This window comes from Ixodes scapularis, unplaced genomic scaffold (assembly GCF_016920785.2).
Source record: "Ixodes scapularis isolate PalLabHiFi unplaced genomic scaffold, ASM1692078v2 PGA_scaffold10__122_contigs__length_95168666, whole genome shotgun sequence".
In the NCBI taxonomy this organism is placed as follows: domain Eukaryota; kingdom Metazoa; phylum Arthropoda; class Arachnida; order Ixodida; family Ixodidae; genus Ixodes; species Ixodes scapularis.
Genome location: NW_024609836.1, coordinates 76,509,786 through 76,628,712, shown reverse-complemented (window position 1 = coordinate 76,628,712; position 118,927 = coordinate 76,509,786). Strand labels below are relative to the sequence as shown.

The following is a 118,927-nucleotide window of genomic DNA, read 5'->3' as shown; positions in this document are numbered from 1 at the left end:
AAATTACAATGAAAGGGCCGGGGATGCGTGGTGTACGATAACACCACGAAGACACCCTATCGAATTCTCACTGATTGATACGGTTTTCAGTGGCAGACCTTGTCTAGCCGTTATCTACCAGACGAGATTGTCGCACTCTTCATTGTGTGTACCGTAAACAGATTTGCCATCGAAACCAGTGAGAGGCAGAAACATCCGCCGCTATCCTCGTGGCAATACCAAATACGTTTAGGCGACAGATTAGTCATTGGTAATTTATCTCAGACTTTCTTTTATGGGAAAAATAAATTTCCTTTCCTAAAAAATCAAGCTTTTTTCTTTTTAGATTTGCGTTGTGGTTAGCAATAAAGATCTCAAATATATATGTCTAAACCACTGTAATATGATCACTCTTACTTTTTTTCCCCTCCTTGTTCCTTCGAGTGAATTCATTTTTCTTTCAACACGTAATTATCACGAACTACACAAAACTACCACAAACAAATTGTGATTCAACTTAATACAACCGTGCAGTTTGATTTTCACAGAATTATACAGTAACCATAACTTCCTATTTTTCGCAATTGGATTGTCACTAACACAAAGTCTGACATAAGATTTATTCTTCTGTGTGTTTGTGTGAGTGAAAAGTTTGTTCGAAAATTATAAAAGATTATACTTTTTTATTTTTTTCACATTTTCGGAAGTTTGTCATATCTAACTCCGAACGTACAGTAAAAGCTAGACAACCAAGTAAATGAAATCGCCTTCCCATTGAAAGGTGGTACTCTACAGAAACTGATATTGAATAGAGTGAATGTAGTGTCAAAATGAAAGTTAATAACACCATCTGATGAAAAAAAAAAAAAAAAAAGAAAACTAAGAACGCAAACAAGCTGGTGCAAATTGAATATAGTCACAAAGAACTCCGCGTGCTGTCCCCTTCCTTCGGCCGGTCTTGCGATCCTTTGTGATTATGACAGTCTGATAGATTTATCTCTTCAGACATCAAGCAGAACCATAGCCTATGAGAGAACTAACCCGACATGTATTTCAAAATTAAATCTTCAAATGTAGTTTAAAAAAAAAAAGACAAAATGTGAGGAAAACATAAAGAGAAGGAGGGAGAGAGAGGGAGAGAGAGAGAGAGAGAAAAATAGGGGGGGGGGGGGGGTGTCACCGAAAAATAGCGTTACTGCTGCGTATTTCCTCAATGTATTCGACTCATGCGGTGTACATGAGGTACAAGTTACATTTTTTTAAGCTTGTTAATGAAACAATATACTTTTTAGCACATTACCAAGGCATGAAATAAATATAATATTTTGTCTGCATAATTTTCCGTCCGAAGGGATGGTCACTTCTCGTCGGTAAAGCCAAACAACTGTTATTTTTAAAATTATTATTAAGGTTTCTAAAGCAGTGTGAATGCTTTATTTTATAACGTAACGAGAATCCAGCGTTTGGCTGCTAGCACAAGTGGCGGTAGCAGACGACGCCAAAAGCGAAATTGACCTCTTCTTGTAACTCTCCTGCCTTGTATCTGTCTTCATTCTTACTTGAAATTCTTTCTTGCTATAAAATTTATAAATTATCATGCGAATTATGCAACAGATAAGTTATAGCTCAAACAAAATAATGTAAATTAAACAGCTCGTTTCACTACAGTAGTTTCGCTAAGCACCGACATGTTCTTGCTAAGCCAATCTGGCAACGTTTACAAACCGTGGGCGGAAGTGATTTCGCACCTCGCTTGGTTTCGTTATTTCGTTATGATTTCGTCGTAGTTATGCACGGTTGCGTACGGCCAAACGTACTCACACCTGTCGGAAGCTGAAGTACAGTATATTCCGGAAACTCATCATGAACCCTCCCTTGTACAATCCCGTAAGTGAATACGGGACGCCGCCCGGCGAATTCTCGTGCTGCCACTACCGACTCTCCTAATTTGGGTTTGGGCGATGTCGCAGCTTGTACTGGCTTGAGCGAATGCTTTAATGAGCGTAGCGTGACGTGTAGGCTTTTTGCGGCTCTTGCGAGCTATTGCATGAACGACGAGTAACGAATCATTCCATAAACCTTTCTGTCAAGCCTACCTGAATCTTAAAATGCCGCCGAAACGTGGCTAGGCACGGCGTGTGGTGGGGAACCAAATACGATCTTATCTTTTGGATCGGTAACAGCCCGATCAAAACCCCGATTCGCCGGCGATATTTTATGAAAGCCTGGGGTTATGCGGAGCGCAAGTTCGTCTGCTTCTTTTGCAGGGGTGACGTCACCACACACTTATGTGTGGTGACGTCAGAACGCCGACCTCTGATTGGCTCTGATCGAAGGATAGCGGGTAGACCTCGAGGCAGCTCATCGAGTTCTACCCGCTATCCTTCGATAAGAGCTCGTCGTCTTTCTGACGTCATCACAACCCCTGCAAAACAAGCAGACGAACTTGCTCTTTGCATAGAGAATCCGAGTCTTGGGTAAATTCACCGTATTTTTATCCTGGCCTGCACCCTTTTTTTTTTTTCTTTTGCTAAAAAAATGATTTGTCAATTTTTCTTGTTTTGCTTTTTAGAGTATTCCTTATGTGGGGCCCGTTCCTGGTGGCGTTCTCAGCGTGGGAGCTTTGCTTCGAGTTCAAGGAACTCCTCATGCTACGGCGAGATGGTACGTAAAAACTTTTGCTATCCGTCGAGAATACTCAAATCGGCACTGGCAAAACTTTGTATGCACTGCACGATGAAGCAGTTGCTCGCAGTGGCATACATCAAGAGCATTCATTGTCGACATACTCGTTATGAAAACACGCGCTTAAAATGAAATGTTGCCTTGTTGTGGCAACATATATCTCTCTTAATAACAATAATAATTACTTCTCCAGGAATTATCTTCATTCTTGTTCAGCTCTCTTGCAACTTTGCATTAATTACATTATCATAATATCTTTCTTGTAAATTGCTATCCTAGGATATGGATATGCAAAGCAATTGATACACACCAGCAACATTTTGACATACTGATGTTGTTGTGAAAAATAATGTTAATTTTTCCTGAAAATCTTGCACATTATTATAAAGAAGACACTACTTATAATTTAAAAAAAACCTGTAAACTCTTTGGGGTCATTGTTTCCAAGGATCTAGAAAATTGACCCCACGGAACGAGGCCTCTAGATGGATTCTTAGAACGCAGTTGAGCCTCGTTTCCGCACTGTGCCCCGCAGCTTCGCCATCAACCTCCAGTGCGGTCCCAACATGCACCCGCGGGACGACATAGCGTTGCACCTGAGTCCCGTGTTCTCGCCGCCGCCCCGGGTGGTGCGCAACTCGATCCAGCAGCAGCAGTGGGGCCCCGAGGAGTCCCACGGCGACCCCTTCCCATTGGTGGCGGGCCAACCCTTCGAGATACTCGTCCTGGTCGAACACGACCACTACAAGGTCGGTGCGCGAAGTTCGCACGATAAATCTGCGCTCCGCTTCACCTCGGGGTTGGTTTACGTGTTTGCGTCTGATTGTGGTCGATTGCGTCACGGTATAGTGACCGCTCGTGACGAGAGAATGCGCCGGCCCCATTTATCGGTAGTCCTTGAACACTAGATTGCATGAACTAATTAATGCCTCAATGTACGAAATACGGCCGGTTTCAAAAGCCTAATTAAATGGCAATGTGCATTAACACGACGACGCTCTCGTTCTGGGGGGTTGCCGCCGAAAACGCGGCGAAGTAAATTTAGAGCGTGCCTCCGGTACGGAGGTCGGCACAAGTTGAAGATGGTCCTTGTAAGCCATATATGCCTTGCCGTTGCGCTGATCCACGATTAGGCTTTGCGCACTTTGTCGTTTCAGGTACGAGCATCTATGCCCGTTTTCACCTCAAGAAAAAGAGGAAGTTTTGCGTATTGTGCATATGCCATGCAAAGTAGTTCTGACAAGATTTGTTTTTTTGAGGAAGATGCGACGCTTATGGCGTTTTGAAGCGTGTACGCCTCGTTAAGATAACATATGTCTAATCCAAAATGCACCTTCGTATATCCTAATTCTCCACATAACAGGGGGAAATTAGCCATGCTCTGCGAGGAGCCACACTTTTTTTTGTATTACGATTCTTGAGGTGAATACGAGGTTAGTCTCACAAATTGCGTAAAAGCGTATTTATTAATTTTTTTTTTATGATTTATTTTACATACCCTCAAGTGTTGAAGCACTGTAGAGGGGAGTGGGAAAGAAAACATAAAAATGACGAAAGACAACAAAAAGATGCGGCGAAGTATGTGAACACTAAATGTGCGAAATAATTTGAAACAAGAAATATGACGTCTTGCACAAACAGAGTAAAGTAAAGCGAGAGCATCGTGGAGACGTCTCGCGCACAAAGCGTCAACGAAGATTGCTGGAATAGCATGTACGATCGAATATAGATGCGATATCTGTGGGAAGATGGTTCCATTCGTTTGGCACATGCGAGATGATTGAAAAGAGGACGGCGTTCATCTGGCAGCGAGTTAGTTCAGCTCGGTTACAGGAATTTGTGCCCGTGTCAGTGCTGGTTACCTCTAAAACCATTTTCTGGATGCCTGGTCACAGCGTGGCCGTTAATGAACGTTACCACTCTAGTTTTACAGCAACCAATGTACTTTTTCACACTGTACTCAGATTGCCATCAACGGTGCCCACTATGCGGAGTTTCGGCATCGGCTTCCCGTCCACCGGGTCACGCACGTCGCCATCGACGGCGAGGTCTCTGTTGGCATGCTTCACTTCGAGGGCTCCGTCCAGTCTTCGGTGAGACTTTTGGCCGATTCTTAATGCCAGATTCTTTGAGACCTTCAAGACCGACAGATATCTAAGTAGAATACAAAGCACGCAACCAGTGGTGTACATCCTTCGTACACCCGACGTCTCACAAGCTGGGTACAGTGCAGGTGGGAAGATATTTTTTTTTTAACTGCAGTTGGTCACTTCGTAACTTGCAGATGCAAAAACCTTGCACTTCGCCCTTTGAGTACCGGGCCCTGCCGGTCACGAGTTTGCTCCTTGTAACTCCCGACTAAACTTGGGCTAGTTTTTTGCTTTTGTTTGATGAGCGTTATCTATGATTGAGAGATAAAATTTTGTTTTGCAGCATCATCTGTTGACGGCACATAGAAAGTTGTGTTTAGGCAAGTTCCATTTTGGTCTTTGTGTCCTTTGTTTAGATATGGCAAACACTTCTTTGACAGACACTGAGATTAAAAAAGTATGATTGGTTTTTGACATTTGTGAAAAGGAGGAAATTTCAGTTCCGAGTGAAAGCGATGTCAAGACAATGCTGCCTGAAAGGCTGCTCAAGAAGAGTGGCCTTAGTGTGCGAGAGCGAGGTGCAACTTTTTATAGTACCATCTTTTGAAGGGTACCGCACTAGAAAAATTTACCAACTTAGAGGCGTGCAGACATTGATAATTCTGTGCGCATAAATGAGTGTATCTTCAATAAGTAAATAAGCTTTATAAAGCAGGAACCAAACTTTGCATTCAAGATGCAGAAAGAGCCAACATGGGGGGCATGTCTGTTGACAAATATTTCGGCACTCGGACAAGAGGCTTCCATGCGCATTATAGAAAGCCGTAACGAATGTACTGGCCACAGGCCAGGCCACTCTTGGCCACTGCATTACGCAAACGTGTACAGTGTCTAAATTCGAGACCCCCTCATTGCAGGCACCACCACCTGGACCTTTGTATCCACCGCTGGGCGGTGACACGGCTATGCCGATGCCAATGCCCGTCCCGGTGTCGGGCCGGGTTTCGCCGTATGGGAACTTAGGGCATGGTGCCCAGTATCCACCAGCGCAGCCGTACCCCGCACAGCCGTATCCATCCCAGCCCGGTTACCCCGCAGGGGGCTACCCCGGGGGCGGGTACCCTGGAGGCGGGTACCCTGGGGGAGCATATCCGGCCGGTCAGTATCCACCACCAGGAGCGGCGTATCCGGGACAGGCTGTCGGGACACAATTTGTGGTGAGTGGCATAAAATTGGCATTTACTCCGTTTATTTCCTCTGCCAAAGTGCGAAGGGCTGTGATTATTCCCCGTTTACTCTCGCGAATTTGAAATCAATGCTTTCTACGCGGCATGAAATTGGTGTTTACTCCGTCTGCTTTCTAAGCTTATCTGCCTCATTGAAGTGTAAAGAGCAGTGCTTACTCAAAAGGAACAAACACACAGAGTAAATGCACAAAGTGTGCATTTGTCTTGATGCAGAAAATCTGTATTCACTCCAGCTCTTTACTTTGCAAAGGGCATAAAGAACAATGTTTACTCTGTGTTACTCCTTTTGAGAGATAGAAAACTGTTTTTACTTCATATTTACTCCACCTAGCCATGAAGGATTAAATTTATTCTATGGGTCTACTTTCTTACACATAAAAGTGATGCTTACTCCTTCAGGAGGAAAATTATGCTGCTCACTTTATTTACCTCACCATGGAGTGACAATCTTGTTTTTGTGGGTTTACTGGTTATTGACATATATAAAACCTATATTTACTTTACTGAACCATAAAATGTTGTTCTTTTGCCACTTAAGTCTAATAATTTTATAACTCGAGTAGATTTCTTTTTAATCCTGGCGAGGATTCTTTCTTTGCTTGTCTGATCGCATTTTATGAGAAAAGTAATTTATTTTAAAAACAACTTTTTCCAAATTATTTGTGCAGAAGAGTAGTGCAAGTTCATATCACGAGGTACCACACCAAGTTTAAATTATCATTGTTTTGAAGCTACCGTATACACATTTTTCATTACTAAAAAACATTGTATCTTTTTGTTGTCACTGTAGTGTCTCTGTGTGTCAGTGTTGTGATCGTCTTCTCTGAGCGTTCTCCCCTATTCACTTCGTCTCGGCTTCTGGCTGGCTTCGTAGCCGCATCCGGGGGACCCGCACAAGCAGCACTCCGGGCTCGGTATGGGAACCGGCTTGGGGGCCGGATTGGCGGCTGGAGCAGCAGCCTTAGCCGGTGGCTCTCTTCTTAAGCACGGGATGGTAATTGGACCCTATCCCTTCCTCGTTCCATGCATCTTCTTTGCCCCAGCCTTGCGCAAAGTGTCTCAACTACAAGTCGAAGCCGCAAGCTAAATGTCCCAGAAGCCTGTGGGTGTTCACTCAGATCTTATCCCGAAACGCACAGATCCGTAGCCATGACATGCAAAAAGTAAAGCAAGTCATGAAGTCAGTTCTATTTATTATGTTTTAAAGGGCTGTAACATTTAAGGCAAAGAGTTGTAACCTTTGCAGTTAAATCAGTTTACTTTTTATGGTTGAAGTGTTAACTTTTACTGTAAGAGTCAACTATCTCAATTCTTATATTGTAATTTTAGTAATGGCTTCCGTTCTCTCCTGTTGCATTTTAAGAACTTGTAGAACACACAGGCAATTTTATTGACCATTAAACCCAGGGGTTTTGATTGGGAATGTTTGGAGCAACACGTTTTTTGGCTTTGACCTAGAAACAGCACTTCAAGTAGCAGATTAATTTGCAATGTTAGGTTGCACGTGCCTTGTATGGTACTTTTTGAGCAATTAGAGAATTGGAGGGTATGTCGCTTACTAAGCAGCCCAATTATGAAACATGGCGTGAAGTGGAAAACCCAAAATTTGAAAGAATCGCCCCCTCCCAACAGACGTGCCAAAACAGTGCTAGTTGTATACCTATCTTTCCTTCTCTATTTCACCCTTGTGTCCATCTGTCTGTGTGTACATGCCAGGGGGGCCATAGGTCAGGTCTGGGCTCGGCGGTGACCGGAGCAGCTCTTTCCTCGGTACTCCACCCCAAGGTTGTTTGACCGTCGACTGCCTTGGCGGTCGTTTTCATAGACTAAAACCGTCACTCACATCTCAACACTCGAGATATTTTGTCATTCGGTGCTCCCCGCTTTTGCTGCATTAATTCCTAATTGCACGGAGGGGTTAGAATTAAATCACCTCATGTGTCGAGCAGTTCAAGTCAGTCCAGCGAAGAGCCGTCCATTAGGAAGCGGGGAACAAATGGTTTCCGACGCATAACGGTGTTTTGTTTAAGGAGTCAATGTTCAAGATGAATATGTATAGGGTGCATCTTGCAGATCTTATGCTGCAAGACTAACTGTAAAATTCGGTGCCTACACATAGAAAGCTCAAACTTTCACCGAACGTGCATCGAGGAGGTCAGTTTCACCTTGTGGAATATCAGGGTGCAGTTCTCTTCCTGTAAAAAAATGAGACCAACAAACTTTCTAAAGTTAATGGAGGGTGTGTTCGCAGACAACCGAGTTAGCGACGAACGTACCTCGTGGCGCCATCTCCCGACGGACTCGAAGAGCACGTGACATACTCTGTTGTCTGCATTCTTGCTATTGACACTGAATTCTTCAATACGGTTTGCACCTAGCCTGGAGTTGAATGTTGCATATTGGCATTCCTTGGCCGTCACTACACGCAAATCCTGCGCTACGAGTTTCTCACCACGCCTCACCAGAACCTAATCTCAAATCGTGGTTTGAACGGAAGATGGCATTGTTTGTTTCGTGCCAGTTGCATGATAAAAATCTGCAACAGCTTTTAAACAATTTCTGTTTCACAGTAATGTACTCACACTACTTACCTTTGATTGATAGTGAAACTTGTGGGCAATTTTCTTGGTGCATTTGGAGCGATCCAAAAGCGCTCATGTTCGCACCTTTAGTGCAGTCAATTCGAGCATGTGCCTGCACGTGCAAAAAATGCCAACAAGGAAGCGCTCCAAAACTGCTCCAAATGCACCGAGGGAATTTCCCATTAATTAATCTGTCTTTCAACAGCAGTGCCTCTCATGCTAACATTTTATTCTTCTATTATATTATTCTGCATTGTCTGAGTGAGTGTTGTATCTCTATAGCATACGGATTGTCATGTGCTGCAAGTTATTTATGTTGGAAGCTGCAGTTGTGACTCCTGGTTTATGTAAAGACAGTGTCATTCTTCCAAACTTAGCCTTCATCATACGTTAGCTGGGAGTCTTTGCAGCCAGGCAAGTAACTGAAAGCATCGGCATACAATATTTTAATAGTATATCAATGTGATTTGGGAAGACTCTTTTGATCATCAACCACATTGTCTTCTGGTTAGGATCCGAATAATAGTAAACAATATTTAAAGAAATGCCTAAGAAGAAAAATGTTGAAAACATGTGCAAGACTGTATTGCAACTGCTGGCAAACTCTAAAGAGTTGCAGGAATCGGTGAAGCTTGCGACACCTCACGATTTCGTTGCACCTCGCTTAAAATTGCAATGGATGCAGTCCCACGGCGGGTACCCCAAGCACAAGTCGAGCCTGCCGATCCCGATCAGCGGCAACCTTGGCAAGGGATTGGCCGTCGGCGCTGGAGCTCTTGCGGGCGCTGCCTTGCTCAAAAAGGTTAATCCCGTGAGTGTGCCTAATCCTTGTGATTGGATTGTGGTGTTTCTGTGACCGTCCTCGTTGGTTTGGCGTGTTTGTACCAATTGTTGGCTCGTGCGGAATCGTAATCCTAACATATGTGGTTGGCTTGGTAAAACTTTCAGCACAATAATTTTTCCAAGTCGAAGTTACAACTTACAAGCGGAAGCAATATTCTCCCGGCACTGTGCCGTCTAGCTAAGCCTATTTTAGGTTTTGCACGTTTGAGATTGGAGTGTGGAAATCATTTCCCGAAAAACTTGGGAGTAGACCGCTCTCTCTAAGCGTTCCACACAAGTGTGACACCGTCGTAACCGTAGTCCACAGGAGGCAGTGCATTAAACAGCTCGTGCTGCCTCGTGCAGAAACTCTACAGTTCCCACGACGCATGCCTGCAGCGGCATTACAAAAAGAAAGTGGTTGGTGAGATCAGTTCGCTCAGCCCAACCTTGCTCCACTGCTACGTTTCCTTCGATGCAAAACCGTTTCATCGCTTTAGAACCATTACGCTTAGCTGAATATTGCATGTGACAAAGAAATGAAATGTTTGCTCAACTTTACATTACAAGTTAAAAAAAAAAAAAAAAAAGAGGTGTGCTGACATTTTTTTGACAATTCAAGAAAACAATAAATATAAACTGCACAAGGTTGCTCTTGAACGGCAAAAAAAAAAAAAAAGTACCGGCACATGGAAAGAAACATTACTTCCAATCCTTTTTTTTTCCCCCCGTGTTGCACGTTTACCTAAATTCATTCCGCCATGTAATGGTTCTGATTCGGTGCCAATCTCCAATTCTAGCTCAAGCCCAAGAAAATGTTCAAGCACAAACACAAGCACGGCTGGAAAGGCTGGAGTAGCAGCAGCAGTTCCAGTTCTAGCGAAGAGGAGTAAACCCCTTTCCCCCCGAAATGCCGAGTAATCCACGTCGCAGCCTCTTTTTCCAGGTTCATCGCTCATTTGCAACTCCTCGACTCTGGGTCATGTGCATTTAAAGCACGGCAACGCTATGCACAGTCTACGCAGTATGTTATCATGAAATCCGAGGAAATGGAGTGAAAATCTGAGTACAAGCTGATCACTTAAAACGAAAGCTATCTTGCATCTTTTGCTTCAGGCATGCAGAAGAATATGCTGTTGCATGCACAATGCGTTTTATCCCGGTGTTGTATATATTTTCTGGTCTGGCTCTTTCATGTATACGTTTTGCTACTGTTTTACTCGTTACTATTTAACCGCCCAACTGGTTCTTCCTGAACATGTAGAAAGAAGACACGACCTTAGAGAAGAAAATTGCGCTCTTTCCCTAGCCAAATGCAAACTTGTGCATAGATTGGAAAGGAACATAGATACAGCCTTGGCAGGACAGTGCAAGGGGGAAAATGGCACGCACGGGAAAAGCCATGGTGGAAAGAAGGTCACTCTTCTCCACTTCAGTTTTCCATCTTCACAGTCTTTCTTAGGTTGTATCTGACTACTGATGTCTGCTCTGCATCTAGTCGCCAGTACGATGCTTCCAGGAGCTTGCAATGTCTGCTAATGCCACTACACAACTGCGAGCTTTAAATGGCTCTTTAAATGGATATTTATACGGGTCTTCCTCTCGACTCTCCTAAGTCACATTTCGTTTTCATTATAGGTTGTTTTGGGAGCATCATTGTGTACTGTATTACAATAAAGAGCATGTTTTGTATTCTGCAAACCTTACGGCTGTCGACTCGTATTGATACTTCAGTAATAAAGTTACCGTCCGTTACAAGAATGTTTTACGAACCAGTCCTTTCTTGCGACAAAATTACTGTGCCGACATAGTTCGATGTCGGCAGCTGCATTGTTCTTGTTTTTAGAGTTATACAAGGATGACTCTACGGATAAGATACATGTCCAAACTTCCAACACTTTTATTTTGAATTGTGGCTGTGTCGAGTTTGTGGTGAAAACGTCGTTGGGCCTTTAGCATTTTCACCGTGGGACTTCGATAGTCACGAACTTTGAACAAATGGGGCAGTGATGAATTTTTTCGTAGCATGAAAAAGAAAACCTTTAAAAGCGGTCTAGCCACGTTCTATATCCCTCTGCAGCACAGGTATCAATGAATTCAACTGGCGTTCACACGAATCTAACTTATTATTGACGACTGGTGGCTAGTTGGCCTCCTGGTAATGTATGGGCTTCAAGAAACGAACCTGACTTGCGGAAGTGTGATACGGAAGGATATAGAGCATGCAAGGATGTTGGAACAACCGGTCTCTGGTTGGAATGGTTGGTGGGTAGACTCAAAACTAGCTGCCTTTATCTCCTTTCTCAGTATCTTGTATCTCCTTTCTCAGTATCGCTTGCAGGGGAATCGGTGGTCGAGTGGGCTAGCGCACACCAGCTAGGATCACGTGGAGCAAAAGCTTGTGTTGCAGAACCCAGGATCCTGGGTTCAATCCCCAGCCCTGCCCGCTTTGATCTGGATAAGCATCGTACCGGCGTGTAATCGGGTACCACTACTGCGTGATGCACGTTAAAGACCCCAGGCTAGCAGTTGTATTGCACTGGCTAAATTGCTCATCTACAGGTGGGAGACTCGTCGCCTGTCGATGCAGACCAAGTTCTAGGCTGTGTCAACATACACACACCCCAATTTTTTTTTTTTTTTTAGCGCTTGCACACATGCACTAGATAAAATCTGAAATACATTTGTTGAGCTAAGCACTTTAACATTTACTGTTAATTGCCTACAAAGGCGATATCGTCGTGACCACACTGCCAACACTTTGTACTCAAGAGGTTTGCTCTAGACTTCCCTGTTAATGAATCAAAGGGTTGGTTGCTGGGTCACACTGTGGCTCTGAGCACATAGAGCAAAAACTAGCAACTGCAGAACTTAGGCATCCTGGGTTAAACCCTAGCTCTGCCTGTTTTAACCTGGACAAGCATCTTACTCGCATGTGCTGGTGCATCGCAACCGTGGTGCACGTTGAAGACTTCAGGCTAGCAACACAATTACAATTTCCAACAAATCAAACCCACCAATGTTAAACCCTATATCTGTTACACACTAAAATCTAGTAAAGCTGTTGCAGGAGCTTGATTGGCTGGAGTGCAGCCGTTCAAGAACCCAATTGGCCAGAATGCAACCATTAGAGATCCTGGTTGGCTGGAGGGCCAGCCGCTGATCCAATTCCAAATCTGCAGTCGTTGAAGGACTTGATTGGCGAGAAGGCATTCGTTGACGTCCCTGATTGGCTGAGGCGTAGCCGTTGCACGAATCCGATTGGCTGCAAAATGACAGCCGAATTAGTCTGATGGGTCAGTCCCCGATGCGTACTGTGCGTACCACAAGACATGAGGGATTACGAGTTCTCCGTTTCTTGAAACAGGCACTCGGGGCACGAATAGAAGATCGTCTGTCCCTCGTCGGCGGACCTTGTCTGAAGCGTGGCGTAGGTCATTCCCTCGTGGCCACAGCGGGAGCACTTTCTGTCCACGAGAGGTCCGGCGGGCTTGGCAGACGACGCGGACGACGTCTTTTTGAGTGCCACTTTCCTGTCGTTGAACGTCACTTTCGAGGTTGTCTCCAAGCCGTCGAAGTTGCGAACGTCGATCCTTGCGTCGCAGCGCCTGCAGACGACGAAGTCTTCTAGGCCCGGCAGGGGCAACACGCTGCCGCAGTTCTTGCAGAAGTCGGTGTCCGAGACGAAACAGCTTGACGACTCCATGCTTTTTGAAGTAACTGTCTACGCTATTGAGTTTAATGGCCACAAACAACGTCCTTTGTGGGACCCGAATTTCAGAATCGCATCAAAACCGCGAACTCGCGCCCACCACAAGCATGGAATACGACAGCTATCCCGCAGAACGTTGCTGTGCGACGTCACAAAAAAAACGACGTTTTAAAAAATAATTCAAAAGTTTTTGAACAGAAGTTAAAGTATTCATTTTTATATATTATTTCGAAGATTAAAATAGCCTCAATGTATCGTTTTGTATTATTTGTTGAGACAAAAAGTGTTTTGGTGACGTCATTTATGAGCTTGAATTTATATTTTAAATTTACTCAGAACTGTAACGTTACAATTTTAAAAAACATGTTATCTTGTGGACTAATTAGAGTTTTTAAACGGGTTTTAATTTTTCCTTTTTTTTCGTCCCAACTTTGACCAATGAGGTGCCGGCGCAGCATTCGTTTGTGAACCACCATGACAGAGGACACAACTGATCATGAAAACTCAAACGAATCGCCGGTATGGAGCCATTTCCCGACTTTCTAAATATTTTTACCGCGATCTCGAAGTGTTGAAGCTCTAGGAAAACTGGTCGAGAGCATTCGATCGCAGTCTGATATTTTATAAATGCGCACGAACAGCGACCGTCCTAGTTGGGTGGTCGGCCATTTTGGATTGCCCTCAACCGCAGCGAGGCGCTGGTGATTTTGTTTACGTTTGTATGATCGTGCACGTGCAGATCCATTGATTGCCAAATCGCTGCCTGTGTCAATCGGATGAGCCTATTGATGTGATTTTGACACAAATTTAAAGTGTTTTCAAGTATTAAGTTCAGTCGCCTCGTTCGAACGAGATTTGTTTGGTTGCAAACTCGTTCATCAAAGAAAAGTTGAAGCACGTGTGTCGACCTACAAGTTAAACAATTTCTTTTTAAAACGCCTATAACGTCGCAGTTTATCTTAATTCTCGGACCAGCGGTTTGAAGCTTGTGATAATAAAAGTACAAATCTGGGTTATTTGTTCCTTATATCGCGGCGATAGCGAGTAGATTGTTGTGTCCTTCCTAGTAGCAGTGAGTTTGTTGACGCTTATAACATGGGGGAAAAAAAAAGTAAAAACAAAAAAAACGTAGTGTTTGAAATAGCAGAAAAATATAACTGAATTGATTGCTGGCCCCGAAGCACACAGTCAGGAGTACACAGTGAAGTTCAGACATCACACAGTCCTGTTGTTTCGACATTTGTGCTAATAGAGAACAACAGCCATATAATGGTCACTTATGCAAAGAAATCAGAAATCAAACCGTTTTTGCTACCACGGTTTGGCCAGACCGGATCACCAATAACAAAACAGGAAACTAAATTATGCTACAAGAACCGTTTTGTACAACTGGTAAGGTTGCTAAAAGTTTCTTGTTTTTTAAACTCTGCTACAGCGTCCGTACTGTGTACCTTTAAAGAGGCGCTGCAAGCTTGTTCAGTCGGCTGCCTAATCTTTAAAGGGGCACTGAAGTCGATTCTGAGATCGTCCTTTTGAAGTGACAACTCAATCTAGACGCTCTAAGCGTCCCAACGAATCTGAAATCACAATCGTGCGTAGCTTATATCCTCGTTAAAAGCGTGTTCGAAGTTCGCGACACGCCTTTTTTCGGGAAGAATTTTCTTCCAAGTGAAGTGGTCCACGAAGGGCGTTTGTCGGCGTGTTGCAAGCGATGGCTTCGCCCACGGAGAAAAAGAGGAGTCTTATCTGAATGTGTACCTAACAGACTTTCTTCAAAACAAGTATAATAGAATCATTCGGAATCTGTGCGTATTGTAGGGCCTTCACTGGTCTACACAATGTGGTCCACGAGAAAAAAGAGTGCATGTTTTTCTATTGGCCTGGATGAATAGGCAGTTTTGTGTTATAGGACTTAATATATAAGGGAACTAACACATTTTAAACAATATAAGATAAAAACTGACCTTCAGCGCCCCTTTAAAGCCACAGATTTGTAGGATTCCATTGTTGCACCACACGGTTGTAAAATTTGCATTCTTTCGAGGTTGGGTTGTAAGTAGGGTGCCTGGTTTTCTGCGTCCGATTTCTGGAGGATTTCACGTGGCATAAATTGATGGTTGTGTGTGTCTCTTTTACCTGATTGCTATTCAATGTTTTACAATCAGTGCAAAAGACCTTTCTATGCTCTAAGAAATCTGTTGTGTTTGTTTCCTGCAAAGCACTTAGAAAAAAAAGGCAATTGACGCAATCTATAGGTGGAGCTCAGCAAAGGATGAGGTTGAAAATATGTTTAGCATTGAGGTCTCCAAACCCTGGCCCGCAACCCAGATCCGGCTTACCGATGCCTGCAGTCTTTCCAGTGTCGCCACCAAATATGCTTGTGTAAAACAAACAGTGCCACGAGGCGCACCAAGTCTGTAAACAAAGGTATCGAAAAGAGTGGGAGAAAACTGCATCAGAACGAGGTGATTCTTGCTATATTATTTGTTGTACATCGTCATCACCAACATTACTATTGTGTCCTGTGTCATAATTAGGGTTTCTTGTTTTCAGTGAATACCGATAAACCCAGAAAATTAACTCCCGAGACAGTTTTATTGAAATCTGTGAAAACTGAAAGACCCCAAAGAGGCCACTTTCAAAAATCCCTTCATTCAACACTGCTCACATTGCACGCTGGGAACCAGTTGGCCACAGAGCGGAGTGGCATGGTTTCGCTTTCCATCAGACGGCCACTGTCTGTATTCTTGCAGCTGAGCATTTGAACTGCTAAGCCTGCATAACTTTTCTTCGCGCACATGTGAACGTGCTGCACGACAAGGGCACCAGCATGGACGTTGCAATCCATCGTTTTACATTTGCCCACCTTTGCTCGAAATTCGGCACACCGGGAACCACAAAAACAGTGCCAAGTGTTTTTTGGGTATCTCTCGGTAACGTCTACAGCATTGTACACTTGTAGAAAGTTGTAGCAATGAAAACGCAAGCAGCATGTTCTGTCGCAGCACAATGATCATGACAAAATCTGAAACTGAAACCAAAACTAAGTGGCGAACTGGTACCCTGAATTCATTTCGTGCCACTAGTGGCACTTCGATTCGGTAAAAGATCTATTGGAGCTGTCCTTGACTAAGAAAAGCCAAAACGCAGAATGAAAATTTGTTTTCAGTTTTATTTTATGTTGACCCTAAATAGAACCCCCGGTGAACTCTCCATGACGCTTTTTCGCTCCTCGGAACCACGTCCCCTATCCCATTTTCATTTCTTTACACCACAAATACGGTCTCTATGTATTCAGATCATAGCCAATGTTCACTCAAGGTCAGAAAATCCCATTCCCGTGTCTTATTTTCTGAAACGCAAGTCCCGGTAAAGGCCAATTGTTTTTCTGACCCCAGAAATTGACACCGAAAAACACAAAATCTGTGGGGAAAACTAAACCACCAAAAACCACCCCTGATTTCAAAGAAAAATAAACCCCAAAAGCCCGAAACCCTAGTCATAATCTTCGTTTGTCTTCTGTCCCCTGTGAATATGCCATAGTTCCCATGCGCTTTGATTTATGCCAGGCATGTTTTCCGTGTCACAATGATTTTGTAACGTCCTAATTAGCAACATATTGAATTTAAAGATATAGCCAATGTATTCATTTGCATTACATTTAAAGATATTTTTTTTTTGTGTATTTAAATACTCATTTAGGTTTATTTATTGAGTCTACCCTCGTTTATATTGTCTTACCTTGTTTTCTTGCCCTCGAGACTGCGACAGATTCCAAATTCGGTTCCTTTGCCAAAACTTTTGAGCACCCCTGGTTTAGACCTAAGAAAAGACAGTATGCGTTGTGACACTAAGCACGACGTTTCCTATGCTTACGCCGTGCTCAGCTGTTGCTGTGTAGACTCTTTTTTTTTAGGTTTAAATATATTTTCAGTTTCGTGCTTGGCTTCCGCAAGTGCTTCCCGGGAAAGTAGTTGCGCTGGGTTTTCTAGAGCGTAGAAAACAAATGGTGGCGCATAGAGGTCGCCCGTCAATCAGCACTGACGTTTCTTTTCAGCCACAAGTAACGGAAGGATGCCGAATGCCCGTGAGGATGCGCAACAGCAACGACTGGCGTAAGCATATGTCGTAACTTCCCGGGTAAACCGCACACCATAGTACACCCGTTCTAGTTTCTATCTGGAGTTAGGCTCGATGCTCTGCGGATACGGGAAAGAACCAAGCCCACCTGTTCGAGCGTAGAAACATTGCTTTTTTGGGAACCTTGAAGCACTTGGACAAAGATGTTGATCGCGTTCCCAAATTTTGTGGGCTGCACCGAGCTCCGTTTAAATGAAGTTTTTGAGTTGAAAAACTTTGGTGCAATAGCTTGTTCGTATCCGAGGGTTTTTGTTTCTAGCAATCGCCCTCTTCGTACTTGTTTTCCCTAGAGCTACCAAATAAGCTACGCTTGAGTGTATAGACACTTAGCCATGAATGGTTGGATGCTAACGGCTGTACTCTTTATAACAGGGGTAGCTTGCGTCACCTAGCCTAGCAACCAAAAAGAACCAAAAGTATGATTCCTTTTCTCGCCCTTCTAAGCTGATTTTCCTTTCCCTGAGCATTTTTGTAACTATCACCAGGCAGTGTAGGATATCGCCAAAATAACCTTTTAAAAAAAAGTTTTTTTTTCTTTTATTGTTTAGGGAGTTGCTAGTTTTCCTCTGGTCAAGCCTAGTCAGTGTTATCCCCAACACCGGGCCCACTGGGAAATGGGGTTGAGACTTTGGACTGGAGCCATCTGGGAGGATTCTCAATTTTACTCTGTCCCACCTGTCCCCAGCTGTGCTAGTTTAGTTTTTTTCTTCATTTAATTTTTCCCCGGATAATTTCCACCAATCTTCTAACCCTCTCTTTGTGACAGTAATTCTTTTCTGCTCGCCAGAAAAACCCAGCGCCCCTGCCAGATCCGTTACTCCTTCAGGGAGGGCGGGGCGAAGCCCTGTGCACTTCAAAACCAAATGTTCTAGCATCTCACTCTCACTATGACACATAACACATAATGTGTATCTCTTGAAATTTAGCCCTATACGTCTTTGTCCTTAACACTGCCATATTCGCCTCGAACAGCAAATAACTTCCATGTAGAATCAATGTTGCCAGCTGTTACCAGTTTTTGCCGACGTGCCTGGCAGAAAATGCAAGGAGTACTTTCTGTAGCCTTGCTCACTGAAAGTAGTTGCACTAAGAAAAGTTGTACTGCAGTGTTCGCTTAAGATCGACTGCTCAAAAGTCTCATTTTATAACCTTATCCGCCGCAAAGGTGCTCTTGAGGTAGTAGGCAACAAAATGGAAACAGTCGTCACGTCAGGCGAACGAACGGATGACTGTTGTGGCGACGGGGGATGGGAATGAGGAATAGTGCCGATACCCTGAGCTCTAGTTTCCTCCATTGATACTAAAAGCCGCCGGGGACTCTTTCATGCGACCAGGGATCGGACTGGCGAAGACTCAGTTGTCATTCTCGTTTCTGTTTCAGCGCTGGCCGAAATCCTGAGCTTGAAGGAACTGGGAGACAACCAGTTCCTCTACTATGTCCACTTCATCGACTGTGAGTTGGGTCGACTCTTTTCGAGCTGCACAATTATCTCTTCCAAAGAGGGGTATGGTAGTGATGCCGTAGCATAATTGACTGCGGATACAGTCATCATGCCGGTTCTACCGTGATCTCTCGTTAATATGGACACCTTTGTTCCTCATTAATCATAACGTAACATCCAAGATTGTGGCGCAGACAAATTAATTAACTTTTACGTCAAAGAAAAATAGAACGGTAGGAGAATGTCGCCTATTACTTTTTCTTAGAGTTGTAAGCCTTAACTTTTGACCTTCTCTTTCACTTGAGTCATTCTCATACTGCTGTCTTTTTCTTCGGCTTGACATTTTCTCAATTTTTTCCTCACCACAGTTTCAGGTGTTACATTATGATTAATTATCACCAGCTTGCCTGCACGCTCACTGTTATTTCGTTAATCTTTGTTCATCCAAAATATTTTTCATAAGGTGAGTGGAGATTTACGTCGATTGCGTGCTTGACAACAAGGCATGCGTATTTGTGCAGACAACAAGCGCCTGGACGAGTGGGTGACGGCGGAGCGGCTGGACATGAAGAAGTTGCAGCTCCCGCGGAAAGAGAACAAGACGCCGCTCAAAGATGTCAAGAACGGCTCACGCCCCTGCTCGCCGGACCCCCTGGCGCCACTGCCCGCAGGGGTACGTCCCCCACCCTCTTTCGTTGCACGAAGCAGCGTGTGTTGGCCTGGAAGTAACGGTAGCCAGGAAACCACTCAGAAACCACTTTGGGTTTTGAACGATATTCAGTTCGGGAATGTTTTTCACCTTACATGAGCTTCCTGGCGCTAGTGGGACCCTCTTTCGTCAAGCTGGATGACGTAGCTCGGGGCTTGCAGCATTGTCATAGACCCCGGGAGACGCTATTTACGTGTGGCTTGTAGATTGGACCCGAGCATTGCTTGGATTCTCGATTTGGGATCGCGATAATCAGTAGCTCAACAAGCGCTCGTGTAGTGACTCGTGTCCAATCGCTGCAATGACGACAGTAGCCGTACCCTAACAATGTCTGGAACTCGGCACTTGTCCCGTGCTTTGCTGATCCCAGACGCGCGACTACGATGAACATTGGCGGCATGCAATCGGCTTCAGGTCATGTGGCTGCTTGTGTTGGCTGCAAGTTGGACAGGGTGAACGCTGCTTGTTTTTCTTCAATTTTTTCTGTGACAACCATTGCATGGATAGAAATGCTAATGCCTGTTTCGTAGGATGTAGATGTCAGGAATTCGTTCTAAGTGGTATTTGCACCAAGCATAAAAATTGTTGCAAGGCCCTTTAAAAGGGGCACTAAACGACTTTCCGCTATAGTCTATTTATGGTCACAACTCAAATCTATAAGCTCTAAGCTTCTCAAGAGACCAAACATTACATTTGTGCGTGGCCGATTTCTCTAATAACATCGGTATCAAAGATTGGTTATGTCTGAATTATCACAGATGCCAGAAGAAGAAAACAAGCCCTTCTTCCCTCTGGTGTCTGCAATAGTTTCGAGAGAATCAATTTTTGATATCAATTTTAATAGAGAAATGGGCCACGCATGAATGTAATGTTTGGTTTTTTAAGACGTTTAGAGCCCATAGTTTGAGAAACACTGAAAGGGTAAGACACAGGTGAGACGACGGACGACACACATTCTTTTTTGGCAACGGTGCAATAAAGCCATGACGACCTTTTTCGGAATCGCGCCCCACGGTTAAAAACGAAAGAAAGAAACGTGGAAAGGGGCAAGGAGAGAAAGAAAACGATTATGAAAGGAAGTGTACGTCATCCCTTGTCTTACCCGTGTGTCATTCTTTCGGCGTTCCTCATCTCGATCCACACGCGCGTCAGTCTACATAGATTGAGCGGTGACCACAAATAGGTTATAGCAGAGAGTGGTTTAGTGCGCTTTTAAGGGTTCAGTAGTCGCCTCTGGCACATGCTCGTTGCCCTCTGCTGGGCTTTGACTGAGCGTGGGCCGAAGTGCCAAGTTCGGTGTTTGAGACAATACAAGAAGTATCCATATTTGGGTCGGTGGTGGCTTTTTAAACCAGTACGCGATAGGGTAAAATGTCGCATAAGGCTCCCGACAACGAATTGTTATAATCGCAAAACTTGCGCCCGTTCTGCAAGTTGAATCAAGGTGACAGCGCTCACAAGAAGATTGGTTAACGGCAGCTCTAGCCTTTACCTAATCATTGAAAATTGTGACGATCGTGGAAAATTATAAAAAAAACTTGCGTTTTAGTGGCGCCTACAGTTGTTGAGGGTTACCTAACGTTTCGCTTGCTTCTGTTCTACACTTCCTGCGCAGAACGAACAGCCGTTGAGGCCAACCGAAGAGAAAGTAAGTCGTAGAGGTCGTCCAAGGTCGTTTGTGCCTCCGGGACGGTGTGTTGGTGTCGGTCGTCCGTCTCTGCGTTCCGTTTTGTCTGCGCTTCTGTGTCTGATCGAGTGGGTGTCATGGCTCCCAGCAAATGTTTTAAACATGTTTCACTTGTAGGGCCAGCTATTAGCGCTTTTAGAGTGCAACTCTTAGGTGCCCGTTTCCGTGTTTCGCGCTGTCGGGTGTCGGCGTAACCGCGCAGGGAAAATTGTTGTCACGCAACCTCAACACCAGTTCGATTCCCCGCTAAATTCAGCGGGGAAATTCAGTTTCTTCTCTCGATTTAGCGGGCAAATTAAGTTTCTCCGCTTAATTTAGCGGGGAAATTCAGTTTCTCTGCTCGATTTGGCGGACAAATTCAGTAGCGGGGAATTGAATTGGTGTTGAGGTTATGTAACGTCAATTTTCCTACGAAATCTAGCGGAAAAACTGATTTTGTTCATAGGCGACGTGACACCAAGTCAGGTGACGTCATTTTCCCTGCTAAATTTAGCGGGGAAACTGAATCGTAAGAGGAGGGGATGGAGGAGGACGAGAAGGTATAGAGGGGGAGGAGGGGCATACCCTCGCCCCCTTCTCTTAAGAGCTGCGCTCTAACTTCGCATTACAGAGATTTGTAAATGTCTTTCATTTTCGTGTCTGCAAATATAGCCTCGATGACGTCAGCGTCGTGTCACGCTGAGATGTCTCCCCAAGGGTGCTCTACATGCATAGTGACATGATGTGACATCACATTACGTGACACTGACGACTTTATACATTCACAACACAAACTCCAGATGCTTCCTTCAGTGGCCTCCTTATTGCACCTGCAAAAGGAAGAGCTCAAAGAAGCCCTGTTATTGCCATGCATTTAGAACACCTTTGGGAAATGCCAAAGAGGCAGTCAATTCCTTGTTATAACATTTCATGTTTGTATTATCGTAGGCGGACCTGTGGCCCCAGAAGTCCCCAGTTGACGTCAAAGGGTCCGCCGTAAAAGAGGTGCGCCTTTTTTGTCGCTTCTTAATATGTTTTTTTTTTTTTCACGTTTTCAAGTCCCTCGTAGTTTTTTGCTGCAGTGTTAACTCGACCCGTTTGTCTTCTGTCTGTTACTTTTGCACTTTTTGCGTTTCTCGGTCGTAATCATATAACTTTTTCTGTATGCAGAAATTTCAAACGCGATCTATCCGAAACATAGTTAGCATTTTAGCTTAGGTTCTTAATGACTTTTTTTTTATACAACATACCATAGAACACCGCGCATCCGCCCATTCCACATTAAGTGCCCATATCCAAATTTCTAAGATTTGAAAAAATATACACAGTACGTTTATATGTAAAATTGATGACCGGACAAGCGCTCATTCCCCATTTTTTTGCGACTATCTCTAAATTTTGAGTGGGCGCTTGCCTGGTATTTTACGGTAGATACACAAATTAATTTATGTTATGTGCCGAATTTTGTCAATTAATATTTAAGCCGTCTCCTTTTTAATGAAAGTTGCACTGTTTCCTCAACTAAATAAATTTGACCGTGCACTTGGACATGCAGCATGTGCGAGACCGATACGTGACCCCGTCCGTTCGTCTCTTACTCTACGGCGAAATGGCGTTTGATTTGCGTAGAACGTTTTTCTGTCGTATCATTTGATTTTGAGTTTGTTTTGTTTTCCTGTTTTCCTTTTTTTCCGCTTTCTCTCGGTTTGGTTCGCTTTTGGCCAAAGCTGGTGCCGCCTGCTCCAACGGAATCTTGGGCCGAACAATCGCCAGGGGAAGCCCCGGCTACGCCTCTAGCCAACAAAGAGGCCAGAGAGGCAAAGGAGGTACGCCCGTCTAGAGCCAGCTTTCAGCAGAACATCGAAAGTTCATTTCTGCTGGTACACAAGAAGTAGTCAGAGGGAGTAGGAAGGGGTAGTGTACAAAAATTGCGGAATCATTTGCAGTTTCGGGAAACCAGCAAATTTGCGGATAACCAGAAATGTGGAAGTGTGATGTTGGAAACTTGCTGCATCTAAGCAAATAAGCTCAGCAAGAATCAGATTTTTGTTTTACGTGTATAATGGAAATGTGCAGGTAGTGTTTTCATGCTGCGTCAACATCCGTCTTCAACTCTTAAAAGTGTGTTTTGTGTCAGAAAAAAAATCTTTGTGTCTCTGTTCGATACTTTAGACCGATTTTCAAGAAAAAGGAATGGATGCCGGATGAGCAGAAAAAGCGTTCTTTTCGCGTAAGGCTTGCCAAAATAAATCTGCATTAAGTCTATATTTCAAACTCGTTTTGTTCCCATTCTGCCCAGTGAAAAGCACGGCGAAAAAGCAGAAATATGCACCTGATGTCGCCACGCCGCCGTCTTTTTTTTTTTGACAGTGTGAGGCCCATTGTGCCCAGATGTTTGTGTTTTACCTCGTCCCTCATGCATTTGGCGTTTTGTTTTTCTCGCAGAATTCAGACATCTGGAGTAACAAGGCAAGAACTCCGGAAACAAATCTGGCTGTGAAAGAGGTGAGTGCAATGCTGTGGAAGCATTGTTCTGAGTGTGGCTTGTAATTTTTAAACACAACTCTTTAGGGAAAGCTTTCTAGGCAATAGAACCTCTAAAGTTAAAGTGTAAGTCTCATTGCTACTCTCACAGAACTATCACGGTTGCTACAAGTCTCTTCCCTGAACCTCTTTTGACACGTTTCCAGAAACTGTGCTGCAAGCTGATTTTTGTGAAAATAACTCAATTTTCTTATGTGTGTCGCTGTGAAGTGATCCAAATTTATTTTCGTTCACTAAGGGACCACCATTTGCTCGGATCACCTGTCTCCTATGCTTCGCTCAAACTGATTGGAAAAATTTCAGAATACTATGAAGGTTGACATACTTCTATGGTAAATTCAGCTAAAAGGGCCACGTTTTTATGTGAGGGTTATATCTGCATCTGCTGCCCAGTCACAGAGCCTAGCCACGATGGACAAAGTTTACGTTTTTGTTTGCAGAATGGCGCTCCTCCGAAGAAGGCCATCGCGGGGAGGAAACGGAAATTCCCGGCTACCGAAAATGAGGTATGGCTTGTTCATAGCTAGTTTGTCGCATCCTTAAGGGTTTTCCGCAACTTTTCAAAAGCACACAACAAATTTCGTGTTGTAAAGTACTAGAATGTGGTGCCGCAATACCACGCATTTATTCGTTAGCTATGTTACGTTTATGGAGAAAAAAACACGAAGTCGAGCCGAAACCGCGGCTTGAAGGAATGTGACAGCAGACTCCCAGGAAATCACTAGCTCGTTTCATTCTCTTTGAAACACCCCAGTTGCAGAGCATTCTACACATTTTCGGTGTTTTGGTGCCAATAAAATGGCACATTGCGTGGCGTTCATTATTATTTATATATGAAGACACACCCAGATGTCCCACTGTACTACAACTTAAGTATTCAGAGTTCCATGTCATTATGGCATCCGACTGAGAAGTGAAAGGCCAAGGAAGCACTGTCGCCGGAGAAACGTCTGATTTAAAATCTCAAATATATATATATATATATATTGTATTTTATTTTTCTGGATTTTCGTGGCTTTCTGTAGAAATCCAATCTGTAAAAATCCAGACGCGCGTGAATACCTTGCCAGAGCCTTCTTTGAATTTTTAAATGCGGAGCATTCAAAGGGCCAGACTTGGGGGTTTTTGTGTCCCAGGCACGTAGCCTCGATGATGTCACAATGTCACGTCACTTGATGATGTGTCTTAAAGCTGTTATAGATGCTTAGTATTATAGGCCTTTCTTGACGTCGCATGACGCCGTGACGCGCGTCTCCCAACGCGACTTAGTCATGCAACGTCGTGACGTTGTGTCATGTGGGGACGTCACGCGATGCCTTGACATCATAGTGTCACATGGTGATGTCACACATTGTGACATCATATTGTCACATGGTGATGTCACACAACACTGACGTCATGGTGTCACATTGTGACGTCCCGTAACGCTGTGACATCAGTGTCGCAAGGTGACGTCACGCCATGACACACCGTGACGTGCCATCGTGATGTCGCGTGCCACGACAGTGTCACGTGACGGCGTGGGCTTTATACATTGACCAAGTCCTCACAGCGCGCCCTTTGGTGACCTCCTTACCATGCCCAGCAAAGAAGGAGCACAAAGTGGCATTTATTAACGCTGTGCATTTAGGACACCTTTGGCGAAAACGCCGGAGAGCGAACCATCTTCTTTGCTTGCAATTGCTTGCATCACATTAGTTGGCGCTGAGCGCTTCCCTCCTGCCCGGTCTCCCAGGACTCTCAGGACTCCCTGACGCCGTGGCCCCGCCCAACGGGGAGCATGGTGGCCCACCACGACGACATTGTGACGCGCATGAAGAACATTGAGATGATCGAGCTGGGACGCAACCGCATCCGGCCCTGGTACTTTTCCCCCTATCCACAGGTGAGGGGTCGGACCGAACACTCTACTAGTACTCTCCTCGAGAACCGTAGTGATGAAAGTTCTCCCCCTCGCAGATATAGAAGTTTCATATAATAATCAGCCATTAATATTTTGGGCACTTGTTTCAAGACGTTTGTACGATAAACGGGGAAAGTTAGACGATGTGGACGCTTTTGTGTGAAAGCAACGGCAATGCAAACTACCTCGTGAAATCTTGTCAGTTTCCACGCCTTGAACGTCTTAATTTTGTATTTTAGCAAATAAAGGTTAACTACGACATTCTTGTATAGCTGAATATTCCGTCCAAGGGTATGGCTGACATTAGTGGTTCTCAGCTACTGATGTTTTGGGGATTTCTTTTGTACTGTGGGGGGACCCCATACACCCTAAAAGGGAGGGGGCAGGTTATTGGATGATTACAATGGAAAAGGAGTAAACGAAGAAAACCAAATGCTTGCAAACCATTTTGAATCTCTGAAACAGAGAATAATCAACTCTGCTCACTGGGCGCATGGGGTTTGGTCTAGTATTAGCATCTCACGACTGCCAGGATCAATAAAAAAAAGTTTAATTGCTTGGCTTGACCGACGGTCGAGGGCTTTGGGGACCCTGAGAAGGCTTTCAGGGGCCCCAGAGGGTCCTCAGGCCCCTGTTTGAGATCCAGTGGCTTATGTGTACATTTGTTTTGCAGAAATAAACAAAATATGACCCAAACCATTGTTTTTTTTATAAACTGACAGTACGTGGAATCGCCCTGTGGTTCATCGTAAGATGAAACGGAGTGTAGGCCACAGAGTAGTATAGCAGATTTTTTGTTTTGTTTTTGGGTGTCTCACTCGTGTTTGTGCGTCCACCTCTATGTTTAGTCCTTGACGGAGGTGCCTCTCCCTTCCGACAGGAACTAGTCAACTCCTGCATTTACCTGTGCGAGTTCTGCCTCAAGTACACCAAGTCGAGAACTTGCCTCAAGCGGCATCTGGTGAGCACCATTCATGCTTCGTCCAGACGTAACTGGACAGAGGTTTGAAATCTACGGCACTTATGTGCCAACAGGAGCGACGAAGTGAAGTGCGTGACAACTTGCTCTACTGGACAGTCTCATATGCCTCACTCTTGCATTTTGATTGGCTCGTTGAGGCCGCAGCCTTCTTTGCTTGCTGAGCGATGTTGAAACACACACACACAGTGGCCATTTTGGAAGGACAGCTCTAGATTTTTTATTTTTAAGGTTAATTTGAAAATAACCGTAATGGAAGCTGACTTCTTGGCTTAATGAGTTGTGTTTGAATCCTTAAATGTGGGGTTCACAAATAGCATGTGACAGTGGGAATTTTGAAATTTCATAATTGTAATGTGGTTGAATTAATTTTTGCCAGTTCTGTTAAAGTGACAAACGAACAATTTTAAGTTAAGATGGAAGGAGCAGCTTCGAGTTGAAAATGTAGGTCTAAATCGGGTGGTCAGGCTGACCCGGCCTAAGAGCCACAAACAAGGCCACGAAAAGAGCCGCGGGGGGGGGGGGGGCAAATATTTGTAAATAGCAATTAACGAAACTCGAACTACCATATTTTCCGGACTATAGTCCGCACCCGATGTATAGTCCGCAGGGGTAAATTTGGGGTCAAAAATAAAAGATTTTGCTTAGATAGCCCGCACACAGTGCATAGCCCTCACCCGGTGCATAGTCCGCACCTGGTGCTTAGTCGGCACGAAAATCTTCTCATAGACGCACACGTTTACAAATGTCTGCTCTTTAGCTCACAATAAAGCCTGTAATGTGCATAAATCATTATTAACATACACTTTTGTGCACAAAATTCGTCACGTCTGGTCATAATAAACAATCTTGAAAAACATAATTCCTGTATAGTCCGCACGCGTAGATAGTCCGCACAGCCAGAAATTTCAACTTCTAAACAAGTATAGTCCGCGGACTATAGCCCGGAAAATACGGTACTTTCAGTCTATCCGAGTCAAAAGCAGTCCAACTGTACGTAAGGCAGTAGCACAAGACTACCAAACCGCAACCTGCCTTTCGATTTAAAACGCGTTCCATTTCTCTTTTCGGGGAAGTGCTTATGTGACCGGCAGGGAGGAGGGGGAGGTGGGGGGGGTGGAAGGTTGGGGAGGGAGCCGCGAGCCGCACTGTAACATGCAAAGAGCCGCAGCTTGGCCACCCGTGGTCTAAATTTATGGGGCAGCTTTTCGGGCTTTTGAGTTCAATGGAAAGAGTCACTAGCTGCCCTTTCAGTGGAGCCAGCATGGGTCAGGAGCACTTAGAAACATCTGCAGTTGCCAGCAGTTGCCAGTTGTGTGCATTGTAAACTCAAACGCATTGCTCTTGTGAACACTGCAGTCACCAATTCCGGCTTCGTGTTGAGGTTAACGGTGCGTCCTCTTTCCTGAGTTTCTTTTGTGTGCAGATAGATAAGGCACGGGGGAAAAAGGCGAAACTATGTTGCCTGCTTTACGACACCTTGGATATATTTTGGAGCTGTATTGAATTGAAGTCAGAAAAATGGCTCTGTGGCACTTTTGTTGTTTTTAACAAGGGTTCTTGCGTATTACTAAAAGTCTCACATTACCTTTTTATTTTTTTTTTAAGGCAAAGTGCACGCTCAAGCACCCTCCCGGGAATGAGATCTACCGGAAGGGGTCTTACTCATTCTTCGAGATTGACGGCCGGAAAAACAAGGTACCCGTTTTGTCCAGTTTTGACGTGCCGAAACAACCAAAAATAACAGACATTATGCCGAGTTACCTTTTTCAACATTTCTGAAGTGCAGATTTGCATGTGCCCGCTAAAGCGCAAGTAGGAAAAAGGAGAGGGATCCTAGCTAGGTCAAACATCAAGAAGTGCATTGGAGCTTCTGCTGTGTACCAAAGTGTACCTATGAAAGAAACAAACCTTTACTAGATCGATGTTGTTTTCATGCGAGAGTACTTCATTTGCCCATACTGTAATCACAAGCCTGGCACATCTTTTCTTTACCTTTTTTTTACATTTGTACTGTATGGCAGAATCTCTCGATTTGTTCTTAAAAAAATGTTTGCTGTGTCAGATTTACTCTTGTAGGGGTAACTGATGTGCTTATGTTGGGGTTGTAAGTGTACCGCAGCTTTTCCTTGGTTTTGCCCGTGTGGTAGCTTTTGCTTGTTTCCCAATGTAGACACTCCACAATGATACGCGCCATTTAGTAGCAGTTGTTTCAAGAGAAACGGGCTTTCGGGAAAAGTTTGAGAAATCCTGCCGTACGTGACGAGCCGTCTTTGAGAATGCGTGTTTGGGTCGATCCTGTGCAGATGTACGCACAGAACCTGTGCCTGCTGGCCAAGTGCTTTCTGGACCACAAGACCCTGTACTACGACACAGACCCGTTCCTGTTCTACGTCATGACGGAGGTGGACAGCCGGGGCTACCACCTCGTCGGATACTTCTCCAAGGTGGGTGACTTAGTGGACAAGGCGTGGACTCACTTTTGGGCCCGGCTGCACTGTGCGAACAAATGGCAGACGCCGCTCGCAGACAGGTTGAGGATATCTTGTCGGGCTCCCCAGAGCCATCGTGAGAGCACTGTATCATACAAAAATCATCATTAAAATACTCCGCCAGTCACAAAATTTGTCGTGATTTTCACAATGAAGGATCTAGAAAAGCAAGTTCGGCTACAGTCCACACTACATAAAATTTCAGCGTTTAAACACGTATAGTCTGCAGGCCGTAGTCTGGTAAATGGGTTAATGACGCTAGAGGACGGTACTATACTCAGATTATTCCTAAGCCAGCAGTGCGGTGGAAACTACGCTCTCGCCGGACCAATCAGCCGCCTCTCTCTCATTACCCGACCCCACACTCTGCGCGTGGGTACAGATGGAAAGCGTGATCACATGGCGAAAGACAGACATAGTTCATGAGCATGTAGCTTCCACCACACTGTCAGCTAAGAGATGAACAGGGGATGGTGGATGAGACACTGACTTATTTTTAGTCTGGTTGCACTGCGTGGAGAAACGGCACATGTCGCTCGCAAACGCACGTGCCAGAGACACCCAGAGGCACCAAAGCATAATCGAAGGTAGGAAGCTTGCTCTGAAGGTGGTACAGCTGGAAGACCACCCTGCCATTTTTATCCTGCCAGTGGCTAAACACTAGACTCTCCTTAATTCAAACTCCAGGAAGCCATTTTGTTTGAATTATCAGAAATTCATCTGAATATGGTGCAAGATAAAATTACGAACCATATATTTGAGGTTTTCTCTACACATGCCTACTAATAATCATGAGCAGGTATACCGTACCACACGTGAAATATACGAGATAAGTTTCACTTCAAAAATGTTGTTTATCGTGGACTGTTTAGACAGCATGCGGCACCTCAAAATAGAATAAAGTTTGTTCATCCAGCAAAAAGCTTGTCTGTTGTAGACTACTAGCTCCGCAGTGCACCAGTATCGGTGCACTGCGGTAGGGTTGGTAGAGTGTTCCACTGGAAATGTAGAGGTCCCTGATTTGATACCGGGACCAGGCGGATTTTTTTGGTCGCGCACCAGTCGTGTAGTTATGTTTGAAGACTTGTGTTTGTCCTTTGTTCCCCTTCTCCAGGGATTATTTTAGTCGCTGTTGTTGGTCTTGGGTTTACTAAGACGTCGGAAATCGTTGTTCGTACATTTTTCCAGGAAAAGGAGTCTACAGAAGATTACAATGTGGCCTGCATACTGACCCTGCCACCGTTTCAGCGGAAAGGTTTTGGCAAGCTGCTCATTGAATTCAGTGAGTGCTTTCCACCTTTCTTTTTACAGCGATAGTTCTTTTAGGCTCCTCCCACCACTTAAAATGATGTCTGTTGTTGTTGTAGTTATAGTAGGTGTCAAACGTCAATATTGGCGACTGTTAAAAAAAATTGTGCGACGATTGCACGACGTCATGCGTTTAGACAGCGGCAGCTGTGTTGCTTATTCGACGATGACGATCGATTGACATTGCGCTGATCATGCGTCGTACGGTGACCTGATATTGAAATGAAGTTGGTTTGATTTAGCGTTGATAGGTTGTTGACGAATAAATGACTTTAAGGTTGTGATGTGCTTTACCGCCAAATTTAGAGAGGAAGCTGAATTGGTACATAGGTCACATGACGTTAATATTTCTGCTAAATTTAGTGGGGAAACTGAATTGGTGCATGTGACACGTGACACCAATTTTTCCGCTAAGTTTAGCGGGGAACCTGAATTGGTCCATAGGACATGTCACGTCAATTTTTCAGCTATATTTAGCAGGGAAATTGAATTGGTGCTTAGGGCACCTTCACGCTCCTGCAGTCGCGAAACCGGGAGACGGGTCACAAACGGGTGCCTCTGTAAGTGCCACTGTGAAAGATCACCCGCTCCCGCGGTGCTAGCAGGATTCCATCCTTGGTCCACTGCATGAGAAACTGCTGCGTTACCACAGAGCTACGCAACAGCTTTGACAATCCGCTTTAAATGCGACATTTGTGGTCACAGGAGTGCGTACGAGCCTTGCGTAGTGCCTGCTAGGTGGCCGCAATTGCTGTGACGTCGTGATAGAAAATTTCTTGTCATTCTTAATTTAATCGTTGAAATTCAAAGCTTCAGCTAGGTGGCGCAAGCCGCTGCCCAATTGAAAGAGTTCAGTTGTATTCATCCATCCAATACCAGCTAGGAGACGGGCCTGTGCGTTCTGTCGTCATTGGTGGACCTTTAGCCTGCCTGAGCTGCCCCAAGCGGCAGACGCGCTGAAGCGACACGCCCCTTTTTAAGGGACATGTCGCGGCGTTGCCACATTTTTAAGAGTGAAAAAGGCCACGTATGATTGTCAAACCCGCGACTCTGACGTCAACGTTGCTGCGATGGCGCTGTTGTTGCCACGGCGCATGCGCAGAAGCTTTAACTCACGTGAATCGTGTTTCTACGCTCGCGCAGTGCCCACACCTGGTATAGGCAAATGCGGGCTTGTCTTGAATAGTGTGTGAGTCTATATGATGCTTAGGGTGCATAGGTTGAATTTGAACCATAAAAACACGATCTCAAAATCCGCCTTAGTGCCCCTTTTAAGTCCGCCAGATTTAGTGTGTTACAAATTTGCATTACATTTCCACGTTACACTTGTGTGTTCTGCTTGTGTGGTACACTTTATGGGGATATTTTTTTACCCCACTCTGAGAATGTGGAGCGAAAGTTTGCGTTGCAAGACCCAGGGATCCTGGGTTTAATCCCCACCCCTGCCCGTTTCGATCCGGATGAGTGTACTATACACCAACTCATGTTTACAAACAAACCGGAGCGCCCCTAGCGGACGCCACCAGTGCCGCGCATGCGCGATGGGGGTGTGGGCAAGAAGCTCGCCGTCGCCCATAAACAAAACATTGAAATGCGATGTTGTCGGCGTCGGTGTGAGTCCCCCAGCCCTTTTTCGCGTTCGCATTGTTGATTCTACGTCTTCCTGGCAAGGTCTGACTACTTCAGCGGCGTCAGCGAAATTACCGAGGCTCGTTACACCGCAAAACTTCGTGTGAATAATGTGACATGCGGCGATTCATTCCGCGTGGACGCCGCAGAATGTACGCTAAAGCCTGAGTCGCATGATGAGATTTCGCTCGCAATTTTCAGTCCGGACGTCGGTCGGGCTGCAAAAGCGTGAACCATAGCTGAGATGGTCGACGTCGATGCTGAAAATCTCAAGCAGAATCGGACCAAGTGAATTAAGGATAACAAGTCGGTGACGGTCACTGGTAACAATGATCGACATCTTTTTGTATCTACTGTTTACATCGAGCCTGTTAACCAACCTTCAAAGTTAAGCCTTTTGAGTCCTGCATTTACTTCTTATCGCAAGTACCGGGCCAACATTTGGTCTACGGGCCGGCGTCGTCTAAGAGAGCAGACGACAAGCAGAAACGTTTGAAAGAGCAGACGACAGCTCGAATGATCAGGCGGCCGTTTGAACTTGAAGACGCACTGAACGTAGTCCGCAGGTGGTCTGTACAACCTCGCGGTTTTCCGCCGTTCATGTTAGAACAAAACAAATACATTTGATGACCAGAAGTATCCGTGAATTCAATCCAAAGTGCTTCCCGCCCAAGCAATCGTGGTCGACGGCATCTGGTTTTCCCTTTTCACGGCACATATCCACCTTCTCGGACGATTCGAGCACATGAAAACTGGCCTTCAAACCTTTCTCGACTCTTTTAACACAGCCCCAGTCGCGGCGTTTCAACGAGAAGCCAGGTTTTTGTCAGGTTCCTTTCAAAACAGCGCAGGAATACACGTCTCGCTTGGGGACTTCTGCCCACAGCCCCAGACCGAAAGTGCGACCGACGCGCCACCACCGCGCCGTGACGTAACAGAGATAAGTTTGTGTATACCAGCGTGTGGTCGTGTGCCACTACTGCGTGGTGCACGTTAAACTTCCCAGGCTGGCGGTTGTGTTGCACTGGCAGAATTTCTCATCTACAGCCGAGACACCAGACACCTATTGGGGCTGACTAACTTCCGGCTGTGTAAACATATACACAACACAATGGACCTTTTTCCAGTAAGCTTCTGTGCATGCATGCACATCCTCTCCCCTTGCCTTGCTTCCCGCTGTCTCCATTTTCGGAAGGCACCAGCCTGCACGACCAAATTTTTTGTGAGTGCCTATCTTTCCACGTATTTCGCCTTTTTTTACTATTCTTTTCTGGGTATTGGTAGCGTGGGGCATACAGAGCAATGAAGACTCATACAACAGCACGATGTCAATGTGCTTTGGTGAGCGGAGTCCTGTCGGGCTGCCCTTCATTTGTAGTTCGCAGACAAACCGCCGCGCGGGTCTCACTACTCGTAAAAGGTCCATGGGAAGATTGTTTCACTGGATGACACCCCTCTCCCTCCAGGCTACGAGCTGTCCAAGTTCGAAGGCAAGACTGGCTCCCCGGAGAAGCCCCTGTCGGACCTGGGGCTCCTGTCGTACCGGTCCTACTGGTCCGAGACCATCCTGGAGATCATGATCAACATGGCACCCTCGGAGGCCGGCGAGAAGCCTCAGATCACCATCCAGTGAGTGGACGCTCACTCTCGCGTCTGTGCGTCGGCCTCTCTAGTCGCCCGTCGGGCGCCTTGTCCCGGCGCCGTTCTCGCCGACAGAAAACGTAGAAGTGTCGAAGGATTTTAATCATATTGTGCGAAAAACCGATACTGGCGAGAAAAAGATAAGGAAGTCTCAAGTCTAATAAAACTGGCAACCGTTGGAGGGAACGTCTCAAACCTGGCTAAGTTGCTTACTTCTCTCGCTCCTCCTATTCATCCTTTTTTGTTTGACCACAAACTCGGTGGTGCCATCTGTCGAGTAGTCCTGGCACACTTCTGGACTGCGTATATTTTCTAATTTCTTTTATGCACCATTCTTGCACCCCAAGAGTGAATTACATGTAAGAGCACTATAGACGATCATTAATTGAAGATAGTGCGTGGATTTAATCTCGTAAATGCTGGAAAACTTGCCGTCTAGTGAAAGGGGCGATGCAACAATTTAAACTTCAAAAGGACTTGCAGTTCCAAATTTTTACAATGCTTTATCTTACCAAATGGAATGGAGAAACTGCCTCATTCTTTTGAGATATTGAATTCTGTTGCGTACCTAATAGCAAAAGAAAGAACGGGACTATTTCGCGACTTGCAGCCACGAGGTGGTGGCCATGGGAGCTGAGGCGTGACGTGTAATGGGTATAATGTAATAAGTTTGCAAGACGTGTCAATATGCTCAATCTAATGCTATATTTGATCAATATTGTTGTTTCGATGTGAGGAGATGCGTCGAATATCTTGTATCATCGACAAAGTTGTACTATATTCAGTTTTAGTGGTGCCACCTGTTTGAGGTGAAAAAAATACTATTCCTCCCTTGAGCCTCACCCCTCTCCACGTTGCTCAGACCATTCTTCAAGGTCGCCATATGAATTGCAAGCTGACGCCGCTTGCACTGGAGGCTCTGAAAGAGAACCTAACCGGATCTTCCCTATACTAATTACGGGTCACTGCACACGTGACTCGGAAGAAGGTGTAAGAGTTGGTGGTTTGGAGGCGCCGTTAGTTCCTAAAGGACTAAAGCCCATAGGCAAAATTTGTTTTCAGTTCTTTAATCCATACATGACAACGTGACAGGGAACAACTACCACAGTTATTTGACTGAAGTCCAAACATTGTTGCACGGCTCCTTTAAGAATTGTAAGTGTTCAAGGACTACTTGTACGCTGGCGCCTCCACCTTTCAACTCGTGCGAGAAAGAGCGAATAACCCACAATGGCTGTCGCCAATTGACCTTCTTTGTGGACACCCCCTTCGTAAACAAAGCAACGACGGACCCTTTGAAGCTACGAGGGGGTTGTGCAGTTTATGTGACGACGTCTACCGACCTTCGCCTCTTCCGTAATCTATGAAACCTCAAATTAGACCCACAGAAACTCGTCGCCCAAACACCTGCACCGGTAGACTTCAGCCTCTCCTAACACATACGCCACACCGCCGAGAGACCCGCACGATGCGCTTAGCCAATGCGTGGAGGTCGCTACCACTTGAGCTAACTTCATACGTTCTTGACGACCCGACGACATCGGGGTACTCCGTCGGCAAGTCTCTTAGCATCTACGATGTTAAAGTGTGCTAGCGAGTGTGGTTGCCACGCGTCTTCCATGCCATCCCTTCATCTTCGATTGTGAACCCTCGTCATCACCGTTTACTCGCTCTTCACCCTAGTGTCCCGCATTGCCATGGACTTCCTTGGCATGGGCTACTAGCCTTTTTGCTGTGTTGGCTGTCCTCGACCAAATGAATATGCAGATAAAGGTTGCGGAGTGGCTGTTACTCTCCGGTAACCTGTTGCCTCACTCTTTTTGTGACGCAGCGAGATGAGTGAGCTGACGAGCATCAAGAAGGAGGACGTGATCTCGACACTGCAGTACCTGAACCTAATCAACTACTACAAGGGCCAGTACATCATCACCCTGACGCGAGAGGTGGTGGAGGCGTACGAGCGGGCCGCCCTCAAGAGGCCCCTGCGCATCGACCCCAAGTGCCTGCACTGGACCCCCAAAGACTGGGCCAAGCGGGGAAAGTGAGGCGGTGAGTGCCACCGCATTGCCCCGTGAACGAGCATGAAGTCGCCGAATCCTGGGAAAGTAGCGCCACTGCCTTCCCTGCTTCCCAGCGGGACACAAACATACTAACTTACAGACAACCAATACCTCGTGAGGGAATTGGCCGGTCGGTCTCAGTTACCACGGTCCTTTCAAATCTTCGAAGTTTCGAAAGGGTCGTCTTGGACCAGCCACGCCAAAATCGCTGTGGAGCGTCGCCATACTGAAAGTGTTCCTTGCCATTATAAGCATCTTTGGCACTGCGCATAAAATCAACTTAAGTACTGCTTACCTTGACGGATATCTTATGAAAATATTGTTGTTCTTACGTCTTTCAAGACAGGAAAATTATTTTTCAATGCCGCCAAGGACCGATACCGCACATGGTGGCGTTGTAAGGACGCTCGCTTGTTCCGCCGGCGTGTAGATAACAAAACCTCGGTATACAAGAAATGTCACAATAAACTGACTTGTCGCCGCAAATTCGGATTAACTCGCCAAGAATGAGAGAGTCGAGGAGATAACTGCGCGTTCCAGGGACCAAAATGGCGATCAAACAGGGTAGGGGAGTTTGGCGCCATTTTCCTTAGGTCAAGTGGCTTTAAACAGGCATAGGTAACAAAGGCGGGATGAAACAAATGTAACGGCAACTCGTGATTGGAAGTGGACCCCCAGACTGTTCTGTGGAGAGAGTAATTTTTATTGGGGGTAATAGACCCTTTTTAAAACCCCGTTGAGCAACATTGGCGGTCGCATTTCTTGGGCACAAAGTATGTGATTGGTTCCTCGCTGAGTGCCGACGCAGCAGTTGTGTCCAATACTAGCTCAAGGCACATGCCCAAACAATGATGCACTCGGATGATAGGCACAGCAGCAGGTGGGGATGCACAATCTTGGAAAAGGGTCTATCGTTCATCGTAAATTTGACGTCTATCGGGGCCTACTTTTTTTGGTAAGAAAATTAAATCAAAGTGCAAAAAGGGGGCGAGGATGGACACTTTCTTAATGAGGGATACTAAAAGCAATGGGGAACAGGACAAGAAAAAGGTCCTGTACTCTGGTGATTTTAGTATATTTTTGAGATGCACTGCATGGCCCATCTTTCCATTCTATTGCAATTTTTTGATGAACGCAACAGCACGTGCTCGGAGCAGTGTTCATACTTCTGATAATTTCTGATTCTCGCCAGTTTGACGTTTAGTGTGGTTAATTTCGATGGAGCGTGAGTAAGCGGAGGAGGCTGTCATTAGTAAGCGGAGGAGGTTGTTACCATATAATTGCGTGTAAGGGCCGCACCCCCGTATTTAGGACAAAGTGTTGGAAAAAAAAATTACAGACATTATTTGCGTATGCGCCGCACCCCCTTGTTTTTGAGGCACGCTGACTGTAATGCTACGTTTCTATGGATATATATCGCTAGGTGGCACTAGCCACCGCCCGAGCGTGTAGCGGCACGTGTCTACATCCTTGATATTTGCTCTCCACTCATTCGTATCACCATATGGAATAATGGCTGTCGAACTCGATCGTGGTCGGCCGCACTGTCGGGATACGTTTCTGTTGCAGCAAGGCATTGAGAAAAGATAAAGGATATGCCAGCTTCCGTGGCAAGCGTGAGGAACAAGGATTCAGCGGGCTTGGCTCACGCGTGCACTCAGCTAGGTTTCCGAATGCCGCTGTACGCTCTGGGGAGGTTCCCTTTTGTTCTTCGATTCGTGTCAAAGCGTCGTGATTTTTCTACCTTTTAGCGCAATCTGAGAGCTATGGGCAAGTACCACTTCAACAGTCATACGGGATTCAAGTCAAAAGTTGTCGCGCATGCTATCAAGTATGGCAATATTGCGCTGTATGTAAACTAATTAAATCCGACTGACGATTGAGTCTGGATTCCGGAGTGAAGGCATTTCCGACCAGTGCAGCCGCTCACGTACATTCATTTCGGAATGTGGATACAGATATTTTTTTTATTTTATCCGTGTATGGGCCGCTCCTCGAAAATTTTCCCTCAAATCGGGAAAAAATAGTGTGGCCCTTACACGAGTTTATACGGTATTAAAACGCTGCCTCCTCTGCTTACACTCGGTTTCACTCCAGGTCCGACCTCAGCCGACGCTTCAATTCGACGGACGGGCGTTTCTACAGATTTCGTCGGCGCTGTCCAAAAATGCGGCATCCCGCTTGCCAGAGGCTAACACGCCTTTTCTGCCATTGTTTGTACGCAGGTCGGCCTTGACCGTCGCACAAACCCAGTTCATCCGGACGGCGTTGACGCCGTCTGCTCATCATCCGAGCCCGTGAAAGCCTCTGGCGTTGTTGTCCCGTTTCCGCACACCCTGCTGTCGTGTCGCAACGGTCAATGGTGTCTTGCTGTGTCGCCGCGCGCTACCTTTTACAAAGCCACCAGATTCCCTTCCCCGGCTATGCCCGTCGACAACCGTGAATACGCCCAGGCACGCGAGCCCGTTCTACGGCAGCAGCTCGCCGCCAAATGACGGAACTGTTCGTCGCGAGGTTTCTGTCCAAGGCATGCCATATAGCGGCTTTGCTTTGGGTGGATGGATCCTTGGCGGCCTGCTATCAGCCGGGCTTGCTCACTAGTGATTTTGAGGAGCTAACAATGTTTAGGAACGGTCACTTTACGTTGAAGCTCGACGGGATCTGTCTATCTTCTCGTGCTGACTACGGCGCGAGAAACGGCATTGTCCGCTCTCTCCCGCTTGCCGCCGACCGGTACAACAAGGCATCATCACTTTTGGTACGGATAGTTATACTCAGTTTTGGCTATTTTGTACTACGTCATCGAGGCTAGAGTAGCTTCCACAGTGCTGCATCCCTGCACTGCTGCAAGAGCATGTGGCTTTGCTTTGGCATCTCGAGGAAAATGCAAAACGAAGCCATGTGCTTGCGCAGGTGGCTTTTACAACATTGGAGCACTGGAAGACGTTAGCCTTGACAATGTGGCATGAAATCTTCGATGCCGAGTGGTTAATTCAACATAGTGAATAGTTTTACTGCCTGGCCTGTGTGTCGAAAGTTCAAATTGCAGACGTGTCTCTGTGTGCCCTGCGTGACGAAGGTGTTTTCGGATTGTGATTGCCTTTTGAAGTATGATTAACGTCTACTAGCGAGGCCTGCAACACAGAGCTAACAGTGTTGGCACCTTTAGGAAAATATGACAAAAGAAAAAAAAAAAAAAAAAAGAGAAGACAAGGTGTTCCTTGTGAGACTCTTAAAGAGTCGAAATTGTGTGTTCACAGAGCTGTGTTTTTGTGGTCAACTTAGGATATGGCTCCTTTTTGTACATAGTTTACAATTTCTCCCCCCATAGTGGGTGTGTATTTACTGTAAAATTCTGTATATATGCCCTTTTTTTTTCTTTTCTTTTTGGTATATGCTGCCACGCTGGAACGTTAGGTTAATAAAATTGTGTAAATACAATCAAAGCACACTTGTGATTCATTAGTAAGAAGTACTTCCATCGTTTCATTTGGAAAGTTTGTAGTCGGCAACTTCTGAAGAGCTGTTTATGAATAAAAACAAGCTTGTGGAGGTGTATTGGCTGTGCGTTTTACTGGGGAGTCTTGGTCTTGTGCTTGAGGACCAAAGATTACACGTCTTGGATAAATTGAAAGAATACATAGCTGTAGAAAGAAGCTGTAGAAGTGTGTTTAACGTTATCGAAGGAGCACAAAGAGAGCTCCCCCTCCTTTTTCCGGGGGCCTCTACCTGTGCTCGAGCTAGAACAACTCCCCCACCCCCCACCCCCCCACCCCCAAACTGGAGGGAGACTTTAAGCCCTAAATATGTCCTAAAATGCATACATATCAAGCGCAATGTATTGCTGTTTTTTTTTTTTTTTTTTTTTTTGTGTTTTGGTTTGGGATTGAGCGCCACTGGGCCATTTGTTACTGGCAAACTTGAGGCAAAGTTATATTTTTGTTTACCTTAAGTGCTATTTCAAGCGTGATTGATTAGTTAATGAAATCAATTTCAACCACATCAACACTTTTAGTCCGTCCGGAACGGCGGAAACCGCGGAAACGGCGGAAACTGACGCTTACGTTTAGGCCGGAAGCACAGTGGCCGGAAGTGTGCGTCCGCCATCTTTAAAAACTTTGTGAGCGTCGGCGGCTATGGCGTTCGCGAAGACGGTGGTTTAATGGATCGGTTCCTTTCTGAGAAGATGCCGTGAAACTTGACTTTAAGCGAAAAAAAGGAATACAATCGGTGCATGCTCGCAAGTGACTCCGAATCAACGAACGAGTACATTTGCCTGATGGAATCGGCCTCGACGTACGCGGCACCTGTCAAGTTCGGCAAGTTCGAGACGTCAAACGCCCATCACAAACGCCGCGATGTTGAAGCTCATGTGAGAAGATCCTTTTTGTTTGTGTTTGTGCGTGCCCTCCATTGAGTGCTGCTTACGCATTTCCTGCCTTTCTTTCGTCGCCGCCCACCTTTATCTCGTTTTATTTCGAGTGACCAAGATAGCGCGCTACCAATCGCATAGGAAGGCCGAAGAAATAATTATTACGATAATTAAATTTGGGATGGACGGTACCGATCATGCTCGTTTACTTCCGAAAGCGGTGAGTTTTCGCACTCTCTTAAAAGTTTTGCCGAGCGTAAACGAACGAACCACCATTCTCTGGAAAGTGAGTTTTTATTACCCTCCTTGTTTTTGTAAACCCAACTCGCCTACATATTCAGCCGATCGTGGCTAAAACAAACAATCAGCTTTGTACACACAGTATCGTTCGTTCGTTGACTCCCCCTTTTTTAAACGACGACGACAAAAAAAAAAAAAAAAAAAAACGTAAAACCAAATACTTTGCAAAAAAAAAAAATAAAGAAAAAAGGTTGAATGTTTTATTGCGTAGCAAGCCAAATAGTAGGTTCTACTGCCTTCTGAAACGTAAGCGCATTGCTCTCTTCCCGCGTAAAGAATGAAGTAAACGGTGCTGGTGAGCTGGTGCAGCTTTTGGCGTTTTCACATGACGTCAATCCACCATTTTGTTGTTAGCTTGTTTTTTCTAACAAATTTACTAATTTGGAGGATTACATCGCAACCTGTTGAGATGTCAGCGTGGTAAGACTTGTAAGCTTCTGTGCTCCACGCATATGAGGGGTCCTGTAAATCCTTACAATACTCGCCTTCGGCACATGCCAGACAGCTCAAAAGAATGAAATTATGTTGGTGAAAACACCCTATATTGCATATTAACCTGAGATGAGTCCAGGAGATGGGGAGAGGAAGGGGTAATTTCCTCTTCTTCCCCCAAATTCTTTAGTAGAGATGTCGGAAATGCGTAGTCAGGTATGCTAACCTCTGCGCCACACCACCGCTTTGTCTTTTGGCGTGTCCTATATTTGTGCTATGAATGCACCAAAATGGAGCGTATCCAATCAGAAATATTCTGGAGTGGCACAGGATGCCACACGGAACACATCACAACACTTCCTGGCATGTGATATGTGCTCCTTGGAGACCCCATAAATAATAAAAGCGACCTGTGGTTTAAAGAAAAGAAGTACACAAGAAACAACTGTTGTAATAGAGCTTACGAATCGGGCACCAAAAGAAGATGCAGTGATGTCACATTAATGTGGACACCTCTGTCCTCATCAAAAATCGTCCTTAATAAACGAGCCGAAAATACATCTACAGTGATGTCTCGTTAATGTGGACACCTCTGTTTTCCCAAAAAAAGCGTCCATAATGCAAGTTTTTTTTTTTGTTTGTTTTTCATAATAATGAGACAAAAATGCATGTTTTTACCCAGTTCGTCCCCGAAAGTGTTGTCTATGTAAGGGGACATAGAGACATCACTGCATTTATCCAGTTCTCCCCCGGAAATTTTGTCTACCGTAGTTGACATTTAGACAATAAAACTGGTGCTGGAATTTCCTTTCAGTACCCCAAGGATAAATTTTTGCTCAGAAAATAAAGTAATTTCGTGTCCATATTGTTGAGGTTTATTTGGAGAGCAAGTCGTCTGCTGCTTGCGCAGGGGTTGCGGTGATGTCAGAACGACGCCGCATACAAACTTGCGCTCCGCATACTAATGAGACATGACTGTAGCTCGAAGCACTTCAAGTTATGGTAGAGAACTCTGCTGCGCTCAATTTTGAATGCTGCAAACTCCGTTGTTTTTGGCACGAGGAGGAGTACATGGTGGACGAAAGAGCGTCCAGGCGTTGTGACCGTGTCGCCGTCCGCCACTGTCCAGCCGGCAGACGACGAGGTGGAGGTGGCGTTCTCGGACGGCTCGGCGAGCCGCGAGGGCACAGAGGTGGACCTGCAGCCGGCGTCTGGGGGCGGAGGGCGTGCCTGGGGAGAGAGCGGGACGGAAGAGGAGGAGGAGGAGCTCAAGTACGGGGCCAAGCACGTCATCCGCCTCTTCGTGCCGGTCTCCCTCTGCATGCTGGTGGTAGTGGCCACCATCAGCTCCATCAGCTTCTACAGGCACACCAACACCTACCTGTGAGTCTGTCCGGGGGCGCGGGTTTGCGAGGCCTTTTAGAACAAGTTATGACTCGTGGGAGGACAGATTGTGGCAACGTTTTAGATTCTTGATACTTCTCGCCATGGTCGCTGACGAGGTGAGGACATCAGGGAGAAGGTAGAGTCCTCCCGTTTCTAGGAGGAGCTTCCTTCCTTTGATGACGCATTAGAATCTTGTGTGCCCCGAGTGTGCGGCAGGGGCCGTCGAGTGCAGGCCGAAAGCCGGGTGTTCGGAAGATACGCCCCAGCATCCTTGTTCTCTGAACGACTACAGAGCTCTTTGCGGGCCTGCTTTTTTTTAGGCCCGACCTGGGTCCGACCTGATGGGGTACCTACCTGATCGGACCTAACCCAGGCCCGCCTTGTGTTTGTAAACGTGTTGTGTTTGTAAGACGGCTTGTGTTTGTAAACAGTAAAAGGGTCTATAGAAGGATGCTGGCTTGCAAAGAAGTCGTCAATACCTCTGCGCGTGGCCAAAATTTAGGGGCGTGCTTGTCCGACGAGTTACGTCGCATTAAACGGAACAGGCGGTAATTCGAGGAGGTGGTGTTTGGGTGTGACTTTTTATTTCTCTTTTTGTTTATCTCGAAGCTTTCAGTGTCCAGGGGGCATTGCAGGGAGGGTGGGTATGAAACACTATCGTAAAAGGTGTAATTAGATGTACATTGTTCGGATAGCGACAACATTCCGAAGGAAAAAACGCAGGATTAGTAAGGTGTTTGGTTGTGGCGGTCTTGAGGGATGAAACGTTTTCAATGGAGGCAATGGAGGGGGTTAGGCAGTTCCACTTTGTGCTGATGTTGGGTGCGAAAGAATAGAAAAAAAAAACATATCTAGACTTCAATGACGAATGGCAGCTTTATACAAGTTATCAATATGAGATGAAAGGCATGAAGACCATAAAAGAAGTTTTGTTGCCGTTGCGTGTTATAGAAGATAGTTTTATAAAAAAAAGATGCACTTTTTTTTTTAATGTTATGAGGTTTAATGTTTTATTTAATTGATGAAACGCTATACTATTTCTAGATGCAACTCGCTCATCTTTCTGTTGCACAAATATTTTGGATATGGCCGCTTACATTGGTTAAAAAAAATAAGATGTGTACATGTTAATAATGTTATCGAAAAAAGCACTAATACCCCCCCCCCCCCCCCCCCCCCCCCCCCCCCGTTTTTTTGGGGGCCTCTACTTGTGCTCGAGATAAGATGACCCTCCCCCCCTTCCCCCCCCCCCCCCCCCCCAAAAAAAAAGAAAAAAAACATACAAAAAACTGGAGGGTGTCATAGTGGTCTACAGAGGTGGGCTTTGTCGTGACTTATCATCTCGAAATGCCAAATATCGACAGAAAGAACAAAGCTCCATTTTTACCTCCAGTTGGTCTGTTGTAGACTTCGTAGATTGTACTTAGAAAAAAGAAAAAAAAACACACATTCATATTCATACACCATATTCGTCTAATCTTTTGGAGTTTTAGAACAGCCGTTGGAAAGCTCAGTAAAAGGGTGCACAAGCCGCGTGTGGGGTTTTGGAAGATGCAGTGTCAGATGGGAAACACAGCACACAACGGAGGGTGTTTCACACGCAGCATTGGGCGGATCCTTCTTTTTTCTGAATTTTATATGACATCATCATTTATGTGGCTTTGTGCATATGGTGGGCGACAAAGCTGCTCACCCAAGCACATTGCTTAATCTAGCATCCAATTGTAACGCGCTTGTCCGATCGGTGCAGATCGTGTGCTAGATCAGGCCACATGCTCGTGCCACCAACTTCGGCAGCATTGTCACCATATGTGAAACGGGGTATAATTTCGTCGACGTGAGCTACTACTAATCATGCTGTTGCGTTCCAGCTGCCTCTGTCCACAGCTGCACGTGCATGTCTTTAGGGCAGTGGTTCTCAACCGGTGACGTTCCAGTACGCTGCTCGGAATGCATACGACTACCGTAAAATACCGCGAAAGCACGTGCTTCCTTCAAGTGCTATTAACATTCCCCAAACTTGGAAATTCTGCAAACGTTAAGCATCCGATTTGATTGGACAAGCACCCATGTCTAGGTTAACCCAGTTTTTAGTGAAACTGGGGTGGGTGATTCCCCGGTATTTGACTGTAGTGTGTTTAACATTGTAGTCTGGCCCGCACATCGAACCAACCAACTTTGAAGCTGTGAAATGGAGAATATCAACCCTACTCACTCTGTGCGTGTGGTTTGGTTTATTTACCTCTGAGGGACAGCCAGCATCAGCAAGAAATAAAAATAAAAGTTTGATTGCTCGGCTTGACTGACGGTCGGGGGGCTTTTGGGGACCCCAAATGGTCTGTGGATCTTCATGTTGAGAACCACTGCTTTAGAGTGCTTAGCACAGTAGTGGTGTGTTGCACAGAGACACTCGTTTCCAGAGCAGCGTCAAATCCCAAAGTGTTTTAGGAAGTCGGGCGCGCTGATGTCATTTATGTGGCGTTCTTCTTTGTCCAGGGTGTACACTCCGTTTACGGACCAGACGGTGGACACGGGCACCAAGGTGTGGCAATCGTTTGCCAACGCCTTCATCCTCATGGGTGTCATAGTGGTCATGACCATCCTGCTCATTCTGCTGTACAAGTTCCGCTGCTACAAGGTGAGTGCACTCCCCCTCTCTTTCGTCCTATTTTTTTCCTTTTTCGTTGGTCAGAGAGCTTGCTGAGGTGATAATATCTGGAGAAAAATGAGACAGTTGACAAGTGACTACATACATAATTTACCCTAATATTGAGGGAAATTTGGAACAGCAAACAGAAAACGGGCAAACTAAAAAGGAACTCAACGTTATGAAATCTACCGAGGCTCTCTGTAGGCTATCCCTCACCTTTTCTAATAATATCGGGAGAAATTGAGATGGTTGAAAGGTGACTATACATACGTAATTTGCCCTAATATTGGGAAAAATTTGGGACAGCAATCAGAAAAGGGATATGTAATACATTGGGAAACTTGCTGAGGCCTTCTGTTGACTATCCCTATCTTTTTGCTAATATCGGAAGGAAATTGTGGATGCTGGGAAAGTGACAATACATAATTTATGCTAACATTTAGTATAAGAAATTATGGGTGGCAAGAAAACTGAGCTGCCATAACATCTTGCGAGATGGGTTGCCCTAAATGGAGGACAGATGACTAAAAAAAAAGCAGGTTGCAACTTTTGGGTATGTACACGTGTTCCGTAAGTACATGCATTCCTTTTTCTAGAACGACCAAGTGGCCGTGGCTGTTACGGGGCTGGTCGTCGAGAATTCCAAGCGTAGTTGGGTTTGTAGGAAATCTTGTTCAGAGCACTTTTGTTGTCTGTCATTTGCAGGTGATTCACGCCTGGCTCATTGTGTCCTCGCTGCTGCTAGTGTTCCTCTTCGCATACATCTATCTCGGGTGGGTGCGTAAGGCCTCGACGCAATGCTTTGGCATTGTCTTCGGCACATTGAGTCGCATGCACTCAGCGTGATAGGAGTTGGTCACAAAAGTTGCATCTGGAAAAGCCAGTGAACCTACTTGAGGGCACGCTGGCAAAATATGTGTTTCTTTCCAGATAAAAAAAAAAAAAAAAGAAGAGTACTGCAATTTTTATGTTTCGACACACAATTTAGACAACCATAGATGCAGTGTTCCGGCAGTCTTCTACTTTCTTGTTCTCGCCTTTTCTCTCGGTGTGCGAGGAATGGATAGGCCTCACGTGATTCAGAGGAATGGGCTTACATCCCGCTAAAGCTTGAAGGATTTGGCGGTCGTAATGCTTTTGCATCTTGCGTTTCTGCCAGGTCAGGGTCTGTCCAAACAGGACGGGCTTTCTAAAATCGCGACACATGCCATACTGGAAGTGAAAGCTTTCTCCGGTTTCCAGAATGCTTTTGCACATTCTTTTTGGCGGAGGAAAAGTTTCCCTTCATTTCGTCTTTGGACTGAGGCCTAGAGCATCCTCATCACGTGGGTCCAGACAGCCACCCTCGCAGTCTACCCGCTGTTGTCAAGGCCTGCGCCGTAGCTGTCAGCCTCCCAAATGTCCCGAAAGCGAGAAAGGGGAAGGGGTGACAGCGAAAAGCAAGGAGGAAGGCCGCATCGTTTGCACGGTCAGAGTTTGAACAAAAAGCGGACGGGCACGTAGCAGCTTTTGCGTTTTTCGAGAGAAGTATACCCTTTCTTCGCCGTGCGCAGCATCTGTCGTGTCCTGTGCAGACAGCCCTTTACCCTCACCAGGGTGTGAGATATATATATGGGTGGTTTCATCTCAAATCGTGCAGGCAAAAAGGGTCGAATTTTTAATTTCGATGAAAAAAATATATGTTATGCCGCCGTTTCTAAAACCGCAGTCGACACAAACCGCAAGTTCGTCGGATTTTTTCTTCTCGACTTATGAATTTTTAAAGAGGCCGCGGCGAAAAGCAGTGTTTTTCACACCCGTCGTGGGTCGGATGTTTCGCTTGATCTCCCGCCATGGATTTTCAGTCCACATTATATTATCTTTTTTGACGCACTCTGTGGACACATTTAAAAGGCTCCAATACCATGAAATAATTTTAGGCCTTTTGCTTTTTTTCTTTAAAAATGTCAAAAACGCCTCCTCGGTCAATTGTTGACGAACTTTGACAATTAATTACTGGCGATCTACTTGGGTTACACCGATATTTTTTATGTCCACGGAGAGCCCAAAACACGCTCTTTCTATTTATTATAAAATGCCTTGGCTGTATAAAATATCCTTTGCGGTACGTTTACGTTAATATTATGCAAAAACCAAAAAGTACAATTTTTGAAATTGATTTTCTCAAAAAACCCATTTTTTATTTTTTTTATTTTTTGTTCAAATGTAGATATGATAGTTCTCTACACGAAAATCAAGCCTAGAAAGTGTATATTTTGTTTGCATGTTTTATATTTAGGCCTCAATATCGGAAAAAGACGTCTTTGTTTTGCAAGACCTAAGTCAGACATAGCGACCCATGCGTCTCTATGAATTGTGAAAAAGTTTTCTTGAATTCTCTTCTGCACTTTGTAATCAATTATAAACGGATTTTGTAATATTGAATATTTATGTATGTTTTGATAAGAGCGGGAACCATGAGATACATATCTAACCAAATCAGCAGGCCTAGTAGACTTTCAATAACCAAAAGGCACAGACGTTGTATTGTTTCGATTTATAAACCTTTCAAAGTAAACTAGCACGAATAGCTATTTGCTGTCATATTACTAAGACAAAGAAAGTCACCACATCGTCGATATATTATATACAATTCTTTACGAAACCAAACACTGGGGCTTGTTCACCGCACATCGCACAGGTCACCAGGGAATGTCCTTTCACTTCCGTAATACACAAAAGTGGTGACACAGAAACGGTCCGAAACACACAGAGAGTGTGTCCTGGAGAGGGGTAGGAAATAAAAATAAATAAATAGGAATTAAATTGCCCAACTCCGATCTTAACGAAAATTGCGTTAAAAAAAAAAAAAAAAAAAGTATTTAGGTTCGAGCGGTGGCAAGGCGATAGGTCCACGCCTGGTGGAGAGTCAGACAAAGAAGTCGACGGCACGTAAAGGTAAAACAAAACAAAAAATCAATAATTTAATAAAGACGGGAAAACTCAGCCCCACATAGCAAGAACATAAACCAACTCCCCCGGGGATTCCCTAAACGGGACGCAACCAAATGCGTGCGAACACGCTCTCTACATCACCGCCAGGCCGCTCCGCCATGATGAAATAAACCCAACAACTGAACAGTGCTAACAAACAGTTAATAAGAAAACATTGAAAAAAAACAAAAAAAAAAAAAACGTTCAGAAAAAATCGCATTCGAGAAACAAAGTTCAGCGGGGCGAAGAAACACACACGAGTCGGTCCCACGACATTGAAGTCTGGCAGGATGACGGCGTCCACATGATGCTCGAATCTGTTCCTCCCTCTATTACGCACATCCAGGACGGCTGTGCGGAACAGTGGCTGTACGAAAGAAAGTGAAGAATAGATTCCAGCAGGCGATGCGCGAGAAGGTAACCGAGACTATGCTTCAAGCTTCACATCGGGAGAGGAGCTTTCGAGGTAGTTTCTGCAGTTACTCAAACTTTCTCTTTCCCCTTCCCTTTTTCAAAAGAACACGTCAGCCGGCGCTAACGTTTCATCTCGGGAGAAGCCCACTCTTCACAAACGGTTATAGTTGACAAGGAGGCTGACTTCGACCCAACTAGTCTCCGGGCAGAATACAAACACAAGCATATTTACCAACACGCTCGTTTTAATATCAGTCTCCGGGCTTTGCTGTTTCCAAAAGAGATAACCCTTTATAAGGACAGAACGAGCGGGTTGGTGGGGATAATTAAACTTAAACACTCCCTTCTCGTTTTCTTCCTCAAGTTTAATAGATAACCCTTCGGTGCTATCGGATCTCCCCGGAGAGAGAGAGAGAGAGAGCACGGCCGTTTCAAGGTAAGGATAGGGCGCTCGAAGCTAGGGCAAACAGGCGGTATCGTTTCACGCATGCACGGATGGCTGGTTTCAAATTTCCCCACATCCCTAAAGAAACCGGCCCATCTTCGTGTGTGCGTCTGCGGGATTTCTGTCCCGCGCCGCCGGTTTTAGCGCGCACGCGGCGTTGTTTTGGCTGGCACAACAGTTGTTGACCGTCGACATTGTAAGGCCGTGGTGTCCTCATCCTTTCAGGCAACGATTCCTTTGCTTTCCCTTGTGCAATACTCTGACAGACTCCTCCTGGGTGGCTGTCACTGTTCGCCGCGTCAACGAAACAATCGTACCATTTCACTCCTCGTGACACAGGGTGCGCTGCTCGCTTTACTGTCACGGGCCGTCCCATCTAACACAACGAGAGCGAAAGGTCGTGGTCATCTGCTGGCTCCGAAAGGGCGGGACGTTCATGCAGGCCAATGAGGGCCCCGAATCAATAAGACGTCTGCCGACTCCTACACGTTAAAAATTTACGACACCTGCTGGTCTGTTATGAAGTGTTGCTTTCTCTTTTTGGAACTCCTCCGATGTAGCTTGCCGCCTATAATAAAATTTAAATAATCAATAAATATATCAGGGTGGAAATACTGTATTTCAGTTTTATGTGGGAACGTTTAAAAAAAGAAAAAACTATTTCCAAGCTTGTGAAGACGCGCAATTCGCAACTCCATTTCGAGCCGTAAAAACACGTTTGTGTACGATATTGATGCTTAAATGTAGAACATACAAACAAAATATACACTTTCTAGGCTTGATTTTCGTGTAGAGAACTATCATATCTACATTTGAACAAAAAATAAAAAAAATAAAAAATGGGCTTTTTGAGAAAATCAATTTCAAAAATGGTACTTTTTTGGTTTTTGCATAATATTAACGTAAATGTACCTCAAAGGATATCTTATACAGCCAAGGCATTTTATAATAAATAAAAAGAGCGTGTTTTGGGCTCTCCGTGGACATAAAAAATATCGGTGTAACCCAAGTAGATCGCCAGTAATTAATTGTCAAAGTTTGTCAACAATTGACCGAGGAGGCGTTTTTGACATTTTTACAGAAAAAAAGAAAAAGGCCTAAAATTATTTCATGGTATTGGAGCCTTTTAAATGTATCCACAGAGTGCTTCAAAAAAGATAATATAATGTGGACTGAAAATCCATGGCGGGAGATCAAGCGAAACATCCGACCCACGACGGGTGTGAAAAACACTGCTTTTCGTCGCGGCCTCTTTAAAAATTCATAAGTCGAGAAGAAAAAATCCGACGAACTTGCGGTTTGTGTCGACTGCGGTTTTAGAAACGGCGGCATAACATATATTTTTTTCATCGAAATTAAAAATTCGACCCTTTTTGCCTGCACGATTTGAGATGAAACCACCCATATATATATGGGTGGTTTCATCTCAAATCGTGCAGGCAAAAAAGGTTGAATTTTTAATTTCAATGAAAAAAATATATGTTATGGCGCCGTTTCTAAAACCGCAGTCGCCACAAATCGCAAGCTCGTCGGATTTTTTGTTCTCAACTTATGAATTTTTGAAGAGGCCGCGGCGATAAGCAGTGTTTTTCACACCTGTCGTGGGTCGGATGTTTCGCTTGATCTCCCGCCATGGATTTTCAGTCCACATTATATTAACTTTTTTCAAGCACTCTGTGTACACATTTAAAATGCTCCAATGCCATGAAATAATTTTAGGCGTTTTGCTTTTTTTCTGTAAAAATGTCAAAAACGCCTCCTCGGTCAATTGTTGACGAACTTTGACAATTAATTACTGGCGATCTACTTGGGGTACACCAATATTTTTTATGTCCACGGAGACCCCAAAACACGCTCTTTATATGTATTATAAAATGCTTCGGCTGTATAAAATATATTTTGCGTTACATTTACGTTAATATTATGCAAAAACCAAAAAGTGCCATTTTTGAAATTGATTTTCTCAAAAAACCCATTTTTTATTTTTTTTATTTTTTGTTAAAATGTAGATATGATAGTTGTCTACACGAAAATAAAGCCTAGAAAGTGTATATTTTGTTTGTATGTTTTATATTTAGGCCTCAATATCGGAAAAAAGACGTCTTTGTTTTGCAAGACTTAAGTCAGACATAGCGACCCATGCGTCTCTATTAATTGTGAAAAAGTTTTCTTAAATTTTCTTCTGCATTTTGTAATCAATTATAAACGGATTTTATGGTATTGAATTTTTATGTATGTTTTGATAAGAGCGGGAACCAGGAGATACATATCTAACCAAATCAGCAGGCCTAGTAGACTTTCAATAACCAAAAGGCACAGACGTTGTATTGTTTCGATTTATAAACCTTTCACAGTAAACTAGCACGACTAGCTATTAGCTGTCATATTACTAAGACAAAGAAAGTCACCACATCGTCGATATATTATATACAATTCTTTCCGAAACCAAACACTGGGGGTTTGTTCACCGCACATCGCACATGTCACCAGGGAATGTCCTTTCACTTCCGTAATACACAAATGTGGTGACACAGAAACGGTCCGAAACACACAGAGAGTGTGTCATGGAGAGGGGTAGAAAATAAAAATAAATAAATAGGAATTAAATTGCCCAACTCCGATCTTAACGAAAATTGCGTTAAAAAAAAATAAAGTATTTAGGTTCGAGCGGCGGCAAGGCGATAGGTCCACGCCTGGTGGAGAGTCAGTCAAAGAAGTTGACGACACGTAAAGGTAAAACAAAAACAAAAAAAAATCAAAAATTTAATAAAGATGAGAAAACTCAGCCGCACATGGCAAGAACAAAAACCAACTCCTCCGGGCATTCCCTAAACGGGACGCAACCAAATGCGTGCGAACACGCTCTCTACATCACCGCCAGGCAGCTACGCCATGACGAAATAAACCCAACAACTGATCAGTGCTAACAAACAGTTAGTAAGAAAACATTGAAAAAAAAAAACGTTCAGAAAAAACTGCACCCGAGAAACAAAGTTCAGCGGGGCGAAGAAACACACACGAGTCGGTCCCACGACACTGAAGTCTGGCAGGATGACGGCGTCCAAATGATGCTTGAATCTGTTCCTCCCTCTATTACGCACATCCACGACGGTTGTGCGGAACAGTGGCTGTGAGAAAGAAAGTGAAGAATAGATTCGAGCAGGCGATGCGCGAGAAGGTAACCGAGACTATGCCTCAAGCTTCATATCGGGAGAGGAGCTTTCGAGGTCGTTTCTGCAGTTACTCAAACTTTCTCTTTCCCCTTCCATTTTTCAAAAGAACACGTCAGACGGCGCTAACTTTTCATCTCGGGAGAAGCCCACTCTTCACAGACGGTTATAGTTGACAAGGAGGCTGACTTCGACCCAACTAGTCTCCGGGCAGAATACAAACACAAGTATATTTACCAACACGCTCGTTTTAATGTCAATCTCCGGGCTTTGCTGTTTCCAAAAGAGATAACCCTTTATAAGGACAGAACGAGCGGGTTGGTGGGGATAATTAAACTTAAACAGTCCCTTCTCGTTTTCTTCGTCAAGTTTAATAGATAACCCTTCGGTGCTATCGGATCTCCCCGGAGAGAGAGAGAGAGAGCACGACCGTTTCAAGGTAAGGATAGGGCGCTCGAAGCTAGGGCAAACAGGCGGTATCGTTTCACGCATGCACGGATGGCTGCTTTCAAATTTCCCCTCCCTAACGAAACCGGCCCATCTTCGTGTGTGCGTTTAAGGGATTTCTGTCCCGCGCCGCCGGTTTTAGCGCGCACGCGGCGTTGTTTTGGCTGGCAGAACAGTTGTTGACCGTCGATATTGTAAGGCCGTGGTGTCCTCATCCTTTCAGGCAACGATTCCTTTGCTTTCCCTTGTGCAATACTCTGACTGACTCCTCCTGGGTGGCTGTCACTGTTCGCCGCGTCAACGACACAATCGTACCATTTCACTCCTCGTGACACAGGGTGCGCTGCTCGCTTTACTGTCACGGGCCGTCCCATCTAACACAACGAGCGCGAAAAGTCGTGGTCATCTGCTGGCTCCGAAAGGGCGGGACGTTCATGCAGGTCAATGAGGGCCCCGAATCAATACGACGTCTACCGACTCCTACACGTAAAAAATTAACGACACCTGCTGGTCTGTTAAGAAGTGTTGCTTTCTCTTTTTGGAACTCCTCCGATGTAGCTTGCCGCCTATAATAAAATTTAAATAATCAATAAATATAACAGGGTGGAAATACTGTATTTCATTTTTATGTGGGAACGTTGAAAAAAAGAAAAAAACTATTTCCAAGCTTGTGAAGACGCGCAATTCGCAAGTCCATTTCGAGCCGTAAAAACACGTTTTTGTACGATATAGATGCTTAAATGTAGAACACACAAACAAAATATACACTTTCTCGACTTAGTTTTCGCGTAGAAAACTATCAAATCTACATTTTAACAAAAAATAAAAAAAATAAAAAATGGGTTTTTTGAGAAAATCAATTTCAAAAATGGTACTTTTTGGTTTTCACATAACATTAACGTAAACGTAACAAAAAGAATATTTGATACAGCCGAGTTATTTTATAATACATATAAAGAATGTGTTTTGTGCTCTCCGTGGACATAAAAATTATCGATGTAACCCAAGTAGATCGCCAGTAATTAATTGTCAAACTTCGTCAACAATTGACCGAGGGTGCGTTTTTGACATTTTTGCAAAACAAAAGCAAAACGCCTAAAATTATTTTATGGTATTGGAGCCTTTTAAATGTGTCCACAGAGTGCTTGAAAAAATATAATATAATGTGGACTGAAAATCCAGGGCGGGAGATCAAGCGAAACATCCGACCCACGACGGGTGTGAAAAACACTGCTTTTCGCCGCGGCCTCTTTAAAAATTTGTAAGTCGAGAACAAAAAATCCGACGAACTTGCGGTTTGTGTCGACTGCGGTTTTAGAAACGGCGCCATAACATATATTTTTTTCATCGAAATTAAAAATTGGACCCTTTTTGCCTGCACGATTTGAGATGAAACCACCCATATATATAGTTGAGGACACGTGGCACGGCGAACGCTGCGACGCGATTGACCAAATAAAGCCCTCTCTGCGCGCGCCAGAGTGGCCTTAGCCGACTGCGCCTCCGCTGTCTACACAACGCAAACGAGAGAGGAAAAAAAAAAGTTTCTTGCACCCGTGGCATTTTGGTGTGCACCCTTTCCACTCGGAGCGTCTGCTCTGACCTGGACAAGTGCTGGCTCGAATGCCGTGCCAGAGATCTCTCGGCTTGAACACATTCGTAAAACTGTTATTGATGCCGGCACGAAACTAGGGTCAGTGATGAAGCAGTGTCTAAGCAATGTGCGTAGCGCAAGTGCCGAGTTCTATGTGACGTGGTGGCGCACGCAGAAAGTGGCTTTAAAAATGAGCGTGTCTCCCATAGAGAAGCACGGAATACTGGGCTCGTGACGGACTGCCATTAGCAGCTTATCGAGGAGCCATCTGGTGGCGCCGCTTGCAACCGAGGCGAGGAGAGGTCTTTATCTGGCAGCAGTGATGCGCGCGCGGTGTCCACGCCTATATATATATCTTTCACCATGGTCCTCACCAAAAGCGTGTGGTATTTTAAAGTGTTTTTTTCGGGAGCGAAGCGTTCCCACTTGATGGGTGTCGTCGAACGTGTGTATGCAGGGAGGTGCTGCGTGCCTACAACGTCCCGATGGACTACCTGACGGTGGCTCTGGTGATGTGGAACTTCGGGGTGGTGGGCATGATCTCGATCCACTGGAAAGGGCCCCTGCTCCTGCAGCAAGCCTACCTGATCCTGGTGTCGGCCCTCATGGCACTCGTCTTCATCAAGTACCTCCCCGACTGGACCGCCTGGGTCGTCCTGGGCGTCATCTCCGTCTGGGGTCTCTGCCCTTTTCCCTCTTTCAATGTCGGGCTTCCAATACAAGGCCTTTGTTCAATACGAGGCTTTCATACGCGAGGCCTCCTTCCCGTGCGAGGCGTTTTGATGTGAGGCCCCCAACAGGGCTTCTAGTATGAAGCTTCCAGTATGAGGCCTTCCAATGTGAGGCTTCCAATATAAAATCTTCTGTATGAGGGACGCTTTTTTCCAATATGAGGCTTTCAATGAGGCCTTCAGTGTGAGGCTTACTATATGAGGCCTCCTTTCATTATGAGGCCTTTTAGTGTGAGGCTTCCAATATGGGACTTCCAATAGGCTTCTACAGGGTGAAACAAGGAGACGCCAGGCTCTTTATATAGACCGGAAAATTTGGTTTCTTAACCTATCGCGCTACGACTTTGTGCAGCGTTGCCCACAGATGGTGCATTTTTTTTTGTAAAATTTGCAAAGGGTGAATTTACCCAACGAAAAAGTAAAGAAAGAAAAAGGCTTAGCTCCTATGGAAACGCAGCGACGCCACTGGTCTGCAAACAACATGGCGCCGTTTTGCACGGGAGACAAGAGATGGCGCAACAAACGCCGCCAACGAACGAGCATGCGGCGCCGAGAGCAGGCCTTTTTAGCAGACAATCTTTTCGACTCAAAAGCGGCGCACGTTCCGCAGGCGGCGTCAGTCATAGAAACAAAGAAGACGGGTGCGGTAACCGCAAGGAACTGCAGTTTCTTGTCTGCAAAAGGGCCGGCTCTCGGCGTCGTCTGCTCGTTCGTTGGCGGCAGTTGGCGTCGCGACCGCTTGCGCCATCTCTTGTGTCCCGTGCGAAACGGCGCCGTGTTGTTTGCAGACCGGTGGCGTTGCTGCGTTTCCATAGGAGCTAAGCCTTTTTCTTTCTTTACTTTTTCCTCAGGCAAGTTCGCTCTTTACGAATTTTACAAAAAAAATGCACCATCTGTGGGCAACGCTGCACAAAGTCGTAGCGCGATGGGTTAAGAAACCGAATTTTCCGGTCGATTTAAAGAGCTTGGCGTCTCCTTGTTTCACCCTGTAGTATAAAGCTTCCAGTATGAGGCCTTCCAATATCAGGCTTCCAATATAAAGCCTTCTGTATGAGGCCTTTCAAAATGAGGCATCCAATATGAAGACTCCAAGTGTGAGGTCTCAGACACTTCCTTCCAATATCAAGCTTCTAATACAATCCAACCTCGTTATTACAAACACTGATATAGTACTAGCGAAGTATCGGATATAGTGAAGAAAATAAAATTTTGTTTGGTTAATGCCGTATGCCGTATAATGCCGTATAATCCTGCCGCTGTAGCATGAAAGAACCCCTGTGTTTGCGCAAATCGTCGCGTTTGCATCTGCGGAATCTCAAGGGTGCCCCTTTTCCTCATTGTTGAATTTGGGTGCAGACTTGATAGCGGTGCTGTGCCCGAAGGGACCACTGCGGATCCTGGTGGAAACAGCCCAGGAGCGCAACGAGCCCATCTTTCCGGCACTCATCTATTCCTGTGAGTGGTGTGTGTAGGCCATAGGCCACGCCGTCGCTTCCGCACAATTGCACTTTGTCTGCGAGACGTCCTCGACACGCGAGTGTCTTTGTCTCTCCGGACGGCGGGTGTCATGGATGTCTTTCGCGTGTCTTTCTACCGTCGTTTCTGGTTGGGTGTTTGCTGGTATGTATCGTAGATTACCGAGCAAGCACCCATCCAAGAGATAATCTCGAAAGAAATGGGGGATGGCCGGTTGTTGGGATCCGACAGCGGAAACGCTGAAGGGGCACTTGGTGGGGCGTGCCCTTGCTTGGTTCTACTGTACGGCGTAGGTGTAGCAGGGGGTGCGTGAGAACACATAATTCTGGCAGCCACTTGTGTCAAGCCTGCTTTGTGCCGATGCTCTCGCATCAAGCTTCACCGCTTAACACCAGTGTGCACGTGTAAAGCTTTACCGCTTCATACCGGCCTGCTCGAAAAGTGTCCGACGTGGAGGAGCGTCTCAGTTAGCTTGGTGTGCTTGTAAGTTTACTGGTGCCGGTGCTTGATAGGTCCTTTGCTTATATTTCCCACGTTTCAAAAGTAGGGGGTTGTTGCTTATTGCGACATCGGTACATGTTCGTTGTTTTCTTTAGAAGTTGAATTCTGTTGCATGTCTTAATGATGTTATGAAGCAGGGTGTAATGCGCAACGTAACGTTCAGATGGTTCACCAACTAGTCCATTTACAAGTTCTTCTACAGTACATGTCTTAGTGATGGCGGCTTATGACGAAGTTTTTGTAGAGGAACATCCGTGTCACACTCGGATCTCATCAAGAATTGCCTCGACCCATTTGAAAACGAACCCCTTTTCATTAAAAAATTGTCTGCGAGCATTTACCTTCTTGCAGTTGCAAGAGCAAAGCAGTTTTCGACTGCACAACAATGCATTTTCGCGGCAGATTAATTTTTCTCTCGGTCGTTTTTGTTCCGCAGCGGCCATGGTGTGGAACGTGGTGACGATGGCGGACAGGGACCCCTTCTACTCTTCGCAGAACCAGCACGCCAGTCAGAGCGACGCGTCTTCGGGTATGTCGCGGTGCCCCCGCTCAACCTTCGTTGCACGAACGGGCGGCAAATCAAACGGCCACATTTACGGGACGCACGGTCGGGCGAGACACGGCGTCAGCACCCTCTCGTAATTTAGCTGCGCGGCTCGACATTGAACGACCAACTCAGTGGGCGGCTCGTGACTTGACGACGCTTAGTGCTTACAGCGAGTGAATACACTGGCGCCATCTGTTGGGTAGTCCCCACCCGCTTTTCTGAACTAGACCCGAAGGTTTTTGCAGTATCTGCGAAATCAAATTTATGCGCCATCTACCAGAAATGCTCGCTGAAGATCTCGTGAGGATTACTTTGTGTCCACGACGAAAGACTTGTTTTTGAAAATGGGAAAATACATATGGATCGTAAGTGTTTTGTGGCCTCCAATAGATAGCTCTAGTGTGTTTTCCGTTAATGAGTACAGTCGCCGACTGGGTTTCAGTCTTCGCAGGGACCGAAAAAACGTCCGAATAATAGAGCAGTTAGAAAAATCAGCAGATCAAAAAATTTGCCTTTATTACGTCCAAGCAGGCTTAAGGGCTAGAGGTTGAACTTCTGAACTACTCAAGTGATTGGAATGAACTCTGCAACAGAGATTTAACCTCAGACGTAGGTGTACCATGCAAACTTTCAGCTCTCTAGGACAACTTTACATACCTGCCTAAGAAGATGTGTCACTCTTCGTTAACAAATTTATGATATGTAAATCAAGCCATTAAGCGCCATTTTAACTGCTTGAGTATAAAGTGGGGGATGTGGAACTTCGGGCTATCTAGTTTTTATAACTTACATGTAAATATTTCAAGAAGAGTGATTACTTCAAAATATGAGATGCATATCTGTCCTATGTCAATTTTTGAAAACATATATTTTCTCAATGAAGACTTTAATGTAAAACAAAATAAAGTAGATAGCCCGATTTCCCAGTAAATTTCAGTTCAGAAACATCTTGGTTGTGGTATCGGAATAATTTTACCTTCGAACAAAAGATTGCTCCGTATAAAATTTACAGCAAAAAGTGGAACCGAGAGAAATGCATTCAAATATTGACCTCCTTTACTTTGTTACTGCCTCACAATGTGTTGAAAATATTTCATATCAACGTAACTATTTGGCGCATGGTTATGAAATTTAGTGTAAGGGTGTAAATTAGTTTCTAAAACCGAAACCCTCAAAATTGAAAAATGTATTTTTTTAAAACAATTTTGAAACTTAGGCTTATGTTGTGTATTTATTTACTTATTTAAAATACCGCCAGGGCCACAAGGGCACTGTGGAGGGGAGTGGGTTACAGGTATCTATCAAACAGAAATGAAAAATAACCACCAGTTCCTAGCACGCAAACGATTAGCCATTATTACATCATGGTGACATTGTCAAGGCAGTTTTAAAGGCGGTGCCATTGGGTGCAGTTTCCAAACGCCGTTGGTGCTGCACGGGACCACATTCTGCTAATAACTTATCCGGTATATCGGCGGCCGAGTGCGTTGGCGCACCGTGACTCGGAACGCGTGGAGTGAAAGTTTGCGCTGCAGAACCCAGGCATTTGGGGTTCAATCCCACCCCTGTCCGTTTCGATCTGTATGAACATCGTACCGGTGTGCGGTCGTGTACCACTACTGCATGGTGCACGTTAAAGACCCCAGGATAGCAGTGCTACGTTGCATTGGCTGAATCTCTCGTCTACAGCATATACCTGCGTTGCCATACCTTAACGGCAGACCAGTTGCGCCCCGTCTAAACAGGAACATCAAATTTGTGTTTTTTTTTTTCACTTGTCTGATGTTTGCAGGCACATTTTTCGGGAAAACATTGTTTTGTAACACATGCACCATATGTAGTTAGTTAACAACAGTTGTATTTGGGAGCTAGTTGGTAAGATGACATCATATTAAAAACGGCGCACAAGCAGTGAGGAATTGAAGAGAAGCGAACACGGAACACGGTGGTCTGGGTTCTCTTTTCTCTTCCTCACTGCTTGTGCAGTGAGGAACTCCATCGCGCTCCATGTCTTTACGAAACCGGATATTCGGCGCTCTGCGAGTTCGCGGGCCAGCCGCACGGGATCATGTTCACCTTCCCACTCCCGCAGGGTCCACGGCTAGCCCTGGGGGTCGACGGCGTTCGGCGGCCGGCGACGACGAGCCGACGGTGGAAGTGGAGCAGCCGCGGATGCGCGGGAGCGGCCGGTCCCGCCGGCGCTCGCAGCGGGGCAGCATGGCCAACAGCGGGACGCTGGCTGCCCTTGGGTCGTCACAGGGGTCCGCACCCGAAGTGGACGACCTCCCCCGCCAGGAAGAGGAGGAGAGTGAGTCGTTCATCCGCTCTCTCCCTCTCCCACTCTGCCTTGCTGCATTTAGTAGGGTACTCGAAAAAGAAAATTTTTAACGCCTTAATCCTGCGTGTAAAGTTAGTTGCGCAAAATGTATTTTGCTCAGTCCTTATACAGAATGTCTTTTTTAGTAGGACTAGAATTTTTTTTTTTTAAGTGAACTTACGGTGAGGGTTTTTTTTTTTGCTCTGAGGCTAAGTCGAGGGCTGTGAGTGCCACTAGTAAAGAGGCGAAATGGGTTAATTAGCTAGCTAATGAACTAAAATGTTTTAATTAGCTTTCTGCATTATTGTTTCTTGGGACATAATGTTGTTGGAGAAATGATGTTCAACCTCATTATTGCCTAGCGGTGACGTGAAATTTTGACATTTTGTAGTGGGCCCCATAGCGCGCTATGGGGTGCAATCAAATGTCATGGCTTCAAACCACAACTAGCCGGCGAAGTGCACCCGTGACATCAGCTGTGCGTTGGAAGTTTAGAGCAGGGAGATTGACGTCACGGACGTGTCTTGCTAGCTCAATTTCAGTTTTAAAAATCTTTAAAAAAAAAGTAAAATAAAAAGTTATTTTTAGAAACATTCTTTTTCTTGATCTATGAGCCACAAACAACATTTATTTTAAGTACTACACCAAGGAAGTGCATATTTATATAGTTATGTCGATTCAAAGTTTCATTCAGGCTATGCAAGCCACAAATGACCTACGTTGTAAGTACTACGCGAAGGAAATGCATATTTATTATTTTACATTAATTCAAAGTTTCACATCAGGGCTATTTGCAAGCATTGCTTGAAAAGATTTTCTTTTTTACACAGAATTAATTTTCTCATCACAATACAAAGTTTTGCCCACGACACCTGAAAATCTAAAATTTTTGATCTGAATACTTTTGAATACTTTATGCTGAATATCTAAAGTATCTGAATACTTTATGCAAGTTTAATATAAACTTGAATGAATCAGAGAGTGCAAAAAGACTAATATTTCTGCAAAATGTAGACTGCAATATTTTGGAATTGGCAATGACTTTAATACACCTTTTCTGTTAATCAGGGGAAAATATTTAAATTCTGATAACTCTTGCCTAGAAGGATGCTAGAATTTTAAGAATGGTTTTGTTGCAGTTTCTACTGTTTGTAGAATATGCTGACATACTTTGTAGTATGATTTTTGAGGGGGGTGTTGTAAAAAAGTTGGGCAGAAATATTTGTGGTAAAGATGAGGTTTCCTTGAAGACTACAGAGAATGGGCCTACGCTTGCAAAGATCACAAGAACTTAGTGCAAAGGTGAAAATTTAATATAAATTATATTAGAGATAACAGAAAAATGTTAGAGACCAGGGTCTCTTTTTAAGCTGAGCAGCGTGATCTCAACAGCTACACTGGGGCGACAATCGCACCGATTCCCAGCAATTCTGAAAAAGATATGTTTGTGTATTTTTCACCTGTACATAGTTTGTGCAGCGTAAAATATCATTGTTTAAACATGTTTTGTCTGCAGAATATAGTCCAGAAAATATAATAATCGGTTTAGCCGGCTCCTTCTTGATTGACGCCCAACAAAGGTCTTGTAACTTCTACCTTGTTCCTTTCTTAATTAAAGGGGCCATGAAATTATTTTGCAACTTCTATCTGAAAAAATCACGTTGTCGTGACGTATGCTTGTGCACTGAATGTAAAGACTCCAAGCTCCCAGCACGGTTTTCACCACGGAACCTGTCATTCGCAAGCGATGATAAGCACCGTCACGGCACTATTGGCCACGAACGCGAATCCAGATATGCGTCGACGGATTGATCGTTGACGAGCACTTGTGGCCGAGTGACGCAGCATTCATGTCCAGTGCGTGGGCTGGGGTCGGCCAATGTGCTTTGGGTACTGCGGTTGTAGCAAGGTTTTACCTTTCAAAGGAAAGGAAAAAAAAAATAGTCTGCTCTATTTTGAAAAAATGCTCTACCGAAAAGCGGGTCTTTGATTTTCTACCCTCTTTTTTTTGGCCCAATAAACGATATGCGCTTAGTAAAATCCCAATATAAAATCATTTGTCCCAGCCCAAAATTCATTTTATGGTTCCTCTAAAGTGAACCGGGGCATAGGGTCGAGCAAATGTGCTGGCTGTGGGGAAATGACAAAGTTAGAAATGATCGAAAGAGTGAAAAAAAAAAAAAAAAAAGAAACATTGGGTTTGCGGGGTGTTTGGTTGCCGAGCTTACGCTGCATTGCAGGAGGAGTCAAGCTAGGCCTGGGAGACTTCATCTTTTACAGCGTCTTGGTGGGGAAGGCCTCGTCCTACGGCGACTGGAACACGACTATCGCCTGCTTCGTGGCCATCTTGATCGTAAGTGCGCCTCGTCGTCGTTTCCCCAAACGGAAGTACTGCAGGGTGGTTTACTTCATTGTCGAGCCCATAAAAATCAGTTCCACGTACAGATCAAAGCCCAGTTGGACGAAATTCGTGAGGGCTCTGCACCCGCGTTGAAGACGGTTTATTTTTGGATCAACAAGTCTCAACGTGACTGAATATCCCCCAAAGATGAATCACACTCTAGACGCCCAGTTGAGGCCACGAAGACAGAAATCGGTGGAAAAATTTATGGTATCATTATGGAAGACCGTCGAGATTGCCGAGACCGTAGGCATCTCAACTGAACGAGTGCACGATACCCTGTACGGAATATTGCACATAACAAAGGTGTGTGCGCAATGGTTGCCGAAACTGCTCACTGCTGCCATCACTGCATATTTTGCAGACTTTGAGAAAGCTTCTTTTTCTGGCGGAATGAAAAAAAGTTTGAACTCACTGGACCAATTGTGTAGCCCTCAATGAAAACTATGTAATAAAATGACAACAACAAAAAAAAAAAAGGCAGTGTTTTAGTTTTTTTTTTTTTTACCGTGTTTATCAAACGATTTTTATACCAGCCAGTGAATCCGTTGGGGCATGATAGTTTCATTTTTGTACCATTAGTGTATGCCCTGTGATGCCGTTAGCGCAATCAGGCCATTGCCGGTTTTCTCGGGTTTTCACGGGTTTTCACGGGTTTTCTCTTAGTATCGAAGGACTGTCATCAAAACTACTATAGTGGTGGAAAGTGCCCTGTCGGGGTACTAACCTAAGTGGTAAATTTTGATGCCCGCCAGTAACCCTCTCGAAGTAAAATGTGAAAAGCGGCGTAGTGTCATTCGCGCTCACGGTGTTGCACAGTGTTCTGTGTGTTTCTAAGAAAAAAAGAACCACATTTTTTTGCCCATGTAAATAAACTACACATTGCAGGAAGCTGTAACTCTGTGAGAAAGGAACGCTAGCGGTTGGGACGGGCTGCGAAAGTTTGAGAGCATGACATTACCTGAATCAAAAGATAAAAGAAAAAGACCCAATTTCTTCAGGAGCTGACATCCACCTAAGCCAAATATCGTCAAAACAGGAAATGACATTGTAGGCACCCTTAGGCTTTATTTCAGTGAAAAAAAACTTGTTAGCGAGAAGGAAAACAGTATTCTCTTTCTTGCTGCCCAAGTGTTTTTCACTGATATAAATGCCACGTGCACCCACAACGTCAGTTCTCGTTTTGATGACGAAAGCGTTCGTTCCGTACACCATCGGCTACACCAGATAGGCTTAGGCGGATGTTGGCTAGGGGAAATTTGATCTCTCTTTTGTCTTTTCATCAAGGTAACGTCATTGCAGCTTCCTGCAATTCATAGTTTATTTATGCGGGCCAAAAGACAGTTCTTTCTTCTCAAACAGACCCGGTACATGGGTGCAGGACTCGCAAAATTAACCCATGTTTTTTCCTGTATCTTTTTCTCTACTTTGTCTCCTCTCGCAGGGCTTGTGCCTAACACTTCTCCTGCTGGCCATCTTCAAGAAGGCGTTGCCCGCGCTGCCGATTTCCATCACGTTCGGGCTGATCTTCTACTTTGCGACGTCGTCACTCGTCCAACCCTTTGCGGACAGCCTCGCTGGCGAACAAGTTTTCATCTGAGCTAGTCGCGACGACATTGGGGTCGCACCGAAATGCCATAATTTATTCGACTGTATTGTGACACGACGCCACTGGCTTTAGCCAAGGCCGTCTTCTGTCATGTCACATGAATTTGGATGCCTCCGTTCTTTCCGAAAATCGTCCGTAATATGAGTAATCCGTAACGACGAGACCAAAATGCATGTACAGTCGTGCCTCTTTAATATGGACCCCGCTATATGAACACCACTTTCGGGGAGAAATTGGGAGAATTCGTGCTTTTTTTGTCTCGTCATTATGGACAACTCATTATATGGACGATCTTTTACGGGAACGGAGGTGCCCATAGTAACGAGACATCACTGTATTTGTGCAGTTCATTTTGGAAAATTTTGTCTGTATAGTAGGGTGTCTGTATTGTGTTTTCTGCAAATGATTGGCCATCAAAATGTTACGACACTTGACACTTTTCTTTTTTGGTTAGAAAGCTTGTGAGAAATTTGGAAATAGAACAGAGGAGCAAAGGGATGCTAATATAATTGTATATAGTACATATATGCCACTAAACTGTCTGCTTGAATTGTTCGGGTTTTGCATCATGCTTTAAGATTCAAAAACACGATTTATTTATTTTTTATTTTTTTTACAAATACTGCTTGCAAGGACTCAGTCCAATTGTGTAGTAGGTCTTATTTTTGTCGACAGGTTTTGATGCTCTTTTGGCATCTTCTGTAACATTCGGACCCGAGAAATATTTTGCAACAGAATCCGCACCCTGTGAGAATTATTGCAAGGTTAGAGATTGATTAGTTCACGCACTCATTCCAGTTGCTGAACATATGGCACCGAATTGTTGCTGTTATGTTGCATTTGTAACGAACTGCTTACAAATCGCTTTCCAATTGTGTCCTTGTCACTTGTGTCGCATGTGAGCCGTTTCCGCATTGCACATTTGTGCACTGCTGATGGAAAATAAAATGACGAGGAAACGGTATGGGAATCTGTGTGTACAAATTATTTTTACTCTTTACTATAGTCCGTCGCAACTCAAGAAGGTAGGGCGAGGGTAAAACGGGCCAGGCAGGAGGAAGCAGACGGAACGCTAAAGAGAGGACGAGGTTTCCCTCTCTTCTCCAGCATTTCGTCTGCTTCCTCTTACCCTCTCCCTACCTTCTTGAGCTGTAAAAACTAAACCCCACTCAAGAAAAAAAAAAAAAAAAAAAAGGTGAACATATTGGTATTCAAGCTATGGGATTATTCCAGCACACTGAGCTTAAATGCTTGAGAAACAATGTGTTTTTAGAAACCTCAAACTTCTGATATCCGAGTCTTGAGGTTGAACCCCAAGCAAAATAAAGAATATTCATGTAAGGCCTTACAAAACTCCCGCTCAAAAGTAGGGAGTGCCGACGCGTATTTCAAGCAAGTGCACTCATCATCCACCAGATGTCGCCACTAGTCCCATTCCCCAGTTTCCTTTTGCTCCCGTCGGCGGGAAATCACGTGACCCAGTTCCCGCGCTCCCTGATTGGCCAGCCTCGGCGTCCGCTGCTTCTGCCTACTTTTGTTTGAAAACAGCGTAGGTCAGCTGCGCGGCTGCGCGATGTCGGCTGGCGGCTGTTGTCCTGCCAAGACCTCGAACGCCGTCAACGCCGTCCCTTCAGAAAACCATGCATAATCCCAGGCAGACGGGCGACACGGAATCCAGTCGCGCTGCATTAGTGCCGCCGTGAAGATAAGGACCGACCTGCCGCCCTGCTCCGTAGCAAGCAGCAGCAGCTTCAAGAGTCCGCAACGATGCCTCGGCCCCTACCCTCCACCGCCGACGGCGGCGGCGGCGGTTGCACGGATCCCCGACGAGAACGGGTCCTGCGAGCAGCGCGATCTTCGAGTCCGCGACATCACCGCGGAAATGGGACGGACGCCGACAGCTAGGTCTACAACCGCAACGCACGCAAAGGAAGCTAACCACAGCACCGCAGCGACCACCTCCACCGCGCAGCCACGGCAGGCTGGGCCCGGAAGGAGACCGTACTGTCGCTAGGCCTAACGCCGCTGCCGCTTCCGAAGTCGTGCTCGCTCGTCCTCGGTGGGCGCCTCGGTTTCGGCTGCGTTGCACCGTCGCACGCGCTGTTCGACTGGCGTGGCCGTGCTGACCGACGGACGGTGTCCGTGCAAGCGTCGTGCAGCGGCAACAACTTGGTTCGTTCTGCGTGTGGTTTGTTTTTGTTTTTGGTGGAGGCGGCGGCGGCGGCGGGGGTGGTTGTAATGGTGGCCGACGTTGTTGTGCCTGCCCTGCCCGCACGACGGCCCCAGGACTGAAGCTCGGCCCGACCGTGGCCCCTCGCGAGGAACTTAGCATGGCGTACCGTCGAAAGACGGACACGGGAAGCGGTCAAGGCGGCGGGGGTGCCGGCGGCGGCGGAGGCGCCGTCGAGGAGAACCCCAACCAGATCGTCTGTCGAAAGGTGAGCTTGCGGAAAGCTGCCGAAAATATTTATGAACAAAGACGCGGTTGGGGTCAAGCGCGTGCATGTGTCTAGTGGACTCAACTGACGTGTTTTGAATAGGAGCAACTTGTTGGTGTTTTTTTTGTTTTGTCTGCTGCCTCGCTCGGAGCGGGAACTTGATTGAGTGAGCGCGCGCAGGATGCATTGTCGGAGGCGGCGAGCGAACAATAAAAAGAACCTGACACTAAATATCACTGCGTTTGACTCACCGGCCGTGCGTGCATTACGTTTGTGAGTTGACGGCGTACAAGCAAAAATAAAAGAAATCAGCGTAAGAAAATTAGGATCGCTGAAATGGTTCTGTCAGCGCGCCTTCTCCACTTCATTTTTGAATCTTGCTTTCCTGCCCGCGGTTTGTGGAAATTACTGTCTCGGGCTTGTATCTTTAAAAACTGCGAACTATCACATGTTCCGTTAATTTGACAGTGCTATTAATTTCTTTTTTGTTTGCTTGGACGCATAGTTACAGAAGCAGGAACGCGCGAATATCGGGTTTTGCCCATTTTCTTTTTTTCTAACGCGGTCTAATTTTGCCGCGTAGTGGAATGTACTTATGCGGGGACTACGTGTCCTGGCGTCAATCTTTTTTTTTTTTTTTTCGCACATTTTGTGTGGCGTTGTGCAGCGATTGGCGATATTTATAGTCTAAGTATTATTTATTTCGCTGCTCCACTGTATTCACATTCGATCCTTCACCATTTTCTGTTTTCTTTTTCTTCTACTAAATTTCAGTAAAAGTTGTTTATAAAAAATAAATTGTCTTCTTTTTTTTTTTGCGTTGGCTCCGCCACTCTAAACTGAGCAACCGTCATGACCTTTTGCGCCATCAACATGTTTAAACATAAAAAAATAAAATCTATCCCTAAAACATGAGCAGCGAGCTGACAACTGTGCATTCACTGCTTTGTTCACTTTTTCCCTTCCATTGTTGACCGCCTAATGCCGCAAAAACAATATCAAGTTTTATCCGGGGCACCGTTCCGAAACTGACTATCAAATCTGAAGCGGGGTCAAAAGATGAAAACAACAAAATAAAAAAGTTATTCCGAGAAACCCTGCGATTTATCGGGTGGCTCCACCCGATAACACCCGGGCGTTGCGGCGCTGCACCCTTTCCGGTGTGGCGATGTCTGATACGAGACTGCCGTGAACTTCGACCTTGTATTTGACGAATTCGTAGCTAAAACGTCTTAGGGATTGGTACGCTTTTAAAAGGTTTGTCAGAATTCAATGCTGCAATAGTAACAGCAATATTGTCACCTGCTGCGATGAAAAACTCGCGTAGACGGTCGCTTTTGGAGCAATGTTACCAAATCCATGTTTATATGAGCGTCTGAAATGAGAAAAGCAGGGAAATTTTCAGCTGCCCCAAGTCGCCTTTTTTTTTTTTTTTAAATTTCGTATGTGGAAGTGGGTTGAACGGCCTCGCCGTCGGCGTAACCGCGCGTTGCATTATGGGACGTTACCCATAATGGCGTTACGCCACGCATCCCGGAAGACATTTCCCCGCTAAATTAAGCGGAAAAAGTGACGTCACGTGACCTCAACACCAGTTCAATTTCCCCACTAAATTAAGCGAAGAAATTTCCTGCTAAATTTAGCGGGAATATTTCCCCGCTAAATTTAGTGAGAAATTTATCAACATTTTCCCGCTAAATTTAGCGAAACTTCCCCCGCTAAATGGGAAAGGAGGAGGGGCATACCCTCCCCTCCTCCTCAAGAGCTGCGCTCTAATTTGGCATTGTAAAGAATTGTGCACGTCTTTCATTTTTGAATGCAAAAACATGAACTGTCCCATGGAGCGAGCTGACGTCATCAGTTTGAAGCGCGAAAACGGCACCTAGTTCCCCCGATCCCAATAGGAGCGAAATAAAGCTGATGGATTTCGCCTTCGTTTCCATTGGCTGGCGCGCGTCGACGGGGCTCCCATTGGCCGCTGCGCTCCTCAGTTTCCACGACCGCTCACGCCATGGCGCTGCGCTCGTCAGTTTCCACGACCGCTCACCCTGTGGCGCTGCGTGTCCATCAGTGCTCCGTTGACACGGAGCGACCAAGGCCACCAGGAGGGCACGCGCGCTGACCGGCGACGAAAAGTACGCACCAGACGAAAAAGGGAGGGGACGAGCGGCTTGCGTGCTTTCGCATTCACAACTCATAAGAAGTGCTCAGTTGTACCTCGAGCTTTTTAATATATATATATATATATATATACAAGGTGTTTGTTTTTCGTTTTAAGTATATTTTTTTAAAGAAGCCGCGAAGGCTGCACGAATACGGATTGTGCAGGTGAGTTATACTGCCAGGGAGACATAATATATAGGGTGCTAATCGCCACAAAAAGTCGGCTAATAAACTAAGATATGTTAATTATTTTAATTATTTAAAATGCACAGTTCCAAACAAAAACCTGCTAAGCGCCATCGAAAAAAAAATAGAGTTTTTTTTTCAAGAAAGATTTGAAGCACGGTGGAGCGGTCAAGTTATCACTAGTGCAGCAGGAGCGAGAAAGCCTACGGACGCGATATTTCCGTTTCTTATTGTCCGTGTTTTCTCACCGCCAGCCTAGCTTGTGCTTGTTAGAACACGAGTGGCAACTTTAGTGCACTACTGCGCTTCCCACGCGCTCAAAGCCCACTTCTAAAAATGACCGATTTCGTGGTTTTCGATGGCGCACAGGAAGTTTTCTGTTGGAACCGTACGTTAATTTCCACCTGTTCAAAGGTTAGTTGACGTAATATAGTTAATTATCCGATTTATCGCGATGAGTAGCCCCCTATATTATGTCCCTCTAACCATATAGCTAAAAAAAAAAGAAGAAAAAAAAAACAGTGTGTGCGTTATGTGCATCCTGCACCCTGCTAATTTGACCATAATGTGAGGGATTTGCGCCCAGAATTTTATTTCACTTTAATCATACTGAAAATAGCCGAGGCCTTGGTATACGGCCGGGCCGTTACGATATGTTTGTGCGAGTTTTCAGGACTTTCGATAATCGCCTCAAGTAACGGAATACTCGATTTGGTTATACGTGAAGCACGGTCAGTACCCGGAAGTTTTGCGATAATTCTCACCTTCGTGGTCTGTTCTGGCGGTTAGTTAGTTTCGTTGAGTGCGCTTCTCACCGCGCACTGGTGTACTGCGGTGAAGCGACAGCCGCGGAGTAGTCATCGCGATTTTGGGTGTCTTGCTTTGCCGCAGCGCACCCGCGTCCGAAAGTGCGATGCAAACCAACGCGCTTTTGTGCGCGCGTAGGCCGTGCGCTTCCCGGAAATTGCGTATTTCGTCGCATTTTTGCTGTTTCCGGTGCGCTTTCTGAGTCACAACTACGCGCGTTGGTTAGGACGTTGCGGCTTCGGGAAAGCGGAGAACACCTGCGCCAGACGGCAAGGAAACGCGGAGCCGAAAATTGTGCCCTCCACCGATTTGCCAGGAGACAGGAGCGCCTTACTACGTTCCAGCAAGTTTTCGTGCGCCTTCAGAAAAAGTTTAAATCATCCAACTTATGCGCGCCCGGAAGGCGCAAGGAATCGGCGCGACGTCACGAATTACGCAATTTTCGGGAGCCGCACGCGCAAAAACGCGTTGGTTTGGATCGCGTTTAAAGGGGGAATGCGCCCCTCCAGAGTGAGACTTGGCACAATTTCTCAATAAAAGTTCTGCTTGTATATGCGATATCCTGCCTGCATCTTTTTTTTTTCCCCAATTCGAATGTTGCATGGGCTCTTGTAGGTTTATTTTTATGCCTTTTCTTCTTTTTATCTGAAATAAGAATTGCAGTTTTATCACAACATTTATAACTCGAAGTAAATATAAATATAGGTGCTCAAAATGATTGTGTTCTAGCTCTATTTCAGTGGAATGCCGTACTTAAAATAAGCATTCGCGTCAGTTTGAGCCGCCTTTCATCAGTCATCTTGTTACCGTGTCTGGTGCTTCTACACAACACAGCTAGTTCTGTGTTTGAGGGAATCGCCCCTGGTGTGCGCATGCGCGATCGATGCTAACAAAAGGTTACACACAAGGGAGAAGGCAAAGTAGACATTGCCTTTTAACATAATATTTGCAGTGATATGAATGAAAATGAAGTGTTTGCTTGTGCTCCAAAATATCTTTTTTGCTGCAAAATGACTCCGACCAATCATATCACTGCAAATGCTTCCTTGCTTTTTTTTTTGTCTATAATATTTGTGTTTTTTTTTTGTTTTTTTTTTCGCGCACTGCCCTATCAGGGCGCTTTGAGGTATATTAAATGAACCAATGGAACTTGAAAAGTTTTTTTGGGGAAGAATACCTTTTCTAATTCCTCTCACTCCAGAAGCATGGCTTCAGCGTTCGTTACGTCTTTCAGACTTCCTTTTTTGGCCCTTATTCTCTCGTTTCTACCGTGTAATACGCGAAGGATTGCAGGCCAGAGAACTTCGTGCGTAGTTATTTATAGTGTAGCTCGCTCGATCTAGGTATTAGGGAAGGCACGGTCCTTGGCGAGGGGAGGGGTTGATGACGTCACGGTTCCCCTTTCCCTCCGCCAAGACGGTTTGCTTAGCGTCGAATCGCGTGACAGCGCAGCTGGGAAACGGGGCGGTTGTGTATGAATTGGAACAAGACATAGATGACGGCTAAATGAAGATGGCGGATGTATCAACTGTAGCAGACGACGTCACTTAAGACTGTTGCTGCAGGAGTTCCGTGTGGCTGTACTATTGGTTCTTTTGTTTTGCAGTTGTGTTTGGTTTGGAGTGTATACCTTCGAAACTAAAAAAAGAAAAAGGTAATTCGTTCATTAAAGGACGGACAACTCGATTACAGAGCGCTCTTTGAGAGATCGTTTCGTACCGAACAAAAATGGCGCTATTACTGGATTGATCGTCTGCTTTCGTCGTCTGCTTTGATCATCTGAGAGATGAACTCTTTTGCGTGATTGAAGGATATAGGCCCGTGGTTCTATATTTGTTTCGTCGTTAATTTATCGTCTTCTTTTCCTCGTATATAACGGGTATACGTTCCTAATAGAGGTGACGATGCGCGTCGGCGGAAAGTTCATTATTCATTCATCCCGTTAAAAGCAAAACGTTTTAGTTGCGCGAAGCATCGTTTGTAACCGCTTGTCTCCGTAGCTGTGTTTTGTGTTACTGGCTCTATATTTCGTTTTTAGTTGGATCTTATTGGCGTTTTTTTATTCATTCTTGGGCCTCACCTTTGATCAAGGTGCATGACAGTAAAGCGATATCGCGGCGGAGTTCCGCTGCTTTGGCCTTGGGCAACCTTTGGGGCGGATGTTCTCTGACTTTGGCGGTAGGGCGATCTAGCTCGCGGCGTGAAGGCTGATCTTTTGTGAGGTCTAGGCGGCCGGTGATGGTTTGCGAAGAAGAAATCGATGTCCTGACCCCCCCCTCTCTCTCTCTCTCTTCCTCGTGCGCCTCCTTCCCCGTGCTACCTTTTCCTGCGCTTTGTAGCTCTACTTGCTGCCGTTTTTATTCTTTCGCTTCCTTTCGTAATGCTTCTACTGCAAGAACCAAAAAACGAAAAAAAAGTTATCGCTGGTCAAAACGAGGGAAATAAGAGGGGGGGGGGGGGGGGGGGGGAGGAAGTACTAATGGTTCTTGCTCTTTTTGTTCTGTTTTCTTGAACATTCTGTGACGTGTTTTTCCTTTTTTGCTTGAGCTGTTTTTTTTTTTTTTTTGTTGGTTTTGGTTTGATTGCGTTCCGCTGGCCGTGCTCGGTTGTTCCGATTTTTATGTTTGGTCGCCCGGTCGCTTACCGGGCGACCAAACATAAAATGGTGTTTTTGCTTCTTGTGTGCTTTTCGTGCGTTGACACGTACAGTTCCGCGGTTTGGATTGGCAAAAATCGGCGGAGCGTGTGTGTGTTTTGCAAACGGCAATGTAGGCTACAGCGAGCCAGGAATACGAACCAGGGTAGTCGGAGCGAAACACGTGATGACGTTTCGTGGTGTTATAGGATCTAGAACCCCGATGTTATAGGATTTAGAACACCAACGTACTGTCCGTTTTTAATAGAACGAGATCAGGCTCATTGTCTTTGCCCTGTCGCACAATTCATAAACAAGCGTGAACAATATCTTTTCATACGGCAGTTCTTGCTCTCATGACGAGTATATATCTGTATCTTAAAGGTATTTTCTGACGGCCAGAACCCTGAGTTCATAGCTTTTATCTCTGGCAGCGGCTTCTGAGTGACGCCACATCCGTATCCGCTCGATTTTTTTTCGCCGGCGATCGCAGCCGTGTCATCGGCCCTATCCGCTCAAAACATCGCACTGGCGCCCTGGCATTAGCACCCGCCACAGATTCGCTGCTAAATTGAGCGTATGCTCGTCTCACGAACTGTTCCCGCAGTGCTCGCTGTTCTAGCGGACGGAAATGTTTGCTGCGGTGGGCGTTCATCCGAAGTTGGTTGGTTTCGGAGCAGACGACTCTTGGCTAGCAGACGACAGCCGGTTCCTCCGGGCGTCGGATATGGCGTGGGACAGAAATGCTACCGTGGCGTCGGGTCACGTGCCTCGCTCCGACGCTCTTATGGGGTCGTGGGTCTCTAACCTCCACAGTTCTTCGGCAACCACAAGAGGAGAAGAGGGGAAGGAGGGAGTCTCTTGGTCATCGGGACTCTCCTTTGTGTGTCCCAGACCAACAGTTGCCCAGACTTGCTCAGGCTTGCTCAGAAGTCGCTATTCTCCCCCGTCACTCAAAATGTGTACTGTACAAAACCAGCTTTCCCCCCTCTCTCTTCTGTTGTGGGGAATGAAAGATTTGTTAAAAATTACTTGTACTTTACTTTGAAAGCACATTGTATTTATAGCACTTCAAGTACATCGCGCAGTACTTTTTAGGCGCACTTTACCCAACAGCTGATCTCGGTAGTCGAACAACCTTTTTAAACTCGTTTTTTTACCAACCAGCCAAATAGCTGACGCCATTCGTTTTTTGTTTTTTTTAATTTTGTGCTAAGTAATTTTATAGGTGTAACTGCGATCTTTTTTTTTTTTTTTTTTTTTTTTTTTCCAATGGGCTTTTTAACTGTCTGCTAAACGTGCACGTAGCTAGTGGCTCTTGCTTGCTGTCATTTGATTTCAAAACTTTCGCTTTCAAAAAAGGTCGCGCCAAACATCGTTGAGTTCATCAGACGACAGTCTCAGGCTTTCCTCTTGTTTGTTTTTGTGTGTAAACGCCGTGATAAGTTAGTACAACGTACGAAATTTAAAGTTTCTTTTTTCAGCTTGCTTTACGAAGCTGCCGACATTTGCATTGCAAAGTTTCTTTTGAAACAGAACAATTGGCAATCTCGACGATGCTTCGCGACACTTTTGGATTCGAACTCCCTAAACACCCAATGCAAAAAAAAAAAAAAAAAAAAAGTTTTTTTTTTTTTTTTTTTTTAGAGGTGATCGCGCGTTGCACACAACAAGCGCCTTTCTGTCGCAGCTGCCTGCCGTGAATGAAAAGCGTTCTTTGCCGCCGCTGCCGCCTTCTGCTTCAATTTTAGCAACCGTGAGCGTTCTCTTCTTCAAAACGACCGTCGTATTTTCTGAAGGGGTTCGCCTTCCACGCTCGTTTCGTTCATTTTTTTTTTTTTGTGCTTTGACGCAGTTGTTAACGTTTACGCCTTCTTTCTTTGTATGCTTTCGGATTTGTGTATGCGTATTCTTGCGCACAGAGCACGTGGGGTTTATTTTGGTTTGACTGCGTTAAAGGTACTACCTAAACTCGCGCGTCGCGGCCGCAAGGGGGCGTGGGCGTTTGAAGAAATATTTACGAAGTGAAGAAGCTGCCCTCGATTGCTCGCGTTTTTTTAAGTCCCTCTTTTTTTTTTAAGTACTTTCCTTAAGGTGGGATAGTAGCTTTGTGGCTTGGCGCGCTGCCTGACGACCGTTTCGCGTTTGCTGGTGTGATAAAGAGCAAAAAAATAAATGATAACGGGACCTGTTTTTTTTTCTTGTGTGTGTATACATGTCTGGAAAATGTCGGTTTCACAGGTGATCACCTGTGAGACCGACCTATAACTTTGATAACACTTCGGCGTCTCATGAGCACGCAACTGACGAGAATGTAAATCAGCAAAAGTTTTGCACATATCAAGCACACAAAAAGAAAAAAGAAAACCTTACAAGGTTAAAAAAGCAAAAAAATAAATGTTTTTTTTTTTTTTTTTTTTTTAAATTTAAGTGCAGTTGGTGCCTGCAGGGTTTGCCCAAATTAACCTCGCAGTTTTTTTTTTCTTTTTTTTTTTCCGGTACGAGCAGTACTTATGGTTCGCGTCGTCTGCATGCCGCCGCCGCATCGATGTTGTGACGTCATTTCCTTTTCCGGTTCAGGGCTCCGGCCACTCGTCTGCCGGAAAGAGATAACGGATTTTCGTGCCGTCTGCTACGGGTGTTAGCACGACACAGTTCGGCAGGTTCTTGTTTCGTTTCCGTTTTTTTCCTTAATATTTTTTTTCTTCTGAACACTAAACAAAGAAGTAACAATTGCTTGAATGTGTTGCGCACACTAGATACGTGAAAAAGAATATTGTTAGGGAGGCTTGGTTGTGACCGGGTTGACAAGACACACTGACTGTTACCAAGTTGCACAAGGCTGCCAGTATTTTTATTGTTTGTTTTGTTACAGAGCTAGCAAAAAGCTGAACATTCGAATAAGTCATATTTGTATAAGAAAATAGTTAATCAACTTCTTACATTTAGGAGAGTTACTAATATTTCTTTGGAAACTCCCTCGTAGATGGAGTTTCCAAAGAAAAGCTCCGTCGTAGACGCCAGAGAAGTAGAAGGAACAAAAAGTTGTTCAAATATTAATTTCACAATGTCTACTCACTGTATAGTTTGTTTCGTCTTAGGTTAGAGTACAGTTGAAGGCTTAAACACATACAACAACAAACACGCATACTAAAAGCGCAAGTCATGGGACATTCGCTGCACTTGATTGGTTTAGTCGATGAAAGAACACATGCAAAGTGACAACGAATGCCACAATGTCGCGCCTTGATGCTGCGAATCACGCGACCAGAGTGGTTGACGCTGGGCAGCAACCGCTCTGGCCGGCTGACGCACTGGCTGGTGGATCGCCAACATCGTAGAAATTTCCAGACGATGTCGTTGATGTCACTCCCGAGGAAACTTTGCAAAATAGTAGGATTGCCGATTGCAGCTACTGCGATAAAACAGAACCCCGGTCTTGTACTTCTAATCAGATTACTTGACTATCATGTCTGCCACATCCCTTCGTTCCATGGCTTAGCGCGATATTCACGCAAATTATGCTCAGGGTTATTACAGGTCGACCTTCTTCGTTCTAATTTTAAATTATTCTCTAATTAAGAAAAGAAAAGAACTGAGCAGAGAAAGATTGAGAGAAGAAAACTCGGATCCAGTATATACATTTTAATACGGCAATCACGGTAGTTTCCGTGCGGCTGTCGGTCGAAAGAGCAGCGAACTTTGACATAACTCTGGCCACTAAAGAGCAGTGTCACCTTTAAAGCACACGTGTAGGCTTTTATAATATTTTTGAGTGGTTGTTTTTGCAGTTTATGTTGCTAGTGTCTTGAGCTTGGTAGGTTCATTAAGCTTGCGGGACACATTTTTATTGGTAGATGTTTTAGCGAAAATGCTGATTCTTGCTGGCATTTTGCAGAAATTATATTTGCAGGCTAAACAGACTACCGAATGTAAACTGGAGAGGGGGAGAGAGGATTTATGCCAGGGGTGGCCAGGAAAAACCACTAAACTTCCAAGAGCCGCGGTGGGGGGGGTCAAACTTTTATCTAGAGCAATAAAAGTAACTTGAACTACTTATCTGATTCAAAAGCAGTTCAACTGTAGATAATGTAGTAGTAGCACAAGACTACCAAACCGCAACCTGTCTTTCGATTTAAAACACGTTCCAATTCTCTTTTTGGGGAAGTGCTTGTGTGACCGGGAGAGAGGCGGGGTAGGGGGTGGGTAGGGGAGGGAGCCGCGAACCGCACTTTAACACGTGGAGAGCCGCATGCGGCTCGCGAGCCACAGCTTGGCCACCCCTGATTTATGCCAATGAAGTGTCGCACTATCATAAATGAACTCATTTAGAGATGCAACCACTTATGTATTCCCAAGTGATGCTAGCAGATGTTGGCATCTGCTATTTTGCCTGCTACAGAACCTGCTACAAAAACTTAGGGGACGCTTAAGCTTCGCCTTTAAGAGTGGGATAGTGTTATCGGGCCCTGTTCGCAAAGCCTTTTCATTAAACCCGCGCTCCTTCCCACTCCGTGCAAGCGTGTGTGCGTGGTCTAGCCTGTAGCGTCTGGTGTCACGTGACGTCAGATGACCACATGTTTTCATTGGAATCTTCTGCTAAATTTGGCAGGAAAATTTTACGCTAAATTTAGTAGAAATTTCTTTTGCCAACTTTAGCGCATGAAGTCACAGCCACATGTGGCGTCACACGTGGCTGCGCATGTTGCATTATGGAATTTTTTGGTCCTGCCGTCTCCAGATTTTTAGGGACACATACTCCTAAACGCTCAAATGCCGCTTCAATCACTAAATATTTAAAGAATAACATTGCCCTTATTAATTCTGACTGTACACAAATTAATTTTCATGGTGTCAATATTTTACAACTTCTGCGGAGTGTGCACATTGCGGGAATATTTCCCTAGGCACATTATCTTGAGATTTAGACAGAGTGATATACTGTGTGTTCATTACCAAGGCGTGATATCTTTGCGCAATAAATTTTTCACAATGTTTTGCAAGTCACGAAGCTCGCAAAACATAGGTAATAAAAAAAAAATCATGTTTTTTACCGTATATGGGATGGGCTGTGTATCCTGATTCCTGACAGCTGCATGCCTCATGGATTGTGAATATATATATATATTTTTAGATTTAAGGAACAATATTTCGGTATAATAAGAGGACCCCTCGGGTCCTATTTTAGTATGCATAGCTTGGCTGAGCTAAAGTTACATTGTTATGTCAAATCCTTTTTTTGCCTACTACCCCTGTGTAGGCCATTGATTGTTGGAGAACACAGTCAAATAATTAGATTAATTAAAATTAAAATGCATTTTAGCAACAGGCCAGAAAACAAACATGATTTCATATTAAAGCTGATTCATTTCTGTAAATTACTGTAAATGTAAAGTACAATTGAAACAATCTGTGTTTGTCACCTTCTTTGTCTGTTGTCTCCGACTTTTTAAAATATGTGCAGATTTATTTGATTTAAATCAGATTAGTTTTATTTAAATTGCTGTAGCTAGAAAATAGTGACTCTTTATCACTAGATATATTTTTCAATGTGGCAGATTGACTTATCGATTTGTCTAATCATGAATAATGATACATGTACAGTAATAAAGAATTACTGTACATGTAAAGTACAGTTAAATTAACAACTTTTTATTGCTCTAATCCCCACCATACTAGAGCCACAGATTAATATTTTTTGGGGAGAAAAAAAACTTCACTTGATTTTTCCTTATAGCTCTGACTTGACTGTAATAGGACAATCTTTTCTAGTTATCATTTCTTTCTTTCGAGTTCTGATTTTATTGAAATAGGCCGTTATGTGCTGACAAACAAAATGGAAGATAGAAAGAAACCTCAATGCTCCGATTCGCTCAGAAGAGCATTTCTTTTTGCTTGTGCTCAGCCTTACAGAAACCGTTATTGCTGATGATTCTTCGATTTAAATACAAAACAAACGCACATAGAAAGATGCAAATAATAGGCAAACAATGAATAAAAAATATTTTCAGGATTATCTTTGCGGGAAAGGCTTGATTTAAATCATCATAGTGAAACTGGTCCGATTTAAATCGCAGTTTATTAATAATGTTGACATTTATTTTCCACCCTGTTTAGCTGTAGACAAACAGAAGGTTAGTAATATTGTTAACAAGTTCACCTGGATTTTTAGTTTAAGAGACCACAATTCTCTTCCAAATGCTAATTTAATATTGTAAAAAAACTGTTGGCACGATGAAAGCTTACCTTTTAAGCTGAATCAAGAAATGCATGTTTCTATTGCAGTCTTTAGAATGTAAACAAGACATTTAACTTAATACAAAAATCATTCTTTAAAAAAAAAAAAAAATCTTGCCTTCACGCACGTGGTTACTCCAGCAGGTTTTCTTGAAACAAAAAGACTGTGGTTCTTACAGCGACACTCTTGCTGTACATGATGGAAGAGTAAACACGCGAGTGAGCTGATAAATCATATCGATGCTTCAACCCAAGGCTGGCAAAAAGACAGCAACAACAAACACATTGTTTCAGCAAGAGGTGGTGTGTGCGTTCCAGCTTTTGTGACGTCGTCTGTTGCCATTTCGGGAACACTTTTGATGTATGGGTGGGATAGGATGCTAAACACACGAGTCGGAGATGGGTTCCTGGCACCATGATTTGCACTAACAGTGTTATGCAGTGTATGTGGTGCCTGTGATTGATGGGTATTTCGGCATGCTCCTCCACAGATGGAGCACATAGTGGAAAGGATGCAGGACGAACAGGCTGGGGTGCCGGTGCGAACAGTCAAGAGCTTCATGTCCAAGATACCCAGCGTCTTTACCGGTGAGCGATCCATCACCATCTTCCTCCTCAGAGGTTGGGAGGCAGCTTTAGCGTGGTGCATGGAATGGGCAGTTTGAGACCGAGTAGTTGAAACAAACAGAGTGGGAAGGGGGGGAGAGGAACTCGTATCCATGCCGAGCTCTTTAATGTTAGAAAATATTGAGCCTGTTCTGGTAATTCCTTCTCGTATCTAATGGTATTGAGTCGTATTCGGTTTAAAAGATCACGATGTCTCTCACTACTTGTTCTAATTTCTGTTTTGCTCACGTGTATGTGTATATGCTGCAACTTCTTCCACTTTCATGCTTTTACCCATCACGTAATGCATCATTAGATGCCTTTGAGATAAAATAAGCGAAATGAAGCGGAACTACTTTCTTATCCCCCGTCTTACCCAGAGAATGTTCAACCCTGGCCATAGGCGCAATTGATTTTGAAAACTAGTTATTAATTTCTGGTAACCTGGTGTCTTGTTTATTTTAAAACATGGGTATGTTGCCTCTGGAAAGAAAAAGCCAGCTGTATAGGTATCAGTTCAGGACCCAGCCAGGATCCATGCTGCCTATTCATTTAGCAGTCCTCATGGCCATAGTGCAGGAATGGATGACAAAACATTGAGTGCTTGCCTTGACATGGATCACCAACGTTTGTCATCTGCAGGAATTTATGGTGGTTTGGCAAGGTGGTAGGAAGGTTATTCTTGGTTTGTTTCATACCGGTTTGATATAGGTACTGCAGACGTTGATGACTTGTAGTCGGTTGGTGCATGTTGGTGTTGATATTGGGATGCATGTTCTTGTAGGCGCTGATCTCATTGCTTGGATGATGAAGAACTTGGATGTCGACGACCAGAGTGAGTGACTTCTAACATTACTGATTGATTTTCTTTTTGTTTTTTTATTTCAATTTTATTTGTAGACATTATCAATGGCTGATAGCTTCCAAAGTAGGAATTGCAATGAAGAAATCGGTTGTGGAAGGTACAGTGTGTTGTACAACCTCTCAATGAATGTAATGTCGTACAATGGTTGTCAAACAGTATTAGCACATCCAGTTTTTCTGGTTTATTTTGTATTGTAAACTTTGTTTTGAGACACACTGTACTTTATCATTTTTATTGAGAGGTATTTTTTTTTTTGATCTGGCATTCATATACTGTACTGATTTCTGCAAACAACCTTATGCTTCTGACCCTTCTACTTGCCAAACTTTCTAAATGTGCCTCTGTCTGGAGTATCTTGCAGGAAGCCATTTTTATGATCAGAAATCAGCGGGCCTATGGTCTGCTTGTATCATGGGTGATTTTTTAATAAAATCTATGTAGCCGTATTGTTTTTTTTTTTAGCAAAACTTGTGAAAACTGGGTTATCACGAGATGTAGTAGGGTTCTCATCTAAGGACGCTGCTGGTTGTCCAGAAATAAAAAGAGTGTCAGTGCAGTTGAAACTGAAATAAGAAGAAGGGTCTCTGTTCATTTGACGTTCGAGGTAGGAAGAAGACGTTGCATGCATTTGCATTGCAACTTGTTATTCCGACCTTTACCTGGTATTCCCAATTTTGAATGCTGGTTCACGTCTTATGGTATGGTTGGCCTCACTGGCAGCGCACATGGTTCGACGAATGTCCCGAGGACGTTCTCACATTCCATCACAATCTTGTGGATGTTCAGAAGATACCTGTGTTTATTTCTTTCTTTATTTCATATACCGTCCCAGCCTAAGGCATTAGAAATTAGTGTGGTTACACACTGTATTGATGAAGTAATAATGAAGTAACGAAGGCACAGAAAGGTGATTCTGCTGTTCTTGAAGTGCGGGGAAACAGCGACCGAAAAAAAGCATTAGTCCTGCCTGTCATAAGTCCTGCCTGGCATTAGTCCTGCCTGGCATTAGTTCTGCCTAAGCTGTGGCGTGAGGGTTGGGCACGTGTGTCTTTCCAGCAGAAGCATTGCACCTGGCACACCTCATGTCCTCGCATGGCTACTTCTTCCCCATCGATGACCACATGCTCACCGTGAAGGCCGACGGAACCTTCTACAGGTTTCAGGTGGGTAGACTTTGTCCCGTGTCCCGCAAGCTTTGTTCACACATACATCACTGCCCCAACACGACGTCATAAACGTAGTGCTAGCTTTGCACCAGATCAGTGCTTTGCTGCATGTGAGCCTGCCTCTCCTCGCTTACGCACACAGGCTACTTCAGCGACGAGTCAGTACTGACAGCAGCACCGACACAACCCCGACTTTGCATTATCTCGGCACTTAACAGCTTTACGCGGAGCGTGGCTTATCGCGTTCGCTCTTCTTACTTCGCGATTTGTTCGTCTGCTTTCTTTTCGTCGAATCCCGCAACCTCCCTTGCTGCGGAGAACCTGCTCGGGACTTGCCCCACTTTGCGTTTCTTAAGTTATCGGGGACCATGGCGGTACTGTACCTTGACCAAATTTTCAAGTTACAGCCACCTGATTAAGTTGTCGAGTTTGGCAAACGGACTGAATTGCTGAGTCGTGGTAGCTTGATCGAACTGTGGGATTACGAAAACTAGGCCGTATTGCCCAGTTGGGGTAACTTGACCATATTGCAGAGTTATGGCAACCTGATCATGTTTTCCTGTTATGGAATTCTCACCACATTGCTAAGTCATGGCACCATACTTGACAGAGCAGGAGATGAAAGTCGGGTGGTGGTGTGTACACGACTGTTTAGGTTGTCGGTTCGGTACAGGGAACCCTTGGAAGTGATCTCGTGATCTCGCTCGGGAAATGGTGCCATCTCTAGACAGAATTTGTAACTGAATTAATATTTCTATGGGTGCTGGTTTGTTTTGCAATGTATAACCGAAACGCCCAGATTATGCCATTCTGTGCCAAATGCTAGTACGTATGTATAATGAACTGACCAAGATAAAAACTTCAGATATCTGAGTGAAAGTTTGGTGTTAATGATATTGTAATATTTTATTCTTACCTTAAATGTGAATATGACGCGAAGCTGATGTGCCTTTTTCTGTGTATCTTAATGAACAAATCTCGTGCAATTAAACAAATGTTTTCTTACTTCATTTTGTTTCACTTTTGCTTGCATTTGTGTCTCCTTGTTTGCTTCTTTATGTGCATCCTCACATACATGCGGTCGAGTAGCATGCACTTAGAGTTGGTGTTAGTAAACGGTGATAAATAAGCACCAATTTATTATTCCACACCTTGTCAACAATAAATGCCAGAAAGCTATAAGTGCCGTACGTAACACACACCACTGTTTAATTTGCCCCTAGTATACAGTCTAAGCTCATTATAACAGACCTGTTTACAATAGACATTTGGGTATAACATACCGATCTATGATGTTCGGTTGGTTTTCCTCTATGCAGCATTGACTCAACTTCATATCTGCATACAACATACTCTTTCTACAACAGACCGAAATCTTGGTCAAAATCAAGGTCTGTTATAACGAGCTTAGTCTGTATACAAAAAGCCTCCTGGTTTTGCTTCTGAAAGCAAAGGAGCTTTCTGAAATGTAATTTTATTGACTGCGATGAACGGTTACTTGCTTGTACAATGGGACTTGTTTCAAACGTTTCTTTCTTGCCCTGCAGACGCCTTACTTCTGGCCGTCAAACTGCTGGGAACCTGAAAATACTGACTATGGTGAGTGATGTTTGGACAGTGTTGAGTAATGACTGTCTGAAGGTGGTTTGGCTCGTAATTCTCGTGCCTATGGCAGCGGTTAACTTGATTTTTCAAGGTGTTTTTTTTTGGTCGGTCTAAGTGGACCATTCCAGCCAAGGAAAGATGTTTTCTGGCCTCACCGCAAGGAAGGGCCTGCTTTACTTTTGCCACGCTGTCAAAAGTTTTAGACTAAAATAACAAAAACATTGTTGCGAAATCGTCGAAATTTTCTCGGAGGTGAACGCTCAAAAGGAAGTGGGCTTAACATGCAAAACATTGCAGCCTTCCTCTTTTGCAAGCGACACAGTTGCATCTCAAAACGGTTGTTGGGTTAGTATGCCCATACACTGTAAACGACGGTATACTCTCAAGCTTAGTATTTTACAAACTTTGCCAAACTCATACTTTTTGTTAAAAATATTGTTCTGAAACTAAATTTTGAAACCAGGAGTAAACGGGTCATAAACTCCATGCACGGTCAGCATATTTGCAGAGTCAGTTTCTCGCGATCGGCTTATATTTGTGAAATTTGCGAAACTTGAGTTGCAGCAAAATATGACGTTTGTAGTGGCAAATGCTCTCTGCATCACGAGTCGGTGTTTAGTTTCATCAAAGCCAGGGCTCACAATAATACTCGCCCTTTAGCACAATGGCAGGAAATAATAGAAAAAAAAAAAATGTTGTGCAACAATGTGAGGCCACAATTGCATTGTTGCGCATCTGCTAAAAAGGCAATTGTCTAAGCGCCGTCTTCGTGCTTTTTTCTACGCAGCTGTGTACCTGTGCAAGAGAACAATGCAGAACAAGACACGACTGGAGCTGGCCGACTACGAGGCGGAAAACCTGGCTCGGCTTCAGAAGATGTTCTCTCGCAAGTGGGAGTTCATTTTCATGCAGGCCGAAGCGCAAGCCAAGTGCGTACTGCCTCACTTTGTTCTCTCATGCCTTGCGTTTGCCGAGAGGCAACTTTTAACACCTATTGCCACCATCCTTTTGAAGTACAAGGCGTTTCCAGACGCTGTTAGGGCGTAAAAATATTTTTTTATAAATAAATCAATGATTTATTTTTTACAGAGATGTTTTTAGATGGTCTATCGATCATATTCGAATTTCATAAACAGGTGTTTTAGGAAAAAAGAAAAATTAAGCTTATAAAATGCAGTTTTTTTCATATGCAGAGGGAGGGCAGACAGTTTTTACTGTTTTCCTTTCTGTGCATAGAAAAATAACAAGATTTTTTCGGCTAAAATTTGTTTGCTAAAACCTGCCCTCATGAAATTTAAGTTTGATAAATGCACTACCTAAAGACACCTGCGTGAAGAGTTTGATTGCACTCAGTTTATTGGTTTATTTCTACAAATATTTTTACAGCAGTATAGTGCTTGCAAGCACCCTGTAGAATGTATTATAGGCCTTGCTACGTAGGAAATGACACGCATAAAATAGCGACATAACAAGGTGATGCAGAAGTGACGTCATCTGCTAAATTTAGCGGGCTTACATCCCACTGAGTTTAGTGGAGGATGGTTACGAGATTGTGTTCATGTGACGACCCCATGACGTATTCCATGTGCAAGACATTTGTCGGGGATCAACAAAACGGACTGCAAAATGTTTTTTTTTCTTCTGTTGTTCTCATTTACAACGTGCAGAGTTGTGCCTATGCTCGGCGTCCACGTCTTTCATGCAGGGACATCGAGGCTAGCCTAGATTCCTCGGTGCCGTCAAAGCTACTTTGTGCGAGCGTGTGACTCTGTTTGGCCTCTTCTGCAGGTTGTGAGATGACTCCACGTGCTTGCGTAGCAGTGTGGGGCTACGGTGTCGTGAAAGCTGCGCTAGCCTCGAGGACATTTCACCGAAAAAAAATGTCGCTCACCATTTTACGCACCGTTCAACTGTACCCTGCGGCTAAACGGCTCAAGTCGTGTAATTTACGTAACTTGGACGAGTCACGTTGGACGCTCGATGCAAGTTTTATTTGGGAAGATCTTTCGCTTTATTGCTACTAGCACAAAGTATAGAAGGAGCAGCCGCCGAAATTTTCTCAGAAATCGAGTGAAACGGAGGCACGGGCACTCTTTCGGTGGGAAGGGTCAAAGGCAAGACGTCGGTTTTTAATTTGAAAGTTCCAGACGAAGTAAAAATATACCTCCGAGGCTCGTTTGCTCAAAAAAGGAGCCGCAAAATTAGGAACTGTTACATTTGCGACGTTACTTCTCGGACCTGGAGTTGACCATCTAAAAAGTCTTTCTCGCCACAATTGAATCCAAAGGCAAAAGAAAACCTAAAAATTACTTTAATAAAAAAGGAAAGCCCAAGAAGAATGTACGAGCATTGCGTGAATGGAGACAATACGCTCGGGAATAGCGCAGCGAGCATCTAGGGCGTTTGTATTCTGTTCTTTGTTTTATTGAAAGTGTGTTTAAAAAAGGAAGGGGTAGAGAGTTAGTCTCTCATTTTGTTTTTGCTTCTAAACGCGTACATTGGGCTCGAGGGGGTGGGCGCTTGACATGTAGTGCTTCGCACAACCTTTGGAATCTGTAAAATTTGGTAGCGAGCGCTTGTGTGGCCGTGGGTGCTTTCTCCGTATCTTACGGTAATTACTTGCGGGTGACGCTGTTCAAACTTTGACTAATTAACTGTGTTGCAAGAAACAAATTACTGGCGCATGCCGTCTACCAACCAGTAAACCCCCGCCAGAGTGCCTTGAACCAGCCTATTGTAGCTGCGGAATATTTTCAGTGGTAATTTAGTGTATTATTATTTTGCTAAAACGAGGACACACCAAGCAGGTTCCATTTTTTTTTCCTGATTTATTAGTGCAGTTGGTTTTACTGATGTTTAATTTTGAGAGGCGACCAAACACTGTGACACGTCCCTTTTCCTGAGATGTGTCAGAAAAACGGGTGTGTCGCGGTGTTCAGTCGCATTCTCAGCGAAAAGGGCCACGTGCGAATGTAATCTTGGATTTTATGAGATGCTTGGGGTGTGCAGCTAGGGCTTGCACCACAAAGAGACAGCCTCAAAATCCACCTTAATGCCCCTTTAAAAATTTTGGGAAAAAAAAAAAGAAAAATTGAAAACATTGGATTGCAATTGGTTTGACGGTTGTGAAAGAATTGCAGATTTCCTGAGAGAGTTTGAACAGTTCCAGCGGTTCACATTAACAGGCATTGGCAATTGGCACAAACATGTCGCGCCACCCCAGATGCAAATCCTCTACCTGTAGTCCATTCAAACGGCCAGATATGTAATGCGAGAGATGCTGCGATCGTCCGGCGAGCCATTTGAAAGCAACTTTGTGGCGACCCGACCCATCTTCGGCACCATTGCCTTATATTTCTCTGCTGCCAGTTGATAACACTGAGTGCAAGAAGCGTTGCTAGCTAACACTGTTGTTCGACGTGTCTGGGACCGACGCTTGTTACTTGCTTGTTTGTCTGGTAGGAACGAGCCCTTAAAGTTTGTTTGCAGTTTTGAGAATGAAATAATGGTTTTCGTTTTGCACGTCCGGGGTGTTGAGGCACCCCTTTATGGCCGTCTTCTTGTCGCGTACGGTCACCGTCGACTTAAGAAACGCAGGGTGCGGCGAGCCTGACCATTGACCGATGAGGATGCCGAAGAACAAATTGCGAAGCGGGAGGTGTGAACGTAAAAAGCTGCGCCCTGCATTTTTTCGGCGCTCAGTGGCCCATTCAAGAATCTCACCTTGCAACTCCTGAACATTTCCTTTTTTTTTTCTTTTTTTGTCGTTTTTTTTTTTTTTATGGATGCAGAGTGGACAAAAAGAGGGACAAATTGGAACGGAAAGTGCTGGATAGCCAGGAGAGGGCATTCTGGGATGTACATAGGCCCGTGGTGAGTAGAAATCCTTCTGTCCGCTCTCAGTGCCTTCCCGTGAGCATTACGAAGGGCGTCTCCTTACTCGCACTTAACGCTTTTGCAAGAAACAATTTTGCGTTGATTGTTGCTAGTAGGCGAACTGGTTAAGTCGCATATACCGTGGCATCTCGAGAGATAGCCCACCTAAAAGCGAGAGCAATTTGGGTGAAAATGAAAAGTGGGCAACTTTCGGTGTGTAATCAAGAAGGGGCAATGGAGCACGGAAAACTGTCCTTCCCAGTTTGCAATGGTCACTTATCTCCCGCCGTGGCTGAGTAACACCAGTTCTGTTGAGGTCACCATGGGTAAGAACCCTGCAACTACTAGAGGTGGGCTATCTTTCGGTGTTTTTGAAAGAACTGTGAATTGCGCCAAAGATAGGGGTTGGTTGTTTTTCGGGTGTGGAGCATCTCTCGGGACATTAAGCTAGTAAAACTTCAAACGACGGAGAGCACGTGACTCCGGCAGTTGCTGGGTTAGCGACATTTCGGGGTGGTCTTTTCGTACGTTGGCTGCCGTTTCGTGTTCCATTGTTTTAGCAATTGTTTCGACGTTCCATTTAACAGCACCGGTAAATAGAGGTGATGGATCGTCGAGGCATGACGTATGTCGCGGTCTGTTTTTCCCCACAGCCGGGCTGTGTAAATACTACGGAAATCGACATTAAAAAGGCCTGCCGTATGAACAAACCAATCAAAAGCGCAAAGGTGAGTCACCTTTCTACTGCACGCATTCATTTCTGGCCTTTGCCGCTAGTCCTTTGGGCGTAGGAGGCAACGGCGCAAAAGGGCTGGAATGCAACGGGGAGACGCACTTTAACACACTCCTGCACTTCACATAGGCTTTAAGTTATCTTATATTTGACTGATCATAGGGGTTTTTGATGATGCCCAGCAAGTTTCTAATTGGAATCATGTTTATTTTATCTTATTATAAAGTTAATAAGTAAATTTTAATGAAATATTTAGGTGATTAGTATGTATTTCGCAATCCTTCATGTCTGCCGTGGCTAACAATTTGTTTCTGAAAAAGGCTTCTTTTTCGGCCATCTTTATGCAGAGCACAAGTCTGTCTGCCCCTTGAACAAGGGTTGCGATGATGTCAGAATGCCGAGCTCTTATTGGCTGTTTGAAAAAAGATAGTGGGTAGACCTCAAGGCATCCTTTCAATTGAAGCCAATTGGAGCTCGGCGTCATTCTTATGTCGCTGCAACTCCTGTGCAAGAAGCAGACGACTTTCGCTCTGCATAAGAATAATTTTCTAAATACTGTGCTTGTTCGCCCGGTGTAGCCAACTTTTCAAGGAACGAACTGAGTAAATTTATGAATTTATGTACCGTTACAGTTTACACCACGTTACAACAGATCTGGTTACAGCAAACATTTGGTTAAAACATACTAATTTGTTAGGTGTAATTGGTCTTCCTATCTATGCCATTGAGCCAACTTTGCTTATTACAGGTTCTGTTATAACATACATTCAGATATAATGGACTATATTAGGGAGCTTGTAAGTAGTTCGCCATTTTATTATGGCAGACTCTTCAACAGCAGTCATTATTTCTGACATTATGTGACTGGTTTGGTAATGGTGGCATGCATTTTGCTAATTGCTGTCATCGCTCTCGCTGCCTAGCGAGCCTTGTACGACCCGAAGTACACAGCAATGACAATCATCAGTACAGCTCAATAAAAAATCATGTCAATAAACCAGTTCGTTATATATCCATATATCCATTTTATATATATACGCTAATATCCATTCTCATTTCGTGAATCTCACTGGTTAGAGCAGACTGCAGTCATAATCCACCTCAAAGTCTGTAGTAAGAGGATCTGTATTTTGCATACTCCTTTTACAACAGACCAAAATCTTCATCACTACCAAGGTGTGTTATAATGATTTTTATTCTATTATGGACAATTACTTTGGGGAGCAATAGGGTGACCACTTTCCTGCAGGTGAAATGGGACACCCTGACCAGGGGGGGGGAAGGGTGGAGGGGAAGTAAGAGGAGGACGGTATACTCAGTCAGAAGCGCTTGCTGCGCCTATCGGGAGATGGCACCACGAGCCCAATTCTTGCTAACTCAATTGATTGTCTGCATTGAAAATTGAGTGACCTTGTCAAGTTTGCAAGTCTCATTTATCACAGGAAGGAAATTGTGCCTTGCAATCTTAGGAGGTAAAATTCACCACCAAATTACATCTTCGGTGAAGATCTGGGACTGCTATGGTGCAGACGCCGATTTTTGGGGCCGATTTTAGAATCAGCCTGGGGTTTTATGTTCCCTATATGTGACCCTACTAGCACAATAGCAAGGCTTTGCGATTAAAGGAGCGGTGCAACGATATTCAATTGGAATGTTTTTCTCTCTACACGAGCTTACTGGCACACCTGGGACTCAAGGATACTCACACGCAACGCCACTGGCCAAGAAACTCCTTTGTTGCGGTGTAATTTCAAGGACAAAAGCGATCATTTTCATTCAATCTCTCCTTTGCAAAATTTGATGACGTAACGTGGGGTTCGCAGTACACCCAAGTGACGATATTTGAATGCGGTTCATAGATTGGACCCGAGCATTGCGTGGACACTCGACTTGGGCTAGTGACAATTGCTAGCTCGAGAAGCATTCGGGTTGTGACCCGTGTCCAATCGCTGCAACGACGACAACAGCCGAGCCATAACAATGTCTGGAACTCAGCGCGTGTCCTGCGCTTTGCCAACCCCAGCGCGTGGCTATGATCAACGCTGCGGCATATAATCGGCTCCAGATCACGTGGCCGCTTGTTCTGGCTGCGAGTTGAGGGGGTGAACGCTGCTCGTTTTTCTTAAATTTTTTTCTGGGACTTCTATTGCGTGGGGTGAAAAACGAACGCGTGTTTCATGGGTCATTAACGTCAGGGATCCGTTTTAAGCGGTATTTGCGCAAAGTACAAAAATTGTTGCATAGCTCCTTTAAGTAATCTGTTCAGGTAGTTTCCTCAAGTGCAAGAAGTTGTAATTATGTAATTATGGTTGTTTAAATAAGTAATTCTTTTTTTACAAATACATTTTATATGAAACATTTTTTTTTATAATTGCACAATTGATATTTTTTTGTCTTATGTTTCTTGAAGATGCTAAACAGCTCAAATGACTTTTTTGTAAAGCATGTTATAAGGTTTTTTTTTTTTTTTTAGAGATACGCTGTATGAAGTATGCATGCATGAAAGTGCCAGAGGTTTTTTTGGCTCCTGTGTATATTTGTATTTATTTTAAGAATTGTGCTTACGTTGTGTACTGCTGTAAACTGCAGGGGGGTAAAGGCTTCAGTCAGGCAGAAACACCTTCTGTCCCCAACTCTCTACCGGGCTTTAAGTTCCATTCAATTCTTTGTCCCGGTAATGTGTGGGAGGTCAATAGGCTACTTCCAAAAGTCCCTGCACTAGTGGTGCAAAACTATCGATAGTACTATCAATAGTATTGATAATCACCAGAAATCTGACTATCGATAGTAAAAAAACTATTGATAGTACTATCGATAGTTGACTAGCAAAAAAACTACCGATAGCACTATCGATAATCGACTATTGAAAAACTGTATAGTACTATTAATCGACTATCGAAAAACTATCGATAGTATTATTGATAGTGGACTATCTAAAAACTATCAATAGTACTATCAATACTCGACTATCGAAAGGCTATGGATAGTACTATCGATAGTTGACTGTCGGAAAATCATAGTTAATCGACTATTGGGAAACTATTAATAGTTGACTATTGTAAACCTGTCGAAAGTACTGTCGACGGTTTACTATCAATAGTTTTGTGACACTAGCAGTTTGCGCCGCTCCGTCCTTTCTTTTTCTCGCTTTATTTCTTTTTTTGCAAACAGGACACCAACTAGCCCAAGCACTTGCCATCCCAACTTTGGTTCAACTTTCAGTGATGACGAAGACGGGAGTTTGGGCAAAGAGAGAGAAGGAAGGGAGGCGAGCGGCGGTGCACCAACTGTGTTCGCTCTAGTGGTGCAAAACTATAGATAGTATCGATAGTCTCCAGAAATCTGACTATCGATAGTAAAAAAACTATTGATAGTATTTATCAATAGTCAACTATCGAAACACTATCAATAGTACTATCGATAGTCGACTATCGAAAAACTATCGATAGTTCTGCGACACTATTGTTGGTCTCGGAAAACTATCGATAGTATCGATAGTCAATTTATCAATAGTTTTGCATCACTACCCTGCACGCAATATGCATGCTTTGAATTATGGGGCCTCTTTGGCCATGGAAAGAAGTGGCCTCGTTTCAATTTCGATTGCATCATTGATGAAGTAGTGAATCTCGGCACTGCATAAATATTAAGCCGGCGCTCGCTTGCATTGTACCCATTCATCTTCATGAGAGCCCCCGTTGAAACACGGACAATGGAACAGGACGATCGGTCCAGTATACTTCTTGCATCTGCTATTGTAGTTCCGTGTCTCCTGTGCACAGATTCTGGCATGTCAGGAGCCCAGAAAAACGTGCCCCAGCATTCTATTCATATTGGTAGGCATTGACAACAGTAATATAAATTCAAGAAAAGTCACATAGTATTTGAAAATGCAAACACTGTATTTGGTCGTGACAGGATGTCGTGAAGTGAGGTTGCAAAATAGAAACTGAAATTGTTGCCAGTGGGATTTGGAGATGTTTGGCGCAGCACTTTGCTGCTAGGATTTCTTCGATCTTGCAAGATGTCTACTATGTGCTCATGTACTCAATGTTCTGACGTGTTATTATTCTGTTTCCAGCACATGCAATGTGCAGTACCTGGGGGACGCATCAGTCCCAGTGTTTCCGAAGGGGACCTCAATGCCCCTTTAGAGGCCCTCAAACAAGAGGTGAGTGAGGGTTTATCAAATTCTTTTATTTCATTTTATTTATGTATTTTTCAGGGTCTGGAGGCACTAGAGAGAGGAGTGGTATCGATACATGTAAAATTACACACAAGGAAAAGGCAAAATACAAAATTACTATGAAACATTGTTACACACAGAGAGATTGCAAATTTGAAATCATTAGTGTCGGAAATAATTGCGACTATGGCTATGTTTTCAAATGTTTCAATACCAGGAATTTGGAGAAGTCTCAAAATAAATATGTTGGTTAGTTTGACTATTGCATTAGTGCAGGTGCAGTCGGGTAATTTGCGTAACATTGCAATTGCCAATTAGAAAGGCATTAATTTAGGTTCAGTTTTACTGGCTACTGTTAGCATATTCTCGTAATAATACATGCGCACACAGATGCTACACCGGACAGTTTATGTATCGGACTTTCTTGAATATGAAAAGAAAGTCTGCTGTGCAGGAGCAATTTACAGTTAGTCTCGACACTGCTTCGAAGTGCATCTCCGGTACTGACTTCTTCCGTTCACTTTCTCCGCTGCCCCAGATTGAAAAGCTCAAAAGCCGGCTCGATAGAAGGAACGTCAAGATTTCTAAAGTGTCGGAGTCGTGAGTATTGCTCCTGCCACCCTCTCCTATTGTGCACATGGTGCATTGTGTCGGCCGACTCGTTATTTATATTACTGTTATCATCATCATCGTTCCCAGCACCATAGGTCACATGATCCACCATGTACAGGGTTGCAGCAAAGTGGAAAGTTGGGCGAGTTGTTTCTTATTCAAATACAAAAGGGCCATAAAACGACGAGGACGAAGAAAAGCGCCTTGTGTTGCATCCACTCTTCTTTGTCCCCGTTGTTTTTTGGCACTTTTATATATTTGAACAGGGTTGTAACATTCAAATTTTATAAGGTGTGCAGACTTGAGGCTTGTTCACAGATTTGTGTTTGAGTGTGAATAGCTGCATTGGAACAAGTTGTAACTGCCTACGATGAGAACACGCTTGCACACTAACAGCCCTGGGGTCCGATTTTGGTCACTGTGAGAGCCAGATCTAATTTGCCTCGTGGAACGAGCGAAGATGGCGTTTGTAGACGGTTCGTCTGCTAATGCGAGCAAAGAATGCGGTTCGTCTGCCCTGAAGCCTTCTTCGCAGATGGAAATATAACGAGCAAAGGCCATACGTCGTCTGCTTACAGATCGAAATAAAAGTTGATAGTCTGCTGCTAACCGAGCGCCGAGCTGAAGCAAGAGTGGACGCAGGCTTAAATTGTGATTGTCTGCCATTTCACTTTGGAAGCCATTGACAACTTGTGCTTCCTTTACGAATCTGAAGCTGTTCCACTCATGAACAAGCTGGCATTGACTGGTGGTTGGTTGACTAGGGACAAGCACATCAGGGGCCGCGAGGCCTTTCTCGCTATTTGTGTGTCGGTGAGACGTTCTCACCAAACTTTTGCCCGACTGCAAACTCGCGAACGGGTAAAAGAATCTTTCATTGTTTGATTACGTGCAAGCTGCGGCGCTGTGTCCCATCGGCAGCCGAAAACTCTCTCAATCTTGCGGCCAAACTTGGACCCCTGGAACACTTCCAATGCATAGAACTAAACCGAAGATTTTGCAGCATTTGCGAGATGAAATACACTCACTGTCTACGAGAATTGGTTGCTTATGACATTGTCCGAATTATTTAGAGTCCATGGTGAAAGTGCGGTACCTAAAAAATGAGGAAATACGTGCAGATTGGAGGTGTTCCCAGACTAACCAATAGACGGTGCAGGTGTGTTACTGCGTCGTAAGCAGACGCAACCGGTCATCGTAACGCAATTGTCACAGTCAAATGCCTATGTTTGAACTAGCCTTGAGCATTAGGTGACCAACCCGTGATACAATGATTTTATGGGAAGTACCCAAGGTGGAGAGGATTTATGTAAGGATAAATTAACTTCTACCCTGAAATGAAGTGCTACAGTGCTTCGTTTCACCTTAAGTCCAGACGCTGCCGACATTACAAGCTGACGGGACCAATCAAACCGCATCAAAAGTGCACCATCATGATGTTCACCATGTTTCTGTTTGTGTCCTATCATCGCCGAACCAATCATAAACAGAAAAGGCCCAGTGACTTGCGCTTTTCACGCTGCTCGATTGGTCCCATTTGCTCATAGCGTCAACTGTGTCCGGACTTAATAACGGTGTATAGTCATGTCCCGGGTTTGAGTCCCGGACCAGCTGGACTTTTTCAGCGGTGCGCCAGTTGCCCAAAGGGCGTGATTTGTGCTCCATTTTGGGCGGAGGTCAATTTATTCTTGCAATAACCAAGGTGAAAAAAAGCTGTTTCATGTGGTCTCCTTAGAAATAGTGAGAGAGTCATGCCCGGCGCTTTGTCCTCGCAGGTACCTGAGTTACTTCGAGCAGTATCAGGAGTACGACCCCTTCATCAGCACTCCGGAGCCCTCCAACCCCTGGATCTCGGACAGCACCGACTTCTGGGAGCTGGAGAAGCAGACGTACGTCACTCTCGCCCTCCGCAAAAAACGTTACAAAATTTTTCTTTCTCCGCAAAAATAAATTATGCATCGCCGAATGCCAAAATGTAGTGCTAGTCGTCCCGATCGGAAAGGTTCAAAGCTTGCCGCCGTTCAATACAAAGGTTAGTCGATTTTCAGAACATTTTAATAAAAAAACAGGGCCCGTATTCGGCAGCCGATGCCATTTGTCTCTCAGTATTGGTAAGCTTCATCGGCTGCCGTGTCCCTTGTCGAAAATTTCCAAAAAATCGCTCATAACTTTGGAATTTGGCAACAGCAAGCTCTGAAACTGTGGCAGCTGGTTTGAACCTCTAGAGCTACGTTAGGGTGGAGGAGCGTTCAGCGATGCATAGTTCATTTTTGCAGTAAGAAACAAATGCTGTAAATATTTTTTATGGACATCCTGTACTTTTTATTTTTATATTTTGGGTGGGCCACCGGAGTAACTTGTTCAAACAATTGTCTGCTTTGTTGTCTTTGGGCATGTGCAGGTAGTGGACTTTGATTTCGAAGCGAATAGTGGTTTTGGCAAAATACTTTTAAATCGAATATTGAGTAGTTTTTCCAACCCTTTCACCACCATGCGCCATGCCTTAACAAAAATTCAGCTGAACTCGTGAAGGCTGTTCCCAACCTTCCACTTGTACACTTCTAAGCTCAGTTAATTTTAATATAACTATTTATTAACTGTGGCATGTAAACAAAAAATTGGTTGCAGCTACCTTAATCGAGGGGAATTATAAATCTGTTTGCTATGTGCAAATATTCAAGATTTAAAAATAAAAATGGTTATTCTTTCTTTAATCTTGACTCGCATCAGCATGCCCTTAGCCCATCAATGCAAATTTGCTTTCTTCAATTTTAAATTTGAGAAAAAGAAAAAGAAGAAATTAAGCATGAATGATGAACGCAGATTGTCAAGACATTGTTGCCTAACGTAAACTCTTGCATAATCTCAGCAGGTTAGGCCCATTGAGTTCACTTCTCACCAAGCACCTGTGCACTGCGCACTGCAGGAAAGCAATGCCCTCAAGCTGCTGGTATAGCTTTTCTGCTGTGCATAGGTGCTTAGGTGAGAAGCACAGTCAACAAAACTAAGCCGCCATAATACACACTTCAATAAGTACAAATATGACAATTTAATCTTGAAGTGAATATCAAATATAGTATTATTCAAAACTATTATTTGAATATTCACACAGCCATAGTTGTCAAATTTGCACATACATGGGATGAGCTCCTTTTTCTTTTATATACGAAAACGTACTGTCATCAAACGTGGTTGTCCTCCTTACACACAGATGTGGATATTTATGAAGAGAAAGGAAGACCAAAGAGAAATTCATGGTTTCTGGGAATGTTCCGGTGTGCTGCCTTTGCAGCCTTGCACGGGTGCATCGCTGGAAAGTCGTCCTGCCAGATGCTTGCATTAAGAGCCAAGAACAAGAGAGCGTTCAACTGCTTCATTTGGGATTATTCACTTATTGGGCAGCATATGTTGGCTAGTTTTGCTAGCAGTTTAGGGAGGCCACAAGCGGTTTTTCGACATAACTCGGGTTGCAAGAACTGCTGGCGATAATTAAAGAAACAAAAAAACTGAAAGAACACTTTTAATTTGTCGCCATTTTTGTTTCGATTGCAGAACCATTTTTTCTTTAGTGTGCAGGGACGAATTTTGGGATCCTGCATTTTTGGACTAATTAATCTCACAATACTGATTCTGCCCTGTGTTGGCATTGCAACTGGGCTGGGCAACTTGCCTAGCCACATATGTGCCAAGTCTGCACTAACTTTTTTTTTTTAAACTTTTTTTTCCTCTTTTTTTACTTTTTTCTAAAGTGATTCATTTTTAAGGCAAGCGCTAGCATGGTTTGAGTTGAACGCTCTCCAACTGTTGACTCTAAGTTGTCCAACCGGTGCATACTTGCACCTTGCAGTTTACACACTAATACTACAGTAAAACCTCATTATAACAAAATGGGATATAACAAACTAATGGATATAACAAAGCAATCATAATTCCGCCTGCTTGCTAATGGTGGGAAGAAATGGACATTAACTTTAACAAACTAATGGTTATAACGAAATAATTATGACCACTCCTTCAACTTTGTTATAACGAGGTTTTACTGTATATATATCAAAAAATACTTTCAAGCTTTGAATAAATTATATAGCATCCTGCTCACAGCAATTCAGGCACACGTTGAAATTTGACAGGGTTAAACCTGCCACCAACCGTTTGGGCTTGTTACATGCCAATTTTTCCCGTTCATTTTACAGCAGGCCCTTATATTCACGATGCATTGTACATTTGCACGAAATTACCAACAGGCGTCCTAGAAATTAACATTCCGGTCACCACAAGCATCATGTTAAGGTGGTATTCTACTAAGGTTCTCCAAGCACCCATATCCCTTGTTGACGGTCCTCGTCAGGGAAATAATTGATACTTGGGAGTTTAAAAAAAAAAAAAAAAATAGAAACTGTGCCAAGATCGACTGCTATTTTCTTTTTTTTATGTGTGTGTTGTTATGTCTGGGTGCATATGAAGAGGATAACGGTGCTAGCCACTAATTTGCCTCAAAATTGGTCCAAGATATTAACAGACGTGTCTGAACTGGTAACCCAAAATGCAAATCACAATATTTTTTTTTTCTGCAAAGTTATTGAGAATTTAATTTGACCCGAGATGTTGAGAGACCCTGGTGGCCACACTGAAAATGTGATGTCAGATGTTGTAATACAAAGGCATTATAGTTTGTTCCCGATGAGTTACAAGAAATTTGACGGTGTGAAACAAACGCTGGTTAAGCTCACGTCAGCAAAGCAAAAAAGCACATGCAAAATACCGTGTTTCTTTTAGACCGCTCGGTCCACTTGCAAGCTATATCGCATGAGACGTCACCCCGTCGGGGGGTGTGGGAAAATTTTAATGTTGTTTTTCGGATCGCCTTCATTTGCCATTTTGTCAGTAGTAGCTATTTTGAATTTAGAAACAGTAAATAGCGTGCCGGAAAGACTAAAGCCTAGGTATTCCAAAAATGCGTTTAGCTCTGGTAGCTCGGAATACCGCTCGTGTGAACTGGCCTTTAAGGATGGTTCAGATATGCAGCGTGGTGCTCAGATGACGCAAAGTCACCGCCGGTTCAGTGCCGGCGCCTGTGCTGACTCGGCACCGAGTTGGTGCTGCATCGTGCGTGTACACCGAAATAGGAAGTGTCACACGCAGCAGAGCCCTAATACGGTGCCGGTATAACGCCGACTTAACACTGCGGTGTAAGTGTTAACGGGCCTTCACCCTCACCTTCTTTTGTGTTTGCGTCGCAGGAAAGACATCCCAGCACGGCGTGTCCGTCGGTGGGCCTTCTCCATGAAGGAGCTTTTTCGGGACCCGGCAGGGCGGGAGCAGTTCTTCCACTTCCTCGAGAAGGAGTTCAGCGCCGAGAACCTCAAGTGGGTCCCGCTCCTGCACACAGAAACTGCCCCGGCGCCTCTCGAATCTTTTGAGCTATGCAATTAGTCTTGTTTCGTGGGGCTTGCAACGACGAGGCCCCCTTTACTCCGCTTTGTGTTACGACGGACTGCAGAGGACGGTACGGGCCGTCGGAGCCAATCCACCGCCGTGCGAGCGTTGCGTGACCTTCGGGAACATAGTGACATGACATGATCGCAGAGCTGGATTGGCCGCAACGGCCCATAGCATCATTTGTACTCCGTCGTAATTTGATTGTATTCATAGTGATATCCTCATGACGCAAGTCTTAGATCCGATAATTTTGGGGCCAGTTGATTTACATGAAAAGTGTGTACAAACTAAATATGTTCAAGAATGCACGTGTTTAAAGGGATGTGACCTTTAATGCCTAGCTCTCAAACTTTGTTGCCAGGTTCAAAATTAACTGTCGGGCCAGTTGTGTAAACACTGTGAAAACAGTTGGCGCAAAAGACGAGGACAAGCCGGAGATGCGACAAATACGAAGCGCTTGTCCTGTTCGTATCTCTGTCTTGTCCGTGTCTTTTGCACTAATTGTTTTACAGTGTTTATTACCAGATTAGGTTGTCCCAGTATTACGAAAAGCATTAGACGAGGCTATTGGACTTTCATTTTCCCAATTGGCCAACAGCTTGCGTTTTTTGAGTTTTTCGGTTCACGCAGTTCGTTCCGCTTGCTCTAAGAAGTCCGTTGCACGGCAAGTGCTAAGCTGGTTTGCAATACAACAAGGGCACAAGCACAAGCAGGCAGCATACAGCTCCTTCATATTGTTACGTGGCAGGCTAACTGGTAGCTTGAGTGGAGGCAATGCTCTGTTTAAGGAATTTGGTGGAAGGCCGACAAGCCACGGGAGATCTTAGGTTTATTGCCTCATCGTTGCTGTCTGTGTGATACAGTAGAACTTCTTTGATACGTTTTTCAGGGACTGCGTAAAAAAAAATGCATCATCCGAGACAACGTAACAACCGATAACACTGTTGATGGGGCTACAGATATGACGGGAAGCAACCCTTACACTGGGATTTTCTCCAGAATGACTTTTGGGGGCTCAGAGAACTGCCATGTTAGTTATCATACAGCTGGGCATTCTTTTTCGGCACAGTTGTTCAGAACTACGTAGCAGTCAACCTATACCATATCTACCCGATTAAAGCGCAACCACGATTGCTACCTCGAGGGGCAATTTTCATATTGCTCAGTGGGGAAAATAGAATCACAAATGTTGTGCGAGGCTAATGGAGAAGTAAAACAATACCTTTATTTTGCTAAAATTTGTTTCCAGCACGATTTCTGACAACTGCACTCATTCACGTCGAGCAGCGGCCAAGTTTTACTCAGCTCTTACTCCACTTCCGAAGTCGAAACAAGCGTCACACTGAGCCTGCCGTGTTTCCATCAGTTTCACCAAAACGTCCGACAGGAACGGAATTTGTTAAGATCCAAGAACCAAAACATGTGCTAGAGACTAGCGCGTTAAAACTTTGAAACCTTTGAGCTGGTTGAGCTATCCTAAACGGACTCTGATTGTGCCATCGCTCGCTCGCTAGCTTTTATGGATTCAAACAAATTTGGATTTGACTAGATAATTTGAAGAATCCAGCAGAGAGGTTGAAAGGCATGCGTTGCCAACAGAAGACCGAAAATCTGCCACGCGCGGCCCAGGAGCACGGGTTCGGGAGCGCTGAGCAGCAGATTTTGGACGTAACAACCGGGAAATTTAATGTAACAGACAGAAAACTAGTACATGTATCTCTATGGGAGTTAAAGGGGTACTCCACCGATTTTTTGAGCTACCTCAACTAACTATATTTTCTGACTCCCCGGCCTTTAGCCTTTCCGGTATGCTATTTAGCATCGCGAAATTCATAATAGGTATTGTGAAATCGGCAAATGAAAATGGTGCAAAAACCAATATTCAAATATTCGCGCACTTTTCAGTGCCGTGACGTTGGTGGCAGGCAGGCTTGCCAGTCAAGCAAGCAGCCAAAAAATAGAATATGCCAATCATTTGTTCCGTGCTGGAGCGCGGATACGGGAGCGAGCTTCCAAAGCACTCATTTGACACCAAGAAACTGCTTCAAATCCGTTGGGAACAACTTCTGTAGTCCAAAAAGTTAACCCCTGCCTTCCACTGACGTCACTTTGTTGTTGTTGGCAGTAGAGACTTTCAGTTTGAAAAACATGGTGAAGACCAAAACTGTAAATTCAATAACTTCGCGAAAAAACAATATTTTGACCTAATATTTGGGATACTATTTTAGCAATGTTTGTTGGTTAGTTTAGCAAAATTTCAAGCAAATCGGAAACAATGAAAAAACCGGTGGAGTACCCCTTTAAACAGGACCGGCACGGGACCGGCGCTCATGAGTATGACAGCAGGGAAAACATATCAACCGGGAACGTATCAACAAGGTTCTAGTGTACCAGACATAGCAAAACCAGTCTCAAGGTTGGCCCGTGTGGTACCTTGTAGCGTGTGACCGTTGTTCGGCACCGGTTCCTTTCAGGTTCTGGGATGCGGTTCAAGAGCTGAAGCAGGTTCATTCAAAGGATGTCCCCATCAAAGTACAAGAGATCTGGAAGTGGGTGGCACCATTCCTTCGCTTTTGCTTCTTCAGATTGTTAAGAGGTTGAATATGGAGCTGTGTGTTACGAATTACTGGCTCATTACTTGGGATGCATTTTGTAAGGCCCAAAAGGAGTGCAGCCCTCAGTTGGAGTGACTTGGAAGAGTTGCCCCATCATAAATGTACACGAGATTGTTGAACTAAAAGTTTTTGGTCTGTGAGTCGAAAGGGCCGTCTTCGTGAAAAAGTGGTTACTTTAAAAGTCACACCTCTGCAAATGTCGCACTCCTTTGTATCCTTGGTGCAGTGGAATTGCATATGTGTATTGTAATTGTGAGACATATGCTCAAGAGCCAGTTTCATTATTCTCGCTAACGGCCAGAACGAGAAATATTACCCCCGCGGCAAATTTTAAAAGTTGAGGTTCATACGTACAAAAAAGAAAGGCACAAAAGTCTCACTGTTGTATAAGTATGGTTCTGTGTTTTCAAAGTTTATTTTCCGTCCAATTCTGAGTTTATCAGAATTTGTTTTTGTTTGATTTTCAATTCTCCGAGAGTCAGATTTTAATTTTGGAGTGTTTCTCGATAATAATGAATAAATAATATCCAGTGTGTAAACCATGACAGATTTTGCACACAGGTGTTGCTTCGATAAACGTCAATAGTTTAAAATGAATAAACTCGTGGATGTAGTCGCTGGAAAGCTTATTCATCTCATCCTATTCCATCAACCTACCCAGTGGCCGTGCGAGGTGGAGTGGTGAAGGATGTAATAGAGAAGCTTCAACTGCCCCTCTTCCCCATTTTAGGCAATCATTATAGTCCATAGCTCTCACCATTGCAAAAACACAATCTCTTTTCCTCTAAAGCACTAATAGTATGGCCAAAACTGGAAACCAAAACTGTGGCTTTTGTCATGACCCGAAAGTACAATGGCCTATTGTCCTGAATGAACCTTGATGAGATAAGCAGTAAGACCCCTTTTGGCAATGGTCCGAGATTTGAAGATAAATGTGGTGGCATTTTCCCAGGACCATTGACCCTGTGCACCGATCAAACTTAATTGTAAAATACTGTTTTATTTATTTCCTTATATTTTTTTTTAAAAGGGAGACCCCCTCCCCCCTTTTAAAGAGATAAGGTTGCCATTGCCACATCGAAATTTGGAATTTAATGGATAAGTTCGAATTGACCACAATTTTACCGGCGGGCGTTTTTCTGAGTTTTTCAGAACTATATCTGAAAACGCGGAACCCTATGTGTAAGACAGACCGACAGAAACTTGGAGGGAAAAAACGTGAACTATACAATGGAAAATACAATACAATACTTTTAAATGCGTGTTTTCTGTATTGGTTTAGTGCTTTTGAGGCAGTTCTTTTTAGTTGTGCCATTTTCATTTCAGTGAGTACCTGGGCACGGATGCCAACTGTCCTATTAATATAGACTCGAAAAGCTACGAGATCACTAAGAGGAACATGGAAAACCCTGACCGGTGGACCTTTGAGGAGGCTGCTGTGAGTGGACACTTTTTTTTATGTCTCTTTCTATTTGTAAGAATAAATTCATGCTATTAATTTTTACTTTTTTGAAAAGTATTGCTTTTAACCCTCATATGTTTTGCTAGGTTTTCATTTAAGCATGGTTCAACAGTAGTGAAAGGCTTGAAGAAACTATTCAATATTTGATTTAAAAAATGTTCGGCCAAAATCGCTATTTGTTTTGAAATCACTTCAAACTCAGTATTCACTATATTCGCACGTAACTACTTTTAACGGATTTCTTATTTAATCTTTCATCATGTTGCTGAGAAGGATAGGCTCAAAACATAGGCTGCATTCGTTGGGTGGAGCTGTCAGATGACAAATTGCTGTGTCAATCTTCGTTTCCAGGCCCACCTCTACCTTCTGATGAAGAACGATAGCTACCCGCGGTACCTGCGCTCCAACATGTACAAGGAGTACCTAAACGGCACTAAGAAGAAGGTGAGCTTTTCCTGTCCCATAAGGTGCAACTTGGGTAATGGATCCTATGCATAGTGCGTCTGCAGGGTAATGAATCTGTTGGTTGATGGGTCTATTAGTTGATGGGTCTGTTGATTGACAGGGTTTTTGGCTGACATGTCCACTGTTTGATATGTTTGTTGATAGGTGGGTCTTTTGATTGGTGGGTCTGCTGGTTGACAGGTCCGCACGCAGGGTGATGGGTAATCCGGGTGTTGGGCTATAGGGCAAATGATTCTTTGCCTTGACGGGTTTCTTGCGAGACAGGACCTCTCATATGACAAATCCCCTGCATGACAGAACCATTGCAATGTGGGATAAGTCCCTGACATGGTAGGGCTCTTGTGTGAAGGTTCTGCATTACGATTTGAGTTCATTGCATGATGGGTTCATTGTGCAGCAGGTCTATTCAGAATGGTTCTGTCGTGGAATGAGTGGTCTGTCACATGACACTCATGTTAAATGGTTATCATTATGCAGCAAGACGATAATCCATGCAGGGCTTTTGCATCCAGTCGCAAAAAGTGGCAAGTCTCCTAAAGACGCTTGGGAGGTTGAAACCAGAAATTACGACCGAATGTAAGCACGTACCGCTGCGATTGTTTCAGCGTGGGAGGCACGGGTTTTAATCTCTCACATGTTCAATTAGCAGTCTTGTTGTAGCACACGAGCGTGCCAACTGGTGCACAAATTCAGCATCGGCACCACACAACCTTTTTCAGCGGCACCAGCGACGTCTTTCACCGGTGGACCGCCGCAATCAGAATCTATCTCGTTTGGAACGACAGGAGCTCTCGCAGATCTCCACAGAGACACGACCTGTTGCGGTTTTAGCGACAACGTCGGTCTTAGGGGAAACCCTACGATATAGTTTTATTTGTAGCACTCGCGCCACGTGCCGCCGCTTGCGTCGTGCAAGAGAAGCCGGTGCCGGTAGTGGAAACCTCGCAATAGATGCCGAGCTGCTTCTGACTTTTTTTTTCCTGTGCATTTCGTTGTGTCGTTTCCGTGCGTGCGTGACGTCTGCTGCTGGCATCCACGGTAGACGGTATCTTTTTTTTCTCTCCCCCTTTCCTTAGTAGTGACAGTAGCGGAGCTGCAAGGGCTGCTGTTTCGTTCCTTCGTTACCTTTTGGTTGTCGTTTCCCTCACCTGTGTGGTGCATCTGTTGATGTGTCCGTGCCCTTGGTTCCGCGTGATGGTGGTGGTGTTGCTGGCTTTTTCTTTTCCTTCTCCTTTGTGCCGTGCGCATCTTTTTCTTTGCGGTGTCGAGCAGCCTCTCCTTTCGCTCAGCCGTGGCTACGGGATCCGGAACGCACCTCTGACTGGTGTCTTTGCCTTGCCTTTACCGAGCATATTGTGCCTTCACCGTGGGCTTCCTCGACACGAGCCGCCGGCTTTTCTGCGGCGTCGTGGCCATCCCGTGCCGAAGCAGATACAAATACGAGTTTCCGCTCGGCAACAGCGCGGTTGTGTAGGGGTTCGAATTGCCACGATCCTGGTGTTGCGGACGGCCGTTTGTCATAGCTCGCCTTTTGGCTGGCTGGTAGGCGAAAAGCTACGGCAACGAGGTTGAAACGCCACGGCAGCACCGACTCTTGCGTCCGCTCATCTTCCTCTCGGCGCACAAACAGTCAATTGTCAGGATTGCTACAGCTCGTAACGTCGTCCAGCAACTCCCGTTTTGCATTTGCCGCCGTTTCGGCAAGACTCCGACGCACAGACAGTGCGGGACACTAGACGTACCAGGCAAAGGTGCGTTCCGGACGCCCTCTCACGACTGCTAGGCTGCCTTTCTCTTTGACGGGGGTTGTTTTAGGGCGAAAGCAGGACGGAAGAAGACGAGGAAGAAACACCCTCTCCCCCCTCCGTTTTCCCCTCCTCCGTCCTTCTCGCAGACCTCCGTGAAGGGGCTCCGCTCTGTGATATCGTTCACGGCCAAGAAGGACCAGGCTACGTCCTAGCTTGCCTGCCGCCGCGGCTGCCCCGTGCATGCGTGCGTGCCTCTCTTCTCTCTTTCTCTCACCCTTCTTCTCTTTTTCTGCGTCCTCTCGGCGCCTCGGTCTCCGCCAACACGCAACTCCTCGAGTGAATTCGCCCGTCACGGCATCCACCGTTGTTTGCGCCGCCGAGTCACCGACAGCGCAGAGCGTCGTCGCTGGGGGCTAAAAACTCGTAAAGGAATGCGGAGTGCGAGTCGTCCGTTCCTTATGCGGGAGTTGCGGTGACGTCAGAACGACGTCGAGCTCTGATTGGCTTTGATTGAAAGGATAGTGGGTAGACCTCGAAGCTAGATGCCTCGAGGTCTACCCATTATCTTTTTTGATCAGCCAATAAGAGCTCGGCATTCTGACACCATCACGACCCCTGTCGAGAAGCAGACAAACTTACGCTCCTCATTGGTTGGCTCTGCTCTACAAACTTACCGGGTGTCTTGGAAAAAAAAAAAAAGATATTTCTCAAATTGCAGGAAGAAACTGTGCACCACCGGGTGCTCGGTGTCCGCTCCGAGCATAGTTGTATGGAGTAAGATGCTGAGGTTTCGGGATATATACTCTGCGTCACTAGTTGCGTGCAGTACAGACGAAGGCAACGCCAGGCGAGGGAGAAAGGGAAAGCACTAGGAGGGCTGGAGAGGGAAAGAGAAACCTCCTTTCCTCTCTAATGTTTCCAGTGCTCTTTCTTTCTGTCCTCGCCCTCCATTGCCCTCCTCTCCCATCCCGCGTTCCTAGTGCATGCCCTTTCTCTTTTCGCCTGGTGTTTACCTTCGCCTGCACTGCACAGAACTAGTGACACGGAGTATACTGTTGTTTGAATCAAAAGTTATAAGCAATTTGTTTTAAAGTTGTCAATGAGAAAATGGTGGCCAACGGAGCTCGAGAAGACTTGACGACGAATAACGAGTGGAGCCGGAAAATGAACACCATTTTCTTTTTAAAATTTATGAAACTCGTTTGTAACTTTTGGCTTAATGATAAGTTCTTAAACTTTGGAATCTTGTCCCAATTGCTGATGCTACATTCTAACGTAGTGTGGGCTTTCAACAGTTCACAGTCAAATTTCGCAATGCGAAAAACATGCTTCTTTTTTTCCTGTACACCCGGTACATAGCTTCAGTTTATGAAGAAAGGCTTCGTGATTGGTTATTGTTTCATCCCAAAAGTAAGATGGTACAATGCGGCTTTTCGCTTCTTCCTTGCATCACCCCAGATGCACGCATCGTTTTTGTTTAGCTGGCGGTGACTCTGGTGGTATGTGTGAGCAGGTGTTAAAAGAAATTACTTATTAGATGAAATGATTAAGTGAAATTGAGCGTGCGCTTATCTCGGCTAGCAAATGAGCATGTCGTAGAAATGGTGTTTGTCAGGGCTAGTTTTGAAGGGATAGCAAGATTTAACAACAAATTATAAACTCAATGACAATGCTTTCCTTACTGCATCACATTATTTTTGAGTTGGGATTGTACTAGGGATTCTAGTAGGATTGATTTGGGATCGCTCTTGTAGCCTGGCACACGTTTTGGGGCGGGTCCAGTATTTTAACAAGTCCGACGGCCACATTCGGGTCAGTGATGAAAAGGACGTTACTTCATGAACGTTGTGAAAGGTGGGAACGGTGATCTTGCTTTTTCTTTGACCATGCAGTGACGGGTGTTGCATTGTTGTTTAACTTTGCTCGTTGCATGAACTGTGCCTGAAATGTTTGCAACAGAGATTATGTTGGCAAACTTGCAAGCAGAATTATTGCGCTGTCGTTTGTTTGCACGATACGAGTTGGCATGGTTGTGGTCGATCGCTAGTCTACGGGCACGGAGCGTAGTGGCTTGTTTCGCTGCTGCACTGCGACCTGTTTGTAGTGTTGGAGCAGCAGTTGACCTTTATAAGGGGGAAGAGTCACAAGTTTAGAGCTGTTGTGGTGATGTAAGCAGGGCCTTCGAGAATTTCTCGTGGCCAATAGGTGAAGCAGAAAACAGGTTACAGGAGGGCCACATAGTGCCGGTAAAGTATCAAACCAGGAAAAAAATGAAAACTTCCTGTAGCTAAGAACCACTTGAGATACATAATATGCCATCAGAAAGTTGGAAAGTTATTGCAGTGGCATAGTTTGGCGAGGTGGGAGAAGGGTTGTTTAGTTCTCCATTGTTAATGTCCATTTCATGGTTCGTTTAGTTAGAGACAGCACGGGCCACACAACATTTAGATCAAAACGAATTGTGGATGAACAACAGCAGCATCTAGTTACGCTAGTGCTTCTCATGTTGGAAAGTAATCTGTACGTCTTGCAGATCCATTCATATTTTGCCACTGATTTTGTTTCAACATGTCTAGACAATGAAAATTGTAGCCATCTGATTGTCCGTGTTATGTTCCCTACAAAGCTTAGTATACAGGATGATTCATTATATTGTGCTCTTGCTTTATTTGTAATGGGACCAGTAGCAGTGGAGGAGAACCAGGGTGACTAACGTTTCAACTGTGTCCTGGTCTGGCACGAAATTCCAGTTCTTAGTTTTGCGAAAAAAGTTTTTCAGCAGGATTGTTTTTTCGTGTCAAAATTGCGGTTCTTAGTTTTTAATTTTTGACCTACGTAATCCCCAACACCGACGCTTTGTCGACGTACAACTGCCTGGTAATTAAATGTTTGTGAACAATTACGACTCCTTGGGTCAATGAACTGACACATGCAGCCTATGAAATCAATAAAACAATGGAATGAACCACCCTGTATGCTAATTTCTGTTGCAATGCAAGTAGATGAACAGGACGAGTGGGGAAACATTACTTTGTCACAAACTCTGCGCAATGCTTCTTTTTTAGCTTGATCAAAAGACCTTGTTCTGGGACATAAGAGCTCCCCCAGAACACTCTTTGAAGCCGGAACTCTTGACGACAAAGTGACATTACGTGGTTCATGCCAAATGACAAAAGGATGCAATTCAAGAAGTATGCTGAGGTGCATACTAGATTTATCACACTTTGCCTAAGCTTGCCCAAGCTCACTTAACCGCTTTTTCTGGGGAAAAAATATTTGCATTGGATGCTCCAAAGGTTTATTATTTCTGTGCTGCTTTTGACAAGTGAGTGTTTCTTTGGGCAGGCCTTCGTAATGCTATCAGAAAGATTGTTATCTGATTTGGTGTGACTTTCTTAAAACATGCATGTGCCACACCGCATGGACATTATCATCATCATTAACCCATCCCAATGCAAACAATGATTTTGTTTGTGCGGTATTAAACACTAATCTTTCTATGAAGTGGCATGAAGTAAAAAAAAACAAAGTTCTTTCCTCATTTTTTTTATATATTTTTTAAATTAGATTACATTGGGCAAGCTCTGGGAGTTGAAATGTGGATTTAGTCTATCAATGATGCATCTACTAATGTGCTAAATTTGAAACGTGTACATTTAAGGCCTGCCAGATCTCACTGAAGCTGAAATTTTGCAAATGTAAAATTTGAGAAAGGTCTGGCAGGAAGAAGCAGAGGGATAGGTTAGACATGCAAGGAAGCTTTTAAAAGCTCAAAACTTTCAAAAGGAAGTACAGTGTACTCTGTTCACCCCTAAGCTGACAGTACTACAAGAGCTACAAGCTCGCCCGACCAATCAATTGCTTCCTTTTCGTCACCTGACCTTGCTCTCTGGGCATGTGGGCAGGAGTGGGATCATGTGACGCAATTTGTAAATGTACGACTAGCTCTAACAAGCACGTGGCTTCCGCCACATTGTCAGCTTAGGAGCAAGCGAGTATAGAAAGCAGTCCAAACCCCGTTCCTAAGTTGTAACCAAATTTGTACATCCTTAGTGTCAGTTGGCATTAGAGATGGGGGAAACTCAACGTGCAAGTTTGGTTTTATTTTGTTTTGTTTATCTCATGTCAGTATGGTGACCATCACTTAAACAGTCCACCAAATACATCTCTCGTGTCTCCCAGGGATAAGCTTTAAATGGTTGATTACTTTCTTGTCATTTTGAGTTGCGTGAAAAGATTGCTGCATGACGCGTGCAACAGTTTCTTTACTTTCAGTAAATACTTCTTAGAATTAATCTTTGACATTTATAACCTGCAAAACAAAGGTTAGTTTTTCTTTCCATTCAATGACAGTCGTGGAAAAAAAAAATGGAGAAAAATGAGCAGCCTGTGCCCCCTCAACTCGAAACCAGAACAAGTGGTCGAAAGTCACGGTGCCAGTTAGATCTGTCATAGCTACGGGCTCAGGTTGGCAAAACATAGGCCAGGTGCTGAGCTCCATACCTTATTAAGTTAAGCTATTCTCGTTAATGCAGCGATTGGACATGAGCCACCACCCAAATACTCGCAGGGGCGTTCATTATCACGAGCCCAAGTCGAGTGCTCACACAGTGCTCGTTTCCAATCCATGAGCTGGATTTGACTGCTGTCACTATGGTGTAATCCCGGTGATTACGCCGACACTGCACTCGCCATTACTAGTATGTTAAAAAGCTTTGCGAATGAGATACCGAAAGAAATAATCTGCTTTTATCCTTGAAATTGCATCGTGGCAAAGAAACTCCTGGGTCAGCCGCATTGCGTGCAAGCATACTTGTTCGCACCAGTGCTATGTAAGCTGGTGCAAAGTAATAAACACATCAACCCAATATCATTGCACGGCCCCTTTAAAAGTGCTGTTCAGTTTGCCCCTTGCCTCGGCAGCCTTAATTGCATTGCTCCTTAAGTTATGTGAAACTGGCACCGTTTTGGCTTTGGCTAGTAGGGCTGTATAGTTAAAGGGTGACACTACCCAAGATTTGAAACACCTGAAAAATATGCACAGTACATATTGATGACCTCACATGCGCCCATCCCCTATTTTTTCGTGATTATCTTCAAATTATGGGTGGGCGCTTGCTCAATATTTTCCGGTAATCTTCTCCAGTGTTGCAGTCAACAAGATTTTTAAATCCCAGGCCCTACTGTTTGCGAGGAAGGAAGCGACTACCCATATGTAAGAAGCACTCACTCGACAAAAGGCCTTAAAAAAATACAGTGGACTCCTCTTAAACGGAACTCGAAGGGACAGAAAAATTTGTTCCGTTTATCAGAAGTTTCATTAAAGCAAAGCACATAAAATGAGTGAAATATGACTTTATTTCACAAGCATGATGTCCAGCTAATGTAGCTGACTAGAAAAAGGAGGTAATGGTAGTTTGTTTTGCATTTTGTAATCGCTTTTTGACGAAGTAGGTGTGCATGCCTTGGAGGTACAAAGGTTTCTGTTGACTGCTGCACCTTCCCCAGAAATAGTCTTAAAGACTAGGCCGTGGCGCTTTTTAAAACGGCTGAGCCAACCGTCGCTCATTTTGAAGTTATCTATTCCCAACTGAGACGCAATCTCTCCAGCCTTTTCTTCGAGGATGGGGCCGCTGATCGGGAAATTAGCACTTCGCGCGCGCTTAAACCAGAGAAAAAGGACGTTCTCTATTTCCTCAAAAGGCGTCTTTCGCATCCTCCTTCGGTCGGTGGCAAAGCTTCCGCGCTTTACAGCGTCTTGAATCGTTTCTTTGTCCTTTGATATCCTTGAGAGTGTAGACTTCGGGATATCGAACTTCCTTGCGATCTCCGTCTTCGAGAGGTCACCACGATCCAGCTCTTGAAGGATCTTCATTTTCGTAGCAAGCGAGATCGCTTGGTGCGGCCGCTTTTTTACCGCTTCCATCACAACACGGCAAGCGGACGCTGGTTTGTGTACTCGATGGTAAACGTGACGCGCAACAGACGAGGCGCTAACCCTAATGGCGGTAGAAAGACTGGATTGGATTGCCTTAATATAATGGCTTGGATGGATGGATGAATGGCTGTACCGTACCCTTTGTAACGAGCGGCACCTCGCGTCACCTAGCCTAACAACTTTTTTTTTTTTTTTTTAATAATATTTGTATAAATTTTGTTCTAACACAACCCCTTTTCCTTTAAAGTGTCCTCAGTCTTGGCCGTCTTGGCTATTGCGTACTCCATGGTTGTGAGACTGCTGTAGCTATTTCCGATGTCCGCGGTCGCCATGGGTAGTTTCGGTTTCGGTCCCGTTTAACCGAAGTAAGCAAAAAGGGGGGTTCCGATTACCCGAAGAATTTATCATTAAATACATAGGAAACCAACCGAAACAACCTTTAGAGTTCCGTTTATCCGAATTTTCCGTTTAAGCGAGTTTCGTTTAATGGGAGTCCACTGTAGCTAAATCAGAGGGCTTGTGGGCCTAATGTGTGCACCAACTAATTGATTGGACGTGAGTTTGAGGTGAACGCTAACGCAATGCTCGTCACATTGCGCTAACGTCTAGAATGACCAGGCTGCTTCTTCCTTATACTCAGCCACTAAAAGGCTGCCATCAACATGTCAGGGATGCCATATGGCTAAGGTTCCGTGATTTCGAAAAAAAATCCCAAAAACAATTGCTGGCAAAATTTTCGTCAGTTCAAATTAATTCGAAAAACTCTACATTTTAAAATCAGGATGGCAAAAAAAAAAAAAAGTGTTTTACAAATAAATTTTATGAGAGCCAGGGACCGGTGGCCCTGAGGAGAGGCCCCTTTGGTCTTCCTGTCCAATCTCGGCCTACTAACAAAAAGAGTTTAACCTTTTATTTTGTCGATGTCCGTTCAGGACAATGGGTCACGGCATCCCTCGGTCATGACAAAAGCCATTGTTTAGGTTTCCCGTTTGGACCATACTATTTGTGCCTCTTGAAGGAGCAAGGTGTAGTGTTTTCATGATAATGAAATTTCTATGAACCAGTAGATTTCAATGGAGGTGGAGGGCAGCTGGAGCTTCCATGCTTCCCAGTAACCATGTCCAGGAATTTATTTATTTTAAAGTATCAATCGTTATTGAGGCAACATGTTTGTCGTGGGACAGTTAATATGGCAGATGACAAGGGTGCAAATGCCAAATACAGCTACATAAATATTGTTCAAATAGAGTTCTGATGAATTTAGGAATATATGCTTTTGTCCAGACCATATTTATTTTGTTTCTGAATTAAAAGAAACTTGGGAACACAGTATAAGTAACCTCAGAATTTAAGAAAATTGGGACTCTAACAAAAATAAACTGATAAACCCCGAATTTCTGGCAAAAAATAAACTTAAAAAAACACCCTCCAAATTTCACGAGAAATAAACTCGAAAAAAACAGAATACTACATATGGTCGAATGACAATTGTGATTGAAGTGGCCAGATTGATTGGACTGTTACGAGTAGGTACTCTAGCGCAAAATGCAAAGAAGCTCTAACTATTGTTTTTAACACAGAATGCATTACATCGGAGGCAAGGTTGAGATTCGCTATAGCCGTACTGTGCCGACAGGTAAATTTAGCAGGCTAATGTCACGCTAAATTTAGCTTGATGCCACTGTGGGTGACATGGTCACGTGGCTGCAGCCACTACGGGTTATGTCACATGACCACATAGAATGTGCTGGGCTCACGCCAGTCTCATGATGCCGCGTGGTGTCGTGTAATCCACAGTGCCACATGACTTGCGGCGTGGTTGTGGTGTCATCTGACGTAGTGGTGTAAATCACATTGTTAGATCTACTAACATTTGGTGTCAAGTCATGGTGTGATGTGATGTAAAAAGTGACATCATGCGACGTGGTCACATGACGTGGTGTCACACCACGACTTGACAGTCAATGTCACTAGTAGCGGTGATGACACCGACGCCACATGACACTGTGATCACATCATGAGTCCTCTGACGGGATGTCACTTGGCATCACGACTTGGCACTGCGACGATGCGCTATCGCATCGCACTTATATATCACCAATGTCTTCTGCATACAGGACAATTGAGCAGTAGATCAAACGAGTGCCATTAATTTTCTTGCTCTTTTTTTTTTTGTGGTAGTAGGTGCTCTTTCTCCTGCTTTGAAACTCAGGCCTACTTTTGTCAGTGCTCGTCTTTTGCTTCGTTGTATGCATGTTCCTAGTTCTGTCTTAATATGCTTATTTTTACTAACAAATTTATTCAACTAAAAGTATGCCCTAATTTTGCCGTATCTATATTTTTTATAAATATAATTTTGTTGTGATAGAATGGTCCTGGGCACATTCTCTGGAAGCATCTCATACCCTTGTAAGACGTCGTACCGGAATGAAATGTTTTTATGGCATGACCCGTCAAGCTAAACTTTCTGATACATTTGTTTGAATGTTTGTCATTTGTTTGCCTAAAAGGTGTGCATGCACAGGATCAAAAGTCTCTGCATTACTGGAACGTCTGGATGTTTCGTTATCTTTTGTCTGCCCAGTACGTTTGAGCGGCAACATTTCCAGATGTGCCGGCAAAGATTACTATGTTAGCTGAAATCACGAGCCAAAAAGTTGTACGCGGTGGGTTGGTAGAGAGGCACGAACGCAGCGTGAAAGTGACGGATGTAAGCGACGCCATTAAGGGTTCTACTTAGACAAACTTGCATGAAATAGGGTGTCTTAATGTGTTTGCTTCCGTCTTAGGGTGGTGACGTCAAGCCAGTCTGTGGCACTCCGCACCTTTTTCTACTTCCTGCGATTGTTTGTCATTGGCGTCGGGTAGCGTAAAGAATGGCACCACTCTGAGAAAAGAAACATTCAGGCACCCTAGCACGAAACATTTGCTACCTAAAAACGGATTTTCCATTTTAGGCATTTGCTCAGGCACTGAGGTCCAAAGAAGCCAGGCGCACAGGTGAACAACTAAGCAGCAAAGCTTGACTGTGGTACTTGTCTTGCAGTTAATGGCCCAGGTATTCAAAAAGAATGTAATATTCGGTCGTACCTTGGCTTCTTTGGACTTTCAATGCCCCAATTTTCCAGTCAAAAACCAAATTTTTGTCCGAAGAAATGTGCTACCTGGACATACAAAGTATCCCCCCCCTAAAAAAAAAAAAAATAAATATTCACGGGTCTTTTTTATGCAAAAATAAACTGATTCGACGATTGCTGATTCTCCGCCAAAATGTAGCGCTAGGGATCCGAATCAGACGGCAAAATTTCAGAACTAACTGTTATCTCGTTCAAAAGTTATAAGTGATTTTCTGAAAATTTCAATGAGAAAATGGGGCCTTTTTTTGCCTGTCTTTGGTAACTGGCGTCATTCAGCTCCATGTGCTCAAGGGCTCCGTCGGCTGCCATTTTTCCATCAAAAATTTCAGAAATTCACTTATAACTTTTTAATAAGATAATTGTTAGTTCTGAAATCTTTTCATCTGGTTCCGACCACTACGGCTACGCTAGGGCACTCGGGCGCAACATTTTTTTTCTTAAGAAGGCTCAAAATTCTTTGGCGATGCATAATTTATTTTTGCAATGAAAACAACTCACAAATTTTGCTTTTCGGGTCACCCTGTAGACGTCGGTATGTGGAGTAGAAGTTTGTCTGCTTCTTGTACAGGGGTTGCAAGATGTCAGAATGCCGAGCTCCTATTGTCTGATTGAAAAATATAGTGGGTAGTAGACCTCAAGGCATCGAGCATTGAGGTCTGTACCCCCTATCCTTTCAATCAAAGCCTATCAAAGCTCGGCGTCGTTCTGACGTCACTGCAACTCCTGCGGAAGAAGCAGACGACTTGCTCTCCGCATAGCTTTTCAAAGGGGGGGGAGGGGGAACGTCTAATGCCTGGTGCATTCTCTGGAAACCTAACGCGCTGCTTTCTCTTCTTGGCCCACAGCAAAGTCGACTGTTCATCCCCAAGCTGCCCAGTCTTAGCATAGGATCGTGAGAAGAAAAACGAGCCAACGCCTCCTCGTCTGCTTTCTCCGCGCCGTTCTGCTGCCCTCCCGCAAAAAGGAAAAAAAAAACACTTAAGAAACCACTGACCGACCTACCAGCCGAGGAATGCGCGAGTGACGCCCAAGTGAGTGACACTTGCCGCAACGCGGAAACCAAAGAAGCGCAGGGTTACCGAGCAGTCACTGTCGGACCGACCGACCGTCAGACGGGCGCCTCGTGCCGTCGCCTTCCCTGACCCCCGCGCGACGCCGACGAACCCGAAACAACTGCCTGGACGGTGACAGACGACGAACAAGTTGCTCTCCGCAGAGAAAACCAAGTGGGGATTCCTTTTCTATTTTATTAGTTTTCCCGGAGACAGTTTTGTAGGCTGCCATGTTTGAGTGTGAAGCTCGGTTCGTCGCTTTCGGTCTCGTCGTCTGCTCTCACCGTTTTGTACGAGGTACGACCTTTGTGTTCTTCACATCCACCCGCCCTGTACATAGACGGTACTACATGCACCTCTTAGTTTTCCGTTCATCGAAGAAAACCGCGTCGTTCCGTTTCCATGAGAGGGTTCTGTCAAGCGGCGGCGTCTCCCGCCGCCCGCCACCGCCGCACCGGCGCTAGTCACCCGGATGAATTCTTTTGTGTTTTTACATTTTGATTTGGCTCGAATGGGCTCTGAACTCTGGTAGTTTGTGCTGGAATCGCAAAAACAAACATGTCGGGTTGCAGTTTGCTTGAAATGAGCAACGTTGTTTGTTCAAGACTGCCGAGCAGTTGCAACGATGATACGACAATCTTTGGATTGCTAATGCCGCCGTCGCTTCGGAAAACAAAGATGGCTGCACCGCGGTATAGTCGAGTAACTCAAAGAGAGAAACTCTTTGGGATTTGGGGGGGCAACTGCCATTCAGCATTCATTCAGCGTTTCTTCTTCCATTCTTTTTCACTATTTTTATTTGTTGTGAAAGGTTCACTGCCCTCAGAGATAGAAGTCATGAAATGAGACTGGCATCATATTCCTATTCTGCAGAAGAAAGCGTTATTTTGCCGAATTACATGACCTGTAGTCTTAAGTTTTCTCACCACGCCCTGTAACTGCTAATATAAAGACGTCTGGTCATTTCATCATGCCGGATTGACGACACAATTTTGGCCTCCCTGTCCACTCTCTTACCTGAAGCAGGGTTGCTGACTTCCCGGGGTTTTAGTTGCAACTGTGATGCTTGCTCTACTGTAGGTCCCGTAACATAATTATTTTTTCTTTACCTCATAAAGAGAATGGTATAGTTTAAAAAAAACCTTGCAACTAACTTGAGCCTACTGTTTTTCCTGCAGTAATTTGTATTGCATCTGCCGACTACGATACTTGATAACCAAAACGAAGTTGCTAAACCTACCACTATGTCTCTTGTCTGAAATTGGTCGCAAAACCTGTCTCATGTCCGAAATTGTTCACAAAACCTACTTGTCTTGCATCTGAAATAGGTCGTGAAACCTATCTGTCTTATTTCTGAAATTGGCTACACAACCTACTTGTCTTATCTATGGAATCAGTTGCAAAACTTGGGTGTCTTATGTCTGAAACCGGTCGCAAAACCGTGTCTCGCATCTGAAATTGGCTTCACCGCATCATCTGCGTTTGGTTACACAGTTAAGCCATAAGGGCCTGCGGTACCACCCAGGAAAATCTCACAAGTAGGAGCTGGAGTCTTGCTCGTTGGGTTACTCTATTCCCCGTTTCTAGTAAAAGTGTTTATCTTTTTTTCACCCTGAGTTTGTATGAGCAGTGCCATTTGCTCTCTATTGCGCTTGTCTTTAGTTTTCTCACTAGTCTCACATTTCCACGTTCAGTTATACATAAACAGCAAATAGAAATGCGTCCTCATTCTCATGACAGACTTGGCTCGTTGTGGGATGGGTCAAAAAAGAAAAAGAACTCTAGAAAAAAAAAAAGAGAGAAAAAAAAAAATGCAGGATTAGGTACACATTCTCACTTTTTAGGACATATGCAAATAGGCTGAAAACACCTACATACTCACATACATTCACTTAGGCCCCCCAAAAAAAAGGAAGGGTACACCGGGAAATAGATGCCTAGATACGGGCGTACCGAATTTTCTCTTTATGCAATTTGTCACTAAAGCCTTCCCGCGAGCAGTCATGGGGTCTAAAGATTTCTTTTTTTGTGGTTGACATGGGAAAACTTACAGATGCAATAATCACGTCATGGCGAAATGCCAAGTCTAAAACGGGGACGGAACAAGAGTTGTGTCCACGACAACGGACGCAAACGGGCTTTGTTTTTTTAAACTGTGATGTGGGGACAGATTTAATGCAAGTAATACAATGGTTACTCTTCTTATTTTTTTCTGGACAATCCATTTTGTGGGCAATTAATTAACCCTATCGCTCTGGTATATTTCGTTTTTTGTGTTAGCCGAAATGTCTTCCCTTCTTCCCGACAGGAAAATCTTGTCACGTCCGTTGTTAATCAAAGTTCCTCGTTTCGCAACCTTCTTTGCACTGTAAAGGAAAAAAAAGAAAAAAAACTCAGACACATTTTCCTTTTTTTCCTTCCGCGTGCCGCGCGGCGCACGCTCAGTTTCTTCGAAGGAGACGACCACGCTTTTTTTTATTAGCACCTTAGGATCACGTGACGGGAACTTCCGGCGTGTCTCTCCAGTGCTTTAATTTTAGCTCGAACGAAAACCAATAACAACAGAACGTCGGAAGAAAAAAAAAAAAAAAAAACAATGCCGCAGAGGCTCTCACATATGAGACTGACCCGATGTTGAACCTGTACATAGACCTACGCGTGCATATCAGTAGTGGAGAGGACGGACAGTGGAAGAAGTTGCTTCGTACAGAAATAGCCCAGGTCCCTTGTTTTGTCGCATGTCGTTCGAAACGCGTTGTTTATTGGTCTGCTCTTTTTTTGGTTCTGGATGGATGCAAGGGGGGGGGAGGGGGCAGTAGCAGCATTGTTTTTCGCAAGCAGGGGAGCGTCCGAAAGGGACTTTGCGTTGAACCGACGTAAATCAAGACACGGGGGTGGCTTGGTAAGTTGTCTGCCCGAGCATGAAGGACGGCTCGCACTTTGTTTCAAAACGGCAAATCTTTGTTTTTGCGACATGGCTCGTTCACACGTACGTCGCAGCGGTAACTCAGCATTACAGACACAGCACTGATTTCGCATTATATCAGCGCTTTGCTGCGTGCGACCCAAGGCTCTAGGTTGGACACTCGGCGAGAAAGTTGGCGTGATCTCGACCGCCGCGATTGGCCAGTGCCGCGCTCGACCTCGGCACTGGCCAATTGCGGCATTAGGAGATCTCTCCGACTTTCTCACAGAGTGTCTGAATCGGGGGGCCCTGGTTCTTTCCAGAGTACACACACACAAAGCAGTGCTCACTCACTGCTGAGTCAGTGCTGACAGTAGCACCAATGCAACGCTGACTTTTCGTTACCTCAGCACTGCGCTGCACCTGCCTTAGGAAGAAACAAATTGGGCAAAACCTTTTTCAGTGACGAAGAAGTAGGATTTTGGCGTATGATGAATTGCGAGCTTAGCTTTATTTGCTCGGGATTGGCCTTTTACAAATTTAGAGGTGAAAACGTCAAAATCTAAGATTTCTTTTTTTTTTCTTTTTTTTTTTTCTACTTTATTTGATCTGTTTTTCTTTCATGTTCGGGTTGATAACTTCTGGAAGCTCCCCTCATAGCTCTAGTATACCTATTACGCGCCATTCTTATGGTCTCGGGTCTTGAGTGCCAAGGCGTCTTGGCACACCACCGATGGCGATTGCCATTTCCACGGAAATCTGTGGCGTCTAACAATTTTTTGCCGACAGTTGCTTGTAGAATAAACATTTTGTTTTATGTTGGTCCCTGTTAGTCTAATAATGTCTACGCTCATAAATACTATACAATCTGGCCCATTTGTAACAGTTGTGCTTATAAAAAAAAATAACTGCTGCAAACAGTTGTTTGAGAACAACCTAACCTTGTAGGAGGCCAGAAACCTGAACATAATTTTTTTCTATACAAGCTACTAGCCTAACATGTTTTAAGTACAGAGGTGGTTCTTTTTAGGCATACTTTATTGTAAACTTGCAGTTGTTGCAAGAGCAGTGATGGAATTGCTGTGCCCTTTGTGCTAAATTGTGCCACACCTGTGCCGACATGGGCTTAAAGGCACACTAAAGGGTACCCAGTTGAAAATTCCCATTAAGATTCCAACTGGAAAATTTTTTCCAATTGGTGAGACCCATTGGCCAGTGTGCTTCCAATTGGAACCCACTAAAACCAATTGGTTCCAATTAAAACCAGTTAGAATTCCAATTCAATCTAATGGGAATTTTCAGCTGGGTATATTGATGCTCACCAACGTTTTCACTTGTACAGTCTAAGCTCGTTATAACAGACCTTGATTTTGACCAAGATTTCGGTCTGTCTTAAAAGGAGTATGTTGTATGCAGATATGAAGAAGTCAATGGGAATGCAGAGGAAAACCAACCGAACCTCACAAATCGGTATGTTATATCCAAATGTCTGTTGTAACCAGGTGTTTTGTAATGAGCTTAGACTGTACATCAGATATGAGAGCCTAACTACACAGAACAAAATTTGCAGCCCAAAATTTATTTTCTTTCTGCCCAAAAACTGACGATTGAGAACTGGCCAGTTCAAGTTGCGCTCACTGTCTTCTCCGTGGTCACATGCCGTTTTTCATGGTTTAGACACAACCACCAAAGATAATCAAAGTCGTGGGTCATCGAAGGCACGCACTCAATATTAAAAATAGAAAAGAAATATGATACCCATTTTTCGTGGCCTCCAAAAAGCTGCAGATATGTTGATTGAAGAAAAAAAAGTTGCACAGCCACGTGACTTCTGCCAACTTTCTCCTCCTCTGTAGTTCTTCCGCGCCAGTCCAGTTTTGGTTTTGAGCAGTTGCATTTTTTGACTTTATTAAAAATATATGTGACGCTGTAGCAAAATATTGATTGGATAGTCTTCCGACACCATCTGCCTGGCAAAAAGTAAAACAAAAATTTTGAGGGGTGGCGGTGTCCCTTTAAACAAAGAAATAAATAAAGATATTTTATTACTGGTCGATCGCAATATTTAGAGAAGTAGGAAGGAAGGAGAATGGCACAAAAATTCATTCCCAGCGTCTGTGCTCACCGTATAGTTTGTATCATCTTAGGTTTGAGCAGAGGCGAAGGCTCGAACACATGCAATTACGAACATACATACTAAAAGCTCAAGTCACAGGGCATTCGCTGCACTTGATTATACTTCGTTTCAGCTTCGGTCCAGGCGCAGTCGATGCTGCAAGCGCGAGAATGTGGCCCAGAACAGTGCTTGCACTGCACGAGCGCGCGTGCTTGGCAGGGATGCTGAAAGCCCAGCCTCGCGCTTGTAGCTTTGTCTGCGTCTGGACCGAAGCTGAAACGAAGTATAGTTTAGCCGATGAAATAACACATACGGAAAGATCACAAATTACATGTGCCCCACTGCCTCATAGCGTCGGCTACGCTTTGGTTTAACATGAAAGGAAGTATATAAACATTGCTCGTCAACAGCGTTGGCTCCGTCATCGTCTGAATTTCTAGACGTTGGCAATGTCAGCAGCTAAGAGTTGCGAGAAAAATTAGCAAAATGGCGGGATGGTGGCTAATGTGATAAGACGGAACCAGGGTCCTCTACTCCTGA

At 44.5% G+C, this 118,927-nt stretch overlaps 4 protein-coding genes across 15 annotated transcripts; all 4 read left to right on the top strand.

Moving 5' to 3' along the window:
• Positions 1–1,667: 1,667 nt before the first annotated feature.
• Positions 1,668–11,106, top strand: LOC8035073 (galectin-4). Of its 6 annotated transcripts, none has more exons than XM_029989870.3 (9): positions 1,692–1,866; positions 2,552–2,643; positions 3,200–3,413; positions 4,629–4,757; positions 5,672–5,971; positions 6,876–6,995; positions 7,718–7,786; positions 9,269–9,394; positions 10,206–11,106. In XM_029989870.3, exons 1-9 carry the CDS (start codon positions 1,843–1,845, stop codon positions 10,296–10,298), a joined length of 1,167 nt encoding a protein of 388 aa, XP_029845730.2. In that variant the 5' UTR covers positions 1,692–1,842; the 3' UTR covers positions 10,299–11,106. The 6 variants fall into 6 exon arrangements, with proteins under 6 accessions (XP_029845733.2, XP_040357471.1, XP_029845730.2 ...); XM_029989872.4 differs by having other exon boundaries at positions 1,700–1,866; positions 9,269–9,385; XM_029989873.3 differs by lacking the exon at positions 7,718–7,786 and having other exon boundaries at positions 1,668–1,866.
• Positions 11,107–13,565: 2,459 nt separating this feature from the next.
• Positions 13,566–39,071, top strand: LOC8035071 (histone acetyltransferase KAT5). Of its 3 annotated transcripts, XM_029989867.4 has the most exons (17): positions 13,566–13,636; positions 17,175–17,232; positions 18,639–18,710; positions 19,221–19,372; positions 21,024–21,056; positions 22,023–22,079; positions 22,802–22,900; positions 23,520–23,579; positions 24,059–24,124; positions 25,354–25,503; positions 26,402–26,482; positions 28,109–28,198; positions 28,807–28,947; positions 30,181–30,274; positions 33,396–33,558; positions 35,402–35,619; positions 37,856–39,071. In XM_029989867.4, exons 1-16 carry the CDS (start codon positions 13,592–13,594, stop codon positions 35,613–35,615), a joined length of 1,575 nt encoding a protein of 524 aa, XP_029845727.1. In that variant the 5' UTR covers positions 13,566–13,591; the 3' UTR covers positions 35,616–35,619; positions 37,856–39,071. The 3 variants fall into 3 exon arrangements, with proteins under 3 accessions (XP_029845727.1, XP_029845728.1, XP_042144624.1); XM_029989868.4 differs by lacking the exon at positions 21,024–21,056; XM_042288690.1 differs by lacking the exon at positions 22,023–22,079 and having other exon boundaries at positions 13,574–13,636.
• Positions 39,072–39,724: 653 nt separating this feature from the next.
• LOC8035070 (presenilin-1) lies at positions 39,725–64,359 on the top strand. 3 transcript variants are annotated; one of them, XM_029989875.4, is made up of 10 exons: positions 39,725–40,002; positions 41,864–42,117; positions 44,617–44,758; positions 45,476–45,543; positions 54,271–54,491; positions 55,901–55,999; positions 56,958–57,050; positions 59,161–59,376; positions 61,626–61,738; positions 63,231–64,359. In XM_029989875.4, exons 1-10 carry the CDS (start codon positions 39,865–39,867, stop codon positions 63,384–63,386), a joined length of 1,500 nt encoding a protein of 499 aa, XP_029845735.1. In that variant the 5' UTR covers positions 39,725–39,864; the 3' UTR covers positions 63,387–64,359. The 3 variants fall into 3 exon arrangements, with proteins under 3 accessions (XP_029845735.1, XP_029845737.1, XP_029845736.2); XM_029989877.4 differs by having other exon boundaries at positions 39,746–40,222; XM_029989876.4 differs by lacking the exon at positions 39,725–40,002 and adding an exon at positions 40,135–40,288.
• A 582-nt stretch (positions 64,360–64,941) lies between these two features.
• Positions 64,942–115,739, top strand: LOC8035069 (regulator of G-protein signaling 7). 3 transcript variants are annotated; one of them, XM_029989878.4, is made up of 17 exons: positions 65,726–65,833; positions 78,353–78,449; positions 79,252–79,302; positions 80,389–80,495; positions 82,046–82,097; positions 82,891–83,032; positions 85,895–85,976; positions 86,633–86,707; positions 90,794–90,883; positions 91,437–91,498; positions 93,286–93,399; positions 96,751–96,876; positions 99,424–99,498; positions 100,891–101,002; positions 101,378–101,470; positions 103,386–103,483; positions 113,160–113,263. In XM_029989878.4, the coding sequence occupies exons 1-16, from the start codon at positions 65,726–65,728 to the stop codon at positions 103,449–103,451; spliced, it is 1,452 nt and encodes a 483-aa protein (XP_029845738.1). In that variant the 3' UTR covers positions 103,452–103,483; positions 113,160–113,263. The 3 variants fall into 3 exon arrangements, with proteins under 3 accessions (XP_029845739.3, XP_040357465.1, XP_029845738.1); XM_029989879.4 differs by lacking the exon at positions 103,386–103,483 and having other exon boundaries at positions 64,942–65,833; positions 113,160–115,739; XM_040501531.2 differs by lacking the exon at positions 103,386–103,483 and having other exon boundaries at positions 64,947–65,833; positions 80,392–80,495; positions 113,160–115,739.
• Positions 115,740–118,927: the final 3,188 nt, after the last annotated feature.

Coding starts and splice junctions, on each gene's coding strand:
- LOC8035073 (XM_029989870.3), top strand. CDS start 1,843: ATGAACCCTCCCTTGTACAATCCC. Junction 2,644..3,199: donor CCTCATGCTACGGCGAGATG/GTACGTAAAAAC, acceptor TGTGCCCCGCAG/CTTCGCCATCAACCTCCAGT. Junction 5,972..6,875: donor CTGTCGGGACACAATTTGTG/GTGAGTGGCATA, acceptor CTGGCTTCGTAG/CCGCATCCGGGGGACCCGCA.
- LOC8035069 (XM_029989878.4), top strand. CDS start 65,726: ATGGCGTACCGTCGAAAGACGGACACGGGAAGCGGTCAAGGCGGCGGG. Junction 86,708..90,793: donor AACCAATCAAAAGCGCAAAG/GTGAGTCACCTT, acceptor TTCTGTTTCCAG/CACATGCAATGTGCAGTACC. Junction 101,003..101,377: donor GGACCTTTGAGGAGGCTGCT/GTGAGTGGACAC, acceptor CTTCGTTTCCAG/GCCCACCTCTACCTTCTGAT.
- LOC8035071 (XM_029989867.4), top strand. CDS start 13,592: ATGACAGAGGACACAACTGATCATGAAAACTCAAACGAATCGCCG. Junction 28,199..28,806: donor TTGACGGCCGGAAAAACAAG/GTACCCGTTTTG, acceptor GATCCTGTGCAG/ATGTACGCACAGAACCTGTG. Junction 33,559..35,401: donor AAGCCTCAGATCACCATCCA/GTGAGTGGACGC, acceptor TTTGTGACGCAG/CGAGATGAGTGAGCTGACGA.
- LOC8035070 (XM_029989875.4), top strand. CDS start 39,865: ATGCTCGCAAGTGACTCCGAATCAACGAACGAGTACATTTGCCTGATG. Junction 54,492..55,900: donor GGGCGTCATCTCCGTCTGGG/GTCTCTGCCCTT, acceptor ATTTGGGTGCAG/ACTTGATAGCGGTGCTGTGC. Junction 56,000..56,957: donor TCCGGCACTCATCTATTCCT/GTGAGTGGTGTG, acceptor TTTGTTCCGCAG/CGGCCATGGTGTGGAACGTG.